This window comes from Narcine bancroftii, chromosome 5 (assembly GCF_036971445.1).
Source record: "Narcine bancroftii isolate sNarBan1 chromosome 5, sNarBan1.hap1, whole genome shotgun sequence".
In the NCBI taxonomy this organism is placed as follows: domain Eukaryota; kingdom Metazoa; phylum Chordata; class Chondrichthyes; order Torpediniformes; family Narcinidae; genus Narcine; species Narcine bancroftii.
This window is the reverse complement of record NC_091473.1, coordinates 203,035,959-203,180,137: the sequence shown is the minus strand read 5'-3', so window position 1 is coordinate 203,180,137 and position 144,179 is coordinate 203,035,959. Positions and strand designations below refer to the sequence as shown.

General features: G+C 45.2%; 1 protein-coding gene and 1 long non-coding RNA gene across 6 annotated transcripts; both read right to left on the bottom strand.

Annotated features, from left to right (window-relative positions):
- Positions 1 to 36,950: 36,950 nt before the first annotated feature.
- LOC138764605 (uncharacterized) lies at positions 36,951 to 43,391 on the bottom strand. Its single transcript, XR_011358227.1, has 2 exons — positions 43,251 to 43,391; positions 36,951 to 37,316 (listed from the first exon to the last, which is right to left on the bottom strand). It is a non-coding gene; the product is annotated as an uncharacterized lncRNA (long non-coding RNA).
- Positions 43,392 to 47,304: 3,913 nt separating this feature from the next.
- On the bottom strand, positions 47,305 to 79,079 carry LOC138764586 (zinc finger and SCAN domain-containing protein 2-like). Of its 5 annotated transcripts, none has more exons than XM_069940707.1 (4): positions 78,961 to 79,079; positions 75,880 to 76,159; positions 75,706 to 75,791; positions 47,305 to 50,963 (listed from the first exon to the last, which is right to left on the bottom strand). In XM_069940707.1, exon 4 carries the CDS (start codon positions 50,893 to 50,895, stop codon positions 49,714 to 49,716), a length of 1,182 nt encoding a protein of 393 aa, XP_069796808.1. In that variant the 5' UTR covers positions 50,896 to 50,963; positions 75,706 to 75,791; positions 75,880 to 76,159; positions 78,961 to 79,079; the 3' UTR covers positions 47,305 to 49,713. The 5 variants fall into 5 exon arrangements, with proteins under 5 accessions (XP_069796808.1, XP_069796806.1, XP_069796807.1 ...); XM_069940705.1 differs by lacking the exon at positions 78,961 to 79,079 and adding an exon at positions 78,014 to 78,272; XM_069940706.1 differs by lacking the exons at positions 75,706 to 75,791; positions 78,961 to 79,079 and adding an exon at positions 78,014 to 78,272.
- Positions 79,080 to 144,179: the final 65,100 nt, after the last annotated feature.

Sequence of the window (144,179 nt, the reverse complement as noted above, 5' to 3'; positions counted from 1 at the left end):
GGGATTTACATGGAGTCATAGGATGAATAGGAACAGTCAAGTAGGACATTTACACGGAGTCAGAGGACGACTAGGGGCCAGTAAAGGAGGTGATTTACACGGAGTCAGTGGACGACTAGGGGACAGTCAAGGAGGTGATTTACATGGTTTCAGGATGAATAGGGGGGTGTCAAGGACTGGATTTACAAGGAGTCAGTGGACAACTAGGGGCCGGTCATAGAGGGGATTTATATGGAGTCAGAGGACGACGAGGGGCCAGTCAAGGAGAGGATTTACACGGACTCACAGGACGAAAGGGAGGAGTCATATGATGGAGTAGTGGCCGGTCAGGGAATTCCAGCCCTCTCCAGAAAAGTTGAAAAAAAACGCACAAAACACAAAGGTACAAGAGTAAAAATTAAAACAAAGTAAAAATAAAGGTGAGATGAAAATGGCAGCGAAGAGAGAAAAGTCAATAACAACGGGAAGAAGAGAAAATGAAAGAACGTCGGAAGAAGAAGTTGAAGGCCTTACCTGTCTGAGGAGGCCCGCCGCGGAGAGAGAAGCCTGCTCCCTCAGGTCAGTGGAAGTCCCGGACTCGGGACTACAAAAATGGCTCGCAGAGCCGAGTAAAATTGCGCAACTTGTTAGGTCTGCTTTGTTCATGAATGAGTGAGACAAACACCAGACTGAGTCGAAATCAGGGTTCTTTGTTCTTTATTACCGGATTGTAACACTTGCAACTAACCATGTTAGTCGGAGAATGCATTCTGCCGTTATCAGCAAAATGGTGATTTTTTATACCCTTGGATACATGCTTAGAACATCATCATATCATTACTTGTCCAATGACTAAAACTGTTGCTATCCTTTCCCTGCTAGCTTCCTGCCTCTCAATCCATCAATGTCTCTCTTATCTTGTAAGTACAAGGATGCATTTACATCTTATTACAGCCCTGTACAGGGCAGGGTAACTCCTTACACATTCCCATCTCATGATGTTTTACCTTACAATCCCTCCTTTGTCCTCTTTAGAGGACAATCTCGCCCTGACTATGCTACCACCGCGTTACATTAGTTCGCCTATTATTGCCAAGCTCTATACGGGTTCTGTTCACAGGGTAGTTCGGCTGGTGGACGAGGGCTCCCCCAACCCTCCTTTGCGTACACCCCCCATCCGTCACCCCGATCCCATTGCCCGTTTACAAGTTTCATCCCATTTGCCCCCAAGCAAAAAACTAGCTAACCCCCCGTACATTAGTAAATTCCCAAGTTAACATATGGTCTACAATCTAATTCATAATACTTGTTCTACAATCTGATTAATAATGTTTGTGTTACAATCAATGTTATAATATTTGGGTTACAAGCAAGGTTAAAATTATATGTGTAACAATCTAATTCACAATCCCTCCTTCCCATCACATTCCCCTTCAGACTCCAGATCGATCTCAGCAACTTTCTCCGCCTCCTGTAATGTGAGATAGTCTTGCTCCACAGCCTGCACAGCTTGATATTTCGGAGGCAGTTCATCACGGTCAGCAAAGGCTCTCTCTATGGTCCTCGTGACCAGCGTTCGAATGCATGGAATACAACAACAGCCACAAGTGATAAAAATTGATACAGAAATGAACAAACCCAGCAAAAGTTGTCCTAACAATGTGCTCCATCTCCCAAACACTCCCTGTAACCAGGATAAAACAGGATTGGAGACTCCAGACTGGGCTTTTAATTCTTTCGCCAATGCCCTAAGTTTCGTTAACCCCTTAGTGAGTGATCCATCTGGCCCTGTGTTATTAGAGATAGAAGTGCAGCATAGATCTCCAAACATAGCACACACTCCACCTTTCTCTGCCAGGACCATATCAATCGCTATCCTATTCTGAAGTGTCATAAGGGAAGTTTCTGACAGTTGTTGATGTATTGCCTCAACAACGTCCCTGGTCAAATTTGCAAGGCGCTGGACATTATAGTGAATAAGGTTGATCCTATTAACATTCTTATTTACAGTGATGGGAAAAATTGCACTAAAAACAGGAAAGCTTTCAAACCCAGCTGCAATCTCATCGGCTAATTTAAATTCGTCCGGAATATTCCGGGCTTGGCCAATGGCATCAATCCATACCCCATCAGGGTTCCTTCCTCCCGGCCCCAAGAGTCCAACACTCCTCCTTTTTCTCCACAGCCAACTCTCTGTGTGGCGCAATTCTAGGGAATCCTCGTCTCCCTCCTGCCTTTTGACAATCAGCACTGGCGCATTAAGGGTTACTAGAGCACACCGACCATCCCAGTTAGCGGGGAGCCAGTTGTACAGCACTCTTCCTCCACAAAACCACCAAATATCTGCCCTAGCCTGGGTCAAGCGGGTTGCACTACTGCTATGTGAGAGATCAACATGAGTCCTGCACGAGTCGCTGGGCAGCCAACCCACATGGAAAACGTGCGCTGCTGTGTTGTTGTTGGCAAAACAAGTAACATTAGTTATGCCTGTGGATCTAAAGACAGGGGGAGCTACATTAGCCGGAGCTATGGGAAACGTCTGTTCCCATATCAGACACCTATTCAGTGGGTTGGATTCTGACATTAGGTTCAAGGCGCAGTCCATAGCATCTGTCTCCTCAAAAATTGATCTGCTCATCCGTAATAATGGCCTTCCTCGGGCACAGACCCAGCAGTTCCCATAGCCTGCTTGGTCCGCATATTTACCCATCTGATCTATCCAGGAGTTTGACTCATCAATACCTGTCTCAATTGCTATCTTCTCTCCCCTGGACATCTTCGTACTGTCGAATTTTCTCACTTCCCCCTCTTTCGAAGTGGGTTTAATTATGTCCTTTGTGTATGTTAGTAAGTCGAACCTCACCACTCCCCAAGGATCTTTTCCATTAATAGACACTCCAATCATTAGATAGAAGAGGCCTCCGACACCATGTTCTCTCCCTGTGCCCCCCTCGCATGTCTTAGAGCTCCATCCCTTCATATTCCACGGGTTGCGCAGCCCCGCCTTTACTGTCAAAATCAGGGGATTCTCTCCTTTCATTGAATAGGTCACAGCACCACGTATCAGGGAGATTTTAGTGAAAAAATTATAATAAGGTTTGCTGGACCCTTTGTTAAGGGGTTTTCTTATCCATCTAGTGTCGGGTCCTGTCCACCACCAAACCTCACCCCAAGACGGACAGACATGTAGACCCCATTTAGGATATCCTATTTGAAAGGCACACATGTAAACATCATATCCTCTCCAGGACGCCTCATTCTAACCACACGCTATTATACTGCATAGATCGAACTGGAAGGTGTTATCCCTGTCTATGTCTACCTTTAGAATAACTTTGGCCCCGCAGGAATCCGAGCTATTCTGCTGACTTATCTGGCATCCCATTAGTAGTACTGCCCATAGGGCCCCCGGTATCGTCTGCATGAGTCTCATCAATTCTATCAAGGCTGGCTACGTGCTGTTTTGCCTTGGAACAGTAGGCAAAATGATGCCAATTATGATCCCCTGGTTTGTCAATTCTTACCGACCTATCTGTTACGGCGGTAACAGTGTATGGTCCAGACCACCTAAATTCAGTCCAATATACTTTACCTGGTTTACGGATATACACCAGGTCTCCCTCCTTTACTGGAACTCCTTCGGTGTCCGGGTTCTCCTTACTAGCATTCGCCACCTGTTGTGAAACTAAAGCAACCATATTACCCAGCATCTGCATATAATGATCTAGTTCCACTTCCCTTTCTTCCCACAACTTAACCCATGCTGGATCAGTCTTTGGACCGGGCATGGGTCGACCCGTTAGAATCTCATGCGGTGACAGGAAGGTATCTTTGGCCTTCTCTTGTCGCATAGACATCAGTACTAATGGCAATGCCTCAACCCAATTCAACCTGGTCCCCCCTAAAACTTTCCCTAATTTAGATTTTATCGTTCTGTTTGCCCTTTCTACTAACCCCTGGCTCTCAGGCCTATAGACACTACCAAAACGGTGTTTGATCCCTAGGTATTCTTCAACCTGTCGGATCAGCTCATTCTTAAAATGAGACCCATTATCAGAGCATATCCTGCTGGGGACTCCATAGCGGGGTATTAACTCTCGCGTTAGCCAGCCTATTACACTATCCGCATCTTCTTTCTTTGTTGGAATAGCCTCCACCCATCGTGAGAACCTATCTACTGCCACTAAAAGATATCGGTAACCCTCCTTTGTCCTAAGGTCAGTACCCATATCTGTATAGTCAATATAGATCTCTTTCTACGGGGCTGTCGGTACTGGAAATCGTAAAAGCGGGTGGGGTAAGGTGATCCTTTGGTTATGCCCGTTGCAGATAGTACATTCAGCTCTAAAGTTGTCAATGTGCTCCCCCAACCCTCCTTTGATTCCACCAATGTTGTTTAAGCGTATTATAAGTTTTGGTGGCGCTAATGTGAGTCGGCCCATGAGCTTCTTCAAATAATAGTGGGAGTAATTGACGAGGGGCAACTATCGTACCTATAGGGGAGCGCCAAACATGTACTGTCTGATTTTCATAGCTGATCTCCTGTCGAGTGGCACCGCGTTTCATCCATTCCTCTTTCTCACTTGGGCTAGCTTTTTCCTGTATTTCTATTAGGTGCTCAATATTCGGTGGGGGTCCCTCTCCCTTCTCATCTGTGTAGTCATTCAATCTGTTACAAGTCTCCTTAGTTTCAGATTCATTTTTTTTTGTTATGGGACCTCAAAATCATCCCCTGTATATGTTCATGATAACCAGTAACCTGTTTGGCTGCCCTGTCAGCCGCCGTGTTTCCCTTCCCTTCCTTTGTGTTATCTGGGGAATGGCCCGCCACCTTAATTAGGCTCAGAGCCCGGGGAAGCATGACCTGTACTGTAGTAGGTTTTCGATACCCTAGTATCTTTTCTCTATGTGCCTCAGACATGGCCGTACCGTTTTTACCCACGAGTCTTCCTAGGAAAGTTACCACCCTCCTTCCGATCTGACATTTCGACCTTTTTACTTTAAATCCAGCCTCGCCTAACCCCTTGAGTAAAACTGCTGTCCCTGTCAGGCACTCATGTGGCGTTTTCCCTGCTAATAGTAGGTCGTCTACATACTGAATCAGTGTAACATCTTCCGGGAGCTTTAATTTCATTAGGATTTCGCTAAGGGCCTGATTGAACAGTCCTGGACTGTCCTTATAACCCTGAGGTAATCTAGTGTATGTGTACCGATGTGCTTGGTAAGTGAAAGTGAACCAGTCTTGGCATTCCTCAGCTAATTTCAAGCAGAAGAATGCGTTTGCCAGATCAATGACAGTATAGTATTCGTGCTCCGGACTCAGAGCCCTAAGTGCTACATATGGGTCTGGGACTGGTCTCCCGATGGTCTTGGTAGCCAAGTTAATCTCCCGGAGGTCGTGTACCATCCTCCAGTCTTTTCTACCCGGTTTGGGAACAGGCATGATGGGCGTGTTCCACATACTGTCAGGTGCCGCCCTTAAAACCCCTGACTCCATTAACCCTTCTATCGTTCCTTTAATACCCTCCTCCTGACTGGGCGACAAGCGGTATTGTTTTCTCCATATTGGTTTCTGCCCGGGGTTGGCCAATTCTAGAAATACCTCTCCTTTTATTACTCCCACATCATAGGGCCCCGTTGTCCATATATGTGGACTCAGATTAGAAAGATATTTGTCTGAGTCTCTGTGATCAATATTTTCTCCTTCTATGGCTCGGTCTCTTTCTACTTTCTCATTCACTACCTGGTCCCATGCTTCAATATTCAGTCTGACAAATTTTCCTCCCTCCGAGGTGGAATATCCCGGGATTTCTGTCTGCCTGTATTCACACCCTATCGCTTCCTTTACCATCGGACCCAGCTGTCGAGCGTGATGATCTTTGGCAATACCCAAGGTCACATGAGGCACACTTTCTACTCCTAAGCAGAACCACTCCATTTGTTCTTCTGTCATGACAACCATAGCAGCTATTCCCTCCTTACCTACAAAGATAAATGGACAATGTATCGTTTCTGTCTTCCCTTCTTTTAGAGAGTCCCACCTCTCCTCATATTCCTGGTCCGGGTGGATGGTGTAGTTTAATGTAACATGCATAGGATCTAGTGGATAATGGTAATCCCCATACCGAGGAATACTGGCCCTCCACTCAAAAAACTGTTTAACCAGCCCTGGGCCTGGTTCATCATACAGTAGCCGACTCCAGAAAATACTAACCTCCACAGAGTCTTCTGAAGCGTTAGATGGGGTCATTACTATAAACTGTCCTCCCCTTCTTATTGTATCCCCTGGGTATGTTAACCGAAGGCCCTTCTCAGAACATTGTATGGTTATTCCTAGTTTGGTAAGAATGCCCCTTGCTAATAAATTAATGGGGCAACTTGGCACAACCAGGACAGGCGTTTTAACCCTTTGTCGTCCAAATGTCATGTCGATGTTATCTGTATAGGGCTGTGTTTCCCTTATCCCGGAGAATCCTATTGTAGATAATGTTTTGCCCGAAAATGTGCTCCCTGGGGGTTTTTTAATCACTGTCGTAACTGCTGCCCCTGTGTCAACCATAAATTCAATTTTTTCTCCATTTACCGTCCCCCAAATTTTTGGTGGCTCCCAGGGAGGCGTGATTTTTGATTCTCCAGGGCACCTTCAATAATCAAATTCAGCACCTTCCTCAATATAGTCATTACACTGAGGTGCCTGGACTTGTTGATCACTCTGCCACCCCCCGATTCTCTGGGGCCCATCAATGTGTCCACCCCTACCCCTTGCTTGTCCTCTTAAGTTTCCTCCTCTTCCCCGATAGCCTCTAATAGAGGGTAATCTTTTTCCCCTTGCTCTCCCAGCCTCCGGACAGTTCCGCTGGTAGTGTCCAGGATTTTGGCAGTACCAGCATACTGCATGTTCCCCTCTATACATTGTACCTAGCTGTCTTTCCCAACCATTTCTTACTTGGGGTCCCGGATTTATCACTGGCCCCATGACCTGTGGGACTATCTGTTGGGCCGCTAATTTAACCCCTATATGTTCTATGGCTCTCACCAATTTATCGGTTGTCTTGTCCACCTCCTTCTGGGACGCACTTTCTGACTTAGCATGCTCTGATTGACGATGTCGTTTGATTGCATGTGTCAGGTGTCTTTTCCACAAATCCTCTGACATTGTCTCTAATCCCACAATGTCCCTTAATTTTGCTTGAACCGTAGCAGGTAGTCCGTTTATTATCCCATTACGAAAGTGAGCCCTTCCTAAGGGGCTGTGGTCGGGTCTTTCTCCAGTCCCTGTTTCCCATAAGTCCCATGCTCGAGTGAAATACTCGTGTGCAGTCTCTCCTTCCTTTAGTTGAAGGGTTACCAAGGCATCCAAACTATAGGGTGTAGGAAATGTTTCTCTAAGTGCTTCCCAAAATTTATTCCGAAGTGGGTTAAATTCTATTTCATCCCCCAATTTACTGCTTCTTACAATTCTCTCTATTTGCTTCAGGGCCCCTTCTGCCTTTAATCTTATCATGATAGTTCTGACATCTGCGAGTGCTAATTGTTCTTGGCAGGTTTCTTGCTCAAAACAAGAAATCCATGGACTAGCCCCATTACTCAACGGAGGTAGTTTTTTCATTAAACTCTCTAAGTCCATTCGTGACCAGGGTACATATTTTTGAGTTCCCTGTCCCGTGATCAGTAATGGGCATTGATATCTCAATTTTGGGGATTTCTGCTCCTTCTTTACTCTTGGCATGCATTTATTTATCCCACCTTGTTCTGACTCTTCTTCGTCACTGTCACTGTCCCTATCAGCTTCCAATGTCTCAGGGTCAAAGGTATATTGGTCACATTCATCTCTAAGATAATCTTTTCGGCCATAGTTTAGTTGTTTCACATCTTTCTCTTTTGTCCTAACTATGTCCAGGTAGGCATGTCTATTTTTCTCCCTCCCGAGTCTTTTCCTTTTACTTTCCTCCCATGGTGGATCGTATCTCGTTTCCTCATCTGTACTACACTTTTCGTCCTTTACTCCTATTACCATTCCTTCAGCTTTAATTTCTCCTGACAGTGTTGTAGTTATCTTTTCCACTTCCTTCAATACACCTACCATTAATTCTTTTTGATCCTCACTGATCTGCCCCAGCACATTAATATCTCTGTTTAAGTTTTTAATGTTATCCTGAACCTTTTTCATGTTCCATTTCTGTATCTCTAACTCCTTTTCTATTTTCTTGGACTCCAGAGGGGTCTTTACATCTATTACTCCCCCTTCTATTTTTATTAAAGGGGCCTGTACCTCGTCTGATGTGTCCCTATTCCCGAGGTTCTTGTCACACCCCAGTGTCTCAATATCTGGATATAAGGGACGTGACTCCAGGATCCCATCTGGGGTGCCAGGGGCACCTTTTGACTCCACATATGTATAGGGCGGGGGTCTACAAGCTATTTCTACAGGGGCAGTAACAGGTGGGTTACCAGGGAGACCAAATTCTTCAAATAGAGCTAGGACATCGCGGTACTGAATCTCCTTGTCTCTCACCCTCTTTTTTGCTGACTCGCGATTAAAGATTTTCCTTTCTATGTCCCGTTTGTATAATAGTATAAGACTCACTTATAAATGATTTATTGTCAGAGTACATACATGACATCACATACATCCAGAGACTATGAGAGAGAGAGAGAGAGAGCATAGCGAGAGAAAGAGATAGAGAGGCAGATACACAGAGCACAAGAGATAGAGAGAGAAAATGCCTTGCACTGGCCCCACTGGGAGAAAAGTCTTCAGATTAACACTTTCGTTTCAAAGGTTTTAAAAGGTTCTCATCCTGTGATCACTGGTCTGGATCAGATTGGGTCTCCCACCACTGGGAACTATCACTCCTTCCTTCCCTCCCACCTCGAGTGAGCTACACGTCAGCCCACAATGTCTGCCCTGATCCCACAATGGTGGGGGTGCGGGAAAGAGGGAGGGAGAGAGGATAAAACAGGATCCCATTTGATGCGGAGCTGGAATTGTGGGCACAAAATTAAAACCAAATTGTATTTCTCTGCCCTGCCCAACCTGGGGATTTCAGGGCAGCACCGCCACAGATTGGGATTGGGAGGGGGAGTGGGTGAGAGAGGAGGGGGGGGAGAAGAGAGAGAGGGGGAGAGAAGAGAGAGAGGGGAGGGTGAAAGGAGGGAGGGAGAGAGCAAACCCGGACACTTCGTGGCTGGAAACTGGAAACAGGCACTTTTCCTTTCCCTTCTCTGTTTTGTTTCTTCCAGCTTATCTAAGCCTCTACGTTTTTAAATTTTTTTTTCCTCACCTGTCAGAAACATCTCAGTGCCCCCGGGTAACCAACCCCTCTTCCTCCAGCGGTCTACACATTTTCGGAGCATTTTTTGTTTTTCCAATGCCGCATTACTGGTATTTCGCTCCTCTAATTTCTGATTAATTTCCTTAATAACTTGGTCAAAAGTCTTAGCAGGCAACTGTACAGCCATAGCTGCGGGACCGCTTTCTAATGCCTGTTTTAATTTAGGTTCTTGTCCGTTTAGGGGATCTATGTCAACGAAAATTGCTTTTAAAAATGTCTCCTTGCAAGCTGGATGACTAATATCTTTTAAAGGAACAGTCTCTAAGTCTTGTCCTCCAATTGACTTCAGACTGTCCTGTATACTCTGATTGCTCGTTTTCCACTCTCTGTTTTCCCAAAGGGGTCTGAAAGTTAAATTGCAACTAGAAAACCAAATATTTGGGCTATACTTTTGTCCTGTTTCCCTGTACCAATCTATGAATTTACGTAACTTTATCTCCTTGGTGATGTTGGGAATACCCTCATTTAACTTATCAAAAGTATTTCGAATAAACCGGGTGTCTCTTAGGAGTTTATCAACTTTTTCATTAATATCTCCTACCTGATCCGGACACAGCTGTCGCAGCCTTCTGTCGTCGTTCTTGTTCACCAGGCAGGCGTCCCTGAGTACTTTTTTTGTTGTCTCAAGGTCTCTAGTGTCTGCTGTGGTATTCCACCACGGCGAATTGGGGAAATAAATTCTTAACTTCTCAAGTGTACAGACATTATCATACCTACCGGACATTTATAAGTCAGTCTCTCAGATACAATTGAGGCCAATAAGCCTGAACCTTTGTTTTCTTTCAAAGCCCAACCTTCACGTGGGAGATTTCTCCTCTTAATAACCAGTTTAGGGCAGAAAACTCAGGTCCTCAATTGTTTATAGACCACCTTCTCACTCTATTGGACTTTGCAACGACACAATAAAGACTTTTAAACTCTAGTAGTTTCTTGCGAAGCACTTAATAAATGTCATTCAAACACCTTAAGGACTTTTATCTTGTCTGTAATCACTTACGTGTTACAATCCTGGCATGCGACCTTCAATTGTGGTCGTCTAATTTGTCCGATCTCCAGTTCTTACTGACAATCATAAAGATTTTAAAAAAAAGAGAATTTTGTTAAAACAGGCTTCTCTGGACCTTTTTATCAGCCGGCTGAGATGATTGTCAGAAAAAACAGAAACCGTCGTCCAGTGTTCACTCACCCATCACGTCGGGGTCACCAAATTGTTAGGTCTGCTTTGTTCATGAATGAGTGAGACAAACACCAGACTGAGTCGAAATCAGGGTTCTTTGTTCTTTATTACCGGATTGTAACACTTGCAACTAACCATGTTAGTCGGAGAATGCATTCTGCCGTTATCAGCAAAATGGTGATTTTTTATACCCTTGGATACATGCTTAGAACATCATCATATCATTACTTGTCCAATGACTAAAACTGTTGCTATCCTTTCCCTGCTAGCTTCCTGCCTCTCAATCCATCAATGTCTCTCTTATCTTGTAAGTACAAGGATGCATTTACATCTTGTTACAGCCCTGTACAGGGCAGGGTAACTCCTTACACATTCCCATCTCATGATGTTTTACCTTACAAACTGCGCATGCGCGATTCCTCGCGCATGCACGATGCGCATGAAAAAAAACACACTGACGGGAGGGGGGAACAGCTGCGGAGTCGATCTCCACAGCTGAGAGAGACACCTGCAACACAGCAACAGGTGCAGAACATAGAAAATAACGACAACAAGAAAGAAGAGGGTAAAAAGAAAACAAGGAAACAACAGATGGTCAACCCAAAGGAAGAAGAAGAAGAACAGAAAGAAATGGAAGCAAAAGAGAAAGGCAAGACAATGGATATATCTTTTTTTAAAGAATATATGGAATCAGTGAAAGAATGGCAATTACAAGAATTTAATGAGATAAAAAGAAGAATTAAGAGTGCAGAAGAAAAAATGAATAAAATAGAAATGGTCATATCAGAGATAGGAAAAAGAGTGGATAATGTGGAAGAATGAGAAATAATTGTAGAAATGGAAGTAGAGGACTTAAAAGAGAAATTAGAAGAATCTAATAAAAAAGTTAAACAGGCAGATGAGATGTTAGCTCAGAAGAAATAATATAAAGATAGTGGGCCTTAAGGAAGATGAAGAAGGCAAGAATATGAGAGAATTTATAAAAGATTGGATCCCCAGGGTCCTAGGAAGACCAGAATTACAGGAAGAAATGGAAATAGAGAGGGCACATAGAACACTAGCCCCGAAACCACAACCGCAGCAAAAATCAAGATCCATTTTAGTAAAATTCCTAAGATATACAACAAGAGAAAATATATTGGAGAAAGCAATGAAGAAAATAAGAGAAGACAAAAAGCCACTGGAATACAAAGGTCAAAACATTTTTTTCTATCCAGACATAAGTTTTGAACTCCTGAAGAAGAGGAAGGAGTTCAATGCAGCAAAAACGATCTTATGGATAAAAGGATATAAATTTATGTTAAAGTACCCAGCGGTACTTAAAATAGTTATTTCAGGGCAACAAAACAGACTATTCTCGGATCCAGAGGAAGCACGAAAATTTGCAGAACAACTACAAAACAAGCAGAGAGATGAAGACACGTAATGAGAGTAAAAATGACCACGAGCTATATGTATGTGTGTAGAGGGGTATATATATATATATATATATATATATATAGGTGTGCATGTATATATGTGTATACATGAGTGTATCCGTATTTAGAGGAAAATATATAGAATATAGATAAGGATTAATAAGGGAATGAAAGGGAATAGATGGAATAAGGAGGGAATTAAAAGAGTGACCTTTGTTATAAATGAAAATTGAAATCTTTTCCGGGGGGAGGGCTGGGTGGGGAGGAGTTACGGTCACTCCAAAATCAGTTGACGCTTGCGAGTGAATTCGCAAATCCAAATGGAGAGGGGAGATGTGGTTGCCCGGCAAGGGATAAAGGGCAACTCAGGAGGGGGAAGGGGAGAATGGGGTTAAAGAAGTTTTAAATAGGAGAATAAGGAAAATGTTTGATGTTTTAGAAATGTTGTCTTATAAAGTGTTCAAAACAAGAAAGCAGAAATGGATAAGAAGGAAAGGTGATGATGGAGAAATGGAAAGGGAAGATAAACAAAGTATAAAATGGCTACGTTGAACTATATGACTTTAAATATTAACGGAATACATAACCAAATCAAAAGGAAGAAACTCCTAAATTTACTGAAAAAAAGAAAAAATTGATATAGCATTTGTGCAAGAAACACATTTAACTGAATTGGAGCACAAGAAATTAGAGAGATTGGGTAGGACATGTAACAGCAGCGTCGTATAATTCAAAAGCAAGAGGAGTAGCTATATTAATCAGTAAAAATATACCAATTAAAATAGAAGAGGAAATAATAGATCCAGCAGGGAGATATGTAATGATATATTAGGAGATATATTCAGAGTTTTGGAATCTACTCAATGTATATTCACCTAACGAAGAAGATCAAAAGTTTATGCAATATATTTTTTTGAAGATAGCAGATACGCAAAGGAACATATTAATAAGAGGGGAATTCAACCTTAATTTGGATTCAAATATGGATAAAACTGGGGAAAAAATTAACAGAAAGAACAAAGTAACCAAATTTATAATTAAATCGATGCAAGAAATGCAACTTTTGGATATATGGAGGAAACAACACCCAAAGGAAAAGGAATATTCATATTATTCGGGTAGACATAAAACATACTCAAGAATAGACCTATTTCTGTTATCAGCTCATATGCAAGATAGAGTAAGAAAAACAGAATATAAAGCTAGAATATTATCGGACCATTCACCCTTGATATTGACAATAGAGTTAGAGGACATCCCTCCAAGAATGTATAGATGGAGATTAAACTCCATGTTACTTAAAAGGCAGGATTTTAGAGAATTCATTGAAAGACAAATTAAAATGTATTTTGAAATAAATGCAGAATCAGTGAAAGATAAGTTTATACTGTGGGATGCAATGAAAGTGTTTATTAGAGGGCAAATAATAAGTTATGTAACCAAGATGAAGAAGGACTACAATCAGGAAACAGAGCAGTTGGAAAGGGAAATAGTAAATATAGAGAAAGAATTAGCAATGAAGGAAGATACAACTAAAAGAAGAGAATTGGCAGATAAAAAAATAAAATATGAAACACTACAAACATATAAGGTGGAGAAGAACATAATGAAGACAAAACAGAAATATTATGAACTAGGAGAAAAAACGCACAAAATTCTAGCATGGCAGCTTAAGTCAGAACAAACTAAGAGAATGGTATTGGCATCAAGGAAAAAAGACAAACAAATCACATATAATCCAAAGGAGATCAAGGAAAACTTTAGAGAATTCTATGAACAATTATACCAAACTGAAAACGAAGGGAAAGAAGGCAAAATAGATGAACTTTTAATAAAATTGAACTACCAAAATTACAAATAGAGGAACAAAATAAATTAACAGAACCATTTGAAATAGTAGAAATACAAGAGATAATAAAAAAACTACCATATAATAAAACACCAGGAGAGGATGGATTCCCAATAGAATTCTATAAAATATTTAAAGATTTATTAATTCCTCCCCTCCTGGAAGTAATCAACCAGATTGATAAAACACAAAGCTTACCAGATTCATGTAAAACAGCAATAATTGCAGTAATACCAAAGACAGGGAAAGATCCACTCGCACCAGCGTCATATAGACCAATATCATTACTTAACACAGATTATAAGATAATAGCTAAACTATTAGCAAACAGATTAGCAGATTATGTATCTAAAATGGTAAATCTAGATCAAACTGGATTTATTTAAAAAAAACGGACAACAGACAATATTTGTAAATTTATTAACTTAATTCATGCAGTAGAAGGGAGTAAAGCGCCAACAGTAGCAGTTGCTTTAGATGCAGAGAAGGCCTTTGACAGAGTAGAATGGAATTATTTATTCAAAGTATTGCAAAAATTCAGTTTACCAGAGAAGTATATTAATTGGATAAAAGCATTATATAAGGGGCCATTGGCGAAAGTGACAGTAAATGGATATATATCAAAGCAATTTAATTTAAGCAGATCAACAAGGCAGGGATGCCCACTATCACCCTTATTGTTTGCGTTAGCTATAGAACCACTAGCAGAATTGATAAGAACAGAAAATAATATAAAAGGGATAAAAATAAAAGACAAGGAATATAAAATCAGTTTATTTGCGGACCATGTTATAGTATACTTAACAGAACCAGAACTATCAATAAAAGAATTATATAAGAAATTGAAGGAATATGGAGAAGTGTCGGGTTACAAGATTAACGTAAATAAAAGTGAAGCAATGCCAATGAATAATGCAGATTTCTCAAAATTTAAGAAGGAATCACCATTCAGATGGCAAATGCAAGCAATAAGATACCTAGGTATACAAATAAATAAAAATCTCGGCCATCTATATAAACTCAATTATTATCCACTAATGAAAAAATTACAGGGCGATTTAGAGCATTGGAAAGATTTACCACTAACACTATTAGGAAGGATAAACTGTATTAAAATGAACATTTTCCCAAGGATACTATACCTATTTCAGGCATTGCCAATACACTTGACAGAGAAATTCTTCAAGGAGTTAAAGAAAATAATAAGGAAATTTTTATGGAAAGGGGGGAAACCGAGGATAGAACTAGATAAATTAACAGAATGGTATAAACAAGGAGGCTTACAATTGCCAAACTTTAAAAATTATTATAGAGCTGCACAATTAAGATACCTATCAGATTTTTATCAAACAAGGGAAAAGCCAGATTGGACTAGATTAGAACTAGATAAAATAGGGGAAAAGATACCTGAACACATATTATATAAATGGGATGAAAAATTGGTACAACGTAGGAGTTCTCCAGTATTACATCATCTGCTCAATATTTGGAAGAAGATTCATGTAGAAAGAAATAAAACAAATTACCAATTACCAAAACTAATAATGACGCAAAATCAGTTACTCCCTTTTTCAATAGATAACCTTTCCTTTAGAGAATGGGAGAAAAAAGGGATCAAAAGAATAGAAAATTGTTTTTTAGGAAATAGATTATTATCCTTTGAACAAATGAAGGATAAATGTAATATAACTCAAGATACAGTGTTGGCATATTACCAATTGAGATCCTACTTGAAGGACAAATTAGGAAGTAGTCTGAGGTTACCAGAGTGAAGTAACTTTGAATGTGTGATTACAGATACAATGACAATCAAAAGATTTATAACAAATATGTATATTAAACTGCAAGAAAAGGAGAATGAGGAAACAAATGGTAAAACTAAACAAAAATGGGAACAAGATTTAAATATAAAGATAAAGAAGGAAACATGGGAGAAGTTATGCTCTGGAACGATGAGAAATACAATAAATACGAGGTTACGTATGATACAATATAACTGGATACACAGGCTATACATTACACCTCAAAAGTTAAATAAATGGGACCCAACAATATCTGACAGATGTTTTCGTTGTAAAAAAGAAATGGGAACAACAATTCATGCAATCTGGACATGTGAGAAAGTAGAAAAATTTTGGGAATATCTAAACCAGATATTAAATAAAATTACAGAAAACAATATACCAAAAAACCCAGAGATCTTCCTCCTAAGTAACATAAAAAATAAAGAATTTGGACTTGATTTGGATGGTGCACAAAAAAGATTTGTTAAGATAGCTCTGGCCGTAGCAAAAAAATGTGTTATGTCAACCTGGAAATTGGAAGATAATTTGAGAATACAACAATGGTATGTAGAAATGAATAAATGTATTCTATTAGAAAAAATAACATATAATTTAAGAAATAATATTGAAATATTTGAACAAATATGGGAGCCATACATGAAACACAATAGAGAAAACCTACCGGGGACATCTACCACCTAAATTAATGAAAGGAGAAGGAAATGAAAACAATTGACTCAGTGGAATTTCTTGTTTATTTTTATAACTGGTTTTTATTGACTGGTTTAATGTGTCTTAGATTTTGTACTTTAAATGAATGGGGGGGGAGGTAGGGAGGGTGGGATGGGAGGAGGGAGGGGGGGAGAAAATGACACTGTATATATTTGAAAAGGAAAATGTATGTATCTTGGTCAGTGTGGTTTATGGTGTGAAAAATAAAAAAATTTTGAAAAAAAGACTCACAGGACGAAAGGGAAAAATCAAGGAGGGCATTTACATGGAGTCAGAGGACGACTAGGAGCCAGTCAGGAAGGGGATTCATACGGAGTCAGTGGACGAGTAGGGGCCAGTCAAGTGGAGGATTTACACGGAGTAAGAGGATGACTGGGGCCAGATATGGAGGGGATTTACATGGACTCAGAAGATGACTGGGGGTCAGATAAGGAGGAGATTTAAATAGAGTAAGAGAATGAGTAGGAGCCAGCCAAGAAGGGGATTAACACGGAGTCAGAGGATGACTGGCGGTAATCGAGGAGATTTACATGCAGTCAGAGGATAACTAGCGGGCCAGTCAAGGAGGTGATGTACAGGGAGTCAGAGGAAGGATTGGGGCCATTCAAGGAGGGGATTTACATGGAGTCAGTGGACGACTAGGGGACAGACAAGGAGGGGATTTACATGGTTTCAGGATGAATAGGCGGGTGTCAAGGACTGGATTTACAAGGAGTCAGAGGACCACTAGGGGCTGGTCATAGAGGGGAATTACATGGAGTCAGAGGATGACTAGGGGCCAGTCAACAAAGGGATTTACATGGAGACATAGGATGAATAGGAACAGTCAAGTAGGGCATTTACATGGAGTCAGAGGACAACTAGGGGCTAGACATAGAGGGGATTTACATGGAGTCAGAGGACGACTAGGGGCCAGTAAAGGAGGGGATTTATACGGAGTAAGAACACAACTGGGGGCCAGTCATGGAGGGGATTTACACGGACTCAGAAGACAACTGGGGGTCAGACAAGGAGAGGATTTACACGGAGACAGTGGACGACAATGGGACAGACAAGGAGGAGATTTACATGGTTTCAGGTTGAATAGGGGGGTGTCAAGGACTGGATTTACAAGGAGTCAGAGGACAACTAGGGGCTGGTCATAGATGGGATTTACATGGAGTCAGAGAACAACTGGGGGCCAGTCAAGGAGGGGATTTACCTGGAGTAAGTGGATGAATAGGGGCAGTCAAGAAGGGGATTTACGTGAAGTCAGATGACAACTAGGGGGCAGTCAAAGGGGATTTACACGGAGTCATAGGATGAATAGGAGCAGTCAAGGAGGGGATTTACATGGTGTCAGAGGATGACTGGGCCACTCAAGGAGGGGATTTACATGGTGTCAGAGGATGACTGGGCCACTCAAGGAGGGGATTTACACGGAGTCAGAGGATGATTAGTGGGCCAGTCAAGGTGGGTATTTACACGGAATGAGAGAACGACTGGGGGCAGTCGAGGGGACTTACATGGAGTCAGAGGATGACTTGGGGGGTCAGTCAAAGAAGATATTTCCAGAGCCAGAGGAGCCAGAGGACGACTAGGGGCCAGTCAAGGAGGGAATCACACAGAGTTAGAGGATTACTAGGAGGCCAGTCAAGGTGGGGATTGACATGGTCAGTGGATGAACAGGGGGTAGACATGAAGGGGATTTACACAGAGTCTGAGGACGAATAGGTGGATACAAGGACGGGTTTTACATGGAGTCAGAGGACAACTGGGGGCCAGTCAAGGAGGGGATTTACACAGATTCAGTATGAATAGGGGGCAGTTAAGGAGTGGATTTACATGGAGTCAGAGTATGAATAGGGAGCAATCAAGGAGAGGATTTGTACGTAGTCAGAAGACGACTAGTGGTCAGTATGGAGGGGATTTACATGGAGTCAGAGTACGATTGGGGGAAAGTCAGGATGGGATTTACATGGAGTCAGAGTACGGGGGTTGGGGGCAGACAAGGAGAGGATGCACACAAAGTCATAGGATGACTGGGGGCCAGTCAAGGAGGGGATTTACACAAAGTCAGTGGATGAACAGGGGGTAGACAATGAGGAAATTTACGATAATGGAGATTGACTCGGGGGCAGTCAAGGAGGGGCTTTACAGAGTCAGAGGACGACTAGGGGCCAGTGAAGGAAGGGATTTACACGGAGTCAGAGGACAACTAGGGGCCAGTCATGGAGGGGATTTACATGGAGTTAGAGGACAACTGGGGCCATTCAAGGAGGGGATTTACACGGAGTCACAGGATGAAAAGAAGAAATCGCGGATGGGATTTACATGGAATCAGAGGACAACTAGGGGCCAGTCATGGAGAGGATTCACATGGAGTCAAAGGACGACTGGGGCCAGTCAAGGAGGGGATTTACATGGAGTCAGAGGACAACTAGGGGCCAGTCATGGAGAGGATTTACATGGAGTTAGAGGACAACTGGGCCCAGTCAAGGAGGGGATTTACACAAAGTCATAGGATGACTGGGTATCTGTCAAGGAGAGGTTTTACACGGAGTCAGAGGATAAATATACGGCAGTCAAGGAGGGGATTTACATGCAGTCATAGGATGAATAGGAGCAGTCAAGGAGGGGATTTACATAGAGTCAGAGGACGACACAGGGCTCGTCAAGGAGGGGATTTATACAGATTCAGGATGAATAGGGGGCAGTCAAGGAGTGGATTTACATGGAGTCTGTGTATGGGTTCGGGGCAGACAAGGAGGGGATAACACGGAGACAGTGGATGACTAGCGGCAGTCAAGGAGGCGATTTACACAGAATCATAAAATGACTGGGGGCCAGTCAAGGAAGAAATTTACAAGGAGTCAGAGGACAACTAGGGGCCAGACATGGAGGGGATTTATATGGTGTCATAGTACGACTAGAGGCCAGTCTGCAGGGGATTCGTACGGAGTCAGTGGACGAGCAGGGGCCAGTCAAGGCGGGGATTTACACGGAGTAAGAGGACAACTGGGGGCCAGTCATGGAGGGGATTTACACGGACTCAGAAGATGACTGGGGGTCAGAGAAGGAGGGGATTTAAACGGAGTATGACGATGACTAGGGGCCAGTAAAGAAGGGGATTAACACGGAGTCAGAGGATGACTGGCGGCAGTCGAGGGGATTTACATGCAGTCAGAGGACGACTGGCGTCAAGTCAGGATGGGATTTACATGGAGTCAGTGTACTGGTTGGGGGCAGACAAGTAGGGTATAACACAGAGTCAGTGGATGACTAGTGGCAGTCAAGGAGGGGATTTACATGGAGACAGAGAATGGCTAGGGGCAGTTAAGGGGATTTACACAGAATCATAGAATGACTGGGGCCAGTCAAGGAGGAAATTTACACAGAGTCAGAGGACGGAAAGGAGAAATCGAGGAGTGGATTTACACGGAGTCAAGAGTACAACTATGGGCCAGTCATGGAGGGGTTTACATAGATTCGGAGGACGAGTAGGAGCCAGTCAAGGAGAGGATTTACATGGAGTAAGAGGATGACTGGTGGCAGTCGAGGGGATTTACATGCAGTCAGAGGACGACTAGCGGACCAGTCAAGGAGGGGATGTACAGGGAGTCAGAGGATGGATTGGGGCCATTCAAGGAGGGGATTTACATGGATTCAGTGGATGAAAAGGGGCCAGTCTAGGAGAAGATTTACGCAGAGTCAGTGGACGACTAGGGGACAGACAAGGAGGGGATTTACATGGTTTCAGAATGAATAGGTGGGATTCAAGGAGTGGAGTTACAAGGAGTCAGAGGATGAATCAATGAGGGGGATTTACATGGAGACAGAGGACAACTGGGGGCCAGTCAAAGAGGGGATTTACATGGAGCAAGTGAATGAATAGGGGCAGTCAAGAAGGGGATTTATGTGGAGTCAGATGATGACTAGGGGGCAGTCAAAGGGAATTTATACGAAGTCATAGGATGAATAGGAGCAGTCAAGGAATGGATTTACAGGGAATAAGAGGACGAAAAGGAGAAATCGAGGAGGGGATTTGCACGGAGTCAGAGGATGACTGGGGCCAGTCAAGGAGGGAATTTATACAGAATCAGAGGGTGACTTGGGGGCCAGTCTGGCTGGGATTCATACGCAGTCAGTGTCCGATTAGGTGCCAGTCACGGAGAAGAATTACATGGACTCAGAAGATGACTGGGGGTCAGACAACAGGGGATTTAAACGGAGTAAGAGGATGACTAGAGCCACTCAAGGAGGGTATTTAAATGGATACAGAGAATAACTTGGGGCAGTTGAAGGGATTTACACAGAATTATAGAATGACGGGGGTGGGGGGGCCAGTCAAGAAGGAAATTTACACGGAATCGGAGATTGAATCGGCCAATCAAGGAAGGGATTTACATGGAGTCAGAGGACATCTTGAACCCAGTCAAGGAGGGGATTTACATGGAGTCAGAAGACATCTTGGGGCCAGTCAAGAAGGGGATTAACACGGAGTCAGAGGATGACTGGCAGCAGTCTAGAGGATTTACATGGAGTCAGTCTACGGGTTGGGGGCAGACAAGGAGGGTATAACACGGAGTCAGTGGATGACTAGTGGCAGTCAAGGAGGGGATTTACATGGAGTCAGAAGATGAATAGGGGGCAGACAAGGAGGGGATTTACATAGATTCAGTGGATGAAAAAGTGCCAGTCAAGGAGAGGATTTACACGGAGACAGTGGACGACTAGGGGACATAAAGGAAGGGATTTACATGGTTTCAGGATTAATACGGGGGTGTCAAGAAGTGGATTTACAAGGAGTCAGAGGATGAATAGTGGGCAGTCAATGAGGGGGATTTACATGGAGACAGAGGACAACTGGGGGCCAGTCAAGGAGGGGATTTACCTGGAGTAAGTGGATGAATAGGGGCAGTCAAGAAAGGGATTTACGTGAAGTCAGATGACAACTAGGGGGCAGTCAAAGTGGATTTACACGGAGTCATAGGATGAATAGGAGCAGTCAAGGAGGGGATTTACATGGAGTCAGAAGATGAATAGGGGGCAGACAAGGAGGGGATTTACACGGAGTCAGAGGATGATTACTGGACCAGTTAAGGTGGGTATTTACACGGAATGAGAGAACGACTGGGGGCAGTCGAGGGGACTTACATGGAGTCAGAGGATGACTTGGGGGTCAGTCAAAGAAGATATTTACAGAGCCAGAGGATGACAAGGGGCCAGTCAAGGAGGGAATCACACAGAGTTAAAGGATTACTAGGAGGCCAGTCAAGGAGGGGATTGACACGGTCAGTGGATGAACAGGGGGTAGACAAGAAGGGGATTTACAGAGTCTGAGACGACTAGGGGGATTCAAGGACGGGTTTTACATGGAGTCAGAGGACAACTGGGGGTCAGTCAAGGAGGTGATTTACACAGATTCAGGATGAATAGGGGGCAGTTAAGGAGTGGATTTACATGGAGTCAGAGTATGAATAAGGGGCAATCAAGGAGAGGGTTTGTACAGAGTCAGAAGACGACTAGTGGTCAGTATGGAGGGGATTTAAATGGAGTCAGAGTACGGGTTGGGGGCAGACAAGGAGGGGATGCACACAAAGTCATAGGATGACTGGGGGCCAGTCAAGGAGGGGATTTACACAAAGTCAGTGGATAAACAGTGGGTAGACAATGAGGAAATTTACGATGTCGGAGGTTGACTCGGGGGCAGTCAAGGAGGGGCTTTACAGAGTCAGAGGACGACTAGGGGCCAGTGAAGGAAGGGATTTACACGGAGTCAGAGGACAACTAGGGGCCAGTCATGGAGGGGATTTACATGGAGTTAGAGGACAACTGGGGCCAGTTATGGAGGGGATTTACATGGAGTCAGAGGACAACTGGGGCCAGTCAAGGAGAGGATTTACATGGAGTCAAAGGACGACTGGGGCCAGTCAAGGAGGGGATTTACATGAAGTCAGAGGACAACTGGGGCCAGTCATGGAGGGGATTTACATGGAGTTAGTGGACAACTGGGGCCAGTCATGGAGGGGATTTACATGGAGTCAAAGGACAACTGGGGCCAGTCATGGAGGGGATTTACATGGAGTTAGAGGACAACTGGGGCCAGTCATGGAGGGGATTTACATGGAGTCAGAGGACAACTAGGGGCCAGTCATGGAGGGGATTTACATGGAGTTAGAGGACAACTGGGGCCAGTCAAGGAGGGGATTTACATGGAGTAAGAAGACAACTGGGGCCAGTCATGGAGGGGATTTACATGGAGTCAGAGGACAACTAGGGGCCAGTCATGGAGGGGATTTACATGGAGTAAGAAGACAACTGGGGCCAGTCATGGAGGGGATTTACATGGAGTCAGAGGACAACTAGGGGCCAGTCATGGAGGGGATTTACCTGGAGTTAGAGGACAACTGGGGCCAGTCATGGAGGGGATTTACATGGAGTAAGAAGACAACTGGGGCCAGTCATGGAGGGGATTTACATGGAGTCAGAGGACAACTAGGGGCCAGTCATGGAGGGGATTTACATGGAGTTAGAGGACAACTGGGGCCAGTCATGGAGGGGATTTACATGGAGTCAGAGGACAACTGGGGCCAGTCAAGGAGGGGATTTACATGGACTCACAGGATGAAAAGGAAAAATCGAGGATGGAATTTACACGGAGTCAGAGGACAACTAGGGGCCAATCATGGAGGGGATTTACATGGATTCAGAGGATGACTGGGGGTCAGTCAAGGAGCGGATTTACACAAAGTCATAGGATGAATGGGTGTCTGTCAAGGAGAGGTTTTACACGGAGTCAGAGGATAAATATAGGGCAGTCAAGGAGGGGATTTACATGCATTCATAGGATGAATAGGAGCAGTCAAGGAGGGGATTTACAAGAAGTCAGAGGAAGTAGGGGCCAGTCAAGGAGGGGATTTACATGGAGTCAGAGGACGACACGGGGCTTGTCAAGGAGGGGATTTATGGGAGGAGTCACGTGATGGAGTAGTGGCCGGACGGTGAACTCCAGCCCTCTCCAGAAAAGTCAGGAAAAACAAGAGAAAATACAAAGGCACAGAAATAAAAGTTACAGATAAGTGAGTATAAAGGTGGAAAGAAGATGGCGACAAAAAAAGAAAAATCAAAATCAACGGTAAGAAGAGAGGAAGAGAAGACAACGGAGGAAGAAGGAGAAGGCCTTACCTGTCCGAAGAGGCCCGCTGTGGAGAGAGAAGCCCGCTTCCTCAGGTCGGTAGAAATAGGACTACAAAAATGGCTCGCAGAGCCAAGTAAAAGTGCGCAACCGCGCATGCAAAAAAACACACCGACGGGAGGGGGGACCAGCTGGGGAGTCGATCTCCACAGCCGGCAACGACAGCTACAGAACACCTGCAGCAAGAAGAGACCACAGAAGACAATAGAAACAAGAAAGAAGAGAAGGAAAGGGCAACAAAGAAACAACAGATGGCCAACCCAGAGAAAGAAGAAGAGAAAGAATACAGTGAAATAGATGAAGGGAAAGGCAAGGTAAAGGATATACTTTCTCTTGTTAGAGGATACATGGAGTCATTTAAAGAATGGCAAACACAGGAATTCAATGATTTAAGAAGAAGAATAAACAACACAGAAGAGAAAGTGAATAAAATAGATATGACCTTAACATAAATGGGAAAGAAAATGGACAAGATGGAAGAGCGGGCAGTAGCAGCAGAAATGGAGGTAGAAGACTTAAAAAAGAAATTGGAGGAATCTAATAAAAAAACTAAAGAGACACAAGAACTACTAGCCCAAAAAATAGATATAATGGAAAATTATAACAGAAGAAATAACATAAAGATAGTGGGCCTTAGGGAAGATGAAGAAGGCAAGAATATGAGGGAGTTTATAAAAGAGTGGATCCCTAAGACCCTAGGATGTCCAGAACTACAGCAAGAAATGGAAATAGAAAGGGCACATAGAGCATTGGCCTCTAAACCACAACCACAACAAAAACCAAGATCTATTGTAGTAAAATTCCTAAGATATACTACAAGAGAAAAGGTACTGGAGAAGACAATGGAAAAAGTAAGAGAGGGCAACAAACCACTGGAGAATAAAGGGCAGAAAATCTTCATTTATCCAGATATAAGTTATGAACTCCTAAAGAAGAGAAAAGAGTTCAATACAGCAAAGGTGATTTTATGGAAGAAAGGGTATAAATTTATACTAAAGCATCCAGCGGTATTGAAAATATTTATTCCAGGACAACAAAACAGACTATTCTCGGATCCAGAAGAAGCACGAAAATTTGCAGAACAATTACAAAAATAGACTGAGGGATGAAGACGGGTAATGAGAGTAAAAATGATCACGATTGATATGTATGCGGGTAAAGAGGTATAAGAGTGAATAGAGACAAGGTGCATACGTGAATGTATCTGTAATTAGAGGAAAATATAGATAGTATAGACAAGAATTAATAAGGGAAGGTAATGAAATATAGAGAATAAGGAGGGAATTAAAAGAGTGACCTTTGTTACATATGAAAAGTGAAATCTTTTCTGGGGGGGGCTGGGTGGGGGGAAATAGCGGTCTCTGCAAAATCAGTTGACGCTTGCGAGTGGATTCGCAAATCCAAATGGAAGGGGAGATGTGGTTGTCCGACAAGGGATAAAGGACAACTCAGGAGGGGAAGGGGAGATTGGGGATAAAGAAGATAGAAATAGGAGAATAAGGAAAATGTTTGATGTTGTAGGAATGTTGTCTTATAAAGAGTTGAAAATAAGAAAACAGAAATGGAAAAGGAGGAAAGGTAATGATGGAAAAACGGAAAGAGAAGATAAACAAAATATAAACTGGCTACGCTGAACTATATGACTTTAAATATTAATGGAATACATAACAAAATTAAAAGGAAGAAACTACTAAATTTACTGAAAAAGGAAAAAATTGATATAGCATTTGTCCAAGAAACACACTTAACTGAATTGGAGCACAAGAAATTAAAGAGAGATTGGGTAGGACATGTAACAGCAGCATCGTATAATTCAAAAGCAAGTGGAGTGGCTATATTAATTAGCAAAAATGTGCCATTTAAAATAGAAGAGGAAATAATAGATCCAGCAGGAAGATATGTTATGATAAAATGTCAGATATACTCGGAGTTTTGGAATCTACTTAATATATATTCACCTAACGAAGAAGATCAAAAGTTTATGCAAGATATCTTTTTGAAGGTAGCTAATACGCAAGGGAACATACTAATAGGAGGGGATTTCAATCTGAATTTGGATCCAAATATGGATAAAACGGGGAAAAAAATTAACAGGGAGAACAAAGTAACCAAATTTATAATTAAATCAATGCAAGAAATGAAACTTTTAGATATATGGAGGAAACGAAACCCAAAAGAAAAGGAATACTCATACTACTCGACTAGACATAAAACATACTCAAGAATAGACCTATTTTTGTTATCAGCTAGTATGCAGGATAGAGTAAGAAAAACAGAATATAAAGCGAGAATGCTATCGGACCATTCACCCTTAATACTGACAGTAAAGCTAGAGGACATCCCTCCAAGAATGTATAGATGGAGATTAAACCCCATGCTACTTAAAAGACCAGATTTTAGAGAATTTATTGAAAAACAATTAAAAATGTATTTTGAAGTAAATACGGAATCAGTGGAAGATAAGTTTATACTATGGGACGCAATGAAAGCATTCATTAGAGGGCAAATAATGTTATGTAACCAAGATGAAGAAGGACTATAATCAGGAAACAGAGCAGTTGGAAAGGGAAATAGTAAACATAGAAAAAAAAATTAGCAATGAAGGAAGATACAACTAAAAGAAGAGAATTGGCGGATAATAAAATAAAATATGAAACATTACAAACATAGAGAAGAATATAATGAAGACAAAACAGAAATATTATGAACTAGGTGAAAAAACACACAAAATCCTAGCATGGCAGCTTAAGACAGAGCAAACTAAGAAAATGGTATTGGCAACAAGGAAAAAAGACAAACAAATTACATATAATCCAAAAGAAATTAAGGAAAACTTTAGAGAATTCTATGAACAATTATACTGAACTGAAAACGAAGGGAAAGAAGGGAAAATAGATGAATTTTTGACTAAAATTGAACTACCAAAACTACAAATAGAGGAACAAAATAAATTAACAGAACCATTTGGAACAGTAGAAATACAAGAGATAATAAAAAAATTACCAAATAATAAGACACCAGGAGAGGATGGATTTCCAATAGAATTCTACAAAACATTTAAAGATCTATTAATACCGCCCCTCCTGGATGTAATCAACCAGATTGATGAGACACAAAACTTACCAGATTCATGTAAAACAGCAATAATTACAGTAATACTAAAACAAGGGAAAGATCCACTCTCACCAGCGTCATATAGACCAATATCTTTGCTAAACACAGATTATAAGATAATAGCTAAACTATTAGCAAACAGATTAGCAGAACAGGTACCGAAAATGGTAAATTTAGACCAAACTGGATTTATCAGAAAAAGACGCACAACAGACAATATTTGTAAATTTATTAACTTAATTCATGCAGTAGAAGGAAATAAAGCACCTACAGTAGCAGTTGCTTTAGACGCAGAGAAGGCCTTCGACAGAGTAGAATGGAATTATTTGTTCAAAGTATTGCAAAAATTCAGTTTACCGGAGAAGTATATTAATTGGATTAAAGCATTTTTAAGGGACCGTTAGCGAAAGTGACAGTAAATGGACATGTATCAAAGCAATTTAACTTAAGCAGGTCAACGCGGCAGGGATGCCCACTATCACCATTATTGTTTGCGCTAGCTATAGAACCACTAGCAGAATTGATAAGAATAGATAATAATATAAAAGGAATAAAAATAAAAGACAGGGAATATAAAATCAGTCTATTTGCGGATGATGTTATAGTGTACCTAACAGAACCAGAACTATCAATAAAAGAATTATATAAGAAATTGAAGGAATATGGAGAAGTGTCGGGTTACAAGATAAACGTAAATAAAAGTGAAGCAATGCCTATGAATAATGCAGATTTCTCAAAATTTAAGAAGGAATCTCCATTCAGATGGCAAATGCAGGCAATAAGATACCTAGGTGTACAAATAAACAAAAATCTAGGCCAATTATATAAACTCAATTACAATCCACTAATGAAAAAATTACAGGACGATTTAGAGCATTGGAAAGATCTACCACTAACACTGATAGGAAGGATAAACTGTATTAAAATGAACATTTTTCCAAGGATACTAAACTTATTTCAGGCATTGCCAATACAACTGACAGAAAAATTCTTCAAAGAGTTAAAGAAAATAATAAGGAAATTTTTATGGAGAGGGGGGAAACCGAGGATAGCACTAGATAAATTAACAGAATGGTATAAACAAGGAGGCTTACAATTGCCAAACTTCAAAAATTATTATAGAGCCGTACAATTAAGATACCTATCAGATTTTTATCAAACAAGGGAAAAACCAGACTGGACAAGATTAGAATTAGATAAAATAGGGGAAAAGATACCTGAACACATATTATATAAATGGGACGAAAAATTGGTACAACATAGAACATCTCCAGTATTACATCATCTCCTCAATATTTGGAAGAAGATTCATGTAGAAAGAAATAAAACAAATTATCAATTACCAAAACTAATATTGACGCAAAATAAGCTACTCCCTTTTACAATAGACAACCTTTCCTTTAGAAAATGGGAAAAAAAAGGAATTAAAAGAATAGAAAATTGTTTTTCAGGAAGTAGATTCTTATCCTTTGAACAAATGAGAGATAAGTACAATATAACTGGAGATACAGCGCTGCCATATTACCAACTGAGATCGTACTTGAAAGATAAATTAGGAAGCAATTTGAGTTTACCAGAGGGAAGTAACCTTGAATATGTGATTACAGATACAATGTTAATCAAAAGATTTATAACAAATATGTATATTAAACTGCAAGAAAAGGAGAATGAGGAAACAAATGGTAAAACTAAACAAAAATGGGAACAAGATTTAAATATAAAGATAAAAAAGGAAACATGGCAGAAATTATGTGCTGGAACGATGAGAAATACAATAAATACGAGGCTACGTATGATACAATATAATTGGTTACACAGACTATACATTACACCGCAAAAGTTAAATAAATGGGACCCAACAGTATCTGATAGATGTTTTCGATGTAAAAAAGAAATGGGAACAACAATTCATGCAATCTGGACATGTGAGAGAGTAGAAAAATTTTGGGATGATCTCAATCAGATATTAAATAAAATAACAGAAAACAATATACCAAAGAATCCAGAGATCTTTCTCCTAAGTAACATAAAAAACAAAGAATTTGGAATTGATTTGGAGGATGCACAAAAAAGATTTGTTAAGATAGCCCTAGCCGTAGCAAAAAAATGTATTATGTCAACCTGGAAATTGGAAGATAATTTGAAAATACAACAATGGTATATAGAAATGAATAAATGTATTCCATTAGAAAAAATAACATATAGTTTAAGAAATAATATTGAAATATTCGAACAAGTATGGGAGCCTTACATTAAATACAATAGCGAAAACCTACCGGGAACAAACATTACCTAAGTTGATGGAAGGAGAAGGAAAGAAAAGAATGGACTCAGTAGAATTTCTGGTGTATTTTTGTTGAATGACAACATTGTCTGACTGGCATAATGCAACCTAGATTGTATACCTAAAATGGATGAGAGGGGGGGTGGGGGGGTGGCTTGGGAGGAGGGAGGGGGGGTGAGAAAAAGTCACTGTATATGTGTGAAAAAGTGTATATCATGGCTAATGTGATTTATGGTGTGAAAAATAAAAAATTTTAAAAAATTTAAAAAAAAAGGAGGGGATTTACATGGATTCAGGATGAATAGGGGGCAGTCAAGGAGTGGATTTACATGGAGTCTGTGTATGGGTTTGGGGCAGACAAGGAGGGGATAACACAGAGACAGTGGATGACTAGCGGCAGTCAAGGTGGCGATTTACACACAATCATAGAATGACTGGGGGCCAGTCAAGGAAGAAATTTACAAGGAGTCAGAGGACAACTAGGGGCCAGACATGGAGGGGATTTATATGGTGTCATAGTACGACTCGGGGCCTGTCAGTAGGGGGTTCGTACGGAGTTAGTGGACGAGTAGGGGCCAGTCAAGAAGAGGATTTACACGGAGTAAGAGGACGACTGGCGGCCAGTCATGGAGGGGATTTACACGGACTCAGAAGATGACTGGGGGTCAGACAAGGAGGTGATTTACACGGAGACAGTGGATGAATAGGAACAGTCAAGTAGGGCATTTACATGGAGTCAGAGGACAACTAGGGGCCAGTAAAGGAGGGGATTTATACGGAGTAAGAACACAACTGGGGGCCAGTCATGGAGGGGATTTACACGGACTCAGAAGACAACTGGGGGTCAGACAAGGAGAGGATTTACATGGAGACAGTGGATGACAATGGGACAGACAAGGAGGAGATTTACATGGTTTCAGGTTGAATAGGTGGGTGTCAAGGACTGGATTTACAAGGAGTCAGAGGACAACTAGGGGCTGGTCATAGATGGGATTTACATGGAGTCAGAGAACAACTGGGGGCCAGTCAAGGAGGGGATCACACAGAGTTAGAGGATTACTAGGAGGCCAGTCAAGGAGGGGATTGACACGGTCAGTGGATGAACAGGGGGTAGACAAGAAGGGGATTTACACAGAGTCTGAGACGACTAGGGGGATTCAAGGACGGGTTTTACATGGAGTCAGAGGACAACTGGGGGTCAGTCAAGGAGGTGATTTACACAGATTCAGGATGAATAGGGGGCAGTTAAGGAGTGGATTTACATGGAGTCAGAGTATGAATAAGGGGCAATCAAGGAGAGGGTTTGTACAGAGTCAGAAGACGACTAGTGGTCAGTATGGAGGGGATTTAAATGGAGTCAGAGTACGGGTTGGGGGCAGACAAGGAGGGGATGCACACAAAGTCATAGGATGACTGGGGGCCAGTCAAGGAGGGGATTTACACAAAGTCAGTGGATAAACAGTGGGTAGACAATGAGGAAATTTACGATGTCGGAGGTTGACTCGGGGGCAGTCAAGGAGGGGCTTTACAGAGTCAGAGGACGACTAGGGGCCAGTGAAGGAAGGGATTTACACGGAGTCAGAGGACAACTAGGGGCCAGTCATGGAGGGGATTTACATGGAGTTAGAGGACAACTGGGGCCAGTCAAGGAGAGGATTTACATGGAGTCAGAGGACAACTGGGGCCAGTCAAGGAGAGGATTTACATGGAGTCAAAGGACGACTGGGGCCAGTCAAGGAGGGGATTTACATGGAGTAAGAAGACAACTGGGGCCAGTCATGGAGGGGATTTACATGGAGTCAGAGGACAACTAGGGGCCAGTCATGGAGGGGATTTACATGGAGTTAGAGGACAACTGGGGCCAGTCATGGAGGGGATTTACATGGAGTCAGAGGACAACTGGGGCCACTCAAGGAGGGGATTTACATGGACTCACAGGATGAAAAGGAAAAATCGAGGATGGAATTTACACGGAGTCAGAGGACAACTAGGGGCCAATCATGGAGGGGGTTTACATGGAGTCAGAGGATGACTGGGGGTCAGTCAAGGAGGGGATTTACACAAAGTCATAGGATGAATGGGTGTCTGTCAAGGAGAGGTTTTACACGGAGTCAGAGGATAAATATAGGGCAGTCAAGGAGGGGATTTACATGCATTCATAGGATGAATAGGAGCAGTCAAGGAGGGGATTTACAAGGAGTCAGAGGACGACACGGGGCTTGTCAAGGAGGGGATTTACATGGATTCAGGATGAATAGGGGGCAGTCAAGGAGTGGATTTACATGGAGTCCGTGTATGGGTTTGGGGCAGACAAGGAGGGGATAACACAGAGACAGTGGATGACTAGCGGCAGTCAAGGTGGCGATTTACACACAATCATAGAATGACTGGGGGCCAGTCAAGGAAGAAATTTACAAGGAGTCAGAGGACAACTAGGGGCCAGACATGGAGGGGATTTATATGGTGTCATAGTACGACTCGGGGCCAGTCAGCAGGGGGTTCGTACGGAGTTAGTGGACGAGTAGGGGCCAGTCAAGAAGAGGATTTACACGGAGTAAGAGGACGACTGGGGGCCAGTCATGGAGGGGATTTACACGGACTCAGAAGATGACTGGGGGTCAGTGAAAGAGGGGATTTAAGCAAAGTATGGCGATGTCTAGGGGCCAGTCAAGAAGGTGATTAACATGGAGTCAGAGGATGACTGGCAGCAATCGAGGGGATTTACATGCAGTCAGAGGACAACTGGCGGCAAGTCAGGATGGGATTTACATGGAGTCAGTGTACTGGTTGGGGGCAGACAAGTAGGGTAGAACACGGAGTCAGTGGATGACTAGCGGCAGTCAAGGAGGGGATTTACATGGAGACAGAGAATGACTAGGGGCAGTTAAGGGGATTTACACAGAATCATAGAATGACTGGGGCCAGTCAAGGAGGAAATTTACACGTAATCGGAGGTTGAATCGGGGCCAGTCAAGGGTGGGATTTACACAGAGTCAGAGGACGGAAAGGAGAAATCGAGGAGGGGATTTACACGAGTCAGAGGTCAACTAGGGGCCAGTCATGGAGGGGATTTACATGGAGTCGGAGGACAACTTGGGAGCCAGTCAGCAGGGGATTCATAAGTAGTCAGTGGACGAGTAGGGGCCAGTGAAGGAGAGGATTTACATGGAGTAAGAGGATGACTGGGGGCCAGTCATGGAGGGGATTTACACGTAGTTAGAGGACGAGTAGGAACCAGTCAAGAAGGGGATCAACACGGAGTCAGAGGATGACTGGTGGCAGTCGAGGGGATTTATATGCAGTCAGAGGACAACTAGCGGACCAGTCAAGGAGGGGATGTACAGGGAGTCAGAGGATGGATTGGGGCCATTCAAGGAGGGGATTTAGATGGATTCAGTGAATGAAAATGGGCCAGTCTAGGAGAAGATTTACACAGAGTCAGTGGACGACTAGGCGACAGACAAGGAGGGGATTTACATGGTTTCAGAATGAATAGGGGGGATTCAAGGAGTGGATTTACAAAGGAGTCAGAGGATGAATAGTGGGCAGTCAATGAGGGGGATTTACATGGAGACAGAGGACAACTGGGGGCCAGTCAAAGAAGGGATTTACATGGAGCAAGTGAATGAATAGGGGCAGTCAAGAAGGGGATTTACGTGGAGTCAGATGACAACTAGGGGGCAGTCAAAGGGAATTTACACAAAGTCATAGGATGAATAGGAGCAGTCAAGGAGGGGATTTACATGGTGTCAGAGGATGACTGGGCCACTCAAGGAGGGGATTTATTCAGAGTCAGAGGGTGACTTGGGGGCCAGTCTGGCTGGGATTCATACGCAGTCAGTGTCTAATTAGGTGCCAGTCATGGAGAGGAATTACATGGACTCAGAAGATGACTGGGAGTCAGACAACAGGGGATTTAAATGGAGTAAGAGGATGACTAGAGCCAGTCAAGGAGGGTATTTAAACGGATACAGAGAATAACTTGGGACAGTTGAGGGGATTTACACAGAATTATAGAATGACGGGGGGGCCAGTCAAGGAGGAAATTTACATGGAATCGGAGATTGAATCGGCCAATCAAGGAAGGGATTTACATGGAGTCAGAGGACATCTTGGACCAAGTCAAGAAGGGGATTAACACGGAGTCAGAGGATGACTGGCGGCAGTCGAGTGGATTTACATGGAGTCAGTGTATGGTTTGGGGGCAGACAAGGAGGGTATAACACGGAATCAGTGGATGACTAGTGGCAGTTAAGGAGGGGATTTACACAGTCATGGGATGACTAGGGGCCAGTCATGGAGGAGATTTACATGGAGTCAGAGGACATCTTCGGGCCAGTCAAGGAGGGGATTCACACGGAGTTACAGGACAAAAAGGAGAAATCGAGGAAGGGATTTACAGGGAATCAGAGGACATCTAGGGGCCAGTAATGGAGGGAATTTACACATAATCGGAGGTTGAATCGGGGCTAGTCAAGGGGGGGATTTTTATGGACTCAGAGGGCGACTTGGGGGCCAGTCAAGTTGGGATTCATACGGAGTCAGTGTCCGATTAGGTGCCAGTCACGAGAGGATTTGCATGGACTCAGACGATGACTGGTGGTCAGACAACAGGGGATTTAAACGGAATAAGAGGATGACTAGCGCCAGTCAAGGAGGGTATTTAAACGGATACAGAGAATAACTCGGGGCAATTGAGGGGATTTACACAGAATCATAGAATGACGGGGGCAGCCAGTCAAGGAGGAGTTTTACACAGTCATAGGATGATGGGGACCAGTCAAGGAGGAGTTTTACATGGAGTCATAGGATGAATGGGAGCAGACAAGGAGGGGATTTACACGGAGTCACAAGACGAATAGGACAAATCCAGGCGGGGATTTACATGGAGTCAGAGGACAACTAGGTGCCAGTCATGGAGGGGATTTTCAAGGACTCAGAAGATGACTGGGGGTCAGACAAAGAGGTGATTTACACGGAGTCAGAGGATGACTGGCGGTAGTCGAGGGGATTTGCATGCAGTCAGAGGACGACTAGCGGGCTAGTCAAGGAGGGGATTTTCCTGGAGTAAGTGGATGAATAGGGGCAGTCAAGCAGGGGATTTACATGGAGTCACAGGACGAATAGGACCAGTGAAGGAGAGGATTTTACACGGTGTCAGAGGACGAAAAGGAGAAATCGAGGAGGGGATTTACACGGAGTCAGAGGTCAACTAGGGGCCAGTAATGGAGGGGATTTACATGGAGTCAGAGGACGACTAGGGGCCAGTCAAGTTGGGGATTTACATGGAGTCAAAGGAAGAAAAGGAAAAATCGAGGAGGGGATTCACATGGTGTCAGAGGACGAGTAGGGGCCAGTCAAGTGGAGGATTTACACGGAGTCAGAGGATGCCTGGGGGTCAGATACGGAGGGAATTTACACCCATTCAGTGGACGGTGTCAAGCAGGGGATTTACACGGAGTAAGAGCATGACTAGGGACCGGTCAAAGAGGGGATTTTCATTGAGTCAGAGGGAGACTAGGGGCTAGTCAAGGAGGGGATTAGCACAGATTCAGGAAGGAGGGGGTTTACACGGAGTCAGAGGATGACTGGGGGCCAGTCAAGGAGGGGATTTACATGGAGTCAGTGGATGAATAAGGGACAGTCAAGCAGGGGATTTACATGGAGACAGAGGATGACTGGGGGCCAGTCAAGGAGGGGATTTACATGGAGTCAGTGGATGAATAAGGGGCAGTCAAGCAGGGGATTTACATGGAGTCAGAGGATGACTAGGAGGCAGTCAAGGAGGGGATTTTCACAGATTCAGGATGAATGGAGGGCAGTCAAGGAGTGGATCTACACAGAGTCAGAGGACGACTGGGGATCAGTCAGGAGGGGATTTACATGGAGTCAGAAGATGACTAGGAGGCAGAAAAGGAAGGGATTAGCACGGTGTCAGAGGATGACTGGTGGTAATCAGGTGTGGATTTACTAGCAGTCGAGGGGATTTACATGGAGTCAGTGGATGAATGGGGGCCAGTCATGTAGGGAACTTACACGGAGTAAGAGGATGTCTGGGGGCCAGTCAAGGAGGGGATTTACATGGAGTCAGAGGACGGGTTGGGGTCAGACAAGGAAGGGATTTACACGGAGTCAGAGGACGAGTAGTGGCCAGTCATGTTGGGGATTCAAGGAGGGGATTGGCACAGAGTGAGAGAATGTCTGTGGGCAGTCGAGGTGTTTACACGGAGTTAGAGGACCAGTGGGCCAGTCAAGAAGGCGATTTACACGGAGTCAGAGGACAACAGGGGGTCAGTCAAGAAAGGGATTTGCGTGGAGTCAGAGGATGACTCGGGCCATCAATGAGGAGATTTACACGGAGTCAGAGGACAACTAGTGGGCAGTCAAGGAGGGCATTTACACGGAGTCAGGGGACGACTAGGGGCCAGTCAAGAAGGGGATTTACACAGTCAGTGGATGAATAGGAGGCAGTCAAGGAATGGATTTAAACGGTCAGAGGACAAATAGAAGCAGTCAAGCAGGAGATACACACGGAGTCAGAGGACGAACAGGAGCATTCAAGGAGGAGATTTGCACAGAGTCAGAGGACAACTAGGGGCCAGTAAAGGAGGGGATTTACACGGAGTCAGAGGATGTGAGTGATGTTCTAAATGAGTACTTTTCATTAGAACTCACCAAAGAGGAGAGTGATGGTGGTCTGTGAGGAATGATCATTTGTTGAGTCTTTTTGAGATCAAGATAGAGGCGGTCCTGGGTTTCTTGAAAACCATTCCCCTAGTTCCCATGGACTAATGGGACAAGTGAAGTTGATGTTCCACAAGGATCAGTTTTCTTTACCTCCCATGGCCTTGCCTGTGTAGTGACATTGATGTTCCAATTCGAACGGGAATACGCGCAAGTTTATTTCTACATTGTTTCTACCATCCCAAAGTGAGAGCCCGAAGCCTGGCTTACACAGGTCAAGGGAAAGGTGGGAGTTAGATTTGGGCACAACAATGCATGAGTGGTACTGGTCAGACCTGTGTCGGGACAGCATGGCAGCAATCATTAATCACAGGTATAGATTAGTTCAATATAATTTCTTGCACCAACTGTACCTCACACCACAAAAATTATATAAATCTAAATGACAAATCTTGGAAATATGGTTTAGGTGGGGTGTGGAGACTGGAACCTTTATCCATTTAAATTGGCTGTGTACAAAAGTGAGATCCTAATATGTGTTGGGAGGACCTGGAGGGACACTTATGCAATGTCGGGAAAATTGCAGAAAAAATTAACATAATTACTGCCCGTGTGGTCATTCACACTGGGCGCCTTTTTAGATCGCAAGTACCTGAGTGTAACAGTCCCGGTGGTTGGATGTGCAGTCAAGTGGATGACTGTCAAAGAATTTTTCTGGTATGGCTTACACTGCAGGCTTCCTCCAAAAAGTTGTAGGATAAATCGCGGTGCAGGAACTGACTCCAAATTTCTGCATATTCCTTTTTAGACTAGCCGTGTAGTGATAAAATTCCTTGATTGTGCCTTTACATGCCTGAAGTCTAAAAATCATTATTGTGAAAAAAATGACAATGGTGGATTTTCCACAGGATCTGGAATTGTACCTTCTGGGGAACATTATGGATGTGTGTTTGAAACTGTCCAATAGCTGGAAAATGTATTGCTGTAACTTGCAAGTTGGATACTGATTTGGGAATGGAGCGATTGCATCCAGAAGTTCTGAGTTGTATTCTACTTGAGAAAATTACTTATAATTTAAGAGATGAATATCAGGTACTTTGTAAAATATGGAGCCTGTAGTGATCCACACTCGAGACACGGACAGGCCTGCAAAGTGGCAAACGAATGCGGCAACCGCGCGGACCTGGGGGTGACATCAGCTGTCGTACCAGGTGACCTCCGCATGGTGGAAAGACAGGGATCTCTGGCAGGTACACCAGCCAATCCCAGGTCAGCATTCCGATGATGTGGGGCCCTGACAGCACCACCAGGAGCCCAAATAAACCAGGTTTGCTTTCCAAGGCTTTGGTGTGCACACCGTTCTTCTCCGCCCTCGTGTCGACTGCCCTGTGCTTTCTGTGGATGCCACGAGACCTGCTGAGTTTCAAAATCAGAATTTATTGTCAAGAAAGTCTCATGAAATTCATTGTTTTGTGGCAGCATCACAGTGCAAATGTTGCTGTAAAATTAAATAAGTTATGCAAAAATAAGGGAAAGTGAGGCCATGTCTGTGGTTCATTGTCCATTCAGGAATCTGATGGCAATGGGGAGGAAGCTGTCCTTGCTCGTCTTCAGACTCCTGTTCCTCCTTCCGATGGTGGCAAAGTGAAGAGGGCATGGTCTGGGTGGGCAGGTGTCCTTGAGGATAGAGGCTGCTCTCTAAATACCCCAAAATACTCTCTTGTTTCTTTGAGCTGAGAGCATATTTGAGAGTTAAGTCAAGACCAACCATGTTGCTGCCTGCCTGCAGTGAAATAGAAATTCTCATTAGGAAGAGGACTTGTTAAGAAATATATTCTTTACTACAATCAGGAGTTCATAAATCTAGACAGAGGTGGGAAGTGGTATTTAAATATCACATTTGATGAGTGAGAATGGGGGGATCTTTGTAGAGATAGCCGTGTAGAATGGTTCACTCTAATTTCCTACATCAGTTATATCTTACACCACAAAAATTGAATAGGTTGAAATCGGATATATCAGATGCAGTGAAGAAATAGGAACTTTTTTTTAAACATTCAGTGTCTGTTGCAAGGCAAGACCTTTTTGGTTGTAGTGAGCAAATGTTTTCGAACAAATTACAGGTGTCGCATGTCAGCAAAATCCAGATTTGTTTTTATTAGGAAGTATTGAAGGGACGAGACCTAAACTAAAACCGTCAATATACCAATTAGAGTTTGTTAAAACTGCAGAAGCAATGGCAAGAAAATGTATTGCAGTTACTGGGAAACCAGATATCCATTGATTGTGGACTGTAGAAATTCACACACAATTTAGGAAATAAATATGCTACGTTTCTACAAATTTGGTGCCCGTGTACCCAAATTAATAATTTTGGGCTTCCTTTACCCCTGAACCCATGAAAAATCTCCTCAAGAATGCAATAAAAGATTTTGGTAAAGTAGGTGTGTTGGAAGATATTCCTCTGTGCAATCCTGGACGCCTCTTCTTTCTTTATAATTATATTTTAATCTTATATTGATTTATTCTGGGGGGGAAGGGATTTGGGGGGAGAGGGGTCTTCTGAGTGAGGGGGTTATATACCATCATTTATTTGTAGTTTTTTAGTATTAATATGATGAATGTGATCATACATCTTTGGAAACATTTTTCAAAAAAAGGCCATTCAGCCCATTCAGTGTCTGCTGGCTTGCAAGCAATTTCACTCCGCCATGAACATTCCTGGTAACTTGTTCTCCCCAATGGTCCCACCACCCAGAGTTAGACTTCCACAAAAAACCTCGGAGCCCCAGAGAGGCCTGAGCCCTTCATCAGGGATGTTGAAAATCAGGGGATGTCTGACTGAAATGGTGGGGAGAGGGGAGAGGTGGGGACGAATAGGACAGAAGTGCAAACAGGCCATTTCTGGACAGAGGGGAGAAAAGAAAGAAGTTGAGAGGTGATGGAGGAGAGGACAGGGAAGGTCACAATGGTAGGAGACAAGGTGAGGACTGGAGTGTGTTGGAGTGAGAACGATGATGGTGAGGTGACTTAATAAATAAAGGACTATGAGATTATGAACAGTTTAAATGGAGTGAACAGCAATACCTTTTTCCCAGGACAGCAGCAAATTCCAGAGGACATGTTTTTCAGGTGGGTGGATGAAAGTTTCAGGGAGATGTCACAGGTAATTTTTTCACTCAGAGTGGTGGTGCCTGAAATGCTGTAGTGTGGACTGTGGAGGGTCATGTGGCCCCTCTGTCTGGAACCTGGTGGGAGTGGGGATTGTGGAGGGTCACATGGCCTCTCTCTCTCTGGAACCTGGTGGGAGTGGGGATTGTGGAGGGTCACGTGGTCTCTCTGTCTGGAACCTGGTGGGAGTGTGGATCGTGGAGGGTCACGTGGCCTCTGGAACCTGGTGAGATTGTGGGTGGTGGAGGGTCACGTGGCCTCGCCGTCTGGAACCTGGTGGGAGTGTGGATCGTGGAGGGTCACGTGGCCTCTGGAACCTGGTGAGATTGTGGATCGTGGAGGGTCACATGGGCTCTCCGTCTGGAACCTGGTGGGAGTGGGGATTGTGGAAGGTCACGTGACATTTGATAAAGCCAATCCTCCATTCTTTTTATGTTTTTGTAAATGGATTTTTATTTAGACGAGGATGTATGTTTTTCCATATATAAGCAGATAAGATTGAGTCAAGGGAATCAAAAAAAGGACAGGAATAAAAACAGGCAAATCCTGAAAAAGGTATAAAAATTTAGGTAATATTGTAGCATTCATGCTACGTGAGCGTGGAGAAGAATGTCATGCACACCAAAGCCTTGAAGTCGAGACTAGTTTTATTGCACTGACCGTCGCAGTTATATGGGCCCCAGGTGCTGACATCAGGGCACTGCGTCATTGGAGTGCTGGCCTGGGATTGGCCGGAATTCCCATCACAGATCAAGTTCACCCGGACTGACGGCCAGTGTCACCAACCACCTCCCCTCCCTTGTCCATACGGTCTCCACGTTCATCAGCCATTCTGTGGGCTGGTCTGCATCTCCGTGTGCCGGCCACTGCAATATATTCATTTTAATAGAGTTGTTTTGACAGACCAATGATAAAGAAAGGGCGACCAATTGGTTAGCGCCCCTTCCATCTGTTTGATTAAGGTGAGAAATTTTTCTCTGAATAGGTTTTTATGGTTTTGAGGTAAATTGATCTCTTACAATTTTAAAAGGAAGGTTTGTATTTATCGGTGCCAAATTATTCAAAGAAAAAAGCTCACTCTTCTGAAGATTTAACTTAGAACCCAAAAATTGACTGACCTGAGAAATTAAAGAAAACAGTATTATCATTATATCCTTGGAAAGCAATAGCTAAAGGTTCTAAAGCCGGGTCAAAAAACGGTGGGCTAAAGGGCATCCTTACGCAATTACAATGGCAGCAACTTGCGCCCAAGTTCAGCATGGTCTGCAAGGAGTTTGTACGTCCTCCCCATGTCTACGTGGGTTTCGGTTTATCCCACCCTCCAAACACAGAGGTTAATTGGTGCATTTGGACAGCAAGGGCTTGTGGGCCAGAAGGGACTGTTACTGTCCAGTACCTCTGATTTAAATTACAAGGGTCACCCATTGAAGGCAGAGAGGGTTTCTTGGGTCTTCAGGAAGCAGCCCTAGTTAATTGTGGTGGAAGGTCATTGGGCCCATCTTGTCTAAGCTGGTCTCATCCGCCTCTAATTGGCCCATTGTCCTCTGAACCTTTCCTCTCCGTTTCTGTCCCACCAGTGGAGGGGGATCTACCTGGTCAGAATGCACTGGGGTTCCATGTACTGCCCAGCATTTCCTTCATTTCTTTCCACAAGCGACAAGACAGCAGGTCACAAAGGTGCTGGAGAAACCCAGTGGTTGCACGGCATTCACAGGAAGGTGGTTTCTGGTTTAGATTAGTGTTGATTAATGCATCGAATGCATTCACACATTAATGAATTAACCAAAACCAAAAAGACAGCACCTAATTGCCTGAGCAGGGGAGACTGCCTGGGACCACCAAGTGCTGTAGGTTTCTGCGAGGGGTGCTGGACAAAGTGGCGACTCCGTGTCCACCTCACAATAGACAAAAGTCAAAGAATTTTATGTATGTTACATTCTAAATGTAGCATAACATGACAGTAATGGAAGCTTTACATAAATGCAGCATGGCCAATGCTTACACTAGGACATTTGCAAATAGCTTGAAATTGGAGAGCTCGACCACAGACAGCAGGGACCCTAGAATGTGGGCCGCCCTGCTCAGAGCGATCTGACGATGAAATTTCTAACCGCTTCTTTCTCTCTAGAGCAGTGCTTTTCCATCTTTTCCTTCCCACTCACATGCCACCCTATGCCATAGGTGCTCTGTGATTAGTAAGGGACTGCTTAAAGTGGGATGTGGGTGGAATGAAAATGTTTGAAAATCACTGCTCTATAACACGACAATTAACCTTATAACTATGAGGGTCTGAAACTTAACCTTGGGACCTTGCATGTTTCAATAAGGTCAGCTCTCAGACTTCAAAACTGCGCACGCCAAACTGTTCAGCCTCTCGAAATATCCCAGGAATTAGTATGGCGAGTCACCTTTGGACCAATAGCTCATGCTTCACCAATCTGATTTGAGTTTTTTGAGGAGACCAGGAGAGTTAATGAAGGGAAGGCAGTGGCCGTTGTCACCTTACCCTTTGCCAAGGTCCCATATGGGAGGCTAGTCAGCAAAGTTCAGTCGCTCGGCATTCAGGGTGAGGGGGAAAATTGGATAAAATGTCGGCTATGTGGGAGGAGCCAGAGAGTGGTAGTAGAGGCCTGCCTCTCTGACTGGTGGCCTGTGACTAGTGGTGTGCCTCAAGGATCTCACTGTTGTTTGTCATCTACAATGATCTGGGTGATTGTGTGGTAAATTGGATCAACAGGTTTGCAGATGACACTAAGATTAGAGGCATTGAGGACAGCGAGGAAAGGTTTTAAAGCTTGCAGGGGGATCTGGACCAGCCAAAAAATGGTAGATGGAATTTAATGCAGACAAGTGTGAGGTGTTGCATTTTGGAAGGACTAACCCAGGTAAGATGTACACGGTGAATGGTCAGGCACTGAGGAGTGCGGTAGAACAGAGGGATCTGGAAATACAGATACATAATTCCCTGAAAGTGGCATCATGGGGAGATAGGGGAACAAAGAGACCTTTCACCATGTTGGCATTCATACATTAAAAGTGTTAAGTACAGGAGCTGGGATGTTATGGTGAAGTTGAATAAGATAGTGATGAGGCCAAACTTGGGAGTATTGTGTGCAGCTTTGGATACACGACAGGTAAGATTGAAAGAGCGCAGAGATTTATGGGGATGTTTGTCAGCAACTTGAATGGAGTTGTTGGGAAATGTAAAACAGATCAGATTCTATTTATTGTCACGTAATAAAACAGTATGTAATATTACATGAAATTAAGATTCACCATTAGCATTACCCAGCTCCCCTTACAGTCAGAGAAAGGAAAAGCAAAACAAAGTCCGTTCTTCCCCCACCCCCCCCCCACCCCCACTACCCAGACTCACTGTGGATTTGCCTCTAGCACTCCTGCAGTCTCCACACCCTCACAACATCCCAGTTCACCCAAGCCCAGATCCAAACCTTCGACATGATGAGGAAACCTTCGGCACCCAGGACCCTTTGGGAGCCCTCCTTGCTCTCAGCACCCTGGCGAGTCCCAGGTTTCGATACCTGGTTCTCGTGAGCCAGTCTCTGGCAGCCCAGTGTGAGTCCTGTGACCTCACGTCACCAGCCCTTCAGCAACGCAGCCCCTCGCTGGTCCGTCACCGTGATTCCCCCAAACTTGGAGGTTTGCTTCTCCTGCTCATCAGGGGCTTTCTCCCCATTACTGGCACCCTGCATCACACCGCTGCTCTCCCGGAATCTGCAAACCCCTAGAGGCCACCATCAAGGGCAGGCCCAAACCCCAAGGATGCAGGATTTAAAATATAATGCTGTTGGGTTCTCTTTAACAGGTTGTTTACATCCTGCAGAAAGTCGCCGGCAGTTGAGCTGGGAAGTAGCACCCTGCAGGGGAGCACTGTGTCTCTGCTCCCAGCTCCCCGTTAGTCACCATTTTTGTTTTGGCTAGCACTTCATTCCCTGAAGCGTAGAACGAGAGGAGATTTGATTGAGGTGCACAAAATAGTAAGGGATATGGGGCAAATGGGGTAGCGGTTAGTGCCATGCCATTCCAGTGCCAGCAGTCCCGCACTGTCTGTAAGGAGTTTGCACGTTCTCCTCGTGTCTGCGTGGGTTTACCCAGGGACTCCAGTTTCCTCCCACTGTTTGAAACATACCGGGTGGGGGTTTAGATTAATTGAGTGTAAATTGGGTGGCACAGAGTCGTGGACCGAAACTTACCGTGTTGTATGTCTACGTTTAAAATTTATTTCCACTGAGACAAGAACAAGAGGGTATGCGCAAAGGGTGAAATATTTAAAGGGAGCATCAGGCAGAACTTCTTCACACAGACAGTGGTGGTGGGGGAAGACAAGCTGTCGCCTGCAGTTGTTAATGCAGGCTCATTTAGGGAAAATTTGTGCCAGTACACAGATGGCTATGGTCTGGATAGGGCTAGGACTGGATGGGCCAAGGGGCCTGTTTCTGCGACCACAACGTTGTATGGTGTAGAAACTCGAAGGGATACATGAGAACAGACAGAAGCAAATTGAGGTCCCATTGCGGGCACCAACCCTTCCGTCCATCGAAGACATCTACAAGGAGGTACTGCTTCAAGATGGCAACCAACATCAAGGGCATCGCCCTGGTCACAGCCTCTCCATGCTGCTCCCTTCAGGCAGACGAGAGGTATCACCAGGCCGAGGAGGTAGAAAACATTCCTGGGGACAAGAGGTGAAAGAAGTTACCAGACCCAGTGGTTGAAACTGAAACACCACTGATCATGAGTGTTTACTGTCACATTCATGGACACATCCACAAGAATCCACCAACACCAGAAGATAACCAATAATGACCACAGAAGAGACAAAAAATAACTACTGTATATCAGATGAAAAGATCAGGTGAATACAAAGAGACTTTGGCCCAGATTGTGCTGTTTAAAAAAGGCTCCAAAAGGAACCCTAGAAATTACAGGCCGGTGAGCCTGATGTCAGTAGTAGGTAAATTATTGGAAGGTGTTCTAAGAGATTGGATATACAAGTATTTGGATAGCCAGGGACTGATTAGGACTTTGTGCAAGGTAGGTTGTGTTTAACCAATCTTAAAGTTTTTCAAGTAAGTTCCCAGGAAAGTTGATGAAGGAAAGGCTGTGGATGTTGTCTACATGGACAATAGTCCTTTGGGCAAGGACCCGCATGGGAGGTTAGTCGGGAAGATTCAGATGGCAGGTATTCATGGTGAAGTAATGAATTGGATTCGACAATGGCTGGATGGAAGAAGCCAGAGAGTAGTGGTGGATGATGCTTCTCAGACTGGAGGCCTATGACTAGTGGTGGGTCTCAAGAATCAGTGCTGGGACTATGGTTGTTTGTTATCTAGATCAATGATTTGGATGACAATGTGGTGAATTGGATCAGCAGGTTTACAAATGACACGAAGATTAGAGGTGCAATGGACAGTGAGGATGGTTTTCAAAGCTTGCAGAGGGATCTGGACCAACTGGAAAAATTAGCTGAAAAATGGCAGATGGAATTTAATGCAGAAAAGTGTGAGGTGTTGCATTTTGGAATGACAAACCAAGGACGCACACAGTAAATGGTCGGGCACTGAGGAGTGCGGAAGAATAGATGGATCGGGGAAATACATATACATAATTCCCTGAAAGTGGTGTCACAGGTGGATAGGGTTATCAAGAGAGCTTTTGGCATATTGGACTTCATCAATCAAAGTACTGAGTACAGGAGTTGGGGTGTTACGGTAAAGTTGTAGAAGACATCGGTGGGGCCAAATTTGGAGCATTGTGTGCAGTTTGGGTAACCCAACTACAGGAAAGACACCAATCAGATAGAGTGCAGAAAGGATTTACTAGGATGTTTCCCAAACTTCAGGAAGTGAGTCACAGGGAAAGGTTAAACAGGTTAGGACTTTATTCCCTGGCGCGTAGAAGAATGAGGGGAGATTTGATAAATTTACAATTATGAGGGGGATAGACACAGAGTAAATGTAGATCGGCTTTTTCCACTGAGGTTAGGTGAGATACAAACCAGAGGACATGAAAAGTTTGAGGGAACATGAGGACTTCCTCCCACAGAGAGTAGTGGGAGTGTGGAACAAACTGCCAGCTGATGTGGTGAATGTGGGCTCAATTTTAACATTTGAATTTGGACAGGTACACGGATGGTAGAAGTCTGGAGGGCTATAGACTGGGTACAGGTCAGTGGGACTAGGCAAAAACAAATGGTTCAGCACAGACTAGAAGGGCTGAACGGGCCATTTTCTGTGCTGATGTCTTCTATGGTTCTATTAGAGGACAAAGATTTAAGATGAGGGCAGTGGAGAGATTTAACAGGAACTTGTTCTGCAGGGAGGGTGGTGGATGTATGGAATGGGCTGCCGGAGGAGTGGTTGAGGTAGGCATGATCACAATATTTAAGAAAAATATTTCAGATACAGAGTCGAGAGGAAAAGTGGCAGATAGAGTTCAATCCAGATTAAGCGTGAGGTGATGCATTTTGGAAGGACAAACCAGAAGGCTGAGTACAGGGTTAATGGTCAGATACTTAACAGTGTGGAGCAATAGAGGGACCAAATCCAGTCGTCCCTCAGAGTGCCGCACAGGTTGATAGGATAGTTTAGGTCTCCGGGGCACTGGGCTTCATTAGTTGGGGGATTGAGTTCAAGAGTCGAGAGGTTATGTTGCAACTCTACAAATCTCTGACAAGACCCCACTTCAGAGTATTGTGTTCAGTTCTGAAGAAGGTGCAAAGGAGATTTACCAGGATGTGGCTTGGATTGAAATGTAAGTCTTCTGGGGCAAGGTTAGCAGAGCTGTGATTTTTTTTTTGCTTCAGTGCGTAGAAGGATGAGAGGAGACTGATAGAGGTCGACAAGGTTCTTGGAGGCATAGATAGGGGTGGACAGTCAGCAAGGGCAAGAATAGCAAACACCAAGGGACATGTCTACAAAAAAGGGAGGGACATTTAGGGTGGGGAGGGGCCTCGGGTACGTAACATGAAGAGTGCCCGAATGCCTTGCCAGGCAGGGGTGGTGGTGGTGGGGGCTGAAAACATTGGGGGCATTTAAGTGGCTGCAGAGGGTTAGGAGATAGGGTTTGGATTTTTTGGTATGTATATGTCTCATGGTGGGGCAAAGGGCCTGTACTGAGCTGTAATGTTCTCTACAAGGATCGGATGGACATGGGCCAAATACAGGCAGGTGAGACGAGTGTGGATGGGACACTTTGGTCAGGACTTTCCCCGCCCCATCACACCACTCCGGGACCAGGCACCTTTCTAGACTTAAGCAACATCACAATCTTTTCCCACTATCTGTAGCGGATAACGCTGGTGACCCAGGTTCGAATCCACTGCAGCCTTTGTACATTCTCCTAGTGGGTTTCCTAAAAAAAAAAGACCCTCAGCATGGTAACAGACCCTTTGGGCCCACAAGCTGCCCCATTTACACCCCCGGTATGTTTTTGAAGGGTGGGAGGAAACCGGAGCCCCACTTCCCCCTCCCCGCCCAGGGAAAACCCACGCAGACAATGGGAGAGCATGCAAGCTCCTTACAGGAATTCAAACCCTGGTCTGGATCACTGGCGCTGGAAAGGCAGCGCATTAACTGCTACGCCGACTGTGCTGCCCTTTCACATTCCAAAGATGTACGGGATTAGTAGGCCCATTGGCCACACGGGTGCATTTGGCCAGTGCGAGCTCATGGGGTCAGGACCTGTTACCACACTGTATCCTAAATTTAAATTTTTATATATTTTTTTCTCTTGTGGTAAATTTATACTTGTTTGTATTTTACATAACTGCATAGCATCAGCAAACAAGAATTTTGACGGGTCTATGCGATGTATGATATGAGCCAGTAACTTACGTGTATGATAATAAACTTCATCATCACCATCCTATCTTCGGAGTGTCCACCTGGGGATTGGGGGCCAGGGAGGAGCATTACCCCTCAACCTCCCCTCAGCAACATCCTTTCTGTTTGGGCACTCTCCAGACAGCATTAACATTGACTTCTCCAACAACCACGCCCCCTCCCCCCCACCGAAACTCCCCTATCCTTCTGCCTCCTTTCCTCCCGCTCCCTACACTCTCCTATCAGTTCTCCACTTGCTTCCCCCCTCTTTTTTTTAGCTGAGACCTGACGAGGGCCCAGGTCCGAGATACTGGTCATCCTTTACTTCCTGTGGACACTGCAGGGTCTGCTGAGTTTCCCCAGCACCCGCATGGGACCCCGGAATCTGCACACTTTCATGTTTCTACAGAAGGTGGTGGCTGAGGACCGGGGTGGCCTGAATGCTTTCATTCCATGTGTCAAAATAAACAGCAACAAGGTGTCGTGAGGGCGGGCCTCGGTGACGACCACTTTGCATTTGGGTACAGCCTTTGAATAAGCAGAGAGCAAATGGGAGGACGAGGAAGGGTGGATAGAACAGAGGAGTGCGCTTGTTGTAAGGGGGGGGGGGGGGGGAAGAAAATCAGACTCAACTTCTAATCATCGGGGCGGTCTTGCTTCACTATCTGAGGATGGCTTGCCTGACTTTAATGGGAACCGCTTCGTGGTGCCCAGGGCACGCGTCATATCTTAGAATCACACCAAGCACCACGTGGGTAACTACAAAGGATGTTTATTGATAAGTAAGCTTCAACAGAAACAAGGCTTAAACAGACAGCAAGTGTAAGCTTAGGTTCACAATACTTCGTGGAATTCACAGCATCTATTCCAAAACAACAAGACAAAGCAAAGAACCTGGCTTTCTATCTCGTCCAGCTGCACGGTGAGGGTGCAATGTCCAGCACCCAACTGAACCCCCCCCCCATGACAACCGAGGTCAGGTGAACGAGAAGCAACACCCCACTCACCCGCACCCAGCTGCCTTCAATTCTGTGATCCGCGCTGACAGAGAAAAAACCGGATGTTCCCTTGCCCCAAGGCCCACCCATCTGAAGCCAGGTTCAAATTGGGCACGACGGAGAGGGACAAGGCGGCGGCTGCCGCGGGAGATGACGAATCAAGTCCACGTGGCACTGGCAAGGGGTGACGCGGCAAACCCTCGACAGGTTGGCCAGGCTTGGTGGAGAATCGGAGCTTCAGGCAGAGAGAGAGAACGGGGTGGGGGGGAAAGAGAGGCTGATGGGACAGGAAAATGTGTGGGGCTTGTGGGATTCCACCCCCTCCTTGTGCCAACGCCACTGCACCTCCTTCTCCCCCTCCTCCCACTCCAAACCACTTGTCACCGCTTTCTGTGAGATCTAATGACACATCAATACCCTTCTCTCCCCCCACGGATGCCACCTGACCTGCTGAGTATTGTTTTCGGCTTTTTAAAAAAAATGTTTCCATCCACAGTATTTTGATTTGTAATGCAACGCTGGCTTGTTTGAAAGGTCTTCTTTGAGACGGTTTCTTGTGTGAGCCCAGGTACTGGGGAAATCAACTCACACAGACTACACCATAATTTACAGAGCCCTGTCCCCCTCTCCTCCCCTCCCCCAGAGTTCACTGGCAGTCCATTCATAACTGAGGCATTGGACCAGATTAAAATAATCATCTACAATAGATCCTTTTAAAAAAAAATCAACCTACCCAACTCCCTGACCTATCTAGCACCCTACTGCAAAGAAGTACTGGGAATCCAAAAATCCTAGGGAATATCAGAAAAAAACCTTTGTGTTCAGCCTGACCCAACATCAGGTCAGCCCACTCCGCAGACATCAGTCTTCTCTGGTCATGGATAAAACAAACCATGTGACTAGAAATTGACTCCCAGGAGCCCGCGATAGGACAACGCTTTCTCCGTCCTCCTGTCAATTCGCTGCCCGCTCAAGAGAATGTCTTCTGGGAAAAGACCCCCAACCATTTCATTAGCCCAGGAGGGAGGGAGGGGGCCATAGGTTAAAACTCAGGCCCATTATGTTGCGAGAGAATTCCTGAAATCGATGGGGGGAGGCCAGGGGGTGGAACTCTCTCAGACCACCCCACCCCACCACCCGAACCCTTCCCCCACCTTTCTGCATGTTTGGTCCGCAAATATGCCCCAGCATTAAAAGTCATCACTGTCCATATATAGTTCATCGGTGACTGGCTGGGGCAGAGGTACACGGTGCAAAGCTGACTTGGAGGGCGTGACAGTTTTAGTAACGCAGTCCCTGTCACCCGTTTTAACAGTAAAACATATCCCAAGGGAGTATGGTGCAGAGTTTGAAGAGGGGGGGAGGGTGGGGACACACTTTGCCATCAATACAGAGGACAGGACGGCCCAGAGAGCTGGCACCAACAGCCACCCGCTCTCTGTTAGTCCAAAGGGGCTTTGTAGTCGCTTGTCCAACCCCAGGGTGACCTGTGACAGATTTAGCCCCGGGGTAGGGATAAGTGGGTGGGTGAACGCCGTGGAAAATGAAAGGGGACAGGAGAAAGAGTGAGGGGGTGTGAAAGGACGGGAGCAAGGGGAGAATGTGTCCAGGCAGAGTGAGTAGGTGGGGCCATGTCAGAGTGTGGTAGCACAGAAACAGGCCCTTTGGCCGTCTGAGTCCACACTGGCCAACAGGCGCCCAATTAATACTCTAGTTCTAGGTTCACCCCATTTTTATTCCCCCTCCCTTCCATCGAGCCCACCCCTCACCAGAGGGCCATCTAATCTGGCCAATTGGGATGCTGGGGTGGGAGAAACTGGGGTGCCCTCAGGAGAGGGGGAGGAGGAACTCCATCCAGGGCGTCAGAACCAAATCTATGGTGGCTGCAGTGCTATCAGGAGGAGGGGGAAATCGCATGGGGGGGGGAGGGGGGTGGTGAATGGGCAATCGCCTTCTCCATGCCATAACTTTGGTGGGCTCTCTTGAGGCTGAGGGGAAGGGGGTGGGTGCGAGGGCGAGTTAAGATAACAAAAAAAAACGAGCCAATTTCACTGGGCGCAGACGGACAGGCGGAGCGGTCTCAGGGAAAGGGAAAGACGGCTGAGACCGCGGGGAGGGAGGGGAAAGACCCTCCCTCCCTTCTCCCCCTGCTGCCTGCTCCGCTCCCTCAGACGTGGACCCGCTGGTGCCTCAGCAGGTGGGAGGAACGGGAGAAACCCTTGCCGCACTCCGAGCAGGAGAAGGGCCTCTCCCCAGTGTGGATGCGCTGATGGGTCAGCAGCGAGGAGGACTGGGTGAAGCCCTTCTCGCACACGCTGCACTGGAAGGGGCGCTCACCACTGTGGACCCGCAGGTGCCTCAGCAGGTGGGAGAGGCAGGTGAAGGCCTTGGAGCACACCGAGCACTTGAAGGGCCTCTCCCCGGCCCGGGACGCACGTCCCGTCAGGATCAAAGAGGCTGGAGCTGCAGGGCCAGGGGTGATAGCCTCGGCGGGACTCGGTCCCTCGCCCTCTCCCCCCCCCTCCCCGCCCTCCACCTCCTCCTCGTCCGGATAGCGCACAGGGTTGTTCTCAGCGTGGATGTGCTGGTGAGCCAGCAGCAGGGAGAGCTGGGCGAAGCCCCGCCCACACACGGTGCAGCGGAAGGGGCGCTCGCCACTGTGGCTGTGCTGGTGGGTCAGCAGGTGGGAGGACTGGGTGAACTTGCGACCACACACAGAGCAGGAGAAGGGCCTCTCACCGGTGTGGACCCGCTGGTGGGTGAGCAGGTGTGGCGAGCGGGTGAAGCCCTTGCCGCAGACGGAGCAGACGAAGGGGCGCTCCTCAGTGTGGAGGCGCCGGTGGCGGAGCAAGGTGGAGGAGTCGGTGAAGCCCTTGCGGCAGACGGGGCAGGAAAAGGGCCTCTCGCCGGTGTGCAGCCTCTGGTGGCGCAGCCGGTTGGAGAGCTGGGTGAAGCCCTTGCCGCACACCGAGCAGCTGTAAGGCCTCTCGCCGGTGTGCACCCGCTGGTGGGTCAGCAGGTGGGAGGAGCGGGTGAAGCTCTTGTCGCAGACAGGGCAGGAGAAGGGGCGCTCGCCGGTGTGGACTCGCTGGTGCACCCGCAGGTCGGAGGAGCGGCTGAAACCTTTGCCGCAGACCACACAGGAGAAGGGGCGCTCGCCCGTGTGACAACGCCGGTGACTTTCCAGCTCGGACTGTGTGGCGAATCCCTTGCCGCAGTCACTGCATTTGAAGGGCTTCTCAGCTGTCTGGGTTCCCTTGTCTCTAACCGGCCCAGTGCCTGAACTTGGCACCTGCTGCTCTGCAGCCTTCTTCCGACCCCCTCCTCCTCCTCGGCCTCCTTCTTCCATCCCAGGAGAGTGGCTGCCCAGCCTTCCCTCCACCTCGGCTGCAATCTACGCCCTCCGCAAAGCTCCCCCTGCAGAGAGAGAGAGAGAGAGAGAGAGAGAGTGTGAGAGAGAGTGAGTGAGAGAGAGAGGGGGAACAAAATTAAAAGATATCTGGCGCAGATGGCCCACTACCACCAAGATGAAGCACATGAGAGAATCAAAATCAGGATTGCCAGGCTGGCAAACAACTTCTTCCTGCAGGTTGTAAGATCCATCAACATTATTCGGTGACCCAGTAAATAATTCCAAATAGTTGTACCTAATTATTTCAAATAATTTAAATTTAGACAGACAGGCCCTTTCGGCCCACGAGCCTGTGATACCCAATCAACCGGCAACCCCCAAGGAAAACCCACGCAGACATGGGAAGAACATACAAACTCCTTACAGAGAGTGCGGGATTAAAACCCTGGTCCCAGTAAAAGCGTCCCGTTAACCGCTCTGCTCCTATTGCATGGATGCAATTATTATGCGCTGTGTATTGTGCGTGTACGTGGTCTGGCAAAATGCTGTTTTGTCTGGTTGTGTATGTCAGATGACAATGTACTTCAACATCTGCCACCACCCCCCCCCCCACCCCCCCACCGCAAGTTTGGGAAAGATCATCTTTCAGCTGCAGGAAGGACTCACCAGAACCGGTGGCCAGGAGAGGTATGGGTGTGGGGCCGAGACACATTATTCATGGTTTATTCTATTTATCGAGACTCAGCACGGTAACAAAAATGCTGCTTGAATATATCCACGCGGCTGATTAAATGACCCGGTGAATCATTTGGAACGCGGGAGGAAGCTCCTGCAGGTTATGGGGAGACTGATTTCAAACCCGGGGCACTGGCGGTGAAATAGTGTGACCCCAAGTGCCATGCTAACTCCATGGGACTCTCAAAGCTGCTGCTCAGGTTGATTGTGTGTTGGCATTCATTAACCGTGGAATCGAGAGGAAGAGATGGAAGGTAATGTTATAGACCTCATTTGGAATATTGTGGTCCATTCTGATCACCTCATTACAGGGAAAGAGGGTGCAGAGGAGATATGCTTGGATCGGAGAGCATGCCTTATGAGGATAGCTCGGTCATTTCTCCTTGGAGCAATGGAGGATGAAGGGTGACCTAATAGAGGTGCACAAGGTGATGAGAGGTGTCAACCGTGTAGATGGCCGGAGGCTTTTTATCTCCAGGGCTCAAATGGCTAAAGATGAGGGGGCAGAGTTTTATGGTGCTTGCGAGTGAGCACAGGGAGGTGGGGCGGGGAAGCAAGAAGTGTACATTCCGCCCCCTCCCCGCACACAGCAGCGGATGCACAGACAACGGGGTGGAGGCAGGGAAAATTGGATATTTTAAGAGTCTATTAGATAGGTGGGTGGAGTTGAGAAAATTCTAGGCAGTGGTTAGAGAAGGTCATTAAGACAGCAAGACACTGCAAGTCAAAGGGCCTGCACTGATTTATGTTCGAACCATGCCGACTTTAACTGCAGGGGTGGCCAACCTTTTAATTTAGACACACAGCACAGTAACAGGGCATTTCAGCCCACAAGTACATACGGGGTGAGGGGGTGGGGTGTAGATTAGAGGACCCCCGTCTTGTAAACACGACTTCATTCCTTGCTGGGACCTCATTTCTGTGAAGGGCACTGGACAAAGTGGCAACTCTCTGACTGCCTTACAGTAGACAAGGTTAAAGAATTTCAAGTAGGATACATTCTAAATGTAGTATCAATTGACAATAATGGAACCTTTACCTTTCATTAGGCAGGAAACATGGCCAGTTACCATGCTGTATGTATAAATTAAAAAGTTAGCCTGATTTAGAGACACAGCACAGTAATGGGCCCATCCGGCCCATGAGCTCACGCTACCCAAAATACCAATTAACCCTGTACGACTTTGGAATGTGGGTGGAAATTGGAGATTGGAGCACCCAGAAGAAACCTACGTGGACACAGGGAGGGCATATAAACGTTTTAACAGACAGCGACGCATTCAAACCCAGGTCACTGGTGCCAAGCAGGACTGCCTCGAATGGCCCATTTCTTCTCTTCTCCCCCACCCCCCCTTCCCCCAGAACCTGAAATGAGTGAGCACATATTGAAGGTGAGGGGAAGCGAGTTAAAAGGAACCCGAAGTGCACCGACGAAGGTGATGGGGGGGGGGGGGGGGGGGTGTGCTCCGAGGAAGTGGTGCAAAGTGCAGGCCATTGTCATGTTTGAAAAGACATTTGGAGAGGCATGTGGACTTGGAGGGACGTGGACCACCAGGAAGATGGTCCATATACATCCTGCATATGTATTGTTTGTCTGTACGGGTGTTTTGTCTGGTTGTGTGTCTGCACCAAGAACTGGAGAATGTAAAAGTACAGCCCGACAAAACACCAATCACATTTCAAGGAGCATCAAAATCAAGGCTGCCACACTGGGACAGAGCTTTTTCCCCATAAGCTGTGAGATTGATGAACCAAATTGACTGGCTTTTACTTCCCAAGGATGCTTTGTGACTTGCTGAGTTTCTCCAGCATGTCAGTGTCTTGCATTTGACAACAGCAGCATTGCAAGTAACATCAAAACACGACACCACTGCTTCGTGAACACAGAGGATCAGTTCTGCATTCCAACCTGAGTCTCTGGGAGAAACTTATAAACACCTGACAGACAGTGCCAAATTCAAACCTATGTCACTGAGGGAACTTAAAAACTTCTTACAGAAAGCGCCGAATTCCAACCCAGATCACTGGGGTAAATGTATAAACTCCTTACAGTTAGTTCCAGATTCCAACCCAGGTCTCTGTGGGAAACTTACAAACTCCTTTCAGACAGCGCCACATTGCAAAACGGGTTACTGGTGGAATATACAAACTCCTGACAGACAGCTGTAGATTATAACATGGTTCACTGGTACTATGTACAAACCCCTTACAGACAGCGCCAGATTCCAAGCAATGTCATTGGGGTCAACGTACAAACTCTTTACAGACAATGCCAGATTCAAATGCAGGTCACTGGGAGAATTTAAAAAGTCCTTACAAACAGGGCCAGATTCAAACGCGTGTCACAGGGTGAAATGCATAAATTCCTGACAGACAGCGCTGGATTCCAACCCACGTCACTGGTGCAATGTAAAAATTCCTTACAGACAGTGCTGGATTCTAACCCGGGTCACTGATGCAATGTACAAATTCCTTACAGATAGTGCTGGATTCTAACCCAGGTCACTGATGCAATGTACAAATTCCTTACAGACAGCGCTGGATTCTAACCTGGGTCACTGGGGGAATCATACAAATTCTTTACAGACAGAGCCAGATTCCAACCCACGTCACTGGGGGAAACATAAAAACTTCTTACAGACAATCCTGCAGTGCAGAACGGGTCACTAGTGGAATGTAAAAACTCCTTACAGACAGCGCTGGAGTCCAAACAGTCACTGGGAAATCATGCAAACTTCTTATAGACAGCTTTGGGTTCCAACAACGTGACACTAGTGGAATGTACAAATTCCTTACAGACAGCGCCAGATTCCAATCCAGATCACTGGTGGAAACTTACAAACTCCTTACAGACAGAGCTGGATTCCAAGCTGGGTCGCTCGGGGAGCCTTACAAACTCCTTAAACCCAGCTCCGAATTGAAATCTGGGTCAAAAGGAAAAGTACAAACTCCTTACAGATAGCACGAGATTCCAATCCAGATCACTGGGGTAAACGTACAAACTCCTTACAACCAGCCCTGGATTCCAACCCGTGTTATTGGGGGAAACATACAAAATCCTTAAACCCAGCTCCAGATTCAAACATGGGTCACTGGTGGAATGTACAAACTCCTTATTAACAGCACCAGATTCTAATCCGGGTCAATGGAAGAACATACAAACTCCTACCAGACTGCACTGGATTGCAACCCAATGTCACTGGTGGAAAACATAGAAACTCCTCACAGTTAGTGCCAGATTGCAACCAGTGTCATTGGGGTAAACATACAAACTCCTTTCAGACAGCGCGAATTCCGACCCGGGTCACTGGGTGAACATACAAACTTCTTTCAGACAGAGCCAGATTCCGACCCAGGTCACTGGGGAACGTACAAACTCCTTTCAGACAGTGCTAGATTCCAACCTGGGTCACTGGGGAATGTACAAACTCCTTATAGAGATGACTTAAATTTTGCTACTTTTACTGTTAACGGGCTTAATAATCCGATTAAGAGAAAGAGGATACTGGCATATTGGCATATATTGGCAAGTTGAAGGTTGATGTTGCTTTTTTTTTATACAAGAGATACATCTGACTGAAAAGGAACATCAGAAATTAAAAGGAGATTGGGTTGGACAAGTTATAGCGTCTTAATTCTAAAGCAAGAGGTGTCGCTATTTTGATTAATAAAAAGTTATCATTTAAATTTGATTCAGTTTTTGAAGCAGCTGGAAGGCTTTTGATAGTCAATTGTAAATTTTTTTCTGAATCCTGGACCTTAATGAATGTTTACACTCCCAATATAAATGAAGAGAAATTTATGATGGATTATTTTCTTAAGTCAGGCGTATGATAAAGTTATGGTAGGTGGCAATTTTAATTGTTGTTTAGATCCATTATTAGATAAATCTCCAAAATCCATAATTAGAACTAAAATGGCTAAACAGTTAATGGTATTAATGGTATGAATTTAGTAGCTATATGGAGAAAGTTAAATCCTAAGGAGAAAGATTTTTCATTTTATTCACCTCGGCACGATATTTATTCTAGAATAGGTTTATTTTTAGTATCAGCACAATTACAAGGACGAGTTTTTAAAGCTAAATAAAACTAGGATTTTGTCTGATAATTCTTTGTTGTTGATGATGTGTACCAGTTCAGAGTAGAGAATGCTTATCGCTGGAGATTCAATTCTTTATTGTTGAGATATCCTGAATTTGCTAAATTCATAAGGGATCAAATACAGTTATTTTTGAAAATAAATGTAGGCTCAGTCGATAGTAAATTTGTTTTATGGGACGCTTTGAAAGCTCATTTGCAGGGACAAATTATTAGTTAAACTGCTAAAATTAAGAAACATATGGCTGATATTAGCAAATCGGAGAAGGCGATAGAGATTTTGGAAAAGGATTTACAACGAAATTCTATGGAAGTTAAGAAAGCACATTTAGTTAATTTGAAATTACGGTATAACTCGTTACAAACTTATAAGTTTGAGAAATTATTATGGAGAACCAAACAGCAATATTATGAGTTGGATGAGAGAGCTCAAAGTTTTAGTGTGGCAATTAAAAATGTAACAAGTTTCTAGAACAATAAATGCCATCAGACATGATTCAATGATTACATACAAACCTCAGGAAATTAATGATGTACATTTTATGAGAAACTGTATACTTCTGAAGTATTGGAAGGCGAAGCTAAAATTAACAATTTTAAAATCTGATTTAATCTTACCTTCTTTGAAGGATAAAGGATCTAGATGCTTCTTTTACTGTTACAGAAGTGAGGGAAGCACTTCAATCTATACCTGGTGGGAAGTCTCCAGGGGATGATGACTTTACTTCTGAATTTTATAAAGAATTTCAGGATTTATTAATTCCTTTATTGATGGATGCATTGAAGGAGACTGGATTCTTTTTCTAAAGCAATTATTACAGTTATTCTTAAGAGGGATAGAGACGCACTAGGTCTTATAGACCTATTTCTTTATTATAAAATTGTTGCCAAGGTCTTGGCTAATAGATTAAACTTACCTGATTTGATTCAGGTGGGTTAAAAATTGGTATTCAGCAGATAATGTTGTAAAGTTGATTTATTTAATTAATACTCCCTGGGAGCGATCCGACCAACCAATGGTAATTTCTCTTGATGCCGAAAAGGCCTTTGATAGAGTGGAATGGAGTTTTCTGTTTAAGGTTTTGGGGAAGTTTAATTTTGGGCCTCTTTTAGACAAGTATAAAATAAATTTGTTTGCAGATGATGTTTTGATATATTTAACACAACCTTTGTTGTCTTTGGGGAGTCTGCATGATAGATTGGAGCAGTACGGTGAAGTGTCAGGATATAAAATTAACTGGGAAAAGAGTGAAATTATGCCTTTAGCTGAACTGGATTATTCGCTTTGCACATGCATATTGTGAAATTTAAATGGATGGATCAGATTAAATATTTAGGAATTATAATCATTTATATGAACTGAATTATTTACCTTTACTGTCTAAAATTAAATATGATTTAAATTGGTGGAAAGGTTTACCTCTAACACTAAAAGGAAGTGTTAATTGTGTTAAAATGAATATCTTTCCCCGAATTCATATCTTTTTCAGCCTATCCCTTGCAAGATTCCTCAAAAAAATTTTCAAAGATCTGAATGGTTTGTTTTTGTGGAAAGGTATCATTACAGAAATTAACTTGGAAGTTGCATTAGGAAGGGTTGTAACTTCCTAATTTTCAGAATTGGCACAGTTGAAATTTATTAATAGGATGTTTGAAGTGGATAAACCTTTGATACGGGCTAATACTGAATTATCTCAGATTGATGAGAAGATGCATCCATTTATTTATAGATGGAATTCTCAGTTATTACATAATTATAATTTGCCTGTGTTGGAACATTTAATGGAATTATGGACTAAGAAGAATTAAATTATAGGTACTGAAGGTAAAATTTCGGCTAAAACTCCTTTGTTTCAAAATAAGCTTTTTCCTTTTACACTTAATAATCAACTTTTGAAGTTGTGGGAACAGAAAGGAATTAAATTGGTAGAAGATTGTTATGAAGCAGGATATTATATTTTTGTTTCAAAGAATGAAAGAGAAATATCTTTGAATACTCTTTTTTCTTACTATCAAGTTAAAGAATTATTGTTGGATAATTCTGGACGTACGTTACGGCTGCCTAGGTGGTCTAAAATTGAAATTTTACTTACTGACAGTGGTAAGAAAGGATTTATACCTGAGATGATTGCTTTATTGTAGAATAAAATGCTCATCCCAGATGTTTATAAATCTAGATTAAAATGAAAAAAAGATTTGCCTATATCTATTTCTTAAGATGATTGAATGAATTTATGTGAGGATAGTTTGAATAAAATTGTGAATGTAAGGTTTATTATAATTTGCTACATCAGTTATATTTAGCTCCAGAGAAATTAAGGAAATACAAGTTTATTTCTTCTGATTTTTGATTTAGATGTCATAAAAAAGTTGGTTCTTTCTTACATACTACTTGGTTATGCGAGACGGTGATACCTTTTTGGTGTAGAATTAAGGAATTTTTAGAAGCTATTTTCAAATTTAAAATTTCACTGAATCTTTTGGTATTTTTATTGGGCTATATTAAAAAATTGAACTTGGTGTTAAAATTGAATAAATTTCAAACTGCTTTTTGTGATTAGCTTGAGCAGTGGCTCAGAAATATTTTGCAATTACTTAGAAAAATGAGACTAATTTAAGTATTCAACGATGGCATTTGGAAATGAGATATTATATTCCATTGGAAAAGATAACTTACAATTTACATATATGGAATATGTGTGGTTGAATCTTTAATTTTTTTCCCCACGCATTGGTGGTGGTGTCCCAAACCATGGCAGGTAACTGAAGAGTGTTATGTTAATTGATCTCCTAGCTTTCTTTTCAGGTAGTTAGAGGAGGGTTGGGAGGGTGGAATGGGTGAGGATAGGGGGGTGGGGGGTTGAAAAGGGTAAATATCTTTATTGTATTATGATTATTAAATATTTATTTTTTTTTTTTTAAAAGAGCAGCTGATTCCAACCCTGGTCACTGGGGTAAACGTGTAAACTCCTTACAGCCAGAACCAGATTCCAACCTGGTCACTGGGGTAAATGTACAAACTCCTTACAGACAAAACCAGATTCCAACCTGGTCACTGGGGTAATTGTACAAACTCCTTACAGACAGAACCAGATTCCAACCTGGTCACTGGGGTAAACGTATAAACTCCTTACAGACAGAACCAGATTCCAACCCTGGTCACTGGGTCAAATGTACAAACTCATTACAGACAGAACCAGATTCCAACCTGATCACTGGGGTAAACTTATAAACTCCTTACAGACAGAACCAGATTCCAACCCTGGTCACTGGGGTAAATGTACAAACTCATTACAGACAGAACCAGATTCCAACCCTGGTCACTGGGGTAAACGTATAAACTCCTTACAGTCAGAGTCAGATTCCAACCCTGGTTACTGGGGTAAAGGTATAAACTCCTTACAGTCAGAGCCAGATTCCAACCCTGGTCACTGGGGTAAACGTGTAAACTCCTTACAGACAGAACCAGATTCCAACCCAGGTCACTGGTGCAAATGTACAAACTCATTACAGACAGAGCCAGATTCCAACCCCGGTCACTGGGGTAAACGTATAAACTCCTTACAGACAGAACCAGATTGCAACCCTGGTCACTGGGGTAAACGTGCAAACTCTGTACAGACAGACAGAGTCAGATTCCAACCGTGTTGACTGGGGGAAAACATAGAAACTCCTTACAAAGAGAGCAGAATTCCAACCCATATCATTAGGGTAAATGTACAAACTCCTTAAAGATAGCTTTGGATTCATACCCGGATCACTGGGGAAACGTAAAAATTCCTTACAGACAGTGCCAAATTCCAACCAGGGTCACAGAAGAGATAATGTACAAACTCCTCACAGACAGCGCTGGTTTTAAATGCAGGTTACTGGGGGAAATGTACAAACTCTTAGAGACAGCGCCAGATTCCAACCCAGGCCATTGCGGGAAATGTACAAACTCTTACAGACAGTGCCAAATTCCAACCCAGGCCACTGCGGGAAATGTACAAACTCTCACAGACAGCGCCAGATTCCAACAAGGGTCACAGAGGGGATAACATACGAACTCCTTACAGACAGAGCTAGATCTAAACTGTATTCACTGGGGTAAACATACAAACATAATAACTCCTTACAGATAGTGCCATATTCCAACCTGGCTCACGGAGGGGATAACGTACAAACTCCTTACAGACATCGTCATCAGATTCCAAACCGGGTAACTGCAGGAAATGTACAAACTCTTACAGAGAGCACCAGATTCCAAGCTGGTCACTGGGGTAAATATATAAACTCCTTACAGACAGAACCAGATTCCAACCCTGGTCACTGGGGTCAACGTATCAACTCCTTACTGTCAGAGCCAGATTCCAACCCCGGTCACTGGGGTAAACGTATAAACTCCTTACAGACAGAACCAGATTGCAACCCTGGTCACTGGGGTAAACGTGCAAACTCTGTACAGACAGACAGAGTCAGATTCCAACCGTGTTTACTGGGGGAAAACATAGAAACTCCTTACAAAGAGAGCAGAATTCCAACCCATATCATTAGGGTAAATGTACAAACTCCTTAAAGATAGCTTTGGATTCATACCCGGATCACTGGGGAAACGTAAAAATTCCTTACAGACAGTGCCAAATTCCAACCAGGGTCACAGAAGAGATAATGTACAAACTCCTCACAGACAGCGCTGGTTTTAAATGCAGGTTACTGGGGGAAATGTACAAACTCTTAGAGACAGCGCCAGATTCCAACCCAGGCCATTGCGGGAAATGTACAAACTCTTACAGACAGTGCCAAATTCCAACCCAGGCCACTGCGGGAAATGTACAAACTCTCACAGACAGCGCCAGATTCCAACAAGGGTCACAGAGGGGATAACATACGAACTCCTTACAGACAGAACTAGATCTAAACTGTATTCACTGGGGTAAACATACAAACATAATAACTCCTTACAGATAGTGCCATATTCCAACCTGGCTCACGGAGGGGATAACGTACAAACTCCTTACAGACATCGTCATCAGATTCCAAACCGGGTAACTGCAGGAAATGTACAAACTCTTACAGAGAGCACCAGATTCCAAGCTGGTCACTGGGGTAAATATATAAACTCCTTACAGACAGAACCAGATTCCAACCCTGGTCACTGGGGTCAACGTATCAACTCCTTACTGTCAGAGCCAGATTCCAATGCTGGTCACTGGGGTAAACTTATAAATTCCTTACAGACAGAACCAGATTCCAACACGGGCCACTGCAGGAAATGTACAAACTCCTCACAGACATAGCCGGAGTCCAATCAGGGTTACTGGGAGAAATGTACAAACTCTTACAGACAGCGCCAGATTCCAATTCGGGTCACTGCGGGATATGTACAAATTCTCACAGACAACGCCAAATTCCAACCCGGGCCACTGCAGGAAATGTACAAACTCTTACAGATAGTGCCAGATTCCAATTTGGGTCACTGCGGGAAATGCACAAACTCTCACAGACAGCGCCAAATTCCAACCCGGGCCACTGCAGGAAATGTACAAACTCTTACAGATAGTGCCAGATTCCAAACCAGGCAACTGCGGGAAATGTACAAACTCTCACAGACAGCGCTAAATTCCAACCCTGGCCACTGCAGGAAATGTACAAACTCTTACAGATAGTGCCAGATTCCAAACCAGGCAACTGCGGGAAATGTACAAACTCTCACAGACAGCGCTAAATTCCAACCCTGGCCACTGCAGGAAATGTACAAACTCTTACAGACAGCGCCAGATTCCAACCCAGATCACTGCGGGAAATGTACAAACTCTTACAGACAGCACCAGATTCCAATTAGGGTCACTGCGGGATATGTACAAATTCTCACTGACAGCGCCAGATTCCAACCTGGATCACTGCGGGAAATATACAAACTGTTACAGACTTGTCAGATTCCAACCCGGCTCACTGCGGGAAATGTACAAACTCTTACAGACAGCGCCAGATTCCCACAGTGAGCCGGGTTGGAAATGTACAAACTCTTAGAGTGCGTCAGATTCCAACCCGGCTCACAGAGGGAATAACATACAAACTCCTTACAGACAGCGTCGTCAGATTCCAACCCGGGTCACTGCGGGATATGTACAAACTCTTACAGACAGAGCTGGATTCCAACCAGCTCAAAAACCCCTACTCCAGGCACTGCAAGGATTAGGTGTGGGTGGTGGTTACAAATCAGGGTGGGTGGTGTGGGGGGTGAAATACAAGGATAAGTACAGAATACACTGCAGCACAGGCCATTCTGCCCACAATGTTGTGCCAACTGGTAAAAATCAAATCCACAGGTTTTCAAATCTTTTCATTCCACTCATTCCTGTGCTCTGTGATTAGTAAAGCATTACTTAAGGTGGGATGCAAGTGGTCTAATCCTATCCCTCGTTCTCAACTAGAACCCTGTGTTTTCCTTTCATCCATGTGCCTGTCTAATAGTCTGAATGTCCCTATTGTACCAACCTCCACCACCACACCTGGCAATGCATTCCAGGCACCGACTACTCTGTGTTTAAAAAAATGTCTCCCCTAAGGACGGTGAATGGGTTCAGTGCCCAAGGGAGAGTGGTGCTAGCTTGCACACTGTGTAGCGTCACCCTGTTTCGATCGATTCACTGTCCGTTAAGGTGGCGGAAATAAAACCCGACAAGGATTTCCAAATGGGATCAGGCGGGCCCTGGAGGGAAAATAAAGTGCAGGGCCTGGAGAGGGTTGGGGCAGGGTGGGATGTCACCACGTAGAAGGTGAACACTCGTAGGGGAACTATAACATTCTGAGGGGCTGGGCACAACAAACGAGGATGTTTGCTCGAGAGGGCTATCAAGAGCTAAGGGGAGGGACTATTTTTACGAAAAAAGGCTGAATAGCATCCACACATGGTCATTGTGTCTAATTAATAATAATTAAAATCAATAAAAGTCCGCATGGTTAACGTAGCAGTCAGTGCAACTGATACACCGCTAGCAACCCAGGTTCGAATCCAGCACTGTAAGGATGATCTCCCTGTGTCTGTGTGGGTTTTCTCCGTGTGCTCTGCTTTCCTCCCACCATTTGAAGCGTACAGGGATTGTAGGTCAATTGGGCAGCATGGGCTCGCAGACCAAAGGGCCAGTCACTCAGCTGTATGTCTAAATTAAAATTTCCCAGAGGTTTGAATGATCAGTTGGATTTCTTTGGGAATGCACGTTCATGTGCTTATCTAAAGCCCATTTCCCACCGGCACCTGGTCCCAGGAATTAACTGGGAATTTACTGGGACAGGGTCCAGTGGAAAAGGAACACTGTCCGAATTCTGGCATCAAATGACGTAATTTCACGCCGGGGATTAACCGCCTTGACCCCTACTCATATCCCCGGCATTTGCTGATGCCGGTGGGCTGATAAAACCAGTGGAAAAGGGACAGCAGAAAGTTACCTGATCCCAGTGGAAGGTTGAACACTCCGATCCCCTGAATGTGTTCAGTGGAAAAGCAATTAGTGTCCCAGTTAAGGGCACAAACGGCTTTCTATCCTGGGACACTGCACAGCCAATTAACTGGGATGCCAGTGGGTTTAAGAGTCTTTGGAATGTCCCTTTTGTAGCTGCTGCCACCACCCCATCTCAGATTTCCAGCATCTGAATTTAATTTCTGAAATTAATTTTCCGAATCCTCTGTGTTCAGGAAGCAGTGGGCAGTGTTTTAATGCTACTTGCTGTCCAATAAGTTTTTGAATGCAAGGCACAAATAGAACAAAGAACACTACACAGGCCCTTCAGCCTTCGATGTTGTGCCGACCCATATATTTCTTAAAAAAAAGTACCAAGCCCTCCCTACCCCATAACCCTCTATTTTTCTTCCATCTATGTTGTCTAAGAGTCTTTAAAAAAACCCCTAATATTTCAGCCTCCACCATCATCCCAGGCACTCACAACTTTCTGCATACAAAAAAACATACCCCTGATGTCTCCCCTAAACTTCCCTCCCTTCACTTTGTACACGCGTTTTCTGATCCTGCCCTGGGAAACAGGTGCTCACTGTTCACCCTATCTATGCCCCTCATAATCTTGTAGACCTTTATCAGGTCTCCTTTCATCCTTCTACAGTCCACAGAGAAAAGTCCAAGCTCTGCCAACCTTGCCTCGTGTAACTTAATTTCCAACCCAGGTAACATCGTGGTAAATATTTCTCCCTCTGCACCCTCCCCATAGCTTCTACATCCTTCCTGTAAATGAAGCGACCAGAACTGAACACAAGGCTCCAAGTGTGGTCTCACCAGAGATTTGTAGAGTACAATGTGCTCGGGAAACTCAAGCAGCACCTAAGGGTAACTAACGTCTGTACCCAATGGAGAGTCCCAGGCCTGAAACATTGGCTCATCTTGACTTAGTATAAACGCTGCGTGACCTGCTGAGTTTCTGCAGACCGCACTCGACCCTAGCGTCTGCCAATTTTCTTCTTCAATGGGCTTCTTTGGGGAGCTTAGTCTCCCTGGTAACAACATCTGCACCAAACCCAGGAGACAGGAAAGGAGAAAAGGTACACCTGACCCCCACACCCCCAGAATGCCCCCTGCGTTCAATATATCCCTTGCACTCCTCCTCCTTCGCAAAACTGGTTTGCCAAAATACTGAACGACGAAAAAGCAGGAGAAAAATTCTGACTGGTCAATGCTTCCTTCCCCTAAAACCGTCCAGCTGACCAAACCTCATCCTTTAAAATAAAGGGGAAAAATAAATAAAGCCCCGTATTACTGTAGTGGCCTTGGTCCGGTCAGAGAAATAGCCTGGAAGTATAGTTGCCAAGGTAACATGCAGAACACAGCAGTAAAACTGTGCACAGCAAATGTCACGGAGAGCACAGATTTTTTTTTAATTTGGAGAAACAGCACCATAACAGGCTCTTCTGACCCACAACCCAATGCTGCCCAAATTCAGCCACGTGACTGATTAACCTACTAACCCCGTAGGAGTCGAACCCAGGTTGCAGGTGCGGGAATAGCGTTGTGCTGACTGTGAAGCCCACAATAATGACCAGTTGAGTTGAGAAGTAATCATCAACGCCCGGAGGCTCATCACTGCTCCAACATTCTGAAATGTGTTTCAACAAAAAAGGCGGCAGACGCTGGGGGTGGGGGTCGAGGGCAAGGCACAAAAGGCCTGGAGATACTCTGCAGGTCATGCAGCATCCAGAGAAAAGGTGACCAATATCCGTCAGGCCCCTGAATAAAAAGATGGTGGGGGAGGACAAGGGCAGGGAGAGGAGCAGGGGCTAACAGGTGGACCCTGTTATGGGAGGGTAGAAGAGATAAATAGCAGAGATGTGATAAGGGAGAGGGTCAAGGGCAGCTTACCAATAGAAGGGGGGGGGGGCTAGAGAAAAAGAGAAAGAAATATGGGAAAGAAAGAGGAGGGGGAGTGGTGAACAGAAATGGGAGAAATTCACATTAATGCCGTCTGGTAGTTGAGTTACAGGGAAAGGTTAAACAGGTTAGGACTTTATTCCTTGGGATGAAGCATGAGGGAAGATTTGATAGAGGTTTAAAATTATGAGGGGTATAGACAGAGTAAATGCAAATAGGCTCTTTCCACTTAGATTAGGAGAGATAAATACGAGAGGACATGGCTTTGGGGAAAAGGGGGTTTAGGTGGAACATCTTCACTCAAGAGAGTCTTGGGAGTGTGGAACGAGCTGCCATCTGATGCGGTAAATGCGGGTTCACTCTTAAGATTTTAAGAATAAATTGGTTAGATACATGGATGGGAGAGGTCTGGAGGGTTAGGGAATGGGTGCAGGGCAGTGGGACTAGCGGACTGATGTTTCAGCAGACTAGAAGGGCCGAATGGCCTGCTTCACGCTGTAGTTTTCTATGGTTGGAGACCACAAAGTGGAACACAAGATGTTGTTCCTCTGACTTGCAGGTGGCCTTGGCTTGGCATTTCATGAGGCCACAGGCAGCCACTTCAGCATGGGGTGTGGAATTGAAGTGAGTGGCCACAGGGAGGTCCTTGCTATTGCAGCGGATAGAGGGAAGGCACTCAGCTATCTCCCAGGTGGTGCCGGATAGAGTAGGCGGCCGCCGCGGATTCACAGGAGAAGCGTCACCTGGCTTGGAAGGACTCTGGGAGGAGGAGGAATGGGTGCAAGCGTAGCCCCTTCTTGTAACTTGTAACGTGCACAACTGGTCTGGCCAAGACACAAATACCATGGCAACTGCTGAATTTAAACCCTAATTGAGCCTGAGCATTTCTGAAACAAGCGAAGTATCAACATCAGTGTCCAGAAATTCTATAGGAAGCCACATCTGGCTAGCCTCAGGGGAAGGAAGGCCACCTGGGTCTGCCTTGTGTCTGCTTGACTCTCAGTTCTCTGGCACAGGCAACAAAGGCTGGCCTTGCTTTACGTCAGCAGAAGCAGTGGGGCCCAGCACACTCTTCACTACTTGATAAGATCACCATTAGTCCAGCTTCAAGCCCCGTCATCACTTTCCTCCTCCGCTCTCTCTCGCAGGTTATCAAAATTCCCCCCCCCCCCCGAGCACCCACACCGCTCGGTGCGTTTCAGACTTCTAAGGATGAAATTCCTCCCAACCAAGACAAGAACCTTCCACCACCCATTCCCCCCCCCTCAATTTTACCCTTCATTTTGATAGAGTGCCCCCACTCCATCCCCCCGGTGCCAGGTAACCAAGCCCTTGAAGGAGGCAGCTGCTATCACAAAAGGCCTCCGTCACCTTGGTCACAACCTCTGCTAGTTGCTTCCTTCATCTAGAAGAGTGGTTGTCAACCTTTCTCTTCCCTTAAGTAATCCCTCTGCCATCGGTACTCTGTGATTAGTAAGGGATTGCTTAAGGTGGGATGTGAGTGGGAAGGGAAGGTTGAGAATCACTGCTCTAGACCCGAATGTTACTGAAATATTTGGCTTGAGAAAAATTGTCATTGGCCCATTTCCTTTGGGGTTATGAAACCGAGCACATAATGAGTCAATCAGGTTCGATTAAAACAGTGGTTTTCAAACTTTGTCTTTCCACCCACATCAGCAACTCCTCACTAACCAGAGCACCAATGGCAGAGGGATTACTTAAAGTAGGATGTAAGTGGGAAGAAAAAGGTTGAGAACCACAATTACCTCACACCCATAACCCTCTATTTTCTTACACCCATGTGGTCCCTATTGTACCAGCCCCCACCATCACCACCATACATCCCAGGCACCCACTTCTGTGTAGAAAAACTTACCTCTGACATCTCCCCTCAACTTTCCTCCGCTCTCCTTAAACAGATGTCCTCTAATATTTCCTATTGTCACCCCAGGTAAAAAGATGGTGGCTGCCCATGCTATTGAAGCCCTTCATAAGTTTATATAGCTCTATTAAGTCACCTCTCATCCATAAGGCATGCTCTCCAATTCAGGCAACATCCTGGTAAATCTCTGCATCCTCACCAAAATATCTACACCCTTCCTGTAATGAGATGACCAGAACTGAACACAATTACATGTACTTATGCCCGTAATTGGGACCGATGAATCGATCGTATCTTGAAATGGACGGAAGTCGGAATTGTACCCGCGCGTACAAGTATTCGAGCAAACTTTTTAATAAATGTTGTATTTGACAAACTATAACAGGGATACAGGGCATACAAGAGCCAAAATGTGCGTACTTACCTTGTTAGTCCGTGTCCCTGGGTCCGCAGGCTTGGCACGGCTATCTTAAATCCTGTGCGCATACATGCATATTCGGTTGGCGCATGCGCGGTGGGTTGGCGTATTGGAGTTACAAGGTAAGTACGCACATTTTGGCTCTTACATGCCCTGTATCCCTGTTATAGTTTGCCAAATACAACAAACTGTGTAAATTTTATAATATATTTCACAAGTCGGGGAATACCTGCACTCCAACCGTGGTCTAAACAGATTTACAGAGCTGCAACATTTCCTCATGGCTCTTGAACTCAAATCTCCCAACTAATGAAGGCTAGGACACCACGCACCTTCTGAACCACCCTGTCAACTTGTGTGGCAACCTTGAGGGATCTACGGACTGGTACCCCATGATCTCTCTGATCCCCCACATGTTAACCAAGTACTCAAGTTGTGGTAGCTTAGACTTATTTATTGTCATGTTTTACATCTCGGTGAGGCTGGAGCCATCAAGAATTCTAGTGCTTTTGTGTATGACATTCAAGGGAAGCTTCCTTTCCACCTGTAAACAACCTCCCCTTGGCCTCAGAACCTCTGTTTTCATTCAGGTCACCTCACATTCTCCTAAAGAGCGTGGGGCTCAGCCTCTCAGCTTTCTCTGCGCTGCCCCAAATGCATTCTTTATTAAAGGTGGAGACCAAAATTGCAGGCAGTTATCTGGGTCCACGAAAGCAATGGAAATCGATGGAAGGTCAGGCAGTGGATGTGGTGCGCATGGATTTCAGTAAGGCCTTTTGACAGTGTTCCCCACGGTAGGCCCATTCAATGATGAGATCCAAGGAACTTTTGCTGCTTGGATTCGACGTTGGCTTGCTTGCCAACGGTCTTAGTAGGCCGAGCGTATTTTGCTTGGAGGTGATCTGTGGTGTTCTTCAGGGATCTGTTCCGAGACCTCTGCTCTTTGCGTTTTTTATAAATGACTCAAAGTGACAAGGTGGGACAGTAAGTTTCCTGACACTATGAAGGTTAGGGGTGTTCTGCTCTGGCCCCTCTTGGACTCTGCTCAAAGTTCCCTGTGAAGCCTTCAAGTTTTGGTTTCTTCTGTACTTCTCTCTGAGAAGAATCTGTTTTAATGTGAAGTGATGCATTTTGAAAAATCGACCTTGAGTGCAGAGTACATGGTTTAGGGCAGGATTCTTAACAGTGATAAGGAACAGAGAGAGATTGGGTCCCACAGATCCCTCAAGGTTGCCAAGCAAGGTTAAGAAGGTACATGTTATGTTGGCCTTGATTACTAGAGGAATTAATTTCAAGGTGAATTTATAGAGGTCTACAAGATCATGAGTGGACAGCAGCACCTTTTTAAATTTCGACATATAACATGGAGACAGGCCATTTTGGCCCATGAGCCCAATCACACCCAATTAGCCTACCACATTTCGAACGGTGGGAGGAAACTGGAGACTCCGGGGAAACCCCACACAGTCAGAGGGAGAACATACAATCTCCTCACAGAAAACCCGGGATTCAAACCCCCACCCCCCCCCCACCCCGGGTCCTGATCGCTGGCGCTGTAATGACGATGCGCTAATTGTGCCCGGAGAGAAATTAGAAAACCGCAAAGTGAAGAAAGGAAAGCTTGGGGGAAACATCAGGGGTAAGTTTTTTTTTCTTACTCAGAGTGGTGGGTGCTTGGAATGCATTGCCAGGAGTGGTAGTGAGGCTTGTACAATAGGGGGATCTAAAAGACTCTCAGATGCAAGATGTAACATGGATGCAAGAAAATAGAGGGTTATGGTTGTGATACAACCCACAGCACATTTCAAACGGTGGGAGGGAACCAGAGGCCCCTGGGAAAACCCATATAGACACGAGGAGAATGTACAAATTCCTTACAGACAGCGACGGATTCGAACCCCAATCGCCAGCGCTCCAACAGCTACATCAACCGTACCACCCAATCCAGCAGGCAATTCACAAGAGACTTCTTCCCTGAGAGTAGTGAAGCCCACTATCACAGAAAGTGGCCATTCTGGCTTCAGAGACGGTGCCAAGAAAGTTAACCAGGTTGATTCCAGCAAGGGTGGGGGGTTTAGATTGAGTAGCCTCAGTCTGTACTCATTGGAGGCTCGAAGGATGAAGAGGGATTTTTTGGGGATAATACGAGAAGATTTTCTTTCCCCAAAAAACATACTCAAGGCTCTTGCCGCCAATGCCAATGTCATATTAATGAATACATAGTAAAAATACAGCAGGAACTTCCCTGCTAATCTGTGCAATAGCATCACAGAACCTTTTACATCTGCCTTTGGTTTCAGGCGAAAGATGGCACTGTCTGACGGGAACGCTCACTCTTTGTAATCCACCGCCTGCCAACTTAAATGGTTGCGCCCAAATCTCAAGAGAGCGACTCAACTCCATGACCTACCGACAAGCACTGGAAATGTTCTAGCCATTTGCCACAGAACCCGCACAAAGAGTTGAGTGTCTTGTCATTGACATTTTCAAAACGGGCCAGGGTCATTGGGGAAAATAAACCAGCACTACGATCACCATGCTCAGCACAGATCAGCAGTTAACACAGGCCTTCTGCATGCAGAAGCAGGACTGCTCCTTTCATTATACACATTGTGATAAACAGGAATGTGCCCCTTTAAATACATGGCCTGGTTATACAATCCAAAAAGTTAGAACTAAAACGGGCCCAATGGAGTTCTCAGAGATTCAGGTCACAGGGAAGTAAAATAGGCTATTCAGCCCCTTGAGCCTACAATTAGATCAGGCTGACCTTAGAACATATCCCCTGACAATCCACCGCCCCCCCCACGAAGGTTAAAACAAGAAAATTTGTAGATGCTGGGGTCCAGTAGAATACAGAACTTGCAGGAGAAAATCAGCAGGTCACGCCACAACCATAGGAAGGTAAGAGTAACCTGGACCCTTCATCAGGAAGGAAAAAGGAGAAGCCTAAATAAAAAGGCCAGGGGGAGAGGAGGAGGGGGGAGCACAGGCTAACAGGTGAATACAGGCAGGAAAGAAGCTGGGAAGTGATCAGGGGTGATGGCAATGGGTAGGTAGCTCTCTGGCAGGAGGAGGAAGGGAAGAGGGTGGGGAGCAGGAAGGGAAGGAGAGGGTGGGGGGAAGGAGAGGGTGGGGAGCAGGAAAGGGGACAAGATGCCCCAACAGATTTTTATTGGATGTGGGAGAAATAGTGTTCCTCAGACCCCAACATCCCCCTTACATAACACAAGGAGCAGGGATAGAACATCCAACCAGTCTTGACTGCTTCAACATTCAATAAGGGCATGGCAGTTCTGTCCATAAAGTCAGGTCCCCCTCCACCTCCCCACCCGCCTCCCTCACCCTCAATTACCCTTACTGTAAACATTTATCTAACTTTAATTATATTTTACCAGGCAGCCCTTGCAGGGGTGGGCCAGCTTTTAATTTAGACACACAGCATGGTAACAGGTAACCTGCACCCGGCAGGATGTACTCCTGAGCCGAATTGGCCTGTTTCTGTGCTGTACGTCTAAATTAAAAGGTTGGCCAGCCCTGCTACTACTTCCTTGAGCAGAGAATTCCGCAGATTCGCTGCTCTCGGGGGAAGTCAGCGCCACCTCATCTTCCTCCTAAATCGACTGCCCAGGAATCCAAATGCCCAGTTTCAAGTTCACAAATGGAGTCCACTTCTCTTTTTCACAAAAAACATGAAAACACGACAACAATGAGTCACTGCCTTCAAATAAAGAACAGGGAGGGAGGGATATACACACTCACCCCGCCTCAAATATCCACACCCACCCCTCCCATATATCCACATCAACCCCGCCTCACATACACCCCCACCCCCTCACATACACCCCCACCCCCTCACATACACCCCCACCCCCTCACATACACCCCCACCCCCTCACATACACCCCCACCCCCTCACATACACCCCCACCCCCTCACATACACCCCCACCCCCTCACATACACCCCCACCCCCTCACATACACCCCCACCCCCTCACATACACCCCCACCCCCTCACATACACCCCCACCCCCTCACATACACCCCCACCCCCTCATACATACACCATTCCACTCACACATACACCCCAAATTTACACACCAAAACCCCTCATATACACCTACTCTCCATCATGTATACACACGCACCCCCTCACATATACTCACTCACCACTCCCACATACACACAGCCCCTTCACATAAACACAACCACCACCTCCCACATATACACCTTCATATATACACACCCACCGTCTCATAAACACACACCCACCCCCTCATAAATACACACCCAGCCCCCATTATAGACATACTCAAAGCCTTCATAAATACACAACCACCCACTTCCACATATACATAACCACGGACATGTGCACATCCACATCCGCACCCCCCAAACCTTCAACCAAATATACACACACACATATATACCCTATGCACAGACACACATTTGCACACCCTTATACCCCTCTACAGACATACATATTTGCACTTGTACCCCTATACAAACATACATCTCTATACACACACAAATATCCCCATCAGATACACATATTTGCATACACTGTACCCCAATACTGACACACACATCTACCCCGATACCCAGACATTTATGCACACACATCTACACCTGTACACACACACGTATGTAATGACATACACCTCTACACATACTTATAAACCGATACACACAAACATATGCACAAGCATATTCCCTATACACATGCATGCCTATATGCACACATATACCCCAATTCACATATATGCACACACATGTACACACACATATACCCCAGCACGCGCGCACCACCCCGCATGTGCATACCCCTGTCCGCGCACATCTACGCATGCCCCGACCCAGCCCCCTGTCCGCGCACATCTACGCATGCCCCGACCCAGCCCCCTGTCCGCGCACATCTACGCATGCCCCGACCCAGCCCCCTGTCCGCGCACATCTACGCATGCCCCGACCCAGCCCCCTGTCCGCGCACATCTACGCATGCCCCGACCCAGCCCCCTGTCCGCGCACATCTACGCATGCCCCGACCCAGCCCCCTGTCCGCGCACATCTACGCATGCCCCGACCCAGCCCCCTGTCCGCGCACATCTACGCATGCCCCGACCCAGCCCCCTGTCCGCGCACATCTACGCATGCCCCGACCCAGCCCCCTGTCCGCGCACATCTACGCATGCCCCGACCCAGCCCCCTGTCCGCGCACATCTACGCATGCCCCGACCCAGCCCCCTGTCCGCGCACATCTACGCATGCCCCGACCCAGCCCCCTGTCCGCGCACATCTACGCATGCCCCGACCCAGCCCCCTGTCCGCGCACATCTACGCATGCCCCGACCCAGCCCCCTGTCCGCGCACATCTACGCATGCCCCGACCCAGCCCCCTGTCCGCGCACATCTACGCATGCCCCAGCCCCCTGTCCCCCCGACCCAGCCCCCTGTCCGCGCACATCTACGCATGCCCCAGCCCCCTGTCCCCCCGACCCAGCCCCCTGTCCGCGCACATCTACGCATGCCCCAGCCCCCTGTCCCCCCGACCCAGCCCCCTGTCCGCGCACATCTACGCATGCCCCAGCCCCCTGTCCCCCCGACCCAGCCCCCTGTCCGCGCACATCTACGCATGCCCCAGCCCCCTGTCCCCCCGACCCAGCCCCCTGTCCGCGCACATCTACGCATGCCCCAGCCCCCTGTCCCCCCGACCCAGCCCCCTGTCCGCGCACATCTACGCATGCCCCAGCCCCCTGTCCCCCCGACCCAGCCCCCTGTCCGCGCACATCTACGCATGCCCCAGCCCCCTGTCCCCCCGACCCAGCCCCCTGTCCCCCCGACCCAGCCCCCTGTCCCCCCGACCCAGCCCCCTGTCCCCCCGACCCAGCCCCCTGTCCCCCCGACCCAGCCCCCTGTCCCCCCGACCCAGCCCCCTGTCCCCCCGACCCAGCCCCCTGTCCCCCCGACCCAGCCCCCTGTCCCCCCGACCCAGCCCCCTGTCCCCCCGACCCAGCCCCCTGTCCCCCCGACCCAGCCCCCTGTCCCCCCGACCCAGCCCCCTGTCCCCCCGACCCAGCCCCCTGTCCCCCCGACCCAGCCCCCTGTCCCCCCGACCCAGCCCCCTGTCCCCCCGACCCAGCCCCCTGTCCCCCCGACCCAGCCCCCTGTCCCCCCGACCCAGCCCCCTGTCCCCCCGACCCAGCCCCCTGTCCCCCCGACCCAGCCCCCTGTCCCCCCGACCCAGCCCCCTGTCCCCCCGACCCAGCCCCCTGTCCCCCCGACCCAGCCCCCTGTCCCCCCGACCCAGCCCCCTGTCCCCCCGACCCAGCCCCCTGTCCCCCCGACCCAGCCCCCTGTCCCCCCGACCCAGCCCCCTGTCCCCCCGACCCAGCCCCCTGTCCCCCCGACCCAGCCCCCTGTCCCCCCGACCCAGCCCCCTGTCCCCCCGACCCAGCCCCCTGTCCCCCCGACCCAGCCCCCTGTCCCCCCGACCCAGCCCCCTGTCCCCCCGACCCAGCCCCCTGTCCCCCCGACCCAGCCCCCTGTCCCAGCCCCCTGTCCCCCCGACCCAGCCCCCTGTCCCCCCGACCCAGCCCCCTGCCCCCCCGACCCAGCCGCCTGCCCCCCATAACCCAGCCGCCTGCCCCCCATAACCAAGCCGCCTGCCCCCCATAACCCAGCCGCCTGCCCCCCATAACCCAGCCGCCTGTCCCCCATAACCCACCCGCCTGTCCCCCATACGCACCCGCCTGTCCCCCATACGCACCCGCCTGTCCCCTATACACACGCACGTACCCCTATACACACACACGTACCCCTATGCACCCACGTACCCCTATATACACAGATATCCCCTATACACACACTCATACCACCCTATACACACACTCATATCACCCTATACACACACACATATGCCCCTAATCATACATATCCCCCTATACACACACACACACATCCTCCTATACACACACACATCCCCCTATACACATACACATCCCCCTATACACACACACACATCCCCCTATACACACACACACACACACACACATACACACATAGTGGGGGAGCATCATTTGCACAGCTCTCCCAGAGGCCAGTTGCAGAGAAGATCCCTTGAGCAGACAACCACACAAGATGCTGGATTTCCAAGGGCCAGCTGCCCGAAGGCTGGGCCCCGAAGGTAGGGGTAGGGGTCGGGAGGCGGAGGAAGACTGAGCGCACACCAACCTTGTGGAAGAAGTCGCGGGATTGCCTCCGGAGCAGCCGCAAGCGCAGGGGCCGGCCGCTGCCGCTCGGGCCACAAGCCGCGGGACTGCCCCTTTAAGGGCCAGACCCTCCCCCACTCAGCAGCCTGACCGCCCTGAGATCCCGGGGAGAGGAGGGAAAAAAAAAGGAGGGCTCCTCGCGGAGCCGCCGATTCCTCGGCAGATTCCCGACCCCGATCCCTCTTCCCCTCTCTCTCTGTAGATTGCAACAGGCGGCGGCACTGGACGCGATACCCCTCCCCCCCGGGCGATGCTGGAGGGGGGGCGCAAGCCCGGCTCCGCCGCGGCTCCTCCGGGGCTTCAGACAAAGAGACACTCGCCGCAGCGACACCGAGCTGGCCGGCCCGCGCCCCGCCCCCCTCCCTGCTCCCATTGGCCGCCGGGCGCTCGCCGGCGTCCGCGCCCTTCCATTGGCCCGCGCCCCGCGTCAGTCAACAGCGGACGCCGACGTGACGAACGTCAGAGCGTGCCGTAACGCACGCCGGACGATGGCCCATCACTCAAACGGGTTTAAAGATAAAGACATTTAAACAACTGGTCACATATTCACGGATTCAATCCGTTTAATGGTCTTATTTTAAATTTCCAGTGCATTTTAACCAGTCTTGCATAGATTAGGAAAATGGGATGGCAGATAAAAAGAATTGTAGGGTCATGCACTTTGGTACAAGTGGTAAAGGTTCCTTTGCATGGTTTTTAGACTGCAACATTGGGAAAATCACAGGGAAAAAATATTAATGTAATTATTGCCCTTGTGCTCGTTCACACTTGGCACTTTTTCAGACCGCAAGCACCTGAGTGCAACAGTCCCTGAGGATGACCGTCACCGAATCTTTCGGTACAGTTTACACTGCAGGCTTCCTCCAAAACGCCCTAGGATAAATCATGGTGCAGGAATTGACTCCAGATTCCTGCCCGTTCCTTTTGAGACTGCCTGTGTGTAGCGGCAAAATTCCTTGATTGGGTCTGCAGTCTAAAAAAACCGTAATTGTCACGTAATGCTACATGAAGAATGTAACAAATATCAAATTTTTAAACCTTGCTTACCGTAAGAAAGACAGAGAGTCGCCACTTTGTCCAGAGCCCCCTCACAGAAATGAGGCCCCAGCGAGGAGCAAACTCGCGACCCCCGGCTAATAGATGGGGAGAAAAATCAGAGGTGCAAAGGGACTTGAGAGTAGTGCGTAAAGCACTGGTTTTCAAATTTTTCTTTCCACTCACATTGTTATTATCGATTCGAAGACACGCTGTTGTGCTGTTGTCTGAGGAATCTCACAACAGAAACCTGTATGTGATGAAGTTTTAAGTGGAAGAGCCGTTGCACAGGTACAGTCCCGCGCTGTCTTTGCGAGTATCAAGTTCCTTGGAGTGCACTTGGAGGATAATCTCACCATCTCCCACCCTCCATCCTCATGACATTCTACAGAGGATGTATGAGAGTATCCTGTGCAACTGCATCACTTCCTGGTTTGGAAGCTGGACCTCCTAGGACAGCAAGACCCTGCAGAGGATAGTGAAATGAACAGAAAAGATCATTGGGGGCTCTCTTCCTACCATGAAGGACATCCACAACACTCATTATGAAGGACTCCACACACCCGTCATGTAAACAGTTCTCCCTGCTGCCATCTGGTAGGAGGTACTGTTGTACTCAGGTCCTTATGACCAGATTGGGCAAGTTTTTTTCCCCCAAGTCAACAGGTTCTTGAATTCCAAGAACATACATGGATAGTGTACCATGAACCTTTGCTGTATAATATTTCAATGTGTTTAACTATTCTAACTTCTATTTAAGTAAATTTGCTCCATGGTCCTGGAGAAGCGCTATCTCATCTTTACCATGAGAGCATGGTATGAATGACAAATAAAGGGTGACTTGACGAGAAGAGACCCTGATTCAGTGGCACAGACTACCATTGCAGCTGGAGACCTCTCTTGCTTCAGTGGATGACCAGGATGTTCAAGTGTCTCGTTATGCTCTTAACGTTTTGCAACATCTGCTGGGCCTGCCTTCATGACTGTTGGACCATTAGTCAGTCTCTTTCGCTCAATCTACTAGGGCCAGACCCGTCGACAAACCTTCACTTGGTTTAGCCCGTCTGCTGAGACGGTTTACCAGGGTGTGGCCGCTGTACATGCTACAGCTGAGTGTCAGGTGGGGACCAAAGGTGAGCAAGCTGCCCGAATCCCTCACTAATCACAAACACCTATGGCACAGGGATTACTTAAGGTGGTCTGTGACATTGCTCTAGACACAATTGTACTGAAATATTCTGCTTGAGAAAAATTGTCATTGGCCCATTTCCTTTACAGCTATGAAACCATGCCACTGACAAGTCATTTAGTTACGATTAAAACAGTGGTTTTCAAACTTTTTCTTTCTATTCACATACCACCTTAAGCAACCCCTTACTAATTACAGCATAGGGAATACTTAAAGCAGTATGTAAGAGGAAAAAAGTCAGAAAACCACTGGGTAGGGTACAAGAAACAGATGGCCAGACTATTATTTAGATGGGGAGAAAATTCAAAATTCAGGGACTTGGGAGTCCTTAGGCAGGACATGGTAAAAGTTGGCCTCCAGGTTGGGTCTGCGGTATGGGTCTGCGGTGAAGAAGGCAAATGTAATGTGTTAGCATACAAGAGCAGGGACGTAATGTTGAGACTCTATAGGGCACTGGTGGGACCTACTTACAATACCAGGTAGTTTTGGGCATCTTATTTGAGAAAGGATGTACTAACATTGGTGAAGGTTGAGAAGATTTACTAGAATGAAACCAGGAATGAAAGTGTTAGCATATGCAGCTCTTAGACTGCACTGGTTGGAGTACAGAAGGATGAGGGGGGGGGGTCTTTCATAGAGACATTTCGAATGCTGAAAGGCCCAGACAAAGGTGTGGAAAAGTTGTTTCCCAGGGTAGGGGAGTCTAGGACAAGAGGGCACAACTTCAGGATCAAAGGGCGTCAATTAGAAAAGAGATGCAGTGAAGTGCCTTCATTCCGAGGGTCCTGAGTCTGTGGAACTTGATGCCACAGGCAGCTGTGGGAGCAGATCATTGGGTCAGAGATTGCCAGGGATATGATTAGTCGAGTCATCAAGAGTTAGGGGAAGTGGGGCTGAGAATCAGCTCATGATTAAAGGGCAGGGCAAACCCGAGCCTACGGGCCGATGGACCTGCTTCTGCTCTTGTCTTGAGATTGATCAGCGTCTTCGATGACGATTCATGGCGGAGCCATTACCCGGCATGCCCCTCGCGTGCGAAACTGCTCTATTTCCCTCCCCCCCCACCGTTTTACTACTTCCCCGCCCCTTCCACCATCAGATCGGGGTGGGGTGGGGGCGACAGCCACTTACTTGCAGCGACCGTTTGGCCGTTCCGCGAGGTCTCGTCCTCAATTATGGGCAAGCAATGCGCACGCTCAGAGCGTGGCTATGACGGTGCCTGCTCAGAAGGCGAACGTCGGCGCGCGCGCAGCAAAGGCAGCTTCTCCTCCCCTCCCCTCCCCACATCCTCGTCCCTGCGAAATGGAGGCCGGAGGGTGCGTGGGAAGGTGGCCGTCAGGGGTGGGACCCGCGCGGGCGCGAGGCCAGCCGCGGCAGAGGAGGAATGAAGCACGCGCGTGTCGGGTTGCCGTGGGAACCGGCCGTCATCTTAGTGGAAGGTGACGGGGCGGAGGAGACGCGCATGCGCATGACGGGCCTCCACGTCGAGGCGCCGATCCCCACCGGCTTTGCTGCAATTAAAGGGAGGCGGTAAGTGAAGCGGTAAAAGATCACAAAGCTGGAGAAACTCAGCGGTATTTTTATTGTTCAAGTTGTGGTCCAGTCTTTTATAGATCAAATGTTAAAAGACATACCCTTTATCAAGGGATGGAAAATGTCGGCAGGCCTCCGAACAAAAGGGTGGGCGGGGCAAAGGCAGGAGGTGATGGGTGGAGAGAGGGAACGGCAGCAATCCAGGGGAAGAGGGGTGGCTAGGGTAGGGGAGCTGGGTGGGGGTCGACGTTAATGCCAGGCGGCCCAGACGGAAAATCGTACAATTTACGGGCGGTGCTGGTGGGGCGGAGTATCCGGCCGTGGGCGGGCACATGGGCGCAGGGGTGTGACACAGAACCGAAATGGTCGCCGAGGCGAATGGGGCAAAGCTTTGCCACATCCGCCTCTGTGATGGCCTTGCCGGCATTGGGAGAGGCTGGGCGGAGACTGGGAGATCGCTTCGCTGAGCGCCTGTGCTCCATCCGCCAGCGTGCCGGAGGCCTCCCAGTAGACAACCATTTCAGTTCTGTGTCACATTCACATACCTGTCGGTGGCCTTCTGTACTGTCCGACCGACAGCACCCTCAAATTGGAGGAGCACCACCGTCTGGGTTTTCTCCAGCCAGATGGTATTAACATCAACTTCTCCGGTTTCTGCTAACCTGCTCTCCTCTTTCCTCCTCCCCTTTTCCCTTTCCAATTCTCCTCCCTTCCTTCACCCAGCCATCCCTCCTCCCCTCGATTGCTGCTGTCCCCTCCCTCCCTTCTCCGCCTATCACCTCCTACCTTTTCAACCATCCCTCCCCACCCCCACTCTTTTGCTTGGATGCCTGCCGACATTTTTCCATACTTTGATGAAGGGCTGTAGCCTGAAACTTCAGTTATGTGTTTTTAACTTTGCTATATAAAGGGCTATTTGCCCTTTATTGGAAGACTACACAAAAGAGTCTGGAAAAACAACCAACTGAAAAACCTCACAAAGATAAGCCTATACAGAGCCATTGTCATACCCACACTCCTGTTCGGCTCTGAATCATGGGTCCTCTACCGGCACCACCTACGGCTCCTAGAACGCTTCCACCAGCGTTGTCTCCGCTCCATCCTCAACATCCATTGGAGCGCATACATCCCTAACGTCGAAGTACTCGAGATGGCAGAGGTCGACAGCATCGAGTCCACGCTGCTGAAGATCCAGCTGTGCTGGGTGGGTTACGTCTTCAGAATGGAGGACCATCGCCTTCCCAAGATCGTGTTATATGGCGAGCTCTCCACTGGCCACCGTGACAGAGGTGCACCAAAGAAAAGGTACAAGGACTGCCTAAAGAAATCTCTTGGTGCCTGCCACATTGACCACCGCCAGTGGGCTGATATCGCCTCAAACCGTGCATCTTGGCGCCTCACAGCAACCTCCTTTGAAGAAGACCGCAGAGCCCACCTCACTGACAAAAGGCAAAGGAGGAAAAACCCAACACCCAACCCCAACCAACCAATTTTCCCCTGCAGCCGCTGCAACCGTGTCTGCCTGTCCCGCATCGGACTTGTCAGCCACAAACGAGCCTGCAGGTGACGTGGACTTTTTACCCCCTCCATAAATCTTCGTCCGCGAAGCCAAGCCAAAGAAAAAATATAAAGGGCACTGCTTGACCTGCTGAGTTTCTCCACCTTTGCGTTTTTACTTCAAACACAGTGTCTGCAGATTTTTGTGTTTTACAACCAGTAGGTTAGACTGGGGGAAGGGAAATTAGTTTCACTTCTTACTACATGATCCCACCACTAGACACATATTCCCCTCTCTTCCCCCATCTGCCTTCCACAGGAACAGCTCCCTCCATGACTCCATTGTTCTCCCTCCCTTGGCACCTACCCCTGTGACTGGAGGAGATGCTCCACTTGGGCCCACACCTCCTCCCTCAGAACAATTTGGGGTCCCAAACAGTCGTTCCATGTGAAGCAACATTTCACTTGTGAATCTGCAGGGGTTGTCTACTGGATCTGCAGCTCTCATTGTGGTCTCCTGTACTGGGAGATCGCTTCGTTGTGCCCCTCAGCTCTGTCCACCGCAATAGTGTGGATGCACTACCAGACTGAGACCACCTGCAAATTGGAGGAACAACACCTCATCTTCAGACTGGGCTCCCTCCAACTGGATGGCATTAATTTTGGCTTCTCTGGCTTTCGATCTGTCTTTCCATTCCCTGTCTCCTTTCTCACAATCATGAAAAATTCTTACCACATCCCTTAGCATAACAGTTTCACACCTTTTGTTGGTCTGGATTCATCTCCCCAGCTGGCACTATCTTAGTTCTGAGACTCTCTGAGATTTCTTGCTTCTGGCTCATTCTGCTTATTCCTCGAAGATCTTTAGTGTTTCTGGACTTTAGCGTTTCACTCACGTTGCGTTGATACCTTCTTGTTCACCTTCTCTTGAAGAGGGCTCTAAAATCATTGAGGACCCCTTCCACCCCACACAAAGTGCCTTTCAGCTGCTCCTGTTGGGGAAGAGATACAGGAGGATCAGAGCCAGCACCACCAGGCTGAGGAACAGCTTCTTCTCATGGGCAGTGAGAACACTGAACAACCAAAGGAACCGCTCACACTAACCACCCGAGGCCTTCAAATGTACAGAACAATATTTATTTGTATAGATCAGGGCTTCCCAAACTTTTCAGTTTCCAGACCCTTTGGGGAGCACTTGGAAATCACGGAACCCCAATCACGAATTACAGTTCAAGCATAATAAGAAAGTAAATAAACTCCCAGTCTTGGATTAACTTGGCTGAGCTTTAGTAAGGCCGCCTTTGACCTTGCCCCACCACAGGCCCAGGCTACACCTGATGCCCCCTCACTCCCCGCCACAGGCCCAGGCTACACCTGATGCCCCCTCACTCCCCGCCACAAGCCTGGCTACCACCCCCTTACCCCTCAATCCCTGTTACGGCCCAACCCACCCCTCGCTCCCCATTTCAGTCCGGACCTCCCCCACCATGTCAGACACTGCCGTTTGCGCACCCTCCCATTGTTAACTTACTGCAGGTGGCAGACTGTTTCAGAGCCCCCTCCTCACACATGCTGCCTCCGCCAGCTCCCAGAATCCATTGCGCGGGTCAACCTGGCAGCAGTGCGGCACCAACTCTGGCCCACAGTTATCAGCTTCACCCACACAGATCGTCATTTCTTCCACAGAACCCCCTACGCCTTTCTGCAGAACCCAGTTTGGTGTAGATGAAATACTTATCCTACATATGTATTATTTGTCTGTGTGTGTGTGTGTGTGTGTGTGTGTGTGTGTGTGTGTGTGTTATGTCTGGTTGTGTGTCTGCGTGTTTTGTTCCGAGACTTGGGAATGCTGTTTCATCAAGTTGTAATTGTATAATCAGATGACAATAAACTTGACTTGGAGTTGATCTCTAGAGCCCTCACGTCTGTAGGTGCTTTCAAGTTGCAGCACCTGGGTAGCTCTCCTGAGATTACTGGGTAGTGTGTTCCTCCACAAACCTAACCTACTTGTCAAATCGCCAACCCGGCAATTTAAGGGGGATCCCGCCCCTGCGATGACATAGTGATTGATGTGTTCCTGTTCTTTCTGTTCCCTCTCTGTTTAAAGTTCCAGAGTAACAGGGAGAGCCATTTTCTCTTTCAAATAGGCGGAGGAGGACACAGGGGTCCTAAGCCCACCGAGGTAGGTCTGGGACCCGGGTAGATTTTGACTGGGCTTGCCCTGTTTTGCCCTTTCAAATAGCCCCGTCCCTGGGTCTTCAACCTAGTAAATTGCCCGGTTAACCCCATTTTACAAGGCAATTTGAAAGGGCTTTGTGCCGTATCCAAGATTGCTGCTCTGTTTCCCCATCATTGGCGGTCGATGTGCTTTCTTTCTGCCACTGAAAACTTCCCTATGCAATTTGGCCTCATTCCTGACTGGTTCCAAAAAAAATTGCGTTCTGGGAACATCCAGCAGGTCAGTGAAAAGAGAAATAGTTAATGTTTCAGGTCTTCGGCCCTTTGTTGGAACCTGGTTTTTTCCATTTGTTCTGATAAAAGGTTATGTGAATTGTGAATTGCCTCTTGATTGTTTCTAGCATTTTCAGTTTTTAAAAAAATGTTGCTCCATATTTTTTATTATGGAGTCCAGTTGTTGTGGTGATGGAGGCTACTCTCCTGTCTAGTCCTAAATAGCATACTGGTTCGCTTTGACCACTTTATAGTTCCCTGCCCCACAGCTCTCAATGTTTCTTTTGTTTGAAAAGCTCAAAAAGTGGGCATCTGTGAGGAGAGAAATTCCAGGCTTGGAATTTGTCCTTGGAGTGTTCCTTGAGAATGTTTTCCTTTCTCTCTTTGCCCTCGGATCTTTTGAATTAATGAGCCAGAGGTACAGCTTTAACATTTAAGAAATGGGAATAGCTTTGTAAAAGTTAAAATTAGTCCACAAAGAGAAAACTAGCAGCTGGCAAGTTCCAGCTTTAATTAATAGCTAATTAATTTAATTATCAGGATCATTATTGCGTTCAACATTTCAGACTTGCAGCCATCATAATGCCTGCATGTTCTTTCATATGAGTGTTAGTGTTATGACTTGGTGATCCATTTAATTTCTTTTGGTTACTGGTGAAGTGCATTTGGGAATGTCAGCCTCATTTGTCATCTGCCATCATTGCCGACACTGTGGGTGGCCAAACCTTTCTGGTTGTGGGCCACATACAGCAAAATATAAGGAGTTACGGGCCAAACAATATTAATCCTGGCCGTTTTCAACCAGTTTCCCTGCAAGAAATACAGTGCTTATAAACCAGAAAACCCATGTGCCATCAAAAATTAATTGTCTATCAAAGTAACTATACAACACTACTGAACAGTTTAACTTTTAAATTAAAAACAGCACAATAACGGGCCATTTTGGCCCACAATCCCATGCTACCCAATTTAACCCCAATTAACCTACAGCCCCCAAATGTTTTGGAGGGTGGGAGGAAACTGGAGCCCCCGGGGAAAACACACTCAGACATGGGGAGAACGTACAAACTCCTTACAGATAGCATGGGATTCAAACCCTGGCCCTGATTGCTGGCTCTCTTTGGGCGCGATTGCTGGGACTAGATTCCTCTTGCTGATCAGATGTGGGAATGAACCATGTTTAGTCAGTGGCTATCCCTCGCCAATGTTTCCAGACTTGGCCAGACAAATCACTTGACCCAATGTAATCAATAGCTATGTCATTACCGTCAAGCATTGTTGCGCTGGGCCCCGCAGGGCTGTGTGCTCTGCCTGCTCCTGTTCATGCTACTGACCCACTACTGTATCACCAACTGTTGAGATGACAGTAGTTTATTGATGTGCTCACATATTGCAGTTGGCATTTCTGTATCTGCTGCTCCTCAATTTAATTGAATAAAACTCTTTAAAACCCATTCAGAAAGCAGTGCAAAATAAAATGCTGGGTGTAAAATAAGAACAAGAGAAAAGATGAAAGGGACACATCAGTGTCCAACATTCCTTCACAACTCTCAGTGAATACAGTTCATGGCCCAAGTGTCCACCTTAATGATTTTGATGCAATATTTAAATCTGTAGATAGGCTATTAAAGTTAACCGATTCCTTGAAAATCAAACATGCCAAAATGCTGGAGAAGTTTAGCTGGTCTTTTCAGCATCTATAGGAGAGAAAGATATATTGCCAACGTTTCGGGCCTGAGCCTTCTTCAAGGAAAAATTGGAAAAGGCAGAAGCAGGATATATTAGAAAGTCTCAGAATTCAAACAATGGGGGAGGAATCCAGACCAACAAAAGGGAGGAAATTGGATATAATAAGGAACTATTGTGTGTGGAGGAGGCATGGCCACGTGTTCTCCCTGTCTGAAACTTACTCGAATGACACATTACCTGTCAGTTCAGGTTGGACTCCGGTCATTAATTAGTGCACACCTTGATGTTGGCTAATTCAAATCACTTAGTGTCCTTTTTGGCTAGATACACAGATTAGCCCTGTATTTAACAGGAGCGCAGCACATTTGTTCTCTTTGCCTCGTGGACATCAATTGCTACTGTGGACATTGCTTGGAAGGGTCACAGGTAAGGTGTGCACTGCACTGAAGCTGGGCCATAGTATTGCTATAGATCAATACTTGCAGTAGAGCCACTGCTCCCAACAATCATGGCTCCTGGAGCGTGTGTATACCCCTGCGTACCGTGTGTACCAGAGCTGCCTCCCAATGATCAGAGTCTGGGAGGGTGTGTAGAATTCCTGCTTATAATGTGCGAATGACTGCATTGGCTGTGCGAATTAGTAATTGTGTGCTGTTTATCGTTCTCCTCTGTTTGTTTCCCATTACGATTTTCCAACGCTTTTTTATAAATTGTGCACACATTTTTTTTTAAATTATGCACGTGTTTTCCCATTCTCTTTTATAAATTGTGCACATGTGTTTTAGTCCTGCTGTAATTTTCCCACACTCTTCTATTAATTGTGTGTTAATAAAAGTTAAGTGTGATTACAAACCCTTGTGGCCAGACTCGTCTCTCTGTTAACCCTCCAAACCTGACACTCAACACAACAGGGACTAGATAGAATTTATTAAGTCTGTGTGATGGGGGAAGAAGGGGGTAGGGGAATTTAACAAAAGCCAGAGAAGGTGACAATAATGTCATCTGGTTGGAGGGTGCCCAGTCAGAAAATGAGGCAATGTTCCTCCAATTTACGGGTGGTCTCAGTCTGGCAGTACAACCTACCCCCACCTCTTCTTCCCTCATCATCTCTCCATTCCCTGTCTCCTTTCGTACAGACATGATAAATTCTACCTAATCCCTTATCACATCTTTTGTTGGTCTGGATTCCTATCCCCTTGTTTGAATTCTGAGACTTTCTGATATATTTTGCTTCTGCCTTTTCTGATCTTTCCTTGAAGAAAGGCTCAGGCAAACACATCAGCAATATATCTTTGTCTCCTATGGATACTGAAAAGACTGGCTGAGTTCCTCCAGCATTTTAGTGTGTTTACTACAATCACAGCGTTTGCAGTCGATAGTGTTTCACTCCTTGCAAATCAAACAAACACACTTCCACTTGACTTAGGTGAGCAAGTATTGATTTTCCCACCATGCCTGAAATTTTTGGCACTTCCTTGCTAGTTTCTGTATTTTCAGTTCCTACGTATTTAATCAACTGAGGTAAATGTTTTCATCAATGAGTTAACATTGCAACGGTCGGTCTGGTAGTTGTTCAAAATGGCAGTGACATCTAGTGTTGAAACTAAAAAGTGCAATGTTTATATAGTGCGATTTATTGTTTGAGACTTCTAATGGGACATATCCCATTTTAATTTTAAACTTCACCCTGGGCCACTTAAAAATTGGCAATGGGCCACAGGCTGCCCAGACCTGAGCCAATGACTTCGAGGCCAGAGGTACCAAGGCCGCCTGCAGGCTGATCCAAATCCAGCAGGCGCAGGCAGCCCGCCGGTCTGGCTGGACCCGCTCAAAATTCAAGCCCTGATCCGGCGCAATGACGCTGGATGCATGGCTGGGGGGATGTGTGGATGGACAATGACGAGAAGGGGGTGCCCGAGGAGCCGAGGTCCCATTGCATATGCCCTCCACCCTACATACCCAACCACCTGCAGGCTCGACGCCTAGTCACATAGACCCGCCACGAGGGTGCACCCAAATCCCTACATGCTCGACCAATCACCACGTGATCCCGGGGGAGGGGGGTGAAGATGAGGAGGCTGCAGGGGCAAGTGTGTGTGGTCACTCCAAGACTACAGAGACCTGGGATTTCTCAGCCAAAGAGCCGACCCAATTGGCGGAGCGGTAACGCCAGTGGCCGGGCGAGCAGCTGACTGCATGGCTTCTCCGGCTGTGGGATGAGGTGACCCCCAATGTGAGCTCTCACCAGAAAGCGAGCGCCCTGGGGAGCCTATCCAACGAGCAGAGTGTGCCGCAGGAAAGGATCTGGGACGGCACTACCCTGTGGGATCAGGTAGTGACTACCGTGATGGTCTGGTATCCTACCCTTCTCAATTTACATGAGCGGCCACACCTTGATGAACGAGGGAGCCCACGATTGTAAATTTTTAGAAAATACCAAGGTGACCAGTGCACTGGCCTTGATTTGAACTGCCCCTCATGACACCTGCTAATGGGAAGACTGTGAGGGACCCTCCTGGAAGGGTCAGAATACATGCAAGCGGGATCCATAGGGCAGAAATGAAGGCTGGAGCCACAACCCCTCATTTTATGTGCAAACTTGGATCTACTGCACTCAGAGGTGGACCGAGCCAGCATTGATGTGATCTCAACTGCCACTATTTACACGCTGTGCAAAGCTTTGCAGGGGGAAAGCTGGCCAGAGGAAAACCCATACCCACCCTGGGATCAAGCCTGACAAAGGTGGCACCCCCACCCACCCTTCAGACCACTCGGGCTGCCTCCACCGAAACTGACACTGCCTCTGCCTCTTCCCCCACTCAAAACAGTCTCTCCTGTCCTCAAGGCTGAGCTCAGAGACCTGCTGAAACATGAAATGTCCCATCTCTGCCAGCAGGAACCTTCACCCACAGGGTGGCAGACCTCCACCCTATTCCCATAGGATGAAGGCCAGGGTGCATTTGTTCCATCGTCCTCTCCCGCCCAGGGGACCTGAGGCCACACATAGCCAAAGCTGTATATTGGGGAGGGGAGATCCTACAGAGATGGATGGAGGTCGTTAACACAGGTGGACAGCACACCATCAGCCTGTGCAACCATGCTGGGTGGAAAGGAACACAGATGCATATAGAGGGGTTAGGGGGTTCCCTCTTACCTGTGAAGGAAGTTGCGATTTGCAAGGCCAATGGGAACCAACTTCCTCAACCTGTCACAGTTTCAATAGCGGTATCGTCTGAAGGTATCCTGGGGGATCAGTGTTTTAAAAGGACTAGTTCCTTTATACTAACGGGCAAGTTCACGTTCGGGGATGCATGGTCGTAGTTGAAGCAGCCAAATAGGAACCAGTCATTGTTCCCCCTCCCTCCAAGGTCATCTGTAGCCAACACTAAGAGACACTGTCTTGGAGACACCAAGATATAACAGAGGCTGTCCAAGCTCTACTGTGGGAGACCCTTCAACAGCCCTGTCTAGGTCGTCCATAAAAGGAATGGGACATGGCGTGCACATGTCGGGGAACTACAGACACCTCAACAAAGTCTGCCCCCTAAAACAGCCCTGGCTCAAAATAGGTTAATTCTGTTAACAATTGATAATAAAATCCTGGACATTTGGTCCCAGAGAGGGGTCAAGTGTATTGAGGATTGTTATGAGCAGGGACAATTTATGACATTTGAGCAAATTAGGAATAAATATGGAGTTTTAAATACATCTTTTTTTTCTGATATCTTCAGTTAAGATCTTATTTAAGGGACAAATTAGGTCCAGTACTAACCTTACCGTAGTGTAGTGAAATAGAGACTCTGGTTCGAAAGGGGAGCACTAAACAATGTATTTCAAAATGTATTCCTTACTTTAGGCAAGGGCTCGATAAATCAGGACAAAGGTGTGAATCAGATTTGGGTATAGAAATTTTGCTGGTCCAACTTTTGTCGGGACATCACGATTAACATGATTAATGTAAGGTATCGACTAATACAATACAACTTCTTGCCTCACAAATCGGAAATACCACACCAATGTTTTTGAAATGGGTTCTTGCATTCAACCTGGTCATGCCCTAAAGTGAGGCCTTTCTGAGAAGATTTGGGTCATCTCCTGGGAAAAAAAATTACTGGAATTCAATACCCTCAGGCACCTGAATTATTTTTATTGGGGAATTTAGAAGACACAAAACCTAAAATGAGGCAGTCGAAATATCAATTAAAGTTCATGAATCGTGTTTTGGTGGAGGCCAATTCCCATCTAGGTTTAGCTCCCTGGAGAAGATCACCTCGAACCTCAGAAACAGGGAAGAAGTATTTTTAAGAATATAGAATTCATACTGAAAGTACATCGGGATAAACCTTTAACGATTCCTCCCTCCTGTGTCTCCATCCACCCCCACCACCACCTACCCCAATGCTCACAGCACTGAGGACTCTCAATGTCAGGTTATTTGTCCCTTGGTGGGAATGGGGTTTATCCTTGGTGAAGCCAATCTTTTATTTGTTCTCTTTCTTCTTGTTTCTTGGAGGGGTGGGGGGAGGTTCCTCTTATTTTTTTCTTTTTTTGAATATTTTATTTTTGATTCATAGTAACATTTTAAATATACAATACATATTTTCTCACAAACACAACAAAGACAAAAACAGAACAGTCCCTCCCTTCCATACATACAGATTTTATAGAGTACAGATGGGAAAACTGAATTTTTTTTTCTCTCCCTCTCTCTATATTTAGAAAATAGTTACTTTTATACCCTTTTTTGTTCCTTTTTATTACTGTATCTGGCTGCCAGACCTTTATAAATGTGACATATTTATTCTTTAAGTTAGACGTGATTTTCTTCCCCCCAAAGGTATCCAGCTGTTCATTTCTACAGTCCATCGTGCTACGAGTAGTTTTATTCTTCTTTCTCTCCCTTTGGTCCGACATGGACATTGAATTTGCCTTTTTGTATTATTATTGTAAATGTTCTTACTTTATAATAATTCAATCACATGTTGACTTCTTTTGACTTTCTTTAATATCAACGTGTGGGCCGATATTTGTATGATTTTGTTAATATTTATGGATATTTGATGTTTGTCTTTTTGATTATTCTTCGTTTTGACTGCATGTTGATTGAAAATTCTCAAAATAAAATATTTTTGAAAAGCCCCATTTCCCACCCCCCCCCCCCCATTGGTTCCTCCATGCCCATTGTAGTCACCTTAGTGGAGGATATTGTGGGACACCTAGACAAGCCTTGGTGTGCAGTGGTGGATTTAGCCAATCCCTTTCATCCTGGCTCCCAGAACTTGGGACAGGAGACTATACATTCTGTCGCCTACCTCAAGATAACCCCACTATCTGCCATGGTTTAATCTCCCACGATTTACAACGCATTCAACTTCCAGAGGTGTCCATTGCCTATTATATCAATCCTCCTACAAGGCCCATCTGACTCTTGCTGGGGGGGTTGAGTGGGTGTGTGTCGAGCCCAGCCGAATTAACTCGGATTTGACTTGGTACCTGGTAGGCTGCAGTGTGAATGGGCAACTGCCTCTGCGAGGTGTCACTACTGAAGGTTGGGCCCACCATAGATTCGAGATATCTGCATGAACCAGGTAATTAATTCATGGTCCAGTGTGAACGGCAACCTGGGTCGTTTACTCTCCTTTTTTCTCCTCCCAGGACTGGGCTATTAATATTGATAAGGTGCAGGGCCCCAGCCAGAATGTCCTCGGAATACAATGGTACTTAGGCCAAAGAGACATTCCCGGGACTGCCAAGAATAAGATCTTTAATTTTGCTGTCCCCTCAAATAAAACTGACACCCAGAGTTTTGTGGGGCTCCCGGGTTATTGGCGGCAGTACGTACCCCACCTTACCATGCTCCTTAGACACATCTATAGGGTAAGCAGGCCATATTCTTAATGGGGTCCAGAACAACAGACTGCTTTTGAACTAGCAAAGCAAGCTGTTGAACAAGCACTGTCACTCACTCCCCACCAGGCAGGTGTTCCTTTTGAATTATAGCTCTCCGCCAGTGAGACGGTCGCTGAATGGAGCCTCTAGCAGAAGATCCAAGGGTGCAGAGTCCCGCTGAGCTATAGACTAAATCTCTGCCTGAAGCAGCAGCTCACATTCAGCCCATTCGAGTGCCAGCTGTTTGCCTGCTATCTGGCGCTCCTCTCCACTGAGCATCAAATAGGCACTGATCCTGTTGTCCTTTGCTCCCCACCTCCCTGTAATGTGATGGGTTACCTCCCGATTCCACCTACTAAGAGGGTCGTGCCCAGAGGTCCTCTATAGTAAAATGGAAATGGCATATCACCGATTGAGCTGAACCCAGTCCAGAAGGGGTCAGCCGCTTCCATGACCAGCTCATGTCCTTCCTGCGGCCCCAGACGTTCCTGAAATCTGGCCATCCCCCGTGTCCTGGGGCCAACTTTTCGACTCCCTTGACCCTGAACAGAAATTGCACGCCTGGTTCACAGATGGTTCCAGCCGCTGGAAAGGAGGGGAAATGGCGGCACTTCATCCCGCCATGGGGAAAACTTTAACTAAAGGAAAAGCACTTGGGTCCAGTCAACTTGCCGAGCTGGCACCAGGAGCGCTCATCCTGCGGGCCAGTCCACGTTTGTACCAAATGTGGCCAACGCCGCGGCAGTGGGGATGGCTCGGTGGCATAAGATGGGTGGGAAATTCATGAACGCCCTCTCTGGGGACAGGCGCAACAGAATTTCATTTGGGATCAGGCAACGCACTGAAAATTTTCAGTACACCAAGTGGACGCCCATGCATGCAAAAATATAAACGAGGCTCAGGTACTCCCCGACTTGCAAACTATGTGATTTGCGTCCATCCGAATTTTGTTTTAAGAGATCGAGCTGGCACATTGCGCAACACATGCGTTAGTAAACAGCAGCATAACACACTGTAACACATCCCTTAACACACCAAACTGTTAAAGCAATATATAATGGACCATGGTGAAGGTGAATGGATATGTATCGAACCAATTTAAATTAAGAAGGTCAACTAGGCAGGGATGTCCATTATTCCCCTCACTGTTCACTTTAGCAATAGAACCATTGGCAGAACTGATAAGAACAGAAAATAAAATAAAAGGGATAAAAATAAAGAAGAAGGAGTATAAAATCAGTTTATTTGCAGATGACATCATAGGTTAACAGAACCAGAAATATCAATAAAAGAACTACATAAGAAATTGAAGGAATATGGAAAAATATCGGGGTACAAGATCAACGCAAATAAAAGAGAAGCGATGCCAATGAGTAATGCGGATTATACAGAATTTAAAAAAGAATCACCATTTAAATGGCAAACACAAGCAATCTGATACCTAGGTATTAGATTAGATAATAATTTAAGCCACCTGTACAATTTAAATGATCAGCCATTAATAAAGAAATTACAGGAAGACTTAGAACATTGGAAAGAATTACTGCAAACATTGATAGGGAGGTAAATTGCATTAAAATTAATGTCTTCCCAAGGATACAATACTTATTTCAATCGTTACCAATTCCCTTAACGGAGAAATTCTTCAATGAACTAAAGAGAATAATAAGGAAATATTTATGGAAAGGGGGGAAACTGAGGATTGCATTAGATAAATTAACAGAGGTACAAACAAGGTGGTTTGCAGTTACCAAACTTTAAAAATTATTATAGATTTAGGTATTTATCAGATTTTTATCAGACAAGGGAAAAACCAGATTGGACTAAGATAAAGCTAGATAAAATAGGGAAGAAGGTACCGGAACATATACTTTATAAGTGGGATGAAAAGCTGGTGTAATATAAAAGCTCACCAGTATTGCATCATTTACTCAATATATGGAAGAAGATTCACTTAGAAAGGAAAAAAAACAAATTACCAACTACCAAAATTATTATTGACACAAAATCAGCTAATCCCTTTCACAAGAGATAACCTTTCCTTTAGAGAATGGGAGAGAAAAAGAATTAAAAGAATAGAAAATTATTTTTTGGGAAATAATTTAACATTTGAACAAATGAAGTACAAATATGGAATAACTCATGATACAATGTTTGGATACCACCAACTGAAAACCTACTTAAAGGATAAATTGTGAAACAGACTGAGATTACCAGAAGGAAGCAGCTTTGAATATGTGATTACAGAAATAATGATAATAAAAAGATTTATAATGTACACATCAAGCTGCAAGAGAAGGAAAATAATGAAATAAGCTATAAACCCAAACAAAAGTGGGAAAAAGATTTAAACATAAAGTTAAAAAATGAAACATGGGAAAAATTATGCTCTGGAACTATGAAGAATATAATAAACACAAGGTTATGTATGATACAGTATAATTGGTTACTCTCGTCTTGATTTCATGTACTATTACACCCAGCAGGTTATCCTATTATTGACATCATCTATGAATCTTTGATCTACATCTGCAAACCTAAATGACAAAAGGAACAACAAGAGAATCCTTCTCTACTACTCTGTAGGGCAGCACGGTTAGCACAATGTTATTACAGTGACGCCAGCAATCGGGATTCGGGTTCAAATCCAGCGCTGCCTTGGAAAGAGTTTGTACCTTCTCCCTAGGTCTGTGCGGGTTTCCTCCAGGTACTCTGCTTTCCTCCCATCCTTCAAAATATAGGGTTGTAGGTTAATTGGGGAATTTGGTTGGCACAGGGTCATGGGCCAGAAGAGCCTTCTACCCTGCTGTATGTCTAAATTTAAAAATTGGTTAAAAATTTTCAACCTAATTTTCTGAGAATCCTGACTGGAATCTGTTTCATCTTGTATGAGTGAGTTCTTAGATAGCTCATGGATGAAGGGAAAGGTTCTTTACATTAAAGTCATTGTCTTTCTTTGGCTTGGCTTCGCGGACGAAGATTTATGGAGGGGGTAAAAAAGTCCACGTCAGCTGCAGGCTCGTTTGTGGCTGACCAGTCCGATGCGGGACAGGCAGACACGATTGCAGCGGTTGCAAGGGAAAATTGGTTGGTTGGGGTTGGGTGTTGGGTTTTTCCTCCTTTGCCTTTTGTCAGTGAGGTGGGCTCTGCGGTCTTCTTCAAAGGAGGCTGCTGCCCGCCAAACTGTGAGGCGCCAAGATGCACGGTTTGAGGCGTTATCAGCCCACTGGCGGTGGTCAATGTGGCAGGCACCAAGAGATTTCTTTAGGCAGTCCTTGTACCTTTTCTTTGGTGCACCTCTGTCACGGTGGCCAGTGGAGAGCTCGCCATATAATACGATCTTGGGAAGGCGATGGTCCTCCATTCTGGAGACGTGACCCATCCAGCGCAGCTGGATCTTCAGCAGCGTGGACTCGATGCTGTCGACCTCTGCCATCTCGAGTACCTCGACGTTAGGGGTGTGAGCGCTCCAATGGATGTTGAGGATGGAGCGGAGACAACGCTGGTGGAAGCGTTCTAGGAGCCGTAGGTGGTGCCGGTAGAGGACCCATGATTCGGAGCCGAACAGGAGTGTGGGTATGACAACGGCTCTGTATACGCTTATCTTTGTGAGGTTTTTCAGTTGGTTGTTTTTCCAGACTCTTTTGTGTAGTCTTCCAAAGGCGCTATTTGCCTTGGCGAGTCTGTTGTCTATCTCATTGTCGATCCTTGCATCTGATGAAATGGTGCAGCCGAGATAGGTAAACTGGTTGACCGTTTTGAGTTTTGTGTGCCCGATGGAGATGTGGGGGGGCTGGTAGTCATGGTGGGGAGCTGGCTGATGGAGGACCTCAGTTTTCTTCAGGCTGACTTCCAGGCCAAACATTTTGGCAGTTTCCGCAAAGCAGGACGTCAAGCGCTGAAGAGCTGGCTCTGAATGGGCAACTAAAGCGGCATCATCTGCAAAGAGTAGTTCACGGACAAGTTTCTCTTGTGTCTTGGTGTGAGCTTGCAGGCGCCTCAGATTGAAGAGACTGCCATCCGTGCGGTACCGGATGTAAACAGCGTCTTCATTGTTGGGGAATGAAATCCAGGAAATCCAGGAGCTGCTGGCAAAGAAGCGAGCTGCCCACCAGGCTCACCTTACAAAGCCGTCCTGTCCAGAGAAGAAACAAGCCTTCCGTCGCGCATGCAGCCATCTTCAGCGCAAACTCCGGGAGATCCAAAATGAGTGGTGGACTAGCCTCGCCAAACGAACACAGCTCAGCGCGGACATTGGCGACTTCAGGGGTTTCTACGAGGCTCTAAAGGCTGTGTACGGCCCCTCACCCCAAGTCCAAAGCCCGCTGCGCAGCTCAGACGGCAAAGTCCTCCTCAGCGACAAGATCTCCATCCTCAACCGATGGTCAGAACACTTCCAATCTCTTTTCAGTACCAACCGCTCAGTCCAAGATTCCGCCCTGCTCCAGCTCCCTCAACAGCCCCTAAGGCTAGAGCTGGATGAGGTTCCCACCCTGGATGAGACATATAAGGCAATCGAACAACTGAAAAGTGGCAAAGCAGCAGGTATGGATGGAATCCCCCCAGAAGTCTGGAAGGCTGGCGGCAAAACTCTGCATGCCAAACTGCATGAGTTTTTCAAGCTTTGTTGGGACCAAGGTAAACTGCCTCAGGATCTTCGTGATGCCACCATCATCACCCTGTACAAAAACAAAGGCGAGAAATCAGACTGCTCAAACTACAGGGGAATCACGTTGCTCTCCATTGCAGGCAAAATCTTCGCTAGGATTCTACTAAATAGAATAATACCTAGTGTCGCTGAGAATATTCTCCCAGAATCACAGTGCGGCTTTCGCGCAAACAGAGGAACCACTGACATGGTCTTTGCCCTCAGACAGCTCCAAGAAAAGTGCAGAGAACAAAACAAAGGACTCTACATCACCTTTGTTGACCTCACCAAAGCCTTCGACACCGTGAGCAGGAAAGGGCTTTGGCAAATACTAGAGCGCATCGGATGTCCCCCAAAGTTCCTCAACATGATTATCCAACTGCACGAAAACCAACAAGGTCGGGTCAGATACAGCAATGAGCTCTCTGAACCCTTCTCCATTAACAATGGCGTGAAGCAAGGCTGTGTTCTCGCACCAACCCTCTTTTCAATCTTCTTCAGCATGATGCTGAACCAAGCCATGAAAGTAAAGTCATTGTAAAGTTTACATTAAAGTGGTTTCCATTACAGATCTCTGATACAGGTCTGTATCAGCCCCCTGCTGGCAGCCAAGTATAATCAAACAGGAACTATCATCCTTAAGACATTGCTGGTAGCAATGCAAACATGATCACTATCATTGCGGAATCTGTTGCCAATTTTCTGAATACCCAGACCCTGAATAGAGAAAATCATTATTAACCTAATGTCTTTATGGAACCCCTATTAAATCTTAAATTTAAATTTAGACATACCACACAGTACCTTTTGGCCCACGAGTCTGTGCCACCCAGTTAGCTTACAACCATCCGGTAGATTTTAAACGGTGGGAGGAAACCGAAGCCCCTCTCCCCCTGTGGAAAACCCAAGCAGACACGGGGAGAATGTAACAACTCCTTACGGACAGCATGGGATTCGAACCCCGGTCCCGATCGATGGCGCTGTAAAAACGTTGTGCTAACCACTACGTAACAGCATCAACACTTTTAAAATTAAACTATAAACAAATCATAAATCTACTCAAAGTTGACGTTTAAGACTTGAGTCTGGCTTCCCAAGACTGGATTAACAATTGGTCAGTTTAACGACAAGGCCACTGTTTCAGCAACCTTGACTGGGATTGTTGGGGATTTGGACAGGGTGAATTGTAAGTGTGTCTAGGAGAACTGTGTCAAACTTGAGTTGGTAAGGAAAATTCTAGAGGATGTTACCAAGAGTTTTTCTTTTGGAGAGAGTGGGTGGGGAAGGGCTGAGTTATAGGGAAAGTTCGAGCAGGGTAGGTATTGGAGTCAGTAGCTAGAGAATGAGTTCAAGGTGAGGAAGAGAGATTTAATAGAACTGGAGGGGTAACACTTTACAGAGTGGGGTGAGTGTAAGAAACCTGCTGCTGGAGAGGGCAGGTACCATCCTTAAAACCTGGATAGGATTCATGGATAGGATGGGCTTAGATGGATATGGGCCTTAATGCAGGGAGGTGGAGCTGGTACGGGTGGGACAAAGTGGTTGGTGTGGGGAAGTAGACTTCTCCGGTTCTTGCAAAAGCTTTTGGACCAAGCATTAATCCTAGTCTCCAAATAATTGATTAAAATCCAATTCAGCTGCTTTGATCTGGATGGAGGAATCTGAATTATCTTTGGAAGAATATTTTAAGATAAAACCATAAGAAATAGGATAATTTGTCCCATCAAGACCATGACTGATCTTACTATAGGCTCATTTCCAGCCTTTTCCCCGTATCCCTCTGTGGTATGCTGTTAGCCAGAATCAGACATACACAAGGTAAAGACTGTACAACAGGCTTTAATCCACAAAGACTTCCACAGAGCCAGGCTGGCTGTAGCTGCAATAACTCTGAGTGAGACTTCGGGAGGCTGGCGCAGGCTTATATCCTGGAGGGTGATTGACACCCGACCAGGTGGGGCTTGATCCATTTAGGCCAACTGATTGACAGCCGGCCAGGTGTTCTGACCCCTTACACTCCTGCAGGTACAGAGGTTGCTCCCTGCAGTAGGTTGGTGGTGTACCACAACACCCTTAATTCCCCGACTATATAATTTTTGATTGTATCCCATGAGACAAGAATTAAGACGTTACTGCTGCCTTCTGCCTCTGTTGGGACATCCAGTTCATAGGCACATAACTCCCAGGGCATGAGCCAAGGTGCTCTGTCTGCACCACTGAAAATGCTCTCTTTTAGATGAGACTTTTACAAAGACCCAATTTGCACTCCTTAACCTGAAGGAGCAAACGTCGTGGGCTGATACTAATCCTTGGTCCAACAACACAGGAAATAATAAGTCATGTTGGTACGGTCATATTGCTGGTCATGGGAGCTGCTTTTGGCCAATGTACTACATGATTTCCTCCTCTACCACAGTGTGTGAGATGAATAAAACTGATATAAAAATATGAAGATGAGGAAACTAGTATAGATATCTTTGGCTTGGCTTCGCGGACGAAGATTTATGGAGGGGATAAAAGTCCACGTCAGCTGCAGGCTCGTTTGTGGCTGACAAGTCCGATGCGGGACAGGCAGACACGGTTGCAGCGGCTGCAGGGGAAAATTGGTTGGTTGGGGTTGGGTGTTGGGTTTTTCCTCCTTTGCCTTTTGTCAGTGAGGTGGGCTCTGTGGTCTTCTTCAAAGGAGGTTGCTGCCCGCCAAACTGTGAGGCGCCAAGATGCACGGTTTGAGGTGATATCAGCCCACTGGGGGTGGTCAATGTGGCAGGCACCAAGAGATTTCTTTAGGCAGTCCTTGTACCTTTTCTTTGGTGCACCTCTGTCACGGTGGCCAGTGGAGAGCTCACCATATAACACGATCTTGGGAAGGCGATGGTCCTCCATTCTGGAGACGTGACCCATCCAGCGCAGCTGGATCTTCAGCAGCGTGGACGCGATGCTGTCGACCTCTGCCATCTCGAGTACTTCGACGTTAGGGATGAAAGCGCTCCAATGGATGTTGAGGATGGAGCGGAGACAACGCTGGTGGAAGCGTTCTAGGAGCTGTTGGAATCTAGGGGTTAAAACAGTATGAAATAAATGATTAATTAATAAGTGTATATTTACTGCATGGTTCAGGGAAAAAGGAATGTGATTAAGTGGCAATCACAGCATGGAGCAAAGTTGGCTGAGCAAAATTGTCTGCTCCAAAATACAGGGAGAGGAAATGCATAAAACGATTTAGGAGGAATGCTCAATAAGGAGGTGGTGAGTAGCACAGGAGACACAGGCCAGATCAGAACAAAGAATGGCCTGCAAGAAACAAAGGGAATGGAAAACCAGTCTAGGAGGAAGATTAAGGCAGGAGGAGGTGTTAAAGAGAACAGCAGAAATTGGCCAGACAAGAACAGAATGGTGATTAGAAATATCTGGGGATGAATTAATTTCTGATCAACTCAACAGGATAGTCTGGCCTGGAGGATTAAGATGGGAGTGCTACACCCCAGATATCTGCAAAACAGGAGATGACTTGTGATAACCCTTATGCAAAAAGATCTAGCAAAGGAAGACAACTTTTGTTCTGTATGATAATGAAATCTAGCAAAGGAAGCCAACTTTTGTTCTGTATGATAAGGTTGACCTATATAAACTGAACCAACTGGACAATAGGGGTCAGTCTTGGGGAGTAGCTCACTGTGCAGGTGACCTATGAACTAATGAGTGACCCAGAGCTCTGTTAAGTTTTATTCTTGTGCTGTGTAATAAATTGACTGTTGAACCGAATACTTTCTCCTATCACTTCATTCAAAGAACACGCTGGACTCAGACTACACATAGACTAAATTAAGAGTAAGGTAAAGCCAGAGTCCGACAATTTGGTGACCCCGACGTGATGAAGATGGAGAAGTGACGGAAGAAAAAGATACGAAACACCGGTCGATTGTGGTGTGGTGATAACAACAAGTGACCATCCTACAAAGGGAGGTAAGCAGACGCCTGTTTAAACGAAGTTCTGCTATTGGCAACGATAAATTGTGTGTTGTCACTACTCTGCAAAAGCCCTCGTTAAAGCCAAAGAATAAAACAAAAGGGGGTTGGAGTCCCCCTAGTAGAACGGGGTTGGAGTCCCCTGTAGTAGAAGGGGGTTGGAGTCCTCCTAGTAGAACAGGTTTGGAGTCCCCTGTAGTAGAAGGGGGTTGGAGTCCTCCTAGTAGAACAGGGTTGGAGTCCCCTGTAGTAGAAGGGGGTTGGAGTCCTCCTAGTAGAACAGGGTTGGAGTCCCCTGTAGTAAAAGGGGGTTGGAGTCCTCCTAGTAGAACGGGGTTGGAGTCCCCTCGTAGCGATCTTGAGAGATAGCTTTAGACACTTGGCCAATTAGAATAAGGTGTATGGTGATGGTTATTTGCTTCTATAGTGTGTAATAAGTATTTGATTAAGGATCGTGTACCATAGTAGTGTATAAGTATCTGTATAAGGTGTATTGTTTTATAGTTATTTGCTTCTATAGTGGATAAGTATATGTTTAGGAATCGTCTAGTGTATCATAATATTTTATAATAAGTATTGGTTTAAGGATTGTGTGTAGTGTGCTGCTGGTGTTAATAATAACGTGGGAAGGGACGAAGTAAATTGCAGGGTGTCAAAATCCTACCGGGGAGAGACCCAGTGAAGTACGAAGTCTAAAGGGTTAAAGATCAGAACGGAGATGGAAGGAGTAAATAGGGATGTAGGGCAAGAGCTCGGGGGAGACAGAGGGGTTCCCCCATCTGTAAACCGACAGTGGGAAAAAACAAGGAATCAATTACTGGGAGGATTACTGAAGGGAGAGGAGGTACAGGCTATGGCACGGTACGAACAGATATGGAGAGAGCTGCAGAATCAGGGGAAGGTACCACGAGGGTTTGAAAAAATCCGGCTGGTACTGTACTTAGGAGAAGCAGAGAGGGAAGCAGCCAAGGAGGTACAGGAACATGAGGCAAAAGGACAAGGATCTATATGGAATAGAAGAAGGTTTAAACAACAGAGAGAAGTGAAGGAACAGAGAAGGGCAGATTTACACATTATGACATTGGCTTGCATGGCTGTGGAAGCGAACCTTCAACATAATATTAAAAAGGGACCCCTATCATAAAGGAGAAAACGGGGGAAGTTAAGCCGTCAGCCCCGCTATATCCAAAGTTACCAGAGACATTGCCACCACCTTATCCTATTCCCCAGATGCCAGTGATGCAGATAAATGAGGGAATAGTGAATGTCACTGAATTAGCAGGTCACGAACTCCAGGAGGCGAAGGAGAGACTTAAGAGAGTTATGCAGGAAAAGGTGGAGGAAATGAAGGAGTTAATGAAGGAAATACAGAATGATGTATGCAAAGTGAGGGAAACTAGTATGCGACTGGAAAAAACAAATGAGAGAGAGCAAGAACAGACACCTGAGAATGCCTTCTCGGTAGGAATGTCAGAGGATCACACCACCCCGACTCCTCACAATAGACAAAAGGAGTCAGAGGATGAGGAGATCTCGACTTTTTTGAGTCAGTGTAGGGAGAGTTGGACTGATAAAGCAGGAGTACACCCAGCCACAGATCCCTTGCAGACTACACTCTTTAGGGCTGCAGTAACGAGTAGACTGCCAGCTGTAGTTAGGGAGGCATTAGAGAATAACCCTGATATTCCTGGCTGCTCGAGTGAGCAATGGGAAAAACATTTGACCCATCACATGAAACGTTACAGGGCTAAGCAAAAGGAGGACAAACATACTATGGAGTCGGCACAAGTGCAACTCCTTAAGCTTCAATTGGAAGAGGCTAGAAAAAAGGCAAACGAGGCAAAAAAGATTTCCTCAAAGGGTGCGAACCAGATGATTCAGCAGCCAACGCAGCCACCACAAGGGAATAATATGAGTTGGCACCCGGCCCCATATTGGGCACCGGGTCCCACCTTTGTGGCCAGAATGGGAGGTCCAATGGGGGGATTCCGAGTAAGAGGGAGAGGTCGGGGTGCTCCACGAATGCAACCAGCCGTATGTTTTGTATGCGGTCAGCCAGGACACTGGAAGAGAGACTGCCCCCTGGCTTGGGATCCTCGGGACACTGGAAGGGAAGTCCTCGGGACACTGGTGGAAGGGGATATGGACCACCACAAAATGAGCATTGGGTCCAGCCCCAGAGATCGTCAGTGCCACCTCATGCGTCAGGCACCTCATGCGGCTTTAGCTCCAAAGAGACAATTCCCTTTGCTGACAGAGGAGGAGCAATATTGCCCACAGTGACGGAGCCCGAGCACCCACGAGCAGGCTAGGTTGGCAGACCCTTTCCTGCAGATTAAAGTTACGGACATGGAAGTATCCTTTTTAGTGGATACGGGAGCCAGATTTTCAACACTCACTGGCACTGAATTTCAAGATAAAACATCATCCTCTAGCGTCCAGCTGATAGGGTTCTCGGGTACACCAGAAAATCTGCCGTTTTCTACACCACTAGTCACTTCTGTGGCGGGACAGACTTTTACACAACAATACATTTTGTCAGCCAGGTGCCCTACCAATCTCTTGGGCAGAGACCTGTTGGTCAAGTGCGGAGCATCGATCCTTTGTGGACCCAGCGGAATAGAGGTCACCTTTCCAAATGGATATTCTATGAACTGTTCATTAACTACACTGCATTCCAGTTCTCAGATGTTGTTGGCGGCAGCTGGAGGATCCATCCGCGTCTGAGGGACAATGGGCTGACATTTACTGGGGGCAGTTGCAACCAGAGGACCCACAAAAGGGAGGGCTGCTAAAGCTTTATAATCAATGGAAGCCGTGGATCCAGGCGTTACACCCGTATACCCCTCCCTCGGACCCTCCCCATATGACCCTCTTTTATGATAGGGATGGGGATGAAATGTATCAGCATGCCTTTTATGAAGAGGTAGAGGGCTTGCTATGGGAAATTAATTCGGACTACATAGTGGTAGGAAAGGAGGGAGTGGCCGCTGCGGAGGCACTGACATCTGAACAGCTGGAATGGTATGAGATGGCAGGTGAGGCCATTCCTCATGTCACCCTTGCAATTGGCACTACTCATCAGGCAAAAGATTTGGAACCGATGTGTCGGAACTTGAGGTCCCTTAGTGACTGGTCTGACACCCAAATACCGACAGTGCAGTTCTCCTCATCTGGTCAGGCATACAAAATTTTGTCTCCAACATATGATCAAGTCCTCCTTGAGCATAGACAGATTGAACGCTTTCATGGTAGAGAGAAGATGGATCACCCCGACTCGGCCCCTATGCTAGATTCTCTCCCTGAGAACCTGTGGTCAGTGGGATCAGCAGATGTGGGTTTTTGTCAGCAGGTTGATCCCATAACCTTCGAACTGTCAGATTACACCCCTATTTAGCAGATGCAGTATCCCCACAAACCTGAAGCTGAGGAAGGTTTGGCAGAGACCATTGATGGCCTTATGTATTCAGGGGTGTTGGAACATTCGCGTTCTAGTTGGAATACACCCATTTTACCTGTTCCTAAACAAGACACGGGCAAATATCGGATGGCCCATGACTTAAGGCGCATCAATGGTATTGTGAGAACACCCACAGTTCCAGTACCAAACCCATATACTGCCATGACTGCTTTAACCCCCAACCACAAGTGGTTCTCTTGCATAGATTTAGCGAATGCTTTCTTTTGCTTGCCGCTGGCAGAACCATTAAGAGATGTGTTTTCGTTCACGTATAGAGGTAGAAAGTTGCGGTATACTAGGCTTCCGCAGGGCTTTATTTTATCTCCAGGGATTTTCAATCAGTTGTTGAAAGAACAGCTGGGGGGGCTAGCACTGCCAGGTGGGGTAGTTCTGATCCAGTATGTAGATGACATCCTATTAGCAGCAACTGATCATACTTCCTGTTTGGAGGCCACCTGTCTCCTGCTAGTGCAGCTGTTCAAGGCAGGCTTTAAAGTCTCTCACTCAAAGCTGCAATGCTGCAGACAGGTGGTCACCTTTTTAGGTAGAATGGTCTCAACGAAAGGCACAGGGATTTCCCCTGCACATCGAACAGCGATACTACATCATACAAAACCAAAGACAGTAAAAGAGATGCTTTCGTTTTTGGGTTTGTCAGGTTATAGTAGGCAGTTTATCCCATCATATGGTGAGTTGACACATCCACTGCGAACTTTGGTGAATGAGCAGGGGATGAGGAATCTGGGAGCTACACTTGATTGGACTGCACAGGCTGAGATGAGTTTTATTCTATTGAAGCAAGCTCTTACAACAGCTACAGATTTGGCGATTCCAAATTATAAACTGCCTTTCTTTTTGGATGTTTCTGAAAAAGCACACACAATTGATGGAAAAAAGGGGGTGGAAGATGTGTGCTCATGTATGTGAGTATCACACTAGACCCAACGGAAGACAGACACCCACCATGTACGAGACATGCAGCGGGAGTAGCAAAGATTTTACAAAAGGTGGCACACATAGTAATGGGACATGGCCTGACGGTATTAACAACACATAGCATTGTAGCATTTGTGAGCTCGACAGCATTTACAATGACTTCACTAAGGCAGACGAGACTAGAAAAGATCCTGAATGCTCCAAATGTTACATTTACCCATGAAGGCATTAACATGGCAGACAATATGGGAGAGGGAGAACCACACTTGTGAGAAGAGGGGAGTGAAGGATATTAAAATAAGACCTGACTTACAGGCTACACCCTTAAGAGAACCAGATGAAACCTTGTTTACAGATGGGTGCTGTTACAGACACCCCACAGATGGATTGAAAGCTGCCTATGCGGTGGTACGAAAAACTACAGGAGGATTTGAAGAAATCATTACAGGGACAGTGAGAGGAAAGGAGTCAGCACAACTCGCAGAACTACAGGGAATGATAGCAGCATTAGAATGGGCAGAAGGGAAGGAGGTCAATATATATACAGACTCGGCATATGTGGTAGGGACAATACAGGTTGAACTTAGTCAATGGATTAGAAGTGGGTTTTTAACAGCAGCAATGACCCCAATTAAACACGAGAAGGATGTTAGGAAACTGGCTGAGGCTCTCCTGAAACCAAGGGCATTAGCAGTTCTTTAATGTAAAGGACATGATAGAACAGATACGATGGTGGCTCGGGGAAATCAGGAAGCGGACATGGCCGCTAAAAGGGCAGCAGGATACGGCCCTCAGTTTATTATGATACAGGCAGACAGAACAGCACATGACTTATTACCACCGTGTAGGGTAGAAGTAATAGTACAGGAACAAGCAAAGGCATCACCTCAGGAAAGGATGGTATGGGAGGAAAGTGGGGCAACCAAGGATCAAGGACTATGGAGATCGATAGACGGGAGGCCAGTTTTACCATCTGGACTCATGAAACCCCTCCTCGAGGAGGCGCATGGGCTAACACACTGTGGAAAGAAGCAGATGATAAGGTACTTGATACATTGGTGGCACCCCTTCCTGCCGGCGATGGTGGAGAACCATATTAGAGAGTGTGAGGTATGTATAGCTTTCAATGTAAAGGCGACTGTAAAGCCACATGAAGGTCAGTTCCCGCTACCTAAGTTACCAGGGCAGGAAATCGTACTTGATTATACGGACATGATTGAGAGGGTAAGTGGCTATCGATACCTCTTAGTAGCAGTAGATGTGTTCACAGGGTGGCCGGAGGCAATCCCTGCCAAAAGAGAAGATGCAAGGACGGTATGTAAATTCCTGAACAACCAGTATATTCCGAGACACGGATTTCCTAGAAAAATTAGGTCTGATAATGGAAGTCATTTTAAGAATAACGATCTACAGGAGGTAGAAGCGATGTTGGGATTGAAACATGCCTTTGGAACGGTGTACCATCCACAATCCCAAGGGAAAGTGGAGAGGATGAACCAAACAATAAAAAGTAAGATCGGGAAAGTACAGGCACGGACCAAACTAAATTGGGTGGATGCGTTGCCCCTGGCATTAATGTCAATAAGGAGTTCGGTAAGTTCTGTGACAGGATTTACTCCATATGAACTACAAACAGGGCACCAGTTTCCAGGACCGGGAGCCGGAATTCAGACTACTGTTAGGAATTAAAGTACCTTTAAAGAAATTGCTCGAGACAAAAATTGAGAACAAAGAACATTTATTACTACAACAATGCAAAGTTGGGTGCTTCCCCTTACCCTGGGAATACACACACATACTGGGGCTCACCCAACTTTTATACAGTCAATTTCAGTATCAGAATGCCCTCCCCCTTACATTCTTCTGCCCCCTGGATGGGTTTGGCATAGGTAATTCTTCCTGCCTACGTGCAGTTTCAGTACACTTGGAGGACCAGGGGGTATCCTGTGGGTGCCCCATCATGTCATTGTCCTTATTCACACCTTCCTGATTCTCTGGGCTACAGTCTCTTAATATGCAGAGTTGACTCATTCTATCTAGGGTTGGCTAATTTCATATGTATAAATCTGTGTATGGTTAGCTAATTAGAAATGTATGACTTGGTACTTCTGTCCAGGGCTAGGAGACCCTTATCTGATCCAGACTACCTCAACTTCCTACATTCTATTGTACCTTACCATTCCTTATCTTAGTCCTATGGTCTTGTCACAAAGGATAGAAGATTCTTATGTTAATCGTGCTGACTCTGCTTTCCTGCATCCTAAGCCCCAAACTTATCCTGTTTGAACTGGTTTCAGCCATTTTACTGATGAACTTTAGTTTCTTCCATGTTCATAATTTTAGGTCAATTTTCCCATCTCTCACAATCCTCACTTTTCTTTTAGATCAGTAATACTGATCTTTCACCATGATCAGTGTTACTGATCTTTGGTTACTAGTGTCAGTGTGACTGATCCCCCCCCCCCCTCTCCTCACTTTTCTTTTAGATCAGTAACACTGATCTTTCAAGTGTAAGGTGTAGTTTTACCCAGCTGGTCAATAACCGAATTGTAATGTCTGTGTAAAGTCTTTAGGTAGGGGAGCACCATGAAGGTCAGGGGAGTGAGTCCAGCTGCTTATTAGGGTTTGGAGTATCAGGCTCCAGTTCTCAGTAAAGAGTCAAGTCCATCCCATACGTTGAAATATTGAAGCAGTGTCTTTGAAGCACACGACCTTTGTAAGTGTTGTCCCGACGAAGTCTCTGAGAAGCGCTGCCTTCAGCAGCGAACGAGTAGCAGTCTATGAGAAGCGCTGCCTTCAGCAGCGAACGAGTAGCAGTCTATGAGAAGCGCTGCCTTCAGCAGCGAACGAGTAGCAGTAGTCAGGCGGTTCCGTTTGATTGTGGCTCGTATCTGATGTCCTCTTCAGCCCCGAACCCTAGGGCCACCGATCTCCGAAGGCTGTTTGGAGCCTGATATTAAAGTGTCAAGCAGCTCACGTTGTTGGAAACTGGTGCTCCCTTTCATGGGGTGATGAAAAGTGACCAAGCAGGGGGGGGATTGTTTCTTGTGATTTAACTGTGTGTTGCAGCTTGTCTGCTAACATTAGCATATATATCATTGAACTTGTGAGTTACAGCCTGTCTGTGTACATTAGCATATGTATTAACTCTCTCTCTCTCTGTTACATGTACAATGCTGACTACCATTCTGTCTGTCTTTGTCCCACCATGTCCTTTGTGCTATCGCTTCAAAACTCCTGTCTTTAATACCTGTGTAGGCTATGATACAAATTAGATGTACTCCACTAAAGCTGTTTAATTCCCCTGGTCCGTATTGGGATCCCTTATATCCCATTATGATTATACATTAAATCTATGCCCTGTCTACATTCTAAAGGAGCTGAATTGTAACCTCTGCTGCCCCTATTCCAGGGGGGCTTAAAACATTAACGAACAATATTCCAAAGAAATTAGTAAACAACAATGAACAATACATGTAAAGCTCATTAAAAACAGCATTAAAATACAATAAGAACTGAATAAAGCACAATAAATGTAAAGCTCATTGAAAACTGCAATAAAATACAATAAGAACTGAATAAAACACAATAAATGTAAAGCTCATTGAAAACTGCAATAAAATACAATAAGAACTGAATAAAACACAATAAATGTAAAGCTCATTGAAAACTGCAATAAAATACAACAATAACTGAATAATCAAAAGACAAGTAAAATACAACAATAACTGAATAAACCATTAAAGAAACGAAAAAAAATGTTAAATTACGGCACTTTGTAACAATCTGACTTTCCCTTGTGTTAGTGTAAAAATTGTAAAATGAAACACAAACCATATTTGCATGGGTTTTGAATATGTTAGACCTTATTAAAATGCAGTTGGAGCTGCTTGTCTGTATGGGGCACAACCCTCCAATTTGTTAGAGTGAGTACATAACAGACATTGCAGCACAAGAGCCCCTGCAAGAGAACTTGAAACATATTCAACCTTTAGTTCTGCCTTAAGTAAAATGCCTTGTGCCACAGCTCACAGGAGCTGGCCTTATTTAAAACAGTCTGTAAAACAGGCACCAAAAAAAAGTTAAAAGATGTTCTTATGAAGATTGCACACACAATAATTTAAGTACAGGCTAGTTTCTATTATATTCCACTTAAAAGTTCTGCTGCATGAATCCTGGAGCTTGTGGAGTCATTATTGAATCAAGAAATATTGGTACCATGCCAATCTCATTCTAACATGCCAATTTCTCCAGTCCTTAAGTCAAGATGTACTGAATAGCATCTGGTACAAGATCTGTGAGTTCTTAATGATATTATTATTCTTATGCACCCAATTGTTCTGAACTATGCCACCAATTTAAATCATATTCCACCTATTGCAGTACTCACACACCACCATAGACCAGTTCGCAGGTTTATTTCTCCATTAAGCTGAATCCAGTTGCGCAGGATTTACCTCCGTGATTATTTACAATGTAACTTCCGCACTACCGGATTTAAATATAAACCTGATGAATGGGGGAAAGTTATCATGAATTAAATAACAGCGGCAATACAGAGAAATTGTGCTGAGGCATTAATTTCACTCCGGAGGAAAATGCACCAGAGAAATGAATGATTAAACTTATAGGAATCCCCATAGGAATCCCCAGAGGTATCTTTATTCTCCAGAGGTGGGTGATCTTTAAACTCACGGACCTTGACTGCTGAATGTGTAGAAGAAATGTATTAAATGTGTTGATAGGGCTCCATACCTCTAACTGCAAGACAAGAGCCTGAAGCCTCAATTTCAAGTGCCACAGTGCACTTAAAGGGACATGCACACTCCCCCTTCAACTGGCTGATCCAGCCACTTTACACATCAGATCCTTTCTTTATCTCACATACACTTAAAGTTAAGATGTATAGAACTCACCCTATTTGCGCAAACATTTCTCCCTGCAAATGTTATAACATCACTATTCTCAGGTAGTCCCTGTGCAAAATCACATTTGAATACAATTTATTTCATAAATTGGAATTAACTGGTAGTTAAATTCGCTAATTCTTCAGTATTGAAAAATGATCCTTTATGACATTTAATTTTTAGCATGAATTTTAATCAATATTGGTCAGTGACTGAAGTGGGAAGTCGTGATTTATGAAATTATCTCTGGTCTCTACTCTCCCACTCCCTGCACTTCTCCCAACATTCAGGAGCTGACACACAGTCCCTGCCTTTTCCATGTTACTCATCTACTATTACTTTAACTGCTTGCATCAAAATGTTAGCCTTTGCTTTCTGCTTATCCTCAGATGTCTGGACAAATGTTTTTTGTGTGATCTGTAGAAGCTGGGTTATTCCCTGCTCATGCCAATTTTCTGTCTTTTGTAATTTTCTCTTAATGTCTGGGGCTGAGTTGGTAACAAAACCTGTTAGTACCAATTGTTCCCCTGCTGGGGATTCTATGTCGAGACCCCCATATTGTATATATATTTGGTCCCAAAAATTGGTCTAACTGTTCAGCACATCCCTGGGGATCTTCTATCAGGGAGGTCAGTTCTTTCTTAAAGTTACACACTTCAGTACTGGTCAGGGGCACATTTACGAAACCGAGACCCTCTCCCATGGGAACTTCCCACAGTGGTCTCATCCAATTGGTTTCTAGCTTATTAGGTCTGGGTTCCTGCTCCCTGGGAAATGAATCAAAGGGTTCTGCCCTTTCTTCCTGAAGAGTCTCACGCTGTTCTGAATTAAAGTTACCTCTCTCTCCTGCCAACAGAGGTGGTAATCGAGTGCTTTGTGAGCAAGTTATCATACCACTCCTGCTCTCTTCTCTCTTCTCTAGTGGTGGGGGAGGTGGGGAAGGTGCAGAAGGGTAGGTCATAGGAGGGGAAGGAAAGATAGGAGCCGGCATAGGAGGAACATAGGGTGGAGGGAGGGAATGTAACACATCCCAACCCTGTGATTCAGGGACAAGAGGTTCCTCCTCTCTCTTATCCCTGGATTCTTTCTCATTCAAAACCAGCTGTTCAATGGATCCCTTGAGCCAGCAGGCTGCATATTCCCTGCTCTCAACATTGTCTGGCTGGTTTTGATAGAGCCATAAGTTCAAAGCTTCACACATCCATTCATCCTCGGATCCGAATTTTGGCCAGTACACGGAGCTCCCTTTAACCGGGTATCCCACCCATTCATTACAACAATACCTGACCGTCGTCAGTTTGTCTTTACCGCGGGTCTTTCCTGTGCCCCACTCAGATAACATCATCCCAAGCGGGCTGTACGTAGCTATCTGGTGGTCACGTCCTGTGTCAGGACTCTCATCTCTACTGCCCGCTATTCCCATACTTAGGAACAAGTAAAATACTCTTACCGAGTTCTGGCAGTACTGCTCTAGCGCGCGTCCTTCCGCCGTTTGTTCTCAATGCCTCTTCTCGGATATCACTCGCTTCTTCCACTGACCAGCCACCCGTCGCCCGTGAGTCCAGCTGAATCAGCCGGGGTGCACCTACTCTCGTCGTCGGGGTACTCTGTCAGTGGAGGGAGTGTGATCCCGGACGAGCCCCCATTTGTTAGGAATTAAAGTACCTTTAAAGAAATTGCTCGAGACAAAAATTGAGAACAAAGAACATTTATTACTACAACAATGCAAAGTTGGGTGCTTCCCCTTACCCTGGGAATACACACACATACTGGGGCTCACCCAACTTTTATACAGTCAATTTCAGTATCAGAATGCCCTCCCCCTTACATTCTTCTGCCCCCTGGATGGGTTTGGCATAGGTAATTCTTCCTGCCTACGTGCAGTTTCAGTACACTTGGAGGACCAGGGGGTATCCTGTGGGTGCCCCATCATGTCATTGTCCTTATTCACACCTTCCTGATTCTCTGGGCTACAGTCTCTTAATATGCAGAGTTGACTCATTCTATCTAGGGTTGGCTAATTTCATATGTATAAATCTGTGTATGGTTAGCTAATTAGAAATGTATGACTTGGTACTTCTGTCCAGGGCTAGGAGACCCTTATCTGATCCAGACTACCTCAACTTCCTACATTCTATTGTACCTTACCATTCCTTATCTTAGTCCTATGGTCTTGTCACAAAGGATAGAAGATTCTTATGTTAATCGTGCTGACTCTGCTTTCCTGCATCCTAAGCCCCAAACTTATCCTGTTTGAACTGGTTTCAGCCATTTTACTGATGAACTTTAGTTTCTTCCATGTTCATAATTTTAGGTCAATTTTCCCATCTCTCACACTACGAAGAATGAGATAAGCTCAATGGGATGCAAGCTTTATTATGAGAAACTAATGGCTCTGGTGTCAGATTTTTCACAACAGGTCACAAGTCCCAACAGAGAAGGGGAAACACCGATACCTTTAGTCGCGGAGTGGGTTCTGCTAAAGGTCATCAAAAGAAAGTGGTCGGAGCCCAGGTGGACAGGACCCTACAGAGTAGTGGAGAGGACGTCCCACGCGGTTCGACTACAAGGAAAAGGCGAGACGTGGTATCATTGGAGTCAGTGTGCAGCAACGGACCCACCGACACGGACACTGGAACAGATTCGAACGGAGGTGACTGAGAACCTGTGAAGCAACCACGGACTAAGAACACTTAACGTCCCTTTTTAAAGAGACTATTGGACTATGGTGACTGTGTATCAGTGGTTGACGGCATAATCAATTTATTGGCATCAAAACAATGAAGGGAGCTGAGATGAATACTATGTGGGGACTATGGGTGATGTTGTTCCTAGCCCTTGAAGCATCTGGAGAAGGAAACAACTGTACAAAGTGTTTATGATCAGCCTGGGAGGCCCATAATGAACCGAAACAGTACTTTGCGGATTGGACTGACGTTCCTGAACACTGTGTTGGGGCCCCCACTGAACTGAAGTGTGTTCATAATGGCCAAGTTTGTGAGGTTAAGTTTAACAAGGGGTCGGAGATGCCGGTCCTTGCAAAAACTCCTGAGGTCTCGGTCTAATAAGGTAACAGGTGGTTGGTCTCATTTTCATGAGACCAAAAGGGGGACTGTTGGAATCTAGGGGTTAAAACAGTATGAAATAAATGATTAATTAATAAGTGTATATTTACTGCATGGTTCAGGGAAAAAGGAATGTGATTAAGTGGCAATCACAGCATGGAGCAAAGTTGGCTGAGCAAAATTGTCTGCTCCAAAATACAGGGAGAGGAAATGCATAAAACGATTTAGGAGGAATGCTCAAACTAAAGGAGGTGGTGAGTAGCACAGGAGACACAGGCCAGATCAGAACAAAGAATGGCCTGCAAGAAACAAAGGGAATGGAAAACCAGTCTAGGAGGAAGATTAAGGCAGGAGGAGGTGTTAAAGAGAACAGCAGAAATTGGCCAGACAAGAACAGAATGGTGATTAGAAATATCTGGGGATGAATTAATTTCTGATCAACTCAACAGGATAGTCTGGCCTGGAGGATTATGATGGGAGTGCTACACCCCAGATATCTGCAAAACAGGAGATGACTTGTGATAACCCTTATGCAAAAAGATCTAGCAAAGGAAGACAACTTTTGTTCTGTATGATAATGAAATCTAGCAAAGGAAGCCAACTTTTGTTCTGTATGATAAGGTTGACCTATATAAACTGAACCAACTGGACAATAGGGGTCAGTCTTGGGGAGTAGCTCACTGTGCAGGTGACCTATGAACTAATGAGTGATCCAGAGCTCTGTTAAGTTTTATTCTTGTGCTGTGTAATAAATTGACTGTTGAACCGAATACCTTCTCCTATCACTTCATTCAAAGAACACGCTGGACTCAGACTACACATAGACTAAATTAAGAGTAAGGTAAAGCCAGAGTCCGACAGAGCCGTAGGTGATGCCGGTAGAGGACCCATGATTCGGAGCCGAACAGGAGTGTGGGTATGACAACGGCTCTGTATACGCTTATCTTTGTGAGGTTTTTCAGACTCTTTTGTGTAGTCTTCCAAAGGCGCTATTTGCCTTGGCGAGTCTGTTGTCTATCTCATTGTCGATCCTTGGATCTGATGAAATGGTGCAGCCGAGATAGGTAAACTGGTTGACCGTTTTGAGTTTTGTGTGCCCGATGGAGATGTGGGGGGGCTGGTAGTCATGGTGGGGAGCTGGCTGATGGAGGACCTCAGTTTTCTACAGGCTGACTTCCAGGCCAAACATTTTGGCAGTTTCCGCAAAGCAGGACGTCAAGCGCTGAAGAGCTGGCTCTGAATGGGCAACTAAAGCGGCATCATCTGCAAAGAGTAGTTCACGGACAAGTTTCTCTTGTGTCTTGGTGTGAGCTTGCAGGCGCCTCAGATTGAAGAGACTGCCATCCGTGCGGTACCGGATGTAAACAGCGTCTTCATTGTTGGGGTCTTTCATGGCTTGGTTCAGCATCATGCTGAAGAAGATTGAAAAGAGGGTTGGTGCGAGAACACAGCCTTGCTTCACGCCATTGTTAATGGAGATGAATAAAGCCAGTATGAATAGGATAAGAATAGATATTAGAATGTAGGAAGTAAAGTTAGTCTGAATAAGATAAGGGTCTTCTAGCCTTTTAGACAGAATTAGCAAGTTCTGCATGTAAGAAGTTAAGTCAGCCCTGAGAGTCAGGAAGGTGTGAATAGGACAATGACATGATGGGACACCGACAGGATACCCCCTGGTCCTCCAAGTTCACAGAAACAGCACATAGGCAGACAGGATTGCCTAATGCCAAACTCATCCAGGAGGCAGAAGAATGTAAGGGGGAGGGTACTTCTATACTGAAATAAACTGTATAAAAGTTGGGTGAGCCCCAGTGTATGTGTGTATTCCCTGGGTAAGGGGAAGCACCCAACTTTGCATTGTTGTATAATAAATGTTCTTTGTTCTCAATTTTTGTCTCGAGCAATTTCTGTGAAGGTACTTCTGTTTCTAACAACAGTGACTCCACTTCAAAAAGAACTTCATTGTCTGTAACACCCTTGGGATGTTCTGATAGAGATGCAAACAGCACTGTGGAAAATTACTTCTGTACTTTAACCAAGGTTAAAACAGGCCTCAGTAGTGTAATTCCTATATGTAGCACCCTGGAGTGTTCCAATGTAAACACAAATTAATGAATTCGTTTTGTTTACAAGTTACTGGGTTCCACATTAATGGTATTGTTAGAAATATAAGTACCTTTAAAGAAATTGCTCGAGACAAATATTGAGAACAAAGAACATTTATTACAACAACAATGCAAAGTTGGGTGCTTCCCCTTACCCTGGGAATACACACATACACTGGGGCTCACCCAACTTTTATACAGTAAATTTCAGTATCAGAATACCCTCCCCCTTACATTCTTCTGCCCCCTGGATGGGTTTAGCAGAGGCAATCCTTCCTGCCTACGTGCAGTTTCAGTATACTTGGAGGACCAGGGGGTATCCTGTCGGTGTCTTCTTATGCCATTTTTCCCATTGTCCTTATTCACATCCTAGCCCTTGTCCCCATTCACACCTTCCCGACTCTCAGGGCTACAGTCCCTTCATCTGCAGGGTTCGTTAATCTTGTCTAGGGTTTACTAGTTAAATATGCATACTTGAAAAATCTGTGTATGGCTTACTAATTATATATGTATAACTTGCTAATACTGTCTAAGGTCTTCTAATTATTTATGCAAGCCTTGCTAATTCTATCTGGGGCTTGGCGACCCTTATCTCGTTCAGACTAACTCTACTTCTATTCTCAATTGTCTGTCCTTCTCTCCTTCATTCAGTGAACTTGCTGCTGTAGGAGATTCTTATCTTACTCAGACAGTGTCAGCTTCCTGCCTTCTAATATCCATATCTCATGTTGTTTGTACTGGCTTCATTCATTTACTTATGTATCAATTTTATTTTCTTCATTTCTTCATGTTCATATTGCAATGTCAGTTTTTCTCATCTCTCACAATCCTCACTTTTCTTTTAGATCAGTAATACTGATCTCACACAATGATCAGTGTTACTGATCTCAGTGTTACTGGTCTCTCACAGTATTGTTGTTTTATTTGATGGTTCAGGGTCAACAATGATATGCACGGGGGGTGTGGCAAGATGACATAAAGTCTAGACGTGCAATCTCGACCTCTCTGGCCAGACTTTTAAATACCTGTTTTTAACCTTTTGTTTTCAAGTTTAAACTTTTTAAATTTTAGTTTAAAATATTAAGGAATCATTATGGCCACTAATGTTCAAGTTCAAAAGAAGTTACATTTTCGAACTGTTGAAGATTTGGGGCCTAGACGACTTGAAACGGCCCCAGGCTCAATTTCTTCATTGCCTAAATCCCAAAGATCACCTGTAGGGGCTGAAAAAAAACCTATTGCTCACCAAGTGAAGGATGGCGCTGGAATTACCCATTCTCCGGAAGAAGGTGCGTGTTCCCAAGATGTGGACCTCGATTTGGAAAGCCTTTCGATTTCAATGGAGGGAGCACGCAGGAAGACGACTCCAATGTTGGAAATGCAACAGGTAGCATTTCAATCTGAAGAAATCGTTTTTCTTCGTGAATTGATGAGAAAACAGCAAGATGCGGGGGGAGACCAGCGGCGACCCCCTGAGGAAGTCGGGGTGCTGTCGCTGGGAGTCCAGGCCTGCAGTAAAACTTTTTAAATGCCTTCTGTTGAGAAGGCATTTACCTTGTTACCTTGTTCTGCCACTATGTCAGAGAGAGCAGAGCTGAGATTTACAGATTCACAGTGTATGCAATTAAATGCAGTTATTCAAGCTGTAATAAAACCTTTGTTGACATCTCAAATTAATGAAATGGTTCAAATGAATGCTGGTATAAGTTCAGAATTAAAAATGGTTAAGACATGTGTGGATGCATCTTATGAAGAATTTAAAAAATTTCAGGCTGCTTTTTTGGACTGTAAACAACAAGTGATTTCTAATAGAAAAAGTGTTGAAAGTGGAAAAATCAGTCATAGAACTAGGAGAACATGAGAAGGAGCTAGAAAGAAAAATAGATTATTTGGAAAATCAAAGCAGAAGGAATAATGTGAAAATTGTTAGTTTGCCAGAAGTTATAGAAGGACAAAATCCTCTTTGTTTTTTTAAAGACTGGATTCCACAAATATTAGGGCAAAAATTTTTCTCTGGGAGATTGGCACTGGAAAGAGCCCATAGAGCTTTAAGAAGAATACCCTCAGCTGGTCAACCACCGAGACCGGTAATAATTCAATGTCTGAGTTATTTGGATAGAGAAGCAATACTTTGACTTGCAGTACAAAATGCGAGACAACGACAAACCCCATTATTGATTCAGAATAGCAGAGTCTTTTTTTTGTCCTGATCTGAGTCAAGGTGTCATTCAATGTCGACGTCGATTCAATCCAGTTAAAGAAGTTTTGTGGCGTAAAGGTTATAAGTCTGCTTTTCGTTACCCTGCAGTGTTGAAGGTGTTTTACGGAGACTATCAATTTTGGTATTTTGAAACTGATTGTGAAGCAATGATTTTTGCTGACTCATTGCCAGATATAAGAGGACAAAGACGTAATCCACCATTATCTCCTAAAGAAAAATTTGGTAGGTCTGGAAACGGAAGAAATGGCAGAAATAGGAAAAACAGGAATGGAAAAACCATATAACCATATAACCACTTACAGCACAGAACAGGCCAGTTCGGCCCTACTAGTCCATGCCGTAACAAATCCCCACCCTCCTAGTCCCACTGACCAGCACCCGGTCCATACCCCTCCAGTCCTCTCCTATCCATGTATCTATCTAGTCTTTCCTTAAACGTAACCAATGATCCCGCCTCGACCACGTCTGTCGGAAGCTCATTCCACATCCCCACCACCCTCTGCGTAAAGAAATTTCCCCTCATGTTCCCCTTATAATTTTCCCCCTTCAATCTTAAACCATGCCCTCTAGTTTGAATCTCCCCCACTCTTAATTGAAAAAGCCTATCCATGTTTACTCTGTCTGTCCCTTTTAAAATCTTAAACACAAAATGGGATCTTTGAGATTGGAGTCTTTTGGATGAAAAGAAGAATTTTTCTTTTGTTATTATGATATTTTGATGTTACTGATTGTTTGGCTGGGGAGGGAGAGATTTGCACTAAGTTCTTTACTAGTCATCAGCCACTGGTGGGTGACCCACACCCAAATTTTGTTTAGGGGATTACTACCTTTTGGTAGTTTTTTTTGGGGGGGAGGAATTTTCTTTTTTTTTCCTTTTTCTTTATTTTTTTTATTTTTATCTTTTTAAAACTTTTCATTTGTGATTTTTTTTATTGGAGGGCCTATATATGTTGATCTGAGTTTTTATATAAAGATATTATTGGTATTTAGTAATAACAGTAGATATGTCAAAGCTGAGGTTTGCTACTATTAATGTTCGAGGATTAAATAGTCCGATTAAACATAAGTGAGTCTTGGCGTATATTAAGAAAATGAAAATTGATATTGCCTTTTTACAAGAAACACATTTGAATGTGAAGGAAAGCGTGAAATTAAAAAGGGATTGGGTTGGGTATGTATATTCTTCTTCATTTCACTCTAGAGTTAAAGGTGTAGCAATTTTGATACATAAAAATTTATCTTTTGAATTACAATCAATGGAGGAAAAGGCAGGATGTATTCTTAAATCGAATTGTAAGTTTTTAGTGAATTTTGGATTTACTTAATATTTATGCTCCAAATGCAGATGATGAAGTATTTATTTTGGATGCATTTTTATGTTTGGGTCAAGCTAATGATAATATTTTAGTTGGTTGTGATTTTAATTGTTTTTGGAACCTTTATTAGATAAATCTCCGAAGAAAGTTAAAAAATCTAAGATGGCAATCCAGGTCCAAGTGTTGATGAAATATCTTAATTTAGTAGATATTTGGAGACATCTTAATCTGACAGAGAAAGATTTTTCCTTTTATTCATCTAGACATGAATCGTTTTCAAGGATTGACTTCTTTCTAGTATTGGCACATTTACAAGGGAAAATACAACGTGGAATATAAAAGTAGGGTGATTTCAGATCATTCTCTGTTATATTTTACATATGAAACATCTGAGAAAATTCAAATAGCTTATCATTGGAGATTTAATACAATGAAGCCAAGCCAAAGTTAAAAAATAGGGAATTTATTGATTTTTTGAAAAAAAATTTTGTTTTGAAAGAAAATTCTAATTCTGTTCAAAGTAAGTTTGTATTATGGGATGCTATGAAAGCCTATTTGAGAGGACAAATTAGTTATACTTCTAAAATAAAAAAGAATCGATTAAATCAGAGTCTTGAATTAGTGAAACAGATCGATGAGTTAGAAAAGAAATTTCAGAAAGATCGGAAAATAGAATTATCTAGGCTGAAATTGAAATATAATACCTTGCAATCTTATCAATTTGAATGTATGATTAATAGGACTAAACAACAGTATTACGAATGGGGAGAGAAAACACATAAGGTATTGGCGTAGCAATTAAAGAAAGAACACATATCGAGGACTATTAATGCTGTTAGACGGAATTCTCTTATTACTTATAAACCTTGTGAGATTAATGATGAATTTTATTCATTTTATAAAAAGTTATATACATCTGAAGGAGAACAGGAAACTGGATTGATTGATTTTTTTTAATCACAGTTGAATTTACCGATATTAAAGGATGGAGATATACAGGAGTTAGAAGAACCATTTACTGGCTCTGCAGGAAATGCCGAATGGTAAATTGCCTGGTGATGATGGATTTTCGGTTGAATTTTATAACATTTTTAATGATAATTTATCTACAGCGTTTGGGGATGTATTACGTCAAGTTGGAGAACATTATGATTACCTGAGTCTTGTTCTAGTGCTTTAATTACAGTAATTCATAAAAAAGATAGAGATCCTTTGAAGGTATCTTCATATAGGCCAATTTCGTTGTTAAATGTAGATTATAAAATAATAGCTAAAATATTAGTGAATAGACTGGTTAATTTTTACCAAAGTTGATTCATATTGATCAAACAGATTTTATAAAGAATAGATATGCTTCAGATAACATTTTGCGAGTGATTAGTTTGATTAATAGATTTCGACAATCTTTAGATCATCTGATGGTGATATCCTTAGATGCAGAAAAAGCATTTGATAGAATTGAATGGAATTTTTTGTTTAAAATTTTGGAGAAATTTAAGTTTGGTCCTTCTTTTATTGGTTGGATTAGGGCTTTATATAGTAAACCAGTAGCTAGAGTATTGATGAATGGTTTGATTTCAGAATCTTTTAAGTTAACTCGATCAACTCCTCAAGGTTGTCCTTTATCATCAGCTTTGTTTGCATTAGTGATTCAACCTTTAGCACAGTTGATAAGATAAAATACACAGATACAAGGTATAAAAGTTTTAGATGAGGAGTATAAAATTAATTTATTTGCTGATGACGTATTGGTGTATTTAATAAACCCAGCTCAGTAACTTTTGCATTTGAAGGAATGTTTCATACAATATGGATGTCTTTCTGACTAGATTTTAATATGTTAATTGGGAAAAAAAGTGAAATATTACCGGTAAGTGAAGGAGATTATTCAGTTTATAAGAATATTAATAATTTGAAGTGGACTGATTGAATTAAATATCTGGGTATAATTTTGAATGTTAATTATCAATCTTTATATAAATTATATTATGTTCCATTAATGAAAAAAATTAAAACTGATTTGATTAAATGGAAAAATTTACCTATTAATTTAATGGGAAGGATACATACCATTAAGATGAATATCTTTCCGTGTATACAATATTTGTTTCAATCTATTCCGTATTTACTTGATAAAATTTGTTTTGAGATTTAAATTAAATGGTTAGGGAGTTTTTATGGAGGGGTAAATTTTCGAGTAGCTTTAAATAAATTAATGGAAATATGAGTTATGGGGAATACGTTTACCACATTTTCAAAATTATTATGAGGCAGCCCAACTTAAATTTATTAGTTAATTGATGGATTTGGTACGGCCTCCTAGTTGGGCTAAAATTGAGATGGCAAGTATTTCTGAATTTGAAATACATCAGTTTTTGTTGAGGTAGAATATGAATTTGTTACTACAATATAATGTGCCTATACTAAAACATTTAATGAAGTTACAGATAAAGAAAAATAAAATGATAGGTTCTAGGAGTAAATTATTGGCTTTGACTCCGTTGTATAATAATCAACTTATTTATTTTTCAAAACATAATCAAAGTTTATTGCATTGGAGATTTAAAGGTGTGAAAAATTTGTGAGTTTGTTTTAAAGAGGGTAAGTTTTTATCTTATAATCAGATGAGGGAAGATATTGGTATTGATAAGAATTCTTTATTTATTTATTATCAAATTCGATCTTTGGTAAAATGTATGGTAGAGAGATGATTTTACCTAAAATGACTAAATTTGACACTTTTCTTATGAAGGTACCAGAGATGGGTTATATTTCATTTATGTATCAAATATTACAGGATGGTATGGATAAAAAGCGTTGAGATAGATCTAAAATTAAATGGGAAGCGGATATTGGTTTTATTTTTTCTGAAGAGGATTGGTTAGATATCTGTTATGATAGTGTAACTCGATTGATAAATGCACGTTATGCAATGATTAATTACAATTTTTTACATCAATTATATTTGACACCTAAAATTTTTTTTAAATATGGTTTTAATGAATCAGATTGTGTTTTAAATGAGGTGATATGGTTGGAACTTTTTTTCATGCTGTTTGGTCATGTATACATATACAATCTTTTTGGAAGAAAATTCAATCATTTTTAGAATATCTGTATAAGATTAAAATAGTTTTAGATCCAACAGTATTTTTATTGGGTAGTTTGCAACCTCTGAAAGGCTTGGGATTAGATAAGTTTCAACTTGCTTTTGTATATTTAGCACTATCTGTAGCGAAAAAATGTATTGCTAGTATATGGAAAGATACAAATATGATTGATATTGAGATGAAATATTGTTTAATAATGGGAAAAATTATGTATGTTTCACATGATAATTAAAAAAAAATTAATAAGTGGTTGTTATACTCAGAATACTTACATTTCAATTTATATTGACTAGATTTTAATATGTATATTTAACATTTTTTAAATATTATTTCTTTTTTCTTTTTTTATGGCTCTCCTTAGAAGAGTTGGCTGAAGGGGGGGGTCTTTTCTTTTTTTTCATTTTTATATGTTTTAAAAAATGTTCATGTTCAATTATATGTCATATATTATTTGTTTTTTGAATGAATAAATAAAGTTTAAAAAAAAACAATGATATTCACACACATATGAGAATGACACAGGGCAAATATACATATACAGAATTCTTTTCTTCTTTGGCTTGGCTTCGCGGACGAAGATTTATGGAGGGGGTAAAAGTCCACGTCAGCTGCAGGCTCGTTTGTGGCTGACAAGTCCGATGCGGGACAGGCAGACACGGTTGCAGCGGCTGCAGGAGAAAATTGGTTGGTTGGGGTTGGGTGTTGGGTTTTTCCTCCTTTGCCTTTTGTCAGTGAGGTGGGCTCTGCGGTCTTCTTCAAAGGAGGTTGCTGCCCGCCAAACTGTGAGGCGCCAAGATGCACGGTTTGAGGCGATATCAGCCCACTGGCGGTGGTCAATGTGGCAGTCACCAAGAGATTTCTTTAGGCAGTCCTTGTACCTTATCTTTGGTGCACCTCTGTCACGGTGGCCAGTGGAGAGCTCGCCATATAACACGATCTTGGGAAGGCGATGGTCCTCCATTCTGGAGACGTGACCCATCCAGCGCAGCTGGATCTTCAGCAGCGTGGACTCGATGCTGTCGACCTCTGCCATCTCGAGTACTTCGACGTTAGGGATGAAAGCGCTCCAATGGATGTTGAGGATGGAGCGGAGACAACGCTGGTGGAAGCGTTCTAGGAGCTGTAGGTGATGCCGGTAGAGGACCCATGATTCGGAGCCGAACAGGAGTGTGGGTATGACAACGCTTATCTTTGGGTATGTATACGCTTATCTTTGTGAGGTTTTTCAGTTGGTTGTTTCTCCAGACTCTTTTGTGTCGTCTTCCAAAGGCACTATTTGCCTTGGCGAGTCTGTTGAATATCTCATTGTCGATCCTTGCATCTGATGAAATGGTGCAGCCGAGATAGGTAAACTGGTTGACCGTTTTGAGTTTTGTGTGCCCGATGGAGATGTGGGGGGGCTGGTAGTCATGGTGGTGAGCTGGCTGATGGAGGACCTCAGTTTTCTTCAGGCTGACTTTCAGGCCAAACATTTTGGCAGTTTCCGCAAAGCAGGACTTCAAGCGCTGAAGAGCTGGCTCTGAATGCAAACACACACACACACACATACATACACACACACAAACACATCAGTGAATAGAGGCAAATCCATTTTCAAATACAGACACAAACAGAAGCGAACATAGAAACACTCACACGTACACACACACACAGACTCAAACACACACACTCATATTCAAACACTCAAACACATACACTCATATACGCACACACTCAAACACACACACATACACATTCATATAACAAACACACTCACACAGACACACACAAAATCCAGTCATATTTGTATAAAATACTGACTGCTCATTATCTATCTACGAAGAATTCAATGGTACAAATAAATGGACAATAATCCAAAAGTTAATTTAACCCTGCACACTTTTGAAAGGGCATGGATGTAATTTGCAAATATTACAGATGCAGAAGGAGTTGCCCCATGTTTCGAAGTCATCTTTCCATAGTGACCGACCCTCTGTCTTTCCTGCTGATCATAGTGGAATGTTGCTGGACCAGCCTCTCCATGGCTGAAAATGCTTCCAAAGTAAGTAAGAATTTTATTGACATTTGAAAGAAAATGCAACAAAATTAAAAACCAGGACTGCGGTTGTCACAAATACAACATACAGCTAAAAACAAGGATGAAGAAAAAAAAGCAACTTTTAAGCAATACAGAATACAAATTGGTGGAGTTTAATTCTCGAACGGCTCTGGGATAGAAACTATTCTTGAATCTGTTTGCCCATGATTTACTGGACCTACATGTCTACCCAAGGGCAATAGGTCAAACAGGTGACGACCTGGGTGAGTAGAATCCGTAAGGTTATTTGCTGCTTTCCCGATATAAACCCTCCAAAGGGGACAAGGAGCCCCCCATGATCTTCTGGGCCTCTAAAATACAGCCGGCAAACCCCACAGGAAGGCAGTAAACCAGCTTGATATCAATAGACCAGCAATAGAAAGGCACCATTAACTTCTGTAGGTTAATATTTCTAAGGATTCTCGAGAAACGGAGACGAAGACTATATGGTGGTATTAATATTCCGAGAAAGATCCTCAGCCAAATACATTCCCAGAAACTTAAAAGTCGTCATCCTTTCCCCATTAATATACAATGGAGCTGGGGCCAGACTGCTCCTCCCTCCTTCATCTTCAAGGAATTCAACGGCAGATTGTTTGCTGATCACCTCACGAACAGTCACATGGACTTTGTATATCTGCAGGCCAGCTCGTCTCCCCTCGACCCGCCATCCACAAATTTTATGACGGTATTAGAGAAATACTCGGAGAAACAGTCGCAGGTCGAAAGAGAGTCCAACATTGGGCTCCATGCTCACAACCCTGTGGGGAACTTAAGCTCAGGGTGAGAGGAGGGGAATAATGAGCGCCTACTTCTACAGTCTAGGAACGGTTTGTTAAAAAGTCCTTGATCCATAGACAAATCCTAAGTCGGCGCCTGCCTGGAGTAACAGAATTAAAAGCAGAACGAAAGTCTACAAAAAGCAAGAGGGTCAATGCTAAGCGAAGAACAGCATCCACAGTCGACCAAAGCCGCAAATCAAGAAGGAAAGTCTCTTCCCTTGTTCAAGAGGCTGTTGCTCAGTTTGAGGGGTGGGAGATCTCTTCTTGGTGCTAAAGTTCTCTCCCTCACTGTCGGGACGCACACATTCGAGAGATTAACATTCACTTCATCTCTTTTCAAAGAATGAAGGAGAAGTATGAAATACTCTTTTTTTCTTGTTATCAAGTTAAAGCATTATTATTGGACAATTTTGGGCATACCTTAAGTCTACCGAGACAGTCTAAATTTATGATTTTACTTCCTGATGGTGGCAAGAAAGGATTGAAATCTGAGATGTGTGCTTTATCACAGAATAAATTGCTTAAACTGAATGTTTATAAATCTAGACTGAAGTGGGAAAAAGATTTGACAGAATCTAGTATTTCAGGATGATTGGATGACTCAATGTGAGGATAGTGTGACTAAAATTGTAAATGTAAGATATCGATTGATTCATTATAATTTCATCCATCCATATTTGACTCTGGAGAAATTAAGGAGATATAAATATATTTCCTCTGATTTATGCTTCAGATGCCATAGGGAAGTGGGTTCTTTTTAACATTCAGTTTGGTTTTTTGCAGCTAAATTAAGGAATTTTTGGAAGTTACATTTAAATTTAAAATTTTACTTGATCCTATGATATTTTTACTGGGTTGTGTTAAAAAATTGAGTTTGGAGTTAAAATTAGATAAATTTCAAATGGCCTTTTTGAGATTTGCTAGAAAATGTCTCGCAATTACTTGGAAAAATGAGACTCATTTGAGAATTCAAAGATGGCATTCGGAAATGAGGTCTTGTACTCCATTGGAAAAAAAAACGTACAATTTACAAAATAATTATCCCTTTTTTGTTGGAGCCCGTATATGGAATAGATGTAATTTAATTATTAATATCTTCTTTCCCATACATCGACGGCGTTGTCCCAATCCAGGGAAAATAATCGAAGGGCATTATGATAGTTGATCTCCTCGTCTTTTTCTTCTTTCTTTCTTTTGGGGTAGTTTAGAGGGGGCTTGGGAGGGGTGGGTGGGTGGTTATATGGGATAAAATATTATGTATTGGTTGGAATTCTGTTTGTATGATTTATAAATGAAATTTTCATAAAAAAAGAGAGATTAACATTGAAGTTTCTTCCATTCAATCAAATTTGGAATCCAACATGAGAGGGCACTTCATTTTCCTGCCTTTCCAAGCTTCCCTAACTGGATTCCAACTCCCCCAATGTCAGAAAGGGTACAAGCTGCTTAGATCTGCTTGTGCACTCTTAAATGTGTCTCTCACCAGCAAGCTAAAGGAATAAAAGAGCGCTGTGCAAACAGATGAGCTTCCAACCATCAGTAATCTCTGCGTGCGCCCCCCCCCCCTCCAAAAGAGCCCAAAGGCTTGACTTTCTAATCCAAATCAAGAGTGCCCCTGGCCAGCTGCATCACAGCCTGGTATGGCGCAGCAGAGGAATGGATCGGAGGTTGGTCCGTGGGACCATCAGTGTGGCACTACCAGCCATCAATGTGATCCACCGAAATCGCTGTCTGAAGAGGGTGCGCAACATCACCCTTCTGCCCTGCACAGGGCATCTTTCAGCTGCTCCCATCGGGGAAGAGATACTTAGCTTGCTCAGAATTTGCGCTTTACTGGGTAGCCGCTGGTCCTAGTGGTTCTGAAGCATGAGCAGCCACTCGAAAGGACTGGTTCTTGCCTAAAATCCTCAGTCATTTGGCAGGATAAGCCTGCCCTACCCAAGGATGACACCCAAGCACTGGGAGGTCTAAATTGCATGCAGATAGCTCCAAGTAGTGTGACCTGCCAAACATTGGACTCTGCTCCTCACTCTGTAATGGCAAGTGATCATCAGACAAGGGAAAAGATCAAAGGGCATTTCCAAAATCAGAACTTCTTGGCAAGAAGTTTGTTGTTTTGCAACATTATTGCAGTGCAAATATTGATATAGAATTGCATTTAAAAATAAATAAGGTCGCTCGTTATCCGTTCAGAAGTCTGAGGGTGAAGGGGGACGGAGCTATCCTTGTGCTGTTGGAGTGTTCAATTTCAGGCTCCTTCCCAATGGTGGCAGAGTGAAGAGGGCACAGCCTGGGCAGCGAAGGGTCCTTGAGACTCCTTTCTTGTGGCTGTCCTTGGGGGAGTGGAGACTGGTGCAAGTGATGGCACAAGTTAACAATGCTCGGGAGTTTTTCCCCTTGTTCTGTGTATTGGCACCTCCATACCAGAGAGTGATGCAAATGTCAGAATACCTGTAGAAACATGCAAGAGTCTTTGGTGATGTACTGTTACGAGCCCAGAGGACCCCAAAACCCAGCAGCAATAGATATTTACCAAGACAAATCTTTAAACATGAAAATAGAATCACACTTTAACTTATCACGATTGACTTAATTAACCTAACTTAACCCCCTTCTAATTCTAAGCACACGTGTATGTAATGTGTGTGTAAGTTCAGAAAAGTTCTTTGATTCACAGTCCAATCTCAATTCTCATTCCTCCAAGTTCACTGGTTGCAGGCAATTCTTATACTGTGCACAGAATTTAACATTTATAAAGTTCACCAGGTTTTGGTGTTTGAAAGGTAAATGGTTACGGCTCAGGAAGGTTTTTGTCAGTTTTCAGAAAGAGATGTGTTGTTCCAAGATACCCACAACTGATTCCTTTTTAATTAGCCACTCCAGTGTCTTGCTGACAAAATGTGACCTACACTAAAAATCCTTCCCCAATTTATCTCCCAACAAGCATATCTATATTCTGTCACAGTACCAAAACCCTCACATAATTGCTTCACGATTGCATTGACAAGGAGGCCCCTGAACAGATCCTCAGATGCTGACACCCAGGAATTTGAATTTCCACTGTTGACCTCAATGAGGACTCATTTGTTTTCTCCTGATTTCCCCTTCCTGAAGTCGGCAATCAGCTCGCAAGGTTGTTATAGCACCACTCAACCCAGCTGATCTTTCTCCCTCCTGTTCACTTCCTCATTGCCGTCTGTGATCCCACTGACAACTGTGGCGCCATCGGCAAATTGGCAGCCAGCATTGGAATTGTGCCTGGCCACACAGTCATGGGTGTAGAGAGAGTAGAGCAGTGGGCTGAGCACACATCCCTGTGTTGGTTGACAGTGAGGAGTTGATGCTGTTTCCGATTTGTACTGGCTGTGATCTTCTGATGAACAAGTCAAGGATCCAGCTCCAGAGGCCCAGGGTTTGGAGCTTGTTGACCAGGACTGAGGATGCGAAGCAGCATTCGTAATGGTTTGTGGGTATCTGAGTTGAAAATGAAGCTGTACAACATGGCACCAATTATTCCCCTTTGGCAGCATGCCCGAGCCCAATATAAATGCCCTTGCCTGCTATGCTACCTTCCTGCTTGCTATATCAAGACCTCCAGCCTTGTGTGTGATGGTCTGGGCCTGTATTTGCCTGAATCAAACTGCCTTCCCAAAAAAGTGCTCCAATTCTGAGGATCAAGACTTGAGATTATTTCTATCTATTTATTTTATTTAGACCCACAGCACAGTAATGGGCCCTTTCGCCCCATGAGCCCATGCCGCCCAATTACACCCAATTGGCCTACAACCCCCGCGGGAGGAAACTGGACCCCCCGGGGAAAACCCACAAGGACACAGGGTGAGTGTACAAACTCCTGACAGATAGGGTGGGATTCGAATGTCAGTCCCGATCGCTGGCGCTGTAAAGGTGTTGCGCCAACCACACCACCCCAAAGCATATAATGCACAGAAATTATATAGATTTTTGGTTGATGTAAACATTTATTCTCGAATGACCTCTTCCTGTCGGTACTATATCTAAAGCAGTGGATCTCGACCTCTTTCTTCCCACTTTAAGTAATCCCTAAGCTATCAGTACTCTGTGATTAGTAGGGAATTGCTTAAAGTGGGAAGAGAAGGTTGAGAATCACTGCTCCAGACCCAATTGTTACTGAAATATTTTGCTTGAGAAAAATTGTCATTGGCCCATTTCCTTTGGAGTTATGAACCCATGCACCCTAATGCCCGAAACGTTGGTGATGTATCTTTACCTTTGCTAAATGACCTGCTGAATTTCTCCAGCATTTGTGTGTTTTTCACTTAACCACGGTTCAAAAGAATCCTGTGTTTTACCATCAACTAGGGACGATTAAAATGTTGGTTTTCAAACATTTTTCTTTTCACCTACATCCCACCTTAAGCAATCCCTTACTAATCACAGAGCACCGAAGGCACAGGGAATACTTAAAGTGGTATGTGAGTGGAAAGAAAAAGGTTGAGAACCACTGCTATAAAGTATTTTTAAAAATCACAAGAGATCAGCTGGCCAGGCAACATCTGTGAAGGGAAATGAAGAGACTTTTCAACATTTGTAATTGGTTTTCACATCACTGTCACCCTGTAGCGCATTAGACAACCACGTTAGACTGAGAGTCATGATTAATAGGCTTTAATCAACTTAAGACATCAACACATCTCATACATTGCTGGCTCGTTTCCGGCAATTACTGAAGGAGGAGTTGGGGTGTGTTATGAGCCCAGAGGATCCCAAAACCCAGCAGCAATAGATATTCACCAAGACAAATAGTTACTTAAACAAAAGTTGCTTTTAATTATCTTTAAACATGAAAATAGAATCACACTTTTACTTATCACGATTGACTTAATTAACCTAACTTAACCCCCTTCTAATTCTAAGTATACGTGTATGTAATGTGTGTGTGTAAGTTCAGAAATGTTCTTTGATTCACAGTCCAATCTCAATTCTCATATCTACCGCATATCTCATATCTCACCTTCTCATATCTATCCTTAAAGAACTCCAGCAAGTTTGTCCAATAAGACCTGCCCTTTCTGAATCCATGCTGCATCTGCCTGATGGAACCCCTTCGTTCTAAATGCCTCGCTATTTCATCGTTAATGACAGCTTCAAGCATTTTCTTGAATACAGACGTTAAGCTAACTGGCCGATAGTTACCTGTCCTCTGCTTACATCCCATTTTTTAAAAAGTGGTGTGACATTTGTTGTCTTCCAATCTGCTGGACCTGCTAAAAATCCAGAGAATTCTGGTAAATGGTGACCAATGCATCAACCATAGCTCCCGCCATTTCCCTCAGTTCCCTGGGATGCATCCCATCAGGACCAGGGGATTTCTCTACTTTCAGTCCCATTGGTTTGCCCTTTTGTAACCATTATTTTTATTGAGGTCTTCACCTCCCTTCACATCACCACCCTGTGACATGCTGGACATGTCTTCCACCATGAAGTCTGACACAAAATATCTGCTCAATGCTTCAGCCATTTCCTCATTACTCAATATCAATCTCCCTTTCTCATCTTCCAATGGGACTCTGTTGACTCGAGCCACCCTCTTCCGTTTCATATATTTATAACATTTTTTGCTGTCTGTTTTTATATTTTGCACTAATTTACCTTCATAATCCTTCTTCCTTTTCCTTATTTCCCATTTATGTCCTTTGTTGCCTTTCAAAGTCTTCCCAGTTCTTCAGTTTCCCAGTACTCTTGGCGACTTTGTACACATGAGCTTTTAATTTTATACTTTCTTTTATTTCCCTAGTTAACCAAGGCTGACTCTTCCCTCCCTTACTTGCCTTATTTTTAAACGGGAATATATTTTTGTTGAGCTCTGTGAAAAATCTCTTTGGAAGTCTTCCACTGCCCCTCGACTCTTCTGCCAACCGGCCTGTGCTCCCAGTCCACGCTAACCAATTCCTCCCTCATCCTGTTGTTGTCTCCCCTGTTCAAGTGTAGTTTGAGATCTAACTCCATTTATATGGTGAAGTTGAAATGGCTGGTGTCTCGGCGGCAGTTGGAAATATAAAGGTCCAGCGTGGGCAGCTGGCCAGGACAAGGTGTCCAGGAGGAAGAAGGCTTGAAGAGGAAGAAGGGGCCCTGGGTTGGGGGGAGGGGTGGAGAGTTGCGGTTGTGGAAGTGGGCCTGGAGGCGGAGATGAAAGAAGAAGAGTTCGGTATCATGGCATGCACGGGACTCGTTGAGGTGTGGGTGGAGGGGGTCAAAGGTGAGGTCCGAGTGCTCTACCTCCGAGACCCTTTCTCCCGCTTCAAGCCTCCTCCTTCCTCCTGGACACCTTGTCCTGGCCGGCTACCCGCTCTGGACCCTTTAATTTCCAACTTCCACTGAGTCATCAACCGTCCTAACTTTACCCCCCACTGCCCATATTCCAACCTCCTCAGAATGCTCCACCCTCCACCCTTTCCGCAACAATCCCAACCTCACCTTCGAACCCACCAATGAGAGTGGTGCTGTTGTGGTCGGGCCCACTGACCTCTACCTTGCCGAGGCCAGTCGACAGCTCTCAGATACCTCCTCCTGTCAATCCCTCCCACAGGACCTCACCACCACACATCAAGCCACTGACTCCAACACCATCTCCAACCTCTTCACCTCTGGTCAACTCCCCCCTGCACGGCAACCAACCTCATTCTCTCCCACCTCCACTCTGCCCATTTCTACCTCCTACCCAAGATACACAAACCCAGCCAATGTCCTTTTTTTACTGGGCGGCCTCGCTTCTTGGGTTGGGCCACAACTACCGGCTCGGTGGGTCGAGGTGGGCTGGCTTTAACCTGTCCACCATAAACAGTTCCCTCTTACCACTGATGTCCAGTGTGAAAGTGGATCCTGAACGCTGGATGACTTTGTATGGCCCTTCGTATGGTCTTTGTAGAGGTGATGTGGATGGACCTCCATTTGCCTGATAAAAACATATACTCTGTGGAATACAGCTCGCTGGGGATGTAAGAGGCCTGTGTGCTGTGTCTGCATGGTGGTGGGGGTGTGAAGGCGTCTAACTGGGCCCGGAGGCAGGGAAGTAGACCATGACTGCTGGAGGTTGTGAGGTGCGTTGACGAACTCACCGGGTAGGGCTAGCAGTGCACCATAGACCAGCTCAGCTGATGACGCCTGTAGGTCTTCTTGGGGTGTCGAGTGGATGCCCAGGAGCACCCAAAGCAGCTCGTCTACCCAGTCAGGGCCAGTGAGGCGGGCCATCAGTGCCAACTTAAGGTGGCGGTGCAATCACTCAATAAGAACATTGGCCTGTGGTGTGATGTAGCTTGATCCCCAGCCTGTTGGCGAGCTGTGGCCAGAGCGCAGAGGTGAACTGGGTGATCCGATCACTGGTGAGGCATTCAGGACGCTGAACCGGGCAACCAAACTGTTCAAAGGCGCTCAGGAGCAGGAGTCCGTGGAGGCATCTGATATCGGGATCACCTTGGGCCAATGAGTGGTGCAGTCTACCACTGTGAAAAGGAATTGGTTAATTCAGGAAATGGGTAAGGGTCCGACGATGTGGACCATATGGTGGTATGTGGCTGAACCATTCCCGCACGTGTTCGAAATCTTGTACGGGCACTCTGGTGAGCCTGTGAATCTTGGAAAGCTGTCAATGGGTGCAGGTTCTGGCCCAGTCCGCAATCTGCTTCCGAAGCCCATGCCAGACGAAACGTTCTGCCACCATACGGACTATAGACCTGATGGAAAGGTAGGAAAGGTCATGGATATGGTGGAAGACTTGCCTGCCCCATTGCTGGGGAACCACTGGATGCAGGGTGCCCATGGAGACATTGCACAAGATGGTGCCCTCACCGTGAGGAGTCAGGAGGTCCTGGAAGCACAGGCCCATATGGCAGTCCTGAAGGCCCATATTTCCTCGTCGGACTTCTGGTCCCTGGCGTGCTGGTCGAAGTTGAGGCCGGGTGTCAGCACGCAAATGGCCGGTCATGAGTGTGTCGGTGACCACGTTGTCTTTCCCCACCTTGTGTTGAATGTCAGTGGTGAACTCCAACACGAAGGAGAGGTGACACTGTTGGCAGGCCGACCAGGGATCTCGCTGCCATAGCGAGTGCCTGAGTGAGGGGTTTGTGGTCAGTAAAAATGGCGAAAGGCTTCCTCTCCAAGCAATAGCGGAAATGACGCACCGCCAGGTACATGTCCAGCAAATCATGATCGAAAGCATTATACTTGCACTCTGGCGGGCCAAGGAGTCAGCTGAAGAATGCCAGTGGTTTCCACTGTCTGCTCACCTGCTGCTCCAAGACGGTGCTAATGGCTGTGCCAGAGGCATCATCAGAGAGCGCCATATGCAGGTCGGTGTGTGGGTGGATGAGCAGGGTAGCCTTCGCGAGGACATCTATCATGGCTTTAAATGCCCTGCTGGCCTCTGGAGTCCAGGCAAGTGTCTTGTCTTTGGCCGCGATGAGGGTGAAGAGCAGCTGCATGATGCGTGCAGCGCCTGGAATGAAGCGGTTATAGAAATTGACCATACCCGTGAATTCCTGTAGCCCCTTGCGTGGGAATTCCCTGATTGCAGTGACCTTCATAGCTCCTTTGACTGAGATGGTATGACCCAGGAACTGCATGGACTCTTTCCCAAACCGGCATTTGGCCAGGTTGATTGTTAGGCTGAAGTCAGCCAGTCGGGAGAAGAGACTTGTGTTGGGCCCGGTCTCTACTGGCGACAAGGATGCCATCCAGGTAAATGAATACAAAATTCAAATGAGGCGCCGGAAGGTCTGGTCGGCATTCTTAAACAAACCGAAGGGGGTGATGATGGCCATTTTGGGTATGTCCTCGGGGTGCACTGGGATTTGGTGATACCCGCGCACCAGGTCAACCTTGGAGAATACCCTTGGAGAATACCCTAGCACCATGCAGGTTGGCCGTAAAATCCTGGATGTGAGGGATCGGGTAATGGTCAAGTACTGTTGTGTCGTTAAGCTGTCGATAATCTCCGCAGGGGTGCCAGATGCCAGAGGCTTTCGGGTCTAGGTGGAGTGGTGAGGGCCCAAGGACTGTTGGAATGTCGAATGATCCCCAGCTCCTGAAGATGCGAGAACTCTTCCTTCACTATCTGGAGCTTATCTGGCAGGAGCCGGCGTGCCTTGGCATGGACCGGTGGGCCTTGGGTGGAGATGTAATGAAACACCCCATGGTGCAATGAGGCAGTGGAGAACTACGGCTTGAGGAGGGACTGGAACTCTTCCAGGATACGCTGAAACTTGTCCTTGGGCGTCCATCTGCAGCTGGTCTATGCAGGAGGCGTTGAGGTGAACAGATTGGAAGGTACGGGCCAGGAGTCCATGGGCAAGGAGGAAGTCGATACCCAGGATGGCGGTTGGGGGGACGAAACGGTGAACCTCCACGAGAACCTCCGCTGGCTGATCTGGAAGTGGACGGTCTTGTGTCCATACGTTCGGATCTCCGTCGAATTGGCTGCACAGAGGGGAGGTCCTCGAGGCCTGTTCTGGGACTCGATGGCTGTGGCTGGGATGCCGCTGATCTGGGCCACAGTGTCGATGAGGAAGCGTCAGCCGCTGACTGAATCCCACAGGTAGAGAAGGCTGTGTTCTTGGCCAGCCGCCGCAGCCATTAACAGCGGCTGGCCTGCTCGTTTCCCTGGAATAAGCAGGGCTGACAACACTTCCGAGCCTTGGCTCCCCAGCGCTGGTGGAAGAAGCAGAGGCCTGAAGTGGATGACTTGCTTCTGGCTATGCTCTTTGAGGCCCCTGCAGGGGCCGGGTGTTCCACCGCAGCACTAGAGGAAGGCTTGGAGTGGTCATGCCCGTGACTCATAACCTGCTGAACTGCTGAGCCCTCCAGGACTCGTAGCTCCTGAGCCTTTTGAGCAACCTTCCTAGGGTTGACGGAGCTCTCCTGAGACAGTAACGGCTGGATATCTTCAGGCAGATGGTTGAAGAAGATGCGCTCAAAGAGTGGGCAGTTGGTGTGATCATCCATGAGCGCGAGCATCTCATCCATCAACTCGACTGGGGTTCTGTCTTCCAAGGTGTCGAGGCGCAACATCCGAGCGGCACGCTGGCGCCTGGAGAGGCCAAGGGATCTGATGAGCACCCGTTTGATGGTCCCATACTTATCTTCCGCAGGTGGGTGCTGAACGAGGTGCACCACTCATCCTGGTCCAGGATGGCGATCACATGGTAAAACTTGGTGGAATCCGATGAAATCTGGTGGAGGTGAAACTGAGCCTCTGGTTGGCTGAACCAGGTCTCCAGCTCCTGAACCCAGAAGTCTGGAAGCTTGATGGGTATAGCGTTGATTGAAGGGTTGTTCATGTCGGGTTCAAAGATGTTTGAACCTGTCGGGGTCACCAATTGTAACGGTGGCTTCACTGCTAACTGAAGGATCACACAACCAGACGGATTGAGTTCTGTGAGCAAAAACTGATTTATTGCAGGCTGCCTGGCTGGTCTTATACTCCCAGCCCGGACCTGGCAGAGAACTGCGCTGGGGGGCCCTGACGTCACCAGTGCGTCATGTGGATCGCCAAGTGTGGGCTTCTGAGCCCGGTGCAGAAGTTGGGAGGAAACCAACGATGTCATTTTGGGCGGCTGCCCTGCCGCGTGCATGACAAGTGGGGCCGGTTCGCCCGCCTAAAGGCTTACCGCCACAACAGGCTTTTTCCACTAAGGTTGGGTGAGATACAAACCAGAGACATGGGTTAAGGGTGAAAGGGAAAAAGTTTAGGGGGAAGTTCTTCACACAGAGAGCGGTGGGAGTGTGGAACAAGTTGCCAAGCTGAAGTGGTGAATGCAGGTTCAATTGTAACATTTAAGAGGAATTTGGGCAGGTACATGGATGGGTATGGAGGGGTATGGACTGGGTGCAGGTCAGTGGGACTAGTCAGCAAAAATGGTTCAGCATAGACTAGGCCTGTTTCTGAGCTGTAATGTTCTATGGCTCTAAAATTATGAGGGGTCGAGACAGAGTAAATGTAGACAGGCTTTTCCCACTGAGGGTGGGTGAGATACAAACCAGAGAACGTGGTTAAAGAGTGAAATGGGAAAAGTTTAGGGGGAACATGAGAGGGAACCTCCTCACACAGAGATTGATGGGGGTGTGGAACAAACTCAAAGGCAGGCTCAATTTGACATTTAAGAAAAATTTGGACAGGCACATGGTCAGAAGATGTATGGAGGGCTATAGTCCAGGTGCAGGTCAGTGAGACTGGGCAGTAAAATAGATGCAAGGGGCCCATTTATGTGTTGTGGTTTCTGCACTGAAGGTAGGGATAAAGGAGGCAACCTGACCCTGGAGGTAGGGGAGATGATTACTTCAGAGCTCACCCAAGAGAGGGTCAACATAAGGTCAGTGTAGAATCAGCTTGTTTACTGGAGCTTGTGGAAGAGGAAGTGCTGGATCTTCTTAAAAATATCCAGATTGACAGGTCCCCGGGACCACACGAGAAAGCAAGGGAAAAGCTTGCTGGGGGATTGGTAATGATCCTGGCTACAGGGGAAGGACTGGAGAATGGCAAATGTGGGCCCCTGATTTTAAAAAATGGGAGAGTCCTTGGAATTATAAAGTCCTGCATCAGCAGTGGCAAACTATTGGAGAGGATTCTGAAGGACACGATCTACGAGCAGTCTTCTCAGGGATAGTCAGCGTGGCCTTGTGAGGGGAATGTCACACCTCAAAAGCCCAAACGAATTTTCTGAGGAAGTGACAAAAGAAACGGATGAAGGTACGGACGTAGATAGGGTGCACGTAGAGTAAGGTCCCCCTTGGGTGACTCATTCAGATCGTCACGAGGCATGGGATCCTTGGATTCAGAATGAGGTTGAATACAGAAAGGAGAGGGGTGTCGTATTCTCCCTGGAGGTCAGTGACTACTGGAGTTCTGCAGAGATCAGTTTCTAGGACCTCCTCCGCTGCTCTTTGTGAATTTTATAAATGACCTGGTCAAGCAAGCTGGCGGATGAGGCACTGTGGATTGTGCTCGTGGTCGTCGTGGGTGACAGTGGGATATTGGTGTTGGCGGGATCCAGAGTTGGGCAGAGAAGTGGCAGATGGTGTTTAACCTGGACAAGTGCAAAGCGGTGCCCTTTGGAAGGCTGAATACAGGTGGAGTGCATGGTTAATGGGAGGATGCTGAACAGTGTGGAAGAGTAGAGGGGCCTTGAGGTTCAAATCCATTCAACTCTCAAGGTTGCCGCACAGGACACTGGGGCTGTTAAGAAGACCTCTGGCGTTCATCGGTTGGAGGATTTAGTTCAGGAGCCATGAGGTGACGTTGCTGCTCTATAACATTCTAGTGAGACTGCGCTCAGTCTGGTCACCTCATTGCAGGAAGGATGTGGAAGCTCTGGACAGGGTGCAGAGGAGATTTACCAGGATGTTGCCTGGACTGGAGAACCTTATGATGTAAGGTTAACAAGGGCATTTTTCTTTGGTGCAGACAAGGATAAGAGGAAACAGGTGAGAACAATTGGATGTAGTTATGTAAAGATAGCATGACAAAAATTATTAACGCAAGATACAATACCGCAAGAAAAAATATAATTTTTTACATCAACTATATTTAACTTAGCAGGCTGGGTCAACCCACACACGATGGGAACAGAGCACAGGGGCTCCCCCCCCTCCTCACCGCACAGAAGTTCCAGGCTGCAGGAGCACATTGCCAGGGGAATGGCCAGGTCTCACAGCAGTATTCTGACATCACCCCCGTGATCCTGTCGCCTCCCTGAAAAAGGATCGTGCGTGATTTGAATAAACAGCAGTTACTGGTTGACTTGCCTGGTGCGGACAGCTTTTATTTCAGCAGCTCTGCCTTTAGAAGTGTTGCAAACTCCCCAAAAAAATTTTTAATTTGATCCAACATTATTAGATTTATGTTTTAGATTTGGCCAAGAAGTAGGCTCAATTTTTCACTCTACTTGGCAATGTCCCAGAGTAAAATACTTCTGGACAGAGGTGAAAGTATTTTTGGAAAAATATTAAAGGTAAAACTCCTGCCTGATCCAATCCTATTTTTGTTGGGTAATGTTAAAATGATTAGTCTGAAATTATGACTAACTATGCATCAGATTGAATTCTTACAACTAGCTTTAGCGAGTTCGAGAAAACGCTTAGCCATAACTTGGAAATCAGAAGTAGATTTAGGGATGGAGAGATGACATGTGGAATTATGCTCCACTTGAAAAAAAAACTTGTAATTTGCGTAACAAATATAATTTCTTTTTGAAAATATGCAACCCACCCTTACAATATGTCGGTTTGAAAGTTTCAGCGCTCTCCCCCAATAGCCCATTCAGTTGGTAACTCTCAGCTCCACCATGACTTGAATTGAGGTAATATTTGTGTTTTTGACATTCTCCTTTATTTTATTTTAGGATGGTTTTGGGGGTGGGGAGGGAGGGAGGGAGGGAGGGAGGGATATATATCATACATATTGTTTTTTCAGTTTATTCTTTTAATAATCGTAGATGTGGTTTTTAAACAAAAGGATGAGACTTAATAAAGGACCACAGGATTATGAGAGGCAGAGATAGGGTGGACAGCCAGTGCCTTTTCTCCTCCAGGGAGACAGACCCCCAACTCCGGAGGATATCTGTATCAGGTGAGGGGTGGAAAGTCGGGATATGGTTTTTGATTTTTTTCCCAGAGATTAGTGGGTGCCTGGAATGCATTGGTGGTGATGCAGGCTGGTACAATTGGGACATTTGTCAGGCACATGGATGCAAGAAAAATCGAGGGTTATGGGTGTAAGGGAGGGAGGGTTTGGATTGTTGGGTAGGTTAATACAGGTTGGCCGAAGGGCCTGGACACAGCTATAATGATCTATATTCTATGATATAAATCTGGTCTATTATAAGAACAAAAGTAATAGGAGCAGGAGTTGGCCATCTGGCCCATCAAGTCTGGTCTCCCATTCAATACGATCATGGATGATCTAACACCTACCTGCCCTTTTCCCCACCTACACCAATCTCATCCTGCAAGTTCAAATGCAGAATATCACTGGCATTAGATCCCTTCTTGTCGGCTCGAACTGGCTGCATTGGAACCAGGATGCGAGGAGGTGCCGCTGTCTGACCCTGTCAAAGGTTCGCATCTGGACCTCGGGTCGCCAGTCATTTGGGCTGGACTCTGCGGGGGCTGAAGAAGTGTTGAAGGTGAATCTACGGACACAGTGATGCTGGGGGACTCCCTTTGCTTCTCCCTCTCTCTCTGACTGTAAGTCTGACTGTAAGAGGGGCTTCGGCAATTCCTGCTGGGGTAATGAATCTGTCTGTCTTGCAGCAGGCAAAAAGGAATTTCATGTAATATGACACTATTTTATTAATGTGACAATAAATTGAATCTTGAATCAAACCCAGTGCCCTCCTACCTGATAAAATATTTCAATAGTTAGATGTCACTAGGGCCCTTTCAAACTGCCGTGTAAAATAGGGTTAAACGTCAATTTTTGTGGTTAGCGACCCAGTTATGCGGCAGTTTGAAAGTGTCTGACACGACTAACCCTGTCGGAACCTAACTAGGTACCTGGCCTACCTCAGAGGTGGGCAGGGAACCCAGCGAAACTTACCCAGGCCTCGACCGCAGCTGATGTGAACAGGAAAATGGTCGACCCACTTATTCTGGTGATGTCAGCACTTGCATGCATACATCACTGTGGCAGCTGGCGTCCGAACATCTGGCGGTACTTCCAGTAAGCGTATGATGTGTCATGGCGGGGGAGGGATCCCCCACTTTAAGTCGCTGGGTTGGTGATTTAATGGGTCAATTGCCCTTGCAATTTAAAAGATGCTTCCAGCACCTTTTCCCCTGTCATCGTACCCGGATCCCAGGAGGATGACCAGGGGCTGCAGTTTAAAAGGGGCTGATCTGTCACCTATCACTTGACCCGTTTATAACAGGGGCCTGCCCTATCTCAGTTGATTTAAAACACTGACGCAGTTTGCAAGCTCTGAATTAAAGTGGCTCCACTCTCACTGAAACCATTCCTTCCTGCCCCAGAAGCCTCTTCTCTCATATAAAACCATTCCAACAATAATTGACTCTCTATGGTAAACCACTGTTTGTATGATTAACTGCCCATTGGCCGACTAGACCGGAGGCTCCTCCCACGGACCCCTGAATAAACGCAACTCTCCCACAGCCCTCTCCCCAGTTCAGGGCAGTCGACCAGCATGGACGTGGCTCCTGTTCTACTGGTAAAAGAAGCCAATCAGTTTTAATAACTTCCAATCTTTTGGAGTAATTGATGGTGCATCATTCTCTCTGCCTAAATGGCTCATCGTCCTTTCTAATATAAACGTAGCCCACAGTCGCCAACTGCTTGATATCAACCCACCGAGAGTCTCCAGCCCCTAAAGCTGAGGCACAAAAATGCCAAGTCAATCTCCGGATTCAGGAAAAATGGCAACATCCTTCCCATTTCCCGCATTTAAAAAAATCGAGACATACAGTGCGGTGACGGGGCATTTCGGCCCACGAGCCCGGGCCACCCAATTTACATCCAATTAACCTACAACCCCCCCGGTATGTTTCAAATTGCATGAGGAAACTGGAGCCCCCTCCTGGAAAAACCCATGTGGGCAAGAGGAGAACGTGCAAACTCCTTCCAGACAGCTCAGGATTCAAATCCCAGTTCCGACCGCCAGCGCCATAACCTGTGTTGCAGAGACTCATTTTCCCTGTGGAGATGGGCAGAATCAATTTTCCCACGGCTGATGGCAGGACCTCTCCAACTTCCGTTAACCCCCTCTGCCTGACTTCTTTCCTCCAGTTCCCTCCTCTCCCCCTTTCTATCCTCCCCCCTACATCCACCTGTGACCTCCCACCTGTTGGCCTGCGCTCCTCTCCCTGCCCCTTTCTCCTACCCCCATTTGTTTATTCAGCCATCTGTCTGCCTTTGCTTATGCCTGACGAAAGGCCCATTGTTACGAGCCCAGAGGACCCCAAAACCCAGCAGCAATAGATATTCACCATGACAAATGGTTACTTAAACAAAAGTTGCTTTTAATTATCTTTAAACATGATAACAGAATCACATTTTAACTTATCACTATTGACTTAACTAACCTAACTTAACCCCCTTCTAATTCTAAGCGCATGTATATGTAATGTGTGTGTAAATTCAGAAAAGTTCTTTGGTTCACAGTCCAATGTCACTTCTCTCTCCTCCAAGTTCACAGGTTGCAGGCAATTCTTATACTGAGCACAGAATTTAACATTTATGAAGTTCACCAAGCTTTGGTGCTTGAAAGGTAAATGGTCACTGCTCAGGAAGGTTCTCTTCAGTTTTCAGAGAGAGATTTGTTATTTGCTGGACACCCACATCTGATTCCTTGTAACCAGCCACTTCAGTGTCTTGCTGAAGAAACTTGCCCCATCAGGGTTCTCCAGATGATAACCTCTATCTTTCAGGTCACCACAGAGTTCCTTTTTGTTTCCCTTATTTCAAATGGAACATTAGACAACCAGTCCTTTCCTCTTGCATGAACCTCAAGGGCTTTGACCAGGCTGAACCAAACACTCACAACTCGTCTTCCAAATGGGGTTTTCCACAAGCTTACCAGCTTGTCCTGTTCCAGTCCCAGCTGTTGCTGCTGACTGTAAAATTGCAGAACTAATCTCCCTGTCTCTCTCTGAGAGAGGAAAGCGGTTTTACTCTCTCTGCTTGCAAAACCACCTGACCCTCTTAGAACAGCAAGTTCCACTCCAGACAGTCTGCAGTTCTTTCATCTATTGCCTTTTTGTAAACAACAATCCATTAGTGAAGTCTCTTGGGCACTCTCCAAAGCGTTTGCAAAAGCTCTGGAGCGATATGCCTAGCATGAGGCAGAGCTCCACTATTTTAAATAAGATCTGTTTTAAAGTGTTTGTATGTAACCTACACTAACAAACCCTGCCCCAATTCATCTCCCAAAACATATCTATATACAATACAAACACAACATGATCTGTCACACCAGGTCCGAAGCGTTGGTCACCCTTTCCTTCCTGCATTCCTGCTGAGTTTCTCCAGCACATTTCTGTACTGCACACAACCCCAGTATCTGCCAACTCTCTTGCTTAACTCAGACAATCCGTTACATATGCAGGTCATCTTGTGCTTTGAAGAAGGGCTCAGGCTCTAAACATTTGCTTATATATCTTTACCCCCAATGGACGCTGCAGGACCTACTGAGTTTCTCCAGCATTTCCGTGTCTTTACGAGGTCAGCTGGTTACCCTCAGGAACATGGCCTTCCAGCTTCTGCATTCCCATGGAACACTGCAGCACAGAAATCTGTGCCAAACTATTTAGCCTAGTCCCACTGAACTGCCCACAGTCCAGAGCCCTCCATACCTCTCCCATACATGTACCCACCCAAATTGAACCCTCATCTGGCAGCTCGTTCCACACTCCCACCACCCTCTGTGGGTGAAGAAGTTCCCCATAAACTTTTCCCCTTTCACTCTTAACCCATCTCCTCTGGTTTGTGTCTCATCTACCCTCAGTGTGAAAAACCTACCCACAATTACTCTGTCTGTCCCCCTCATAATTTTAAATACCTTGATCAAATCTCTCCTCGTTCTTCTGCACTCCAGGGAATAAAGTATGTGGTTCTAACTATTGTGGGTCTGGGAACGGCTTCTGAGAAAGTTGTTCCCTTTCCCAAGTTCTTCCTCTGCACACACCCATGTGGAAAAACAATTTGTTACTTTTTTTTTCAAACCAGCAGCCATTTGGTACCTGATCTTCTCTGTACCACCCTTAACCCATACAGCCCGTCTGCAGAATTGCAACAGAGAATAATTGTCCTTAAAAACAAAGACGTCTGCAGACGCTCGGATCGAATGCAACTCAAGTACATGCTGTGTGTGAGAGACCCTTTGTCTGCCACTTTAAATTTTTTCCCTCTGGTGGTAATTTCGATGGACTTATAGTTTGTTAGTGCATTTCGCTTGACAAGGTTCCCTCTAATGTACGGAAAAATCTTATGTTGGGCAAACTTTTGTTCCTGTGTCAAAAGTCTGCGTGCCCTAAATGCTTGTGCAAATGAAAATTTGGAATTGCTTCAAGATCATTTTGGCGCAGCCGATCTCTCATGGCGAATGAAACTGTACTGGCAAGTCAAGTCACCTTTATCTATCGTTCATTCCATGCTCACACAATAGGACAAGGTAGCATTTCTCCAGAACCACAGAGCTTACTTACACAGATGTAAGTCAGGAGAGCAGTTAACACATTAAACTATTAAGATGTATGCACTGTAAGTCCATGGCACACTGTGCACATCTGTACAGTAAGTTCAGGAGCCTAATGGCTGGGGGGGGTGGGGGGCTGGGTGGCGGGAAGCAGTTTCCTACTCTGGACGTAAGGGCCCGAGGGCTACGGTACCTCTTGCCAGATGGTAGAAGGGAGAATAGTTTACATTCTCCCAGAGAAATGTTTTACTATAATACCAGTACAATTGCATTCTGCGGAGTAACATACTTAGTTCAGATTTTGTTGTTCCATGAAATAAAACAGCAATTGCTTTTGTCCACACCCCGATTTCCTTTGTGTGCTGGTTGCAAAATGTGGGTGCGTGCGTATGCCTTAGAGGGAACAGTGGTTGAACCTTCATGTAGCTGCAGCAAGTGAGAGTTTTAGTTTATCTGCGCCTTGTACTTGAGGGTATGACAATACAATCTCCTCGTCATCAACACCTATGATAAGGCAGCTCCATTAGCCAGGAGGATTTGGCTGCCACAGTCGAAATGCCTTGCTCAAGAATGCGCAAGGCGTGTGTGGCAGAGGGAAGTGGATACAGAACTAGGGAGGTTCTGCTTGCTGTTAAACAATGACATACAGCACGGTCACAGGCTATATCATCCACCCGATTAACCTACACCGCCCAGTATGATTTGAACGGTGGGAGGAAACTGCAGCCCCCCATCACCCTGGGGAAAACCCACGCAGACACGGGAAGATCGTATAAACTCCTCACAGGCAGCGCAGGATTCCAGCCCCGGTCCTGATCGCTGTCACCATAATGGCGTTGCGCTAACTCCTATGCCAACCATGCTCCTCCCCCTGCATCTTCCTCCCTCCTCAACCAGCCAGTATGAACAGCCCCCTCTAATTTCCATTAACCCCCTCCCCCATGTGTCCCTCCTACCCTATCTCTCAGTCTCAATTCTCCAGCACCCTACCCCCCCCCTCACTCTCTACCCCCCACCATTGCTTTTTATATTTTTTCCCACCCATGACCTCTTACCCATGAGCCTGGGCTTCTCCCCCTGCCCCTTACTCCCTCGTCTCCTCCCCCTTCATTCTGGCGCCTGCCTGCTTTTGGTACGGGGCCACCAAGACCCCTAAGTGTAAAGCCCTCCAAAAGGGAGTGGACACAGCCCAGGGACATCACAGGCAAAACCTCTTGAGAACATTGATGGGGAACGCTGCCTTCGGAGAGCAGTAGCGACCATCAAGGACCCGCACCACCCAGCGCCTGTTCTGTTTTCGCTGCTGCCATCAGGAAAGAAGTGTAGGGGCCATAAGACTCATGCCACCAGGTTCAGGAACAGCTGCTCCCCCTCCACCATCAGAATCCTCAACGACAAACCCAATCAGAGACTCATTTAAGGACTAAAACACAAAAATGTGTAGACACTGTGGTTGAAGTAAAGACACACAATGCTGGAGAAAGTCAACAGCTTATTTAAGGACTTCTACTTGTGTATTTTATTGATTTTCTTTGTTCTCTCTGTATTGCACAGTCAGTTTGATTACATTTGCTATCTGTTTTCACATCTTTTATTTGTTTACACATTTACGCTGTACACAGTTTAGTCTTTGCACTGCCAATTAGTGGTAATTCTATCTACAGGAAAAAGAATCTCAAGGTTGGATGTGCAGTCGTGTATGTACTCTGGAGGAGTCACGTGATGGAGAGGTGGCCGGTCAGGGAATTCCAGCCCTCTCCGGAAAAGTTGAAAAAAAACGCACAAAACACGAAGGTACAAGAATAAAAATGAAAACAAAGTAAAAGTAAAGGTTAGAAGAAAATGGCAGCGAAGAGAGAAAAGTCGAAAGCAACGGGAAGAAGAGAAGATGAAAGAACGTTGGAAGAAGAAGGTAAAGGCCTTACCTGTCTGAGGAGGCCCGCCGCGGAGAGAGAAGCCCGCTCCCTAAGGTCGATGGAAGTCCCGGGCTCGGGAGTACAAAAATGACTCGCAGAGCCAAGTAAAAGTGCGCAACCGCGCATGCGCGATGCGCATGAAAAAAAACACACTGACGGGAGGGGGGAACAGCTGAGGAGTCAATCTCCACAGCTGAGAGTGACAGCTGCAACACAGCAAGAGGACGAGAACATAGAAAATAACGAGAACAAGAAAGAAGAGAGCAAAAAGAAAACAAGGAAACAACAGATGGCCAACCCAGAGGAAGAAGAAGAAGAACATAGAGAAATGGAAGAAGAAGGGAAAGGCAGGACAATGGATATATTTTTTTTAAAGAATATATGGAATCAGTAAAAGAATGGCAATTACAAGAATTTAATGAGATAAAAAGAAGAATGAAGAGTGCAGAAGAAAAAATATCAGAGATAGGAAAAAGAGTGGATAATGTGGAAGAACGAGAAATAATCGTAGAAATGGAAGTAGATTAAAAGAGAAATTATAAGAATCTAATAAAAAAGTTAAAGAGGCACATAAGCTGTTAGCTCAGAAGATAGATATAATGGAAAACTATAATAGAAGAAATAATATAAAGATAGTGGGCCTGAAGGAAGATGAAGAAGGCAAGAATATGAGAGAATTTATAAAAGATTGGATCCCCAGGGTCCTAGGAAGACCAGAATTACAGGAAGAAATGGAAATAGAGAGGGCACATAGAACACTAGCCCCGAAACCACAACCGCAGCAAAAACCAAGATCCATTTTAGTAAAATTCTTAAGATATACAACAAGAGAAAATATATTGGAGAAAGCAATGAAGAAAATAAGGGAAGACAAAAAGCCACTGGAATACAAAGGTCAAAAATTTTTTTTATATCCAGACATAAGTTTTGAACTCCTGAAGAAGAGGAAGGAGTTTAATACAGCAAAAACGATCCTATGGTAAAAAGGATATAAATTTATGTTAAAGTACCCAGCGGTACTTAAAATAGTTATTTCAGGGCAACAAAATAGTATTCTCGGATCCAGAGGAAGCACGAAAATTTGCAGAACAACTACATGAAGACATGTAATGAGAGTAAAAATGACCACGAACTATATGTATGTGTGTATATGGGTATGTATATATATATATATATATATATATATATATATAGATGTGTATGTATATATGTGTATACATGAGTGTATCCGTATTTCGAGGAAAATATATAGAGTATAGATAAGAATTAATAAGGGAATGAAAGGGAATAGAGGAAATGAGGGAATTAAAAGAGTGACATTTGTAACATATGAAAATTGAAATCTTTTCCGGGGGGGCTGGGTGGGGAGGAGTTACGGTCACTGCAAAATCAGTTGACGCTTGCGAGTGAATTCGCAAATCCAAATGGAGAGGGGAGATGTGGTTGCAACTCAGGAGGGGGAGGGGAGAATGGGGTTAAAGAAGTTTTAAATAGGAGAATAACGAAAATGCTTGATGTTTTAGAAACGTTGTCTTATAAAGTGTTCAAAA

Bases quoted from the DNA above. Each gene is read 5' to 3' on its own strand.
- LOC138764586 (XM_069940707.1), bottom strand. From the start codon at position 50,895: ATGGAAGAAGGAGGCCGAGGAGGAGGAGGGGGTCGGAAGAAGGCTGCA.